General features: G+C 34.7%; 5 protein-coding genes and 1 non-coding gene across 11 annotated transcripts; 2 read left to right on the top strand and 4 right to left on the bottom strand.

Annotated features, from left to right (window-relative positions):
* Nucleotides 1-233: 233 nt before the first annotated feature.
* LOC138333286 (protein JTB-like) lies at nt 234-5095 on the bottom strand. The gene is made up of 5 exons (XM_069281568.1): nt 4776-5095; nt 2999-3075; nt 2189-2271; nt 1475-1554; nt 234-1099 (listed from the first exon to the last, which is right to left on the bottom strand). Exons 1-5 carry the CDS (start codon nt 4829-4831, stop codon nt 937-939), a joined length of 459 nt encoding a protein of 152 aa, XP_069137669.1. The 5' UTR covers nt 4832-5095; the 3' UTR covers nt 234-936.
* Nucleotides 5096-6977: 1882 nt separating this feature from the next.
* On the bottom strand, nt 6978-26962 carry LOC138333282 (uncharacterized). Its single transcript, XM_069281565.1, has 8 exons — nt 26811-26962; nt 22153-22437; nt 21364-21518; nt 20776-20945; nt 15876-16036; nt 14258-14425; nt 9918-10026; nt 6978-9611 (listed from the first exon to the last, which is right to left on the bottom strand). The coding sequence occupies exons 2-8, from the start codon at nt 22434-22436 to the stop codon at nt 9207-9209; spliced, it is 1452 nt and encodes a 483-aa protein (XP_069137666.1). The 5' UTR covers nt 22437; nt 26811-26962; the 3' UTR covers nt 6978-9206.
* LOC138334083 (Z30 small nucleolar RNA) lies at nt 17502-17609 on the bottom strand. The gene has a single exon (XR_011210072.1). It is a non-coding gene; the product is annotated as a Z30 small nucleolar RNA (small nucleolar RNA).
* An 18-nt stretch (nt 26963-26980) lies between the features above and the next one.
* Nucleotides 26981-36676, top strand: LOC138333281 (zinc finger protein 532-like). Of its 2 annotated transcripts, none has more exons than XM_069281564.1 (3): nt 26981-27124; nt 30177-30437; nt 31112-36676. In XM_069281564.1, exons 2-3 carry the CDS (start codon nt 30195-30197, stop codon nt 35969-35971), a joined length of 5103 nt encoding a protein of 1700 aa, XP_069137665.1. In that variant the 5' UTR covers nt 26981-27124; nt 30177-30194; the 3' UTR covers nt 35972-36676. The 2 variants fall into 2 exon arrangements, with proteins under 2 accessions (XP_069137665.1, XP_069137664.1); XM_069281563.1 differs by having other exon boundaries at nt 30164-30437.
* Nucleotides 36677-39678: 3002 nt separating this feature from the next.
* LOC138333291 (uncharacterized) lies at nt 39679-79879 on the bottom strand. Of its 5 annotated transcripts, XM_069281575.1 has the most exons (28): nt 79597-79879; nt 75905-76009; nt 71643-71685; nt 69284-69365; nt 67663-67760; nt 67246-67363; nt 66757-66844; nt 66336-66424; nt 65168-65231; nt 64207-64298; nt 61525-61599; nt 59962-60074; nt 59365-59527; nt 58782-58895; nt 57428-57496; nt 56803-56919; nt 56123-56158; nt 54293-54412; nt 53751-53819; nt 53340-53420; nt 53088-53228; nt 52780-52879; nt 52394-52492; nt 50768-50829; nt 48768-49376; nt 46022-46186; nt 44158-44773; nt 39679-43688 (listed from the first exon to the last, which is right to left on the bottom strand). In XM_069281575.1, the coding sequence occupies exons 1-28, from the start codon at nt 79774-79776 to the stop codon at nt 43488-43490; spliced, it is 3909 nt and encodes a 1302-aa protein (XP_069137676.1). In that variant the 5' UTR covers nt 79777-79879; the 3' UTR covers nt 39679-43487. The 5 variants fall into 5 exon arrangements, with proteins under 5 accessions (XP_069137676.1, XP_069137680.1, XP_069137679.1 ...); XM_069281579.1 differs by lacking the exon at nt 46022-46186; XM_069281578.1 differs by lacking the exon at nt 52394-52492.
* A 154-nt stretch (nt 79880-80033) lies between these two features.
* Nucleotides 80034-85722, top strand: LOC138332575 (small ribosomal subunit protein uS19-like). The gene is made up of 5 exons (XM_069280578.1): nt 80034-80150; nt 80366-80469; nt 82214-82346; nt 85364-85498; nt 85684-85722. Exons 1-5 carry the CDS (start codon nt 80148-80150, stop codon nt 85720-85722), a joined length of 414 nt encoding a protein of 137 aa, XP_069136679.1. The 5' UTR covers nt 80034-80147.
* Nucleotides 85723-110328: the final 24606 nt, after the last annotated feature.

The raw sequence follows: 110328 nt of genomic DNA, 5'->3' as shown, positions 1-110328 counted from the left end.
ATAAGGATGGTACCAGTCACATTTTGTTGAAATCCGACCAGCGGTTATGGAGAAGTTGATTGTTGACGGACCCCAGACGTTTGACGCTGGACGCCAGACGCCGGCATTGCGGTATCCCATAAGCTCACCTCGGTCCTTAGTGTAAAGTAGCCCACATTCACTACCTAAACTTGGTGAGCTATCTACACTGTCAGAGCAGATGAAGGCACATAATTAAGAACATGAAACATCAATTTTATCACTTTTCATTTTATTACCTTTATACAGAAAATTTAACTTGTTAATTTAGAGTATGATATGAACATTAGATGACAATGTTATTTGTGCAATTATCCAATGAATCTGTATAAATGATGAAAATATTTTATACACCACTCTACATTTAATCTTATATATGTCGATATGAGTAGACATAAATTCAATCAATTTTTCTAAAAACACAAAATCAATACATTCTTCCGATAAACAAGTATAGTCAACAATATAAAAATCTGCAATATAGATTAATTTTTGACGTATAACATCAGTTTTACCAATATTCACATGGTCAATCAGTAGTAATAATGTAATACATATATCCAGCACCAAAGATCCAGCTGCGAATCTGTTAGATTGTCCAGACTGTCGCTAATAATCTTAAGTATAGAGTTGTCTCCCTTCCTCGCTCCTCACAACAATATTCATTTAATCCATACATTGATAGATTGATAAGTATCATTAATATTAAAGCACCTATCACATCGTCTTAATAAAACAGCTAATATCAGACACTTTTAAATGGCAGTTATCTCCCTTCCAAGAATTATCTCCCTTTTTGACTCCTTCGCATAGTTCATGCAGTAGAAAGAAAGACTTTTGAAGTGCAACAAATTCAAAACAATTACAAAACTTATCACTCAGTGTAAGGACTATCCCTTGTGTCATTTACACAGAACATTACACTCCTTCTGAGATTTGTTTGTTTATTTTTTCCATGAGGAATGTATCCAATCGTTTCTGTCTTTTACGGACCATAGCATAGGATGCCGCTCCAACCAGTAGACACACAAGCTCAAACACCCAGAATCTTGTCTTGTGTATGTGTGGATCTAAGTCACAACTGCAAGTTCAAAATATATAACATTACTGCTATCCGCCATCAAAATTTAAATATCATATCAAATTAAAAAACATAACATTTCTTTTTAATTGTCTTAAGGGAATGGATATCTTATTAAATCTTTAAATCTTAAAAAGTGGATAATTCCCAATATGCTATCTTATTCAATAATGAGAAACCGAATGAAATGCTCATATATTTTTTTTTCATACCCAGGTACCAATTTCTTTTTTTTGCCATTGAATTGAAATGTTTTCATTTTATTCAGGCAAGATATAGCATTGTTACAAATGTATAAATTATTTCTTATGATATAATATACAGGTATACTTAAGTCTTTAAATGAGTTCATGAATTAAAGAAACTCTTTTGTACCTTCTGAAAATCTTCTTTTTGTCTTTGCACACGATCACCTCCACGTAGCCTTTATCCAAACAATAGGGCAGCTCCCGCTTCTGTAAAAGAATACATGGTTGCTATGGTTTCCTTGTAAGCCAACGATCAAAAGAAAACCTTGATTCACATGATTTATAATCAGCACATACTATTTATAGACTCAAAATATATCTCCAGTATCTTCATTACAGAGTCGAAAGAGATTAAAGCAAGGACATGTCAAGTATTTGATCAAGAGACAAGTATTTAATCAAGAGATCAATTCTGAGATCTTGCATAATCCTTCAGATCATACATTCGAATAAACTGTGTAGCCATTCACCCCTGCATGATACAGGCCCATTGTCTAAAAACCACTGTTTAAAGCATTTCAGCCTTTCGTGACCATTATAATTGATGTCCAAGTCATAATAATTTAGTTGGACCAGCTTAGGAGCTCTGTATGCTACAGACCCATGCAGTCAGGCCAGTGTTAGGTCTGCATGTGTGATCAACTGATTCTCTTGATTTCAAAGTAAATAAAATTGATGTCAAGTTCAATGACAGATTATATACTGAACCATTAGCATTGCCTCAGACGGGTAACTCCAAATGTTAATAATTTGGTTGTCGCAGTAACTTGGACACTATACACACAAGTGGTATAATGACCAATAATTTAAACAGAGTTAACACCCCCACCACGGTACTTACCAGTTCTAATTTAGAGCAGGCGCGGCATGCTTCCACTAGTTTTTCTTTTCCATCAAGACAACTCTCATTGCCTTTCCCCCTCCCTGTTAAAAAAAAAAAAGCTACAAAATCAGTTCTAAGTAATTTATCACAGACAATGTACATGTGGAATAGTCATAATTGAGGAAGATGTTGAAATATTATGCCATTTCTTGTATGATTATAATATCTTTTTTTTCCATTCTAACTTAAATAAATTCTCTTTATTATGTATGTTAATTTGAAAGACGAAGAAAGCAAAATAAATTTTGACTTCATTTGCAATATTTTATGAGGATACACTGCCACTGAGCGTTTTCAAATACTAATTCTAGAAATGTATATAGCTTTGTTTGTAGAGGTGCAACAATTTAATATGATATGACTAATGTAATCATGATACATTTGTACTTTCCTTACAATACATTTGATATGTCAATGTTATTTTGATACAATATCATACACTATTGTATTTTGTCAGTTGCTTGAAATTTATGTTAAATAAAATGGCTCTTGAATGGAATGTCACAAGATCTCATCACAAAATGGCTGTTGTACTGGCTAAAAGAAAGTCCATGAGTGAGAAAAGAGCTTATAATTACATTTATTACATCATTATCTAATAGCTCGTAGAATCAAAATCTATGAAAAAAATTTGAAACAGAATATATTCAAAATGAAATGTATCAAAAGTTAAAAACAAATCGTATCATGAGATACATGTATGTATCATGATACAAATTGTATCAAAGCAAAATGTATTGTTGCAGCCCTTTGTTTAGTTTATGGCACCTTTTCCTGTATTGAAGTCCCCTATGGAATGATGGGTTGACCAAGCACTCTGTACCAGCAGGATAATAAAAGACACACTGAAAATACAAAAGGTAGGCTACAGAATATACATATGTATTTCCCTGCAGACGAAAAAATGCATTATTTGAATTTTTAAGTTAATGTACTAATTCAGCCAAGGATTTATAAGTAAGAAGGATTTGTCACTCTGGGTTTTGGAAAAATATGTTGTGCACATTTTTCAGTTTTGTCATCTGTTTGTGCACTGACCGTGACTTTGGGCGATGCCTGATTTACGTTTGATATCTGCCTGCACAACGTTTGATGTAACTTGCCAGTGATAGGCTTACCTATTACTTTCTGAATTGATTTCAATTCAAAACTAATTTAGAATCCTTCAATAAACGTGTAACAGGAGATGAGAAAATGTAGTGTCGAACCCAGGACCCTCTGAACAATAGCCGAGTGCTCTACTGACTGAGCTACCTGGTGACCGATGATCAACCCAGTCCCATACCACTCCTCCCTCCTTTCTCGAAGTCTTCACCCTCAAAGACATAAGAGATCCTTCCAAACACCACCATTGTGCGTTATTTAGTTGGGAGACAATTCTGTATCAGGAGAGGAGAAAATGTATCGGCCAGACCGGGATTCAAACCCGGTACCCTGTGAACACCAGCCAAGTGCTCTACTGACTGAGCTATCGTAATTTGTCGATAGCTGGTGTTTTTTTTAAATTGCTCTACTTATACTTTACAGTGTATACTTAATTTGTTTTTCGTGAAGGGGGCACCTAAGGGTAGATTAAACAAGTAATAAAAAAGGTCGATAACTCTTTAAATTTGTATGCCATACAATTTATAAGAGCGCAGCTCTCTGCGTGGCCGAAGGCCGCGTAGAGCGAAGCTCTACTAACCATAACACGTGTGTGAGCACATAGATTCCAATGCATTCCAGTACCCCTTGGACTTTCAAATTGTGTCCCGCGGGAAAAGTCTCGCACCTCCATGTAGGCAGCCATGTTTTAATTCTTGTTATCAGCACGACGAGATTTAAAAGTTCTGTACTAGACTAAATGTGTTTTCAGTATACGTTTTAAAATTACTGTAAGTTGTTTTAATTCACACATATACGAGAACATTGCAATTAATGTACTGGTCCAATATATACTGTGTATGTTCTCAAGCGAATGGCACCGTCAGCAGTGACGTCACAAAAACTGACGCCAAAGATGACGGCACAGATTCGCCCGTATTTTTGATAGCATGGCATGTTGCAAAGTTTTCTCTGCATCTGATAAAAACTGATTGAACTATATATTGAACTATTTTGGTTCTTTCTAACTATCGATAGTATGTGCATGTCAGTGAAATATTTTATTGTTAATCTCGTAGAAAAATATAGACAACATTAAGTTATGATTTTATAATCTTTTACATGTATACGTAGCTGCGCTCTTCTGAGGCTTTGCCTTAAATTCATATTATCCACCCTACCTTATTAACACATAAATAAGCTCACAAAGCCAACGTTTCAATTTTTTTTAAAGATTTGTTTGAATGAGGCGGACCACATGGCCATGTATAGTTTCTTTACATGGCCCTGTGGGCGGACAGCAGAATAACTTTTTTCATAAAGATTAGCAAATGGGAGGTAGGCCTATTAAAATTGTTTACAAATTAAACATTTTTGTGAGTTACCTGCAGAAGCATACAACGCTAACTGACACAGGCAAAATAAGAATATTTCAAATGATCTATACATTAAGCCACAATACCTTAATAAGCCGAAGATAGCTATTAGCATACGTTTCTTCGTACAAACTTCAATCATGTTGCCGTTTCTCACTTGATCTTCACATCCATGAAGTTGATCAACACTCCACAGCAGACTTTCACTTCGTGATAAACCCAAACAAACAATACAACACCAGAAAGGTCGCTACATTGTTAATTGAAATAAAGAATAAATTACTTCTGAAATCCCATATATAAACTAGTAAAACTACTAAACCGAAACAACTGTCGATGACTTCATTCTTCGTGTTTTTCTTGTCGATGTTGTCACCATATTGGGTGCGTTCGATAACAACTAAACCGGTGTCCGTGAAATAAAAGTACCAAATAAAAAGTTCCGGCCGGAAATATCGCAATTAAAGATGCAAGGTCTTCAATTAAAAAAAAAAAGGTCTTAATAATTTAACAATATCCAGAGATTCAATAAAAGTGTTATCTGTCCATTCATTTATCTGCAAATTACCAACTCAATCTGCTGCATTTTATTTTTTGTAGATACATGTAGCCTATGCGAGCGGAAACTCTTTTATAAACGTTGATATGATTGGATGTTCAAAGCAAATTTTACACCAACTCCTATCCTAAACTATTATCACATCTGCATGAAATTTCTCATAAATAGGTTCTGTATTTGTATCTGTATTTCGTGGTTTAAGATCCTGTTAACCAGCTGTACATTTATAATTTGCTAAAAATGGGTCACTGTGACATCTATTTAACCTTTGACCAATATCTAGCGTTTGAAGCTTTCAGAGTTAAAATCCATATAGGTACCTTAGATTTATTATTGGTAACAGTAGTTACCAATGGTGCACTGATGGGGCTTAAATGTCAACCAACAAAATTTACCATTGTCAATTAAATATATGGACTATGACATAATTTCAAGATGGCAACTTCCTAATGTGGATGTTGTTGCGACAGTTTTTCCTCTAAATTTGATCATAAATGCAAACAAGAGGGCCAAATTTAAAAGGGCCTAATGGTCATCTAACAACCTAAGTAACAGTCTTATAGAAAATTAATTCTAAAGATATGGTGTCTTGATGGCCATATAATGGCCATTGGATATGGGAACAACCCGAAAACTACAAAAAACATTGTCAGGACCATATCAGGATCATTTCATGCAAATTTCAGCCAAATCGCACAAGTACAACTTGAGTAGAAGTTCAAGATGTGTTTTCAAGATGGCATCTATGGCGGGCATCTTGGATTTCGCATTGACCAGAAAATAACAACACTTTGTCGGGACCAAGTCAGGATCATTTCAGGCAAGTTTCAGCCAAATTCAGCGCATATTTTGTGACCAAAGTGAATTTGCAAAAGTTTATTTCCTCAATAAATGATTATCAAATATGAAATCCCAATAAATTTTCATTCTGCAAAAAAATGACTGCTCATGTTTTGAAACTAAAATCTCAAAATTTACTAGCTGCAAAAATAAGTTGGTTAACAGTGCGTAAACATGTCATGTCATAGTCATTCTTTTATTGTCTTCTTTAATAAATTGCATGTTATGTTTTGCTCCTAATGTAGTCATTCATTGGCATTTTCCCTTGGTTTCTTTCATCTGCTTTCAAACTTGCAATATTGTGCACCCTATATATTTTTTTCCTATCAAAATGACCTCTGATGACCTAATATGTATATCAAGTATTTACATCAGGAAACTAATATCTGTATACCACAGTCAATCAGAATGTCAATGTCTGAGACTCTGATGTAAGGGTAAAGAGAAGCTTGAGTAGAGGAATCATTTTGTCAAGATACAGGTACTGTAAGATACATACAAGAGACACCAGGAAATGTTAAGTGTTCCATATAACCTTCATGGTCAGGTGAGACAGAAAGAAAAGAAAAGTTTTGTATCTTTTTTTATTTCATGTTTTATATCCTGTAACAACCAAGTATGGTAAGAAATATAATTATGTAGATATATTGCATAAAAAATAGTAATTACTTAACAGCTTTACAAAATAGTAGATCCACACTTCTATTATTAGCATTAAAGAGAAATTTGCATAGAAATGTTTGGCTTGAAGTCACAATACAACACAATATCACAAAATCATTGACAGACGAAAAGAGCACTTGATGTAATAACTATAAATTCTAGTACAATCTAAATACTAAATCTACTAATTTTTTCAAAATTAAAATTGGGTATGAAATTTAAAGTAAAATTGGGTATGAAATTTAAAGTACATATGGTCAAGTTTAAAGACCTGTGGTCAATTTTGTCATAAAAAACCATTGTAGGAACTAATTTCAGTTTAATTACAATGATATATAATAAAACAATTAATTGTAAAGTCTAGTAAATTTCCAGTCCATTTGTATGAGATATTCCCTGTTGTGGTTTCTGTGTATACACAGCTGCTTATACATGAATGCATACTGTCCTCCAAAAGCTCTGACACATCTGTTAAATTTGCCTGATTTATCATATTTGACAAAGCTACATGGGAAATAAAACAGTCAGAAATGCATATGATAGTTGTTATATGAAAATTAGAATATGATAATAAAATCGATATTTACTATTCGCATAATTCTATCATTCGGACAATGCAAAAAGTGTAACAGAGCATTTTTAGGAGTGACTATATGTAGTTACACGTTTTTCTGTTGTATGTCATTTTTATATACATGTATTCCATTATAAAGATAAAGACATAAAGATAACAATGATTGTATAAAACATATAAACCATAATGATTATCCTCACAACCTGTGATATATATAGAGAGAGTATATGTGTGACAGGCAAAAATAAACAAAACATATAAATGATTTGCGCAATAGTGAGTGAAATTGGAATGTTCTATGTCCGGTGGAATGAGAAAGCTGTACATAAATAAAAGTTTGTAGGAACACTGCACCTATACCTTACCAATATGGTAAAGTGATTTAAAGAAGATGACTTGCTTAGCTGCACAATGATAAATACCATAAACAGTAAAACCTGTTATAAAGGACACCTCAACACAATTGTATAAAGGACACCTGTCTATTAAGGACACCTCAATACAATTGTATAAAGGACACCTGTCTATTAAGGACACATCAATACAATTGTATAAAGGACACCTGTCTATTAAGGACACCTCAATACAATTGTATAAAGGACACCTGTCTATTAAGGACACCTCAATACAATTGTATAAAGGACACCTGTCTATTAAGGACACCTCAATACAATTGTATAAAGGACACCTGTCTATTAAGGACACCTCAATACAATTGTATAAAGGACACCTGTCTATTAAGGACACCTCAATACAATTGTATAAAGGACACCTGTCTATTAAGGACACCTCCATACAATTGTATAAAGGACACCTGTCTATAAAGGACAGGCTCATCAGCTCCATTTGGTGCAATTTACTAAATAGGTAATTAATCCTCTCTATAAAGGGCACCTGTCTATAAAAGACATTTTCATTTCCTTAATAGTTTGACTGTATTGAATCAAGAGATATGCTGTCAATACCGTAACCTGGGTAAATAAACAAAGGTTTCTAAGCAAACTCATACCATTAATAGTTGTTCTAACTAGACAAAGATTCATTTGTACAAATGTAATATTTTTTGAGGACTCCTTCAAAAACTTATTGTAACTTGAACAATGAAAAACATATTTGTGAACATCCATGCAATGATGGCACATTTTATATCTCTTGGATTAGACCAGTATCTGCTATAATTCCTTGTGTTTCATTTATATTAATTTTTCTGAATCCTTTCCTGCAGTAAATATCTGCTATAATTCTTCATGTTTCATTTTTCTCCTGAATCCTTTCCTGCAGTAAATACCTGCTATAATTCTTCAAGTTTCAATTTTTCTGAATCCTTTCCTACAGTAAATATCTGCTATAATTCTTCATGTTTCATTTTTCTTCCGAATCCTTTCCTGCAATAAATATCTACTATTATTCCTTGTGTTTCATTTTTCTGAATCCTTTCCTGCAGTAAATATCTGCTATAATTCTTCATGTTTCATTTTTCTGAATCCTTTCCTACAGTAAATATCTGCTATAATTCCTCATGTTTCATTTTTCTGAATCCTTTCCTACAGTAAATATCTGCTATAATTCTTCATGTTAAATTTTTCTGAATCCTTTCCTGCAGTTCATATCTGCTATAATTCCTGGTGTTTCATTTTTCTTCCGAATCCTTTCCTGCAATAAATATCTACTATTATTCCTTGTGTTTCATTTTTCTGAATCCTTTCCTGCAATAAATATCTGCTATATTTCTTCATGTTTCATTTTTCTGAATCCTTTCCTACAGTAAATATCTGCTATAATTCCTCATGTTTCATTTTTCTGAATCCTTTCCTACAATAAATATCTGCTATATTTCTTCATGTTACATTTTTCTGAATCTTTTTCTACAGTAAATATCTGCTATAATTCCTCGTGTTTCATTTTTTCTGAATCCTTTTCTACAATAACCTGCTCCTCATCTTGGACATGATGGATATGTATCCTTCCATCAAAACTTTCAAATATGTCACTTTCAATTTCATTGGTATTTTGTTCATTATAATCCATCGGATTTTTAAAATTGTCATCTATTTTTGTATCCATTTGATCTAAATCTTCTTTGTCGTCTATGAAATCGCTTTCTCCTGGTCCATTTTCCATTCCATCCTCATCCTCTCTCTCAGCCTCTTCTAAATCTTTAACTGATTCAAGTTCTATACCATTAAATAAGGAAGGATATTCCTGCATCATCTTGCCTATATCAAACTTGTATAGCTCAGGCCAGTCCAGTAAACCATCATTATCCTCATCTATGGTCTTAAAGCACTGCAATGTAAACATTCATTGTTTATAAAACAGAAAGTCATGAAAAGTGGACAAACTTCTACAGCTGAAAATTCATTTAAACATTCAAGTTTTTTAAATAGAAATGTTGCCTACCGTAATTTAAAATCCAACTACCTATTACGAAACCTTTGAATCTCTAATTCACTCTCTCATCTACAGCAAAAACTTTGTTATATCGAAATTGGGGGACTATTGCAAAAAGTTCTTAAGCCTAGTGAATATTTAGTATAATTGAATTTCAGATTTTTTTTCTTTAATTTATTTGATCTATTCCTCAAGGATTACCTCGCTGACTTTGTCGTTTTCCTTCTGATCATCAGGTGTCCCAAACAGTGTAGAGAAATCCTCTCTTGTGATACTCTCTTTCCCCTCCATTGACTCCAACAACAAGCTCCTTCAATTGTCATTATATAAACATCAATCACATGTCTGAATCTTCTGACATACAATTATAAACCAATTCTGGCTATTTTAATTAAATATTTTACCCTAACCAAACCTTTTCAAGGTCCTGGAGCCTGAAGTTTTGTTTTAATAGATTCCTTGTTCAGACAAGAGGCCCAGAGGACCTGTATTACTCTGGATTATTCTGCAAACAGAAACTACCACTTTGATGAAAAAAGTGAAAAATGGAAACAACACTCTGATTGGATGATATCAAAATATCAGAGTGACACACATTTTGAGAAGTAGCCAAATTGACCACTTTAAGCCCTATTCCACTGCCTCATGGGGGATGTTTGTTTGAATATAACCAGATCAGGTGAATTAATAAATGCACCAGAACTAACAAATCAACAATTTTTACTTTACCCGAAAATGGAAATGTACAAGGAATTTGGGAAGCCATTACCTGATTTCTTCCATTGGCTGGGGGAAATCAAACTGTACGAGGGGTTTGGGAGACCCTTACCTGGCTTCTTCATTTGGTTGGGGGAAATCAAACTGTACGAGGGGTTTGGGAGACCCTTACCTGGCTTCTTCCATTGGCTGGGGGAAATCAAACTGTACGAGGGGTTTGGGAGACCCTTACCTGGCTTCTTCCATTGGCTGGGGGAAATCAAACTGTACAAGGGGTTTGGGAGACCCTTACCTGGCTTCTTCCATTGGCTGGGGGAAATCAAACTGTACGAGGGGTTTGGGAGACCCTTACCTGGCTTCTTCCATTGGCTGGGGGAAATCAAACTGTACCAGGGGTTTGGGAGACCCTTACCTGGCTTCTTCCATTGGCTGGGGGAAATCAAACTGTACGAGGGGTTTAGGAGACCCTTACCTGGCTTCTTCATTTGGTTGGGGGAAATCAAACTATACCAGGGGTTTGGGAGACCCTTACCTGGCTTCTTTCAATTGGCTAGGGGAAAGCAAACTGTACGAGGGGTTTGGGAGACCCTTACCTGGCTTCTTCCATTGGCTTAGGGAAATCAAACTGTACGAGGGGTTAGGGAGACCCTTACCTAGCTTCTTCCATTGGCTGGGGGAAATCAAACTGTACCAGGGGTTTGGGAGACCCTTACCTGGCTTCTTCCATTGGCTGGGGGAAATCAAACTGTACGAGGGGTTAGGGAGACCCTTACCTGGCTTCTTCCATTGGCTGGGGGAAATCAAACTGTACGAGGGGTTAGGGAGACCCTTACCTGGCTTCTTCCATTGGCTGGGGGAAATCAAACTGTACGAGGGGTTTGGGAGACCCTTACCTGGCTTCTTCCAATGGCTGGGGGAAATCAAACTGTTCGAGGGGTTAGGGAGACCCTGACCTGGCTTCTTCCATTGGCTCGGGGGAATCAAACTGTACCAGGGGTTAGGGAGACCCTTACCTGACTTCTTTATTTGGCTGGAGGAAATCAAACTGTACAAGGGGTTAGGGAGACGCTTACCAGGCTTCTTCATTTGGCTGGGGGAAAGCAAACTGTATGAGGAGTTTGGGAGGCCCTTACCTGGCTTTTGCCATTGGCTGGAGGAAATCAAACTGTACCAGGGGTTTGGGAGACCCTTACCTGGCTTCTTCCATTGCTTGGGGGGAATTAAACTGTACCAGGGGTTTGGGAGGCCTCTACCTGGCTTCTTCCATTGGCTGGGGGAAATCAAATTGTACAAGGGGTTAGGGAGCTTCTTCCAATGGCTGGGGGAAATCAAACTGTACACGGGTTTGGGAGACCCTTACAAAGCTTCTTCCATTGGCTGGGGGAAATTAAACTGTACAAGGGGTTAAGGAGACCCTTATTTGGCTTCTTCCAATGGCTGGGGGAAATCAAACTGTACGAGGGGTTAGGGAGACCCCTTACCTGGCTTCTTCCAATGGCTGGAGTAAATCAAACTGAACAAGGGGTTAGGGAGACCCTTACCTGACTTCTTCATTGGCTGGAGGAAATCAAACTGTACCAGGGGTTTGGGAGACCCGTACCTGGATTCTTCATTTGGCTGGGGGAAATCAAACTGTACGAGGGGTTAGGGAGACCCTGACCTGGCTTCTTCATTTGGCTGGAGGAAATCAAAGTGTACAAGGGGTTTGGGAGACCCTTACCTGACCTCTTTCATTGGCTGGGGGAAATCAAACTGTACCAGGGGTTTGGGAGACCCTTACCTGGCTTCTTCATTTGGTTGGGAAATCAAACTGTACGAGGGGTTAGGGAGACCCTTACCTGGCTTCTTCCAATGGCTGGAGTAAATCAAACTGAACAAGGGGTTAGGGAGACCCTTACCTGACTTCTTCATTGGCTGGAGGAAATCAAACTGTACCAGGGGTTTGGGAGACCCTTACCTGGCTTCTTCCATTGGCTAGGGGAAAGCAAACTGTACGAGGGGTTTGGGAGACCCTTACCTAGCTTCTTCAATTGGCTGGGGGAAATCAAACTGTACCAGGGGTTTGAGAGACCCTTACCTAGCTTCTTCATTTGGCTGGGGAAATTAAACTGTATGAGGGGTTAGGGAGACCCTTACCTGGCTTCTTCCATTGGCTGGGGAAACCAAACTGTACGAGGGGTTAGGGAGACCCTGACCTGGCTTCTTCCATTGGCTGGGGGGAATCAAACTGTACGAGGGGTTTGGGAGACCTTTACCTGGCTTCTTCCAATGGCTGGGGGAAATCAAACTGTTCGAGGGGTTAGGGAGACCCTGACCTGGCTTCTTCCATTGGCTCGGGGGAATCAAACTGTACCAGGGGTTAGGGAGACCCTTACCTGACTTCTTTATTTGGCTGGAGGAAATCAAACTGTACAAGGGGTTAGGGAGACGCTTACCAGGCTTCTTCATTTGGCTGGGGGAAAGCAAACTGTATGAGGAGTTTGGGAGGCCCTTACCTGGCTTTTGCCATTGGCTGGAGGAAATCAAACTGTACCAGGGGTTTGGGAGACCCTTACCTGGCTTCTTCCATTGCTTGGGGGGAATTAAACTGTACCAGGGGTTTGGGAGGCCTCTACCTGGCTTCTTCCATTGGCTGGGGGAAATCAAATTGTACAAGGGGTTAGGGAGCTTCTTCCAATGGCTGGGGGAAATCAAACTGTACACGGGTTTGGGAGACCCTTACAAAGCTTCTTCCATTGGCTGGGAGAAATCAAACTGTACAAGGGGTTAGGGAGACCCTTACCTTGCTTCTTCCAATGGCTGGGGGAAATCAAACTGTACAAGGGGTTAGGGAGACCCTTACCTGGCTTCTTCCATTGGCTGGGGTAAATCAAACTGAACAAGGGGTTAGGGAGACCCTTACCTGACTTCTTCATTGGCTGGAGGAAATCATACTGTACGAGGGGTTAGGGAGACCCTGACCTGGCTTCTTCATTTGGTTGGGGGAAATCAAACTGTACCAGGGGTTTGGGAGACCCTTACCTGGCTTCTTCATTTGGTTGGGGGAAATCAAACTGTACAAGGGGTTTGGGAGACCCTTACCTGATTTCTTCCATTGGCTGGGGGAAATCAAACTGTACGAGGGGTTTGGGAGACCCTTACCTGGCTTCTTCATTTGGTTGGGGGAAATCAAACTGTACCAGGGGTTTGGGAGACCCTTACCTGGCTTCTTCCATTGGCTGGGGGAAATCAAACTGTACGAGGGGTTTGGGAGACCCTTACCTGGCTTCTTCCATTGGCTGGGGGAAATCAAACTGTACCAGGGGTTTGGGAGGTCCTTACCTGGCTTCTTCCATTGGCTGGGGGGAAATCAAACTGTACGAGGGGTAAGGGAGACCCTTACCTGGTGTAAGGGAGACCCTTACCTGGCTTCTTCAATTGGCTGGGGGAAATCAAACTGTACGAGGGGTTAGGGAGACCCTTACCTGGCTTCTTCCATTGGCTGGGGGAAATCAAACTGTACGAGGGGTAAGGGAGACCCTTACCTGGTTTCTTCCATTGGCTGGGGGAAATCAAACTGTACCAGGGGTTTTGGGAGACCCTTACCTGGCTTCTTCATTTTATTCGGGGAAATCAAACTGTACCAGGGGTTTTGGAGGCCCTTACCTGGCGTTTTCCATTGGCTAGGGAAATCAAACTGTACAAGGGGTTTGGGAGACCCTTACCTGGCTTCTTCAAATGGCTGGGGGAAATTAAACTGTACGAGGGGTTTGGGAGACCCTTACCTGACTTCTTCCATTGGCTGGGGGAAATTAAACTGTACAAGAGGTTTTGGAGGCCCTTACCTGGCTTCTTCCATTGGCTGGGGGAAATCAAACTGGGCGAGGGGTTTAGGAGGCGCTTTATAGGGATCCATGCCTTTACATTCAGAGCTGTTATACCACATCTGGTGGTTAATCCAGAAGTTCAGGGCCAGGTTACGTCCTGGAAGGGAGTGAACCTGGTGGAACCACCTGTAACAGACACAAACAAAACATAATTATTGTCCGACTGACAAATTATTTTTCGTGGGGCTTTAATTTCAGTGGATTTCGTTTTTTGATCAAAACGACGAATGAACGTCCCCACGAAAATTGATTTTTTAATGAATATACAAATGTCCAGTCTGTGACTTAAAGCATGAGTCCGCAGCCCATGACTAGTAATTTTATGTCTGGTCTAGTGCCGATTGTAATAAACTGGTCCTATATTGGGCTATAGTGGCTTTCCACTCGATTAAAATTGGTTAATACTATATTTACAAGAGCGGTGGTCAACTGCATTTTTCAAGACATTTTGAGTGCATTCTGTATACAATTACTTTTATCCGAGTGTATTTTTTTGTGTTCACGAATGCATCCAAACTGTAATTTGGGCCAAATTTTTTTTAAAGCTGATTATGACTGAAGTGCTGAAGAAAAACTTACAGCTGTATATTTAATTTGATCTTGTGATTAAATAGTCAGCCTAGTAAAATTTCGGGGTTTATTAGTTTAAATGACAAGCAGTGAAACGAGAGGCCCAAGGGCCTTAACGGTCATCTGACTTCCTTGGCAATAGTCACATAGGAAATTAAATAGATATTGTGTCATGGTAGTCATCTCGGATTTGGAATCAACCAGAGATTTAAGTTAACAACTGAACACTTCGTCAACATCACATCAGGATCATTTCAGGTAAGTTTCAGCCAAATCGCACTGTGAGAAGAAGTTCAAAATGTGTTTTCAAGATGGCAGCTGTGGTGGCCATCTTGGATTTTGGATCAACCCGCAAAATAACAACACTTGGTCTGGATTATGTCAGGATCAATTCGTGCAAGTTTCAGCTAAATCGTAGTGGTTGAACTTGAGCAGAAGTTCAAAATGTGTTCTCAACAGGACGGCTGTGGTGGCCATCTTGAATTTGGATCGACTCGCAAAATAACAACACTTTGTCAGGACCATGTCAGGATCATTTCAGCCAAGTTTCAGCTAAATCACACCCGAAGAACTTGAGAAGGAGTTCAAAATATGAAAAGTTAACATACGGCACACGACGGACGACCACAGACAAAACATGATGACTATAGGTCTTTCTGACCTAAAAAGTTCAAAGCACCAGTCAGAAATAGTTGTTCAACCAAAAATAGTTTTCACAACATGGTAGACAATCAACACTGACACGATAATTGTTTCATGGGAACACCTGTAAAAACACTGGTTCAATTTCAGCTCTAGGTTGAAATTGTAATTGTGTTGTGTAGTAGAGCTTAATTGTAATGTGTAATGCCTTCTCCACAAATATTATTATAAATATTATATAACGAAATTTTCAAATTTTATAATCTACAAAAATTGAGCCCAACAAAAATGAATTTCACAGTAAAGTACATACAATACTAGGTATTTTGATATACCAGGTAATGGTCATAACAATTTTTCTCACCTGTATGGAATAAAGAGACAGTCCCCTTTGTTGACTACAACTTTGTGCCATGGAACGTAACGCAACTTGGGGAATTCATGCATGTCCACTCTGTCGACATTAACTCGACTGTAACTACCCTTCTCCTCCCAACCATTGGCATGTATCATGTCAGTGTATTTCTGTTAGAAACAACAGTATTTAGTTAATGTAATTCTATTAATTAAACAACAGTATCTAGTTAGTGTAATTATATTATTTAAACAACAGTATTTAGTTACTGTAATTCTATTATTTAAACAACAGTATTTAGTTACTGTAATTCTAATGATTAAACAACAGTATTTAGTTAATGTAATTCTATTAATTAAACAACAGTATGTAGTTAATGTAATTCTATTGATTAAACAACAGTATTTAGTTACTGTAATTCTAATGATTAAACAACAGTATTTAGTTACTGTAATTCTATTGATTAAACAACAGTATTTAGTTAATGTAATTCTATTAATTTAACAACAGTATCTAGTTAGTGTAACTCTATTAATTAAACAACAGTATTTAGTTACTGTAATTCTATTAGTTAAAGAACAGTATCTAGTTACTGTAACTCTATTAATTAAACAACAATATTTAGTTACTGTAATTCAATTGATTAAACAACAGTATGTAGTTATTGTAATTCTATTAATTAAACAACAGTATTTAGTTACTGAAATTCTATTGATTAAACAACAGTATTTAGTTTGATTAAACAACAGTATCTAGTTAATGTAATTCTAATGATTAAACAACAGTATTTAGTTACTGTAATTCTATTGATTAAACAACAGTATTTAGTTTGATTAAACAATAGTATCTAGTTAATGTAATTCTAATGATTAAACAACAGTATTTAGTTTGATTAAACAATTGTCCCTTTAATTAAATCAATGAAAGGTTATCATCTCTGACAGTATAATTCTGTGAAACCGAGAAAAAAAATCTAAAGCTCTATAGAGTATACTGTAAACCAACTTATTCACCTATTACAACTTTTTCATGACGATTAACCTGTAATTGAAACATTTCCACAGTTGCTGATTTTTGCAATTCCTCATTGACTGCGAAATACACAAAATTAAATTGCATGCAAAAACCTGCCTTAGCGGCCACCTCGAGCTCTGTATAAAGACTACGCGGTACCTGCTTAACAAGATCACTGGTCTAGGGTCCCAATTGACAACTTTCAACACACTTTAATCTGTGTATTATGACTACCTGGCTATTAAGACCATTTTTAATATCTGTACCTTGAGTGTTCTTTATAGACAAGGTTGACTACTGTAAACCAACTTTCTTTCGTGGCTACTAAATTTTACGATTTCCATATCAAAATATTTTAGCGGAGATCATTTTTCGACGATTTAGAATTGAATGGAAATATTGAATTTTTGTGTGCAAAGGCAAATGGAATATATCAATTCATGGAGATTAACTTTGCGAATTTATACCTTGATTGCAAAATTTGCGAAAATAACTTGTATGCCAAAGAAAGTTAATTTACAGTATATAAAATTTCGATGTAACTACAAGTAGTATATACCCTTAACAAAATCTGTTGTCACTGGGTTACATGTTTAGTGACTGCTGTTGTCATTTTAGTGACTGCTCAGAGAGAAGATTTATACAGGTCATACCCTGGTCAACACCGATCATGTCACAGTGACATTTCAGGTGATACCAGGTCAAAAGCAGTTCTCTTCATCATCGCAGACTTTATAATCAAGTTCTTTGGGGAATTTGAATTCTATAAATCCATAATATGATTACAGCAATTACATTCATCTCTTATGAACTACCAGTGGAAATAACATACTGTTTGAACCAAAGCGGAGATGTAATACTTTTTTTTCCAGGGCATCCTCAATTTTCCAGATGTTACTATCACTGCCATTATATATTCACCCCTTTGTCATTGTCAACCTGAAGGCTCTGTGTGTGACAACTTACAGATGAGTCAAGTACTTTTATCCTTTGATGTACATCAAAAGAATAGAATAACAGTACAGTGTCTGGCTTTGGCTTTAGGCTTTCTTCCCTTTAAATCTTCAAAGGAAGTCTCCTGTAGGCCTGTGATTGGTCAGTTTATTTTTCCTGAAATGTTCTCATTTTCACTGACATAGTCCAAAAGTGGACAGTGATAGTAACCCCTGGAATATTCAGGATGTTGTTAGTATGAAACCAATCTTATTTACTGAAGTTAAGCATTACTGGTACCTTTTTGACACAAAATCAGATCTGGTGAATACATTTTTCAAATTCAGTCTTACTTTGTCTATGAGGACTATGTATGTGTGACTAGTGTGATGCTGTATACCAATCTTACTTTGTCTATGAGGACTATGTATGTGTGTCTAGTGTAATGTTGTATACCAATCTTACTTTGTCAACGAGGACTATGCATGTGTGACTAGTGTAATGTTGTATACCAATCTTACTTTGTCAACGAGGACTCTGTATGTGTGACTAGTGTAATGTTCTATACCAATCTTACTTTGTCTATGAGGACTTCGTATGTGTGACTAGTGTAATGTTGTATACCAATCTTACTTTGTCAACGAGGACTACGTATGTGTGACTAGTGTAATGTTGTATACCAATCTTACTTTGTCTATAAGGACTATGTATGTGTGACTAGTGTGATGTTGTATACCAATCTTACTTTGTCAACGAGGACTATGTATGTGTGACTAGTGTAATGTTGTATACCAATCTTACTTTGTCTATAAGGACTATGTATGTGTGACTAGTGTAATGTTGTATACCAATCTTACTTTGTCTATGAGGACTATGTATGTGTGACTAGTGTAATGTTGTATACCAATCTTACTTTGTCTATGAGGACTATGTATGTGTGACTAGTGTAATGTTGTATACCAATCTTACTTTGTCAACGAGGACTATGTATGTGTGACTAGTGTAATGTTGTATACCAATCTTACTTTGTCTATGAGGACTATGTATGTGTGACTAGTGTAATGTTGTATACCAATCTTACTTTGTCTATGAGGACTATGTATGTGTGACTAGTGTAATGTTGTATACCAATCTTACTTTGTCTATAAGGACTATGTATGTGTGACTAGTGAAATGTTGTATACCAAACTTACTTTGTCAACGAGGACTATGTATGTGTGACTAGTGTAATGTTGTATCCCAAACTTACTTTGTCAACGAGGACTATGTATGTGTGACTAGTGTAATGTTGTATACCAATCTTACTTTGTCTATAAGGACTATGTATGTGTGACTAGTGTGATGTTGTATACCAATCTTACTTTGTCTATAAGGACTATGTATGTGTGACTAGTGTAATGTTGTATACCAATCTTACTTTGTCTATAAGGACTATGTATGTGTGACTAGTGTAATGTTGTATACCAATCTTACTTTGTCTATGAGGACTATGTATGTGTGACTAGTGTAATGTTGTATACCAATCTTACTTTGTCAACGAGGACTATGTATGTGTGACTAGCGTAATGTTTTATACCAATCTTACTTTGTCTATAAGGACTATGTATGTGTGACTAGTGTGTAATGTGTATAATGTTGTATACCAATCTTACTTTGTCTATGAGGACTATGTATGTGTGACTAGTGTATAATGTTGTATACCAATCTTACTTTGTCTATGAGGACTATGTATGTGTGACTAGTGTGATGTTGTATACCAATCTTACTTTGTCTATAAGGACTATGTATGTGTGACTAGTGTGATGTTGTATACCAATCTTACTTTGTCTATGAGGACTATGTATGTGTGACTAGTGTATAATGCTGTATACCAATCTTACTTTGTCTATAAGGACTATGTACAGTATGTGTGACTAGTGTAATGTTGTATACCAATCTTACTTTGCCTTTGAGGACTATGTACATGTGACTAGTGTAATGTTGTATACCAATCTTACTTTGTCTATAAGGACTATGTATGTGTGACTAGTGTAATGTTGTATACCAATCTTACTTTGTCTATGAGGACTATGTATGTGTGACTAGTGTAATGTTGTATACCAATCTTACTTTGTCTATAAGGACTATGTATGTGTGACTAGTGTAATGTTGTATACCAATCTTACTTTGTCTATAAGGACTATGTATGTGTGACTAGTGTAATGTTGTATACCAATCTTACTTTGTCTATAAGGACTATGTATGTGTGACTAGTGTAATGTTGTATACCAATCTTACTTTGTCTATAAGGACTATGTATGTGTGACTAGTGTATAATGTTGTATACCAATCTTACTTTGTCTATGAGGACTATGTATGTGTGACTAGTGTAATGTTGTATACCAATCTTACTTTGTCTATAAGGACTATGTATGTGTGACTAGTGTAATGTTGTATACCAATCTTACTTTGTCTATGAGGACTATGTATGTGTGACTAGTGTAATGTTGTATACCAATCTTACTTTGTCTATGAGGACTATGTATATGTGTGACTAGTGTAATGTTGTATACCAATCTTACTTTGTCTATGAGGACTATGTATGTGTGACTAGTGTAATGTTGTATACCAATCTTACTTTGTCTATGAGGACTATGTATGTGTGACTAGTGTATAATGTTGTATACCAATCTTACTTTGTCTATAAGGACTATGTACAGTATGTGTGACTAGTGTAATGTTGTATACCAATCTTACTTTGTCTATGAGGACTATGTATGTGTGACTAGTGTATAATGTTGTATACCAATCTTACTTTGTCTATAAGGACTATGTATGTGTGACTAGTGTAATGTTGTATACCAATCTTACTTTGTCTATAAGGACTATGTATGTGTGACTAGTGTAATGTTGTATACCAATCTTACTTTGTCTATGAGGACTATGTATGTGTGACTAGTGTGATGTTGTATACCAATCTTACTTTGTCTATAAGGACTAGTTCTTTAGTTCCATCCAGGACACAGTTGATGTTGTCCAGATTGTCGTTGTGAAGGTGAGACTTGGTGCCCCCACTACTAAACCACATAATGATGGTTTGTATGTTCTTTTGGAAACCTCCACACTGCAACGTCAATGGTACCTTAATGTCCACTGAAAAAAAATGGCACCTTTATATATAGGTCTACACCATCAACACAACAAATGAAGTAACAAATAGATTGATCATTTTAAAGCTTAATTTACATAATATTTGTATCTGACTATCTTGTTAGTGAGTTACCTTCTGTAAACCTAATGCATCAATCTTTTTTATTTTATTTGCAATACACTAAAATAGAATACTGAGAATTTTAGTGCACTAGCTGACTAGCTAATCGACAGACATATATGCATACATATACTGATACAGAAGTACAAACTGAAAGGAATATTTGTGTGACTCACCACATAGTTACTTAAATTATGATATAGATTACATACATATCACAACTGATTTAAAAGCATCAAACTTGACTTACTCAAGTATAATAATGTTTTTGTGTCAGCAGATGATTATATTAGATGTTACCTTTCATTGAGTCCGGTATATCTGTGATTAGGTATCCATTCAGTTTTTTGTATATACTGATGTATTTTTCTAACGTCATGTGCCATATGGATCCATTTTCTCTGTCCTCCTTCTTCCCACTCTCTACCTCGACCTTCACGTGGCCAAATATGTCACTGAAACAAAACGTATTACCAAGTAACTATATAATTAGTGGAATGTTACTTAAACCTCTGTCCTGCTGGTAGGGCGTTACAATTGTACCTGCTGTCTCCTTTGCATGATATCATAAAAGACCTCTAAATTTGGGATCTTATCTTATCTATTCTTCCTAATTAACTTTCGTCTTCCTAAATATCTCTCTTGTCTCAGTGTTGACTTTCAGTTGACCACTCGGCCCTGTGAGGTAGGCTCTAGGTCCTGTTCCCTTGCCAAGATACACCATAGAGCTTACAAAAGTGATTCTGCTTCTGATTATATTAGCACTTGGTATAAAAGGAGTGGAATCCTGGTTCAATATGTCAGTGTATCTGCTTCTGATTATATCAGCACTTTGTATAAAAGGAGTGGAGTCCTGATTCAATATGTCAGTGTAATGTGACTGGGTGGGATGTGCTTGCATTGTGTCTTGTGACCTGCCTAAGCAAGATAGCACTATAAAAAGGGCAAGAGTTCCACTATTACAAAGAGTCAGAATAGCAATAGCATACTGCAGTCTCCCAAAGCATGCACATACGCATACACAATGCATTGACGGTAGGCCGTCCTTGAATGACCTTGGCTGTTATAGACTCATTAGCACCAACTTACCTCAGATAGGCATCAGTCCACTTGTTAAAAGCAGGAATATCCCCACTGGCACTTGTCAGGACTTTCCTCATCACTAATGGCTGTGACTGCTTCACGAAGTCATGATAGAATACCCATGGTGAGGGGAACTTCCCCATCATGGGAATCCCTTCCTCTGGAGGCCTGTGGCTCCCAAGGGGCTCCAAGTGGCCTGGAGGGTTCCCTGCCCCATCACTTGGAAGAAACAGACTCGAGCTTATAAAACACAATACTAGGATCAGGCCCCTCATCTCCATAACAACCATTCTGTAAGAAAATATCAAACAAGAAAATTTTACCTCAGCTTAAAAACAAGCATTTGGAAGGATTTTAAGTTTCTTGACACAAAGAAAACATCATCTACAATTCTTTCATAAATTAAAATAAAGGTGATCCTGTTTTCCCCAAAACAAATTGTATTGTCAGTGTTTTTTGTTTGGTAGATCTGGTACCTTCTTTCCAATAGAGAAATTCTGCTGTATTTTTGTTCAATTTTATGTAAATTATTTTCCCAAATAAAGAAAAAGTCTCTAAAATATACAAGTTTCAAGAAAGATGCAATGTATTGTTTTCCCAATTGAAAAGGTACAGGCCCCTGAGATTATTGAAAATCACTGATTGTAAAAGTATAGAAAAAAAAATCCTTTTAGAACATGTGTACTACTAATATAATCTCATAATACAAAAAACTTTGTAAAGAAAACTCTTGAAATAACATGTTTCTGCCATAACATTACACCTACCTCTTAGTAATACGACCAAGTTTTTCATCACTGATACATACTAACTGTACAGATTTCAAAACAATTAGAGAAACATATAGCCTAACATAACAGAGCCAACCTGTGATCGCATATGTCACAATGATTGATGGGGAAAAGGCAAGTGAATAATGATAGGTATTTACCTGTACAGGTAAGTAAACGATACCATTTACAATATGTCACCTGTAGTATAGCAAACAAATTGATAAAATGCTAATATAGTAAGGCAGGAACAGTCATAACAGTAATCGAAATAATATTTTATTCCAACTGTTACACATGTTTATGTATATATTTATACCGGTAACTATAAATGCTAACTGTTTTCCAGTTACTTTTTTTTTGTATATAATATTTTATTCCATGTTACACATGTTTATGTATATATTTATACCGGTAACTATAAATGCTAACTGTTTTCCAGTTACTTTTTTTTTGTATATATGCTGCCTTTATCCAAATAGTATTTGAAAACTTCCAGATATTTACACTGTTTTAGTATTTCAATTGATTTGTTTCACATTCCTCATGATCACCTATCATTGTTTTTTTTTTTTATCAAATCAAATAGTACAATATGCTATTGTCAGCTATCAATTATCAAAGATTTCGTTTTGCTGGTAAACAAGCAATGACAATGCATATGCAATATAATGTAATCCATACATGTATATCTTTGTTGTAGCTAAAAGTACAAAAATTTAAATTGTCAGTATGAAAAGGGCTGTTTGGCCTTATTTGGAGGCTTTTTGTTTCTGTAAGTTCTGTGGTTCTCTTAATTCTCATTCTGTAGTTCTTTTTGTAGGCTGTTGTCCTGTTAGAGTTGAGATACTGAGAGTTGTGGTAGAGTTAACAAGTTTTTAGTGTTCTGATTTTGAATTGTATATTTGAGACTGTGTTGTGTATAGTTTTGTGTTGCGCTATTATAGTTATATATTGTCACGAAGTTACACATTGTTTTATTCATATCTGTGAGTGAGAGGTTTGTATATGTGTATGCATGTACTCAGACTGCTGTCCGTGTGAGGCGATGTATTTTTAGCCACCTTACCTGTATAGCCGGTTTGGGTGGGTTACCTGTTCTGTTTATCGAGAGTGTGAGGCGAAAGGGTCTTGCATATATATGTAATACTGCGAAGTTATCATGTAATGTGTAGTCTATGCGGATTGTCATGTATTGTGTAGTCTATGCGGATTGTCATGTATTGTGTAGTCTATGCGGATTGTCATGTAATGTGTAGTCTATGCGGATTGTCATGTAATGTGTAGTCTATGCGGATTGTCATGTATTGTGTAGTCTATGCGGATTGTCATGTAATGTGTAGTCTATGCGGATTGTCATGTAATGTGTAGTCTATGCGGATTGTCATGTAATGTGTAGTCTATGCGGATTGTCATGTAATGTGTAGTCTATGCGGTCATGTATGTCTATTGTATGTAATGTATATCAGCGATGTCATGTCTATGCGGATTGTCATGTAATGTATAGTCTATGCGGATTGTCATGTATGTCTATGCGGATTGTCATGTAATGTGTAGTCTATGCGGATTGTCATGTAATGTATAGTCTATGCGGATTGTCATGTATTGTGTAGTCTATGCAGATTGTCATGTAATGTATAGTCTATGCGGATTGTCATGTATTGTGTAGTCTATGCGGATTGTCATGTAATGTATAGTCTATGCGGATTGTCATGTAATGTATAGTCTATGCGGATTGTCATGTATTGTGTAGTCTATGCGGATTGTCATGTAATGTATAGTCTATGCGGATTGTCATGTAATGTATTGTCTATGCCAATTGTCATGTATTGTGTAGTCTATGCGGATTGTCATGTAATGTATAGTCTATGCGGATTGTCATGTAATGTATAGTCTATGCGGATTGTCATGTATTGTGTAGTCTATGCGGATTGTCATGTAATGTATAGTCTATGCGGGATTGTCATGTAATGTGTAGTCTATGCGGATTGTCATGTATTGTGTAGCTTGCGGATTGTCATGTATTGTGTAGTCTATGCGGATTGTCATGTAATGTGTAGTCTATGCGGATTGTCATGTAATGTATAGTCTATGCGGATTGTCATGTAATGTGTAGTCTATGCGGATTGTCATGTAATGTGTAGTCTATGCGGATTGTCATGTATTGTGTAGTCTATGCGGATTGTCATGTAATGTGTAGTCTATGCGGATTGTCATGTATTGTGTAGTCTATGCGGATTGTCATGTAATGTGTAGTCTATGCGGATTGTCATGTATTGTGTGTGTAGTCTATGCAGATTGTCATGTAATGTGTAGTCTATGCGGATTGTCATGTATTGTGTAGTCTATGCGGATTGTCATGTAATGTGTAGTCTATGCGGATTGTCATGTATTGTGTAGTCTATGCGGATTGTCGCATGTTAGCGAGTGCGAGTCAAGTGGTCACCGGTGTGAAAGTTTTCTTGGTAAATCGTTGTTACTTTGTTTCGTCAGACAGAGCCCCGGTTTTGAAGCATGCGGACGTGTTTTTAACACTCTGCTTATGTTTTACATGTTCTGTCTGATACTGACCTGCTTCATGTTCTTGTAAATAATTATCCTGCTCCTTTGAATATAGTTTTAACTGTATTTGATTGTGTCCGCGTCATCTTTCCCATTAATTTGGGGTTACTCTAAATAATGACATGAGCTCACTGTGTGAGCCCCATCAACAAATTACTGTTGACAATGTTATTTGTCACAATTATTAAACTTTGTGTAAAATGACTTGTGACTGTAATAGATAGATACATTGAGGAACTTATGCTACAGTTACCATTCGGTTTATATTGGAATTAAACTTAGGGATTTAGACTCCTGGATTGCATGTTTCGGATTTCGATTGGAATATATTATGGGGCAAGTACTGTGAAATAAATCTTTGATTGTTGTTAATAAAACTTAATTGGATTTTACATTTCCATGCATGTATGTTGTTATCTTGATTAGCCGCCTGACAAAGGAATATATAAGTATAGCCGACAGAATATGTTCTTTATAGAAAGTTGAGAATAAACTCTTTGAGAATTTGAGAAAATTTTGAGATACGCTACATATAAATTTAAGGAATGGGGAAAACCTTACAGTATCATTTTACCTGTACAATGCGTAAACAAATAGCTTTTTGCATTTTAATAAGGTCTTAAACAATTATCAAAAAAGCAGAAAAAAATATAAATATATGAATCATTCAATTCAATAATTAATTTAATGGAAAATTTTTACGATATGATAATTCTTTGATGAAATACATCTTAAAACACATCATAAATCATTATACAGTGTGTCCCATAAATTACATATATAGTTTGTTTGATCTAGAGAGCTTAAGCACCAAATGATTGCATTTGCAAAAAGCCTGTCGTTTCTTCATAAAAAACAGCTTAACAAAACAATACATGTTATCTGAAATAAAAGATGCATTTCTGCAAATGCAGTCAAAACAATTTCATTTTTTCACATCTTACATTTTAACAACCTAAGAACACTAGTATAAACATTTTTCCAATGCCTCCTTGATAATATTTGGACCACGTTTTTGGTATGGTGATTACTTATAAATAAATTGTTATTCTGGTAATCACACAGAAAATTTTGATGAGATCGATTTGTGTCGGCCAATCAAAATGTATTTATAGACACGTGTACTTCTTTAAGTGTTGGTGAATAAGCGTATATGTAAATTAACGATTTCAAAAACGTTGTAGACTAACGTTATCTAATAGTAAATCTGTCTAACAGAAAACTCGGTCACAAGAAGCTGTCGGTCTCCAATTTGTTACAGAAACAAACGAACTTAAAGCTTAACTAACACAAAATTTGTGTCATTTCATGCGATAGCAATGTGTCACAAACCTTTTTAAACAGAAATATTTTAACAATTCGACATATTCGTGTATCCCTAAGTAAGCTTGTTTCCACACCTATTCACCATGCGGGCGGCCATGTTTACATTTCTCAATGTAAGAGATTAGATGGGTACGTTCCGAAAGGACTCGAATAGAAAGTTAGCATCCGAAAGAAATTTGTTTCAAAAACGCGGGTGAATTGTGGGAACTATCACGTGGGTTGTTTTGATGTAAATATTGCACATGGATCGATCATTGTATTTCATCTAGATTGTTTTTGCAAAACTTCTAATATGCAGCAAGAAGACATATAGTCATTCAGTAAGTATGACAAAATATGGCAATGCATATACCCCATGAAGATATGTCTGTCTTGCAATTTAAGTAAATCTACGTGCTCCTTTTATGCATTGTTTCCGCCCAACAGCCGACCAGCTAAAGACGCCATCTTGAAATAAATATGCCCAACGTCCCAAAATAATAAGAGGTTGTTACTAGTTAAATCTGTCAAAGTTGTTAATAACTTTAACACATCATTTCAGTGTGCTGAATCTTTTATGTTATTATGAAGTGAAATGAATAATAAATAAAAATAATAAATTTGTTGTGGATATAATATTTTTTGAAAAGTCTTTATTTAAAACAGTAGTGTAAGTATGAAACATGATATCCGCATTAAACTAAGTTGTTATTTTTATAACCGCAAAACTGAATTTTCCTCGACACCGAATTATTCAATGCGAATGAATACCTGCAGCTAATTAATATCTGCGACGTACCTGCATACTGACTGCCAATCTGTATCTTACACATTGTCTGGTGAAGAATTAACTTCGTATTCTTGCACTCGTATGAAATTTCAGTATATTTGCGTATATAACCTCACCATACTAATTCATTAGTTTGATGTGACCAATACTTGATAAATGCATGATTGCTAATAATTGTGACACGTACGTACAATATGTCAAGAATTAGAAAACTATTTCTTATGAATAAGTGGTGATTTGTGCAGGGAAATTTTTTCACAATTTGATATAGATTAAATGAGAAAATCAAATTTTAACGGTTACACTAATTTCACCATTATGGCCTTGTGTATGTAATACATATAATGATTCAATCATTTCTCGATCAATTAAATATTTGGCGGATAAAATTTTTTGATCACATTATTACATTGATCCATGAAATTGTGAATATCATTACCATGAAAATATTGAGATCATTCGTGCGAAAATAATCAACTGTTTTATAATTGCTATTGTAACAAAATTGCTGATATATTTTGACATTAAAGTCAATTGTTTTCAAAAGATTTATTTCACGAGATCGCACATGACTGCTCATAATTGTGTTCCAAATACATATATTTATACTAGTATTCGACCAGGTGAATTAAGCGCCTAGGAAACTTAATATTTCTGCGAATTTTAATAGTTTCATTTTGGTGAGGGGACATTAGGGGTCACATCAGCTCTGGAGTTTTTCGATCTCAAGTCTCAGAATTTTGAGTTATGGTATCCTTTTTAGCTACATATAGTACATGTTGTTTTATTTTAAGTACACTAATATACCGACATGTTTACCCAAAGGCATACTGATCGACGCAAATACTTGCAGATGCCATTGTTTATTAGTTTGTGATTGCAAGTTCTTTTCTGTGGTACTGAACATGTTTTTATAGGGATTAACACTTAGGCCTATTACGAATGAGATACACGTACCTGATACAAAAGCAGATACACGGCTAGTCTGTTTCACAAAAAAAAAAACCATATCTGTAATACCTTATAGATACTTTATTATGTCAAGAAAAGTAATGAAAGTAGAACGATAATCTGATCCACGAAACTTAATTAATCTCTGTGAACTTGTTTTGAAGCAAATTCGCGAAATTAAGTAGCTGCGAATAAAAGTTTGTTTACAGTAACTATTAAGTCCGAATTCTATTGTCTTATTTAAGCCAGGAACGTCAGATCTTCTTACATAAACTGCAGGAAACAAGCAATCGATGAACAGCGTTAATTATCAATTGAAACTAATGTTTATAGTTTTTAAAATTAAAAAAAAAAAAAATTTTATGTGCTGTGATCGAGTGCAATTATATATTATGGATGGTTAGTAAGGAATCTTATTGTACAATGCTTTACGCCACGGTTCAATACAAGATCTAACAACTCCCCATTCCAGGTCACCTCAGCATGACCCCTGGCCTACTATTAGGATGTTATGTTAGCCGTTTTTACTTTCAAGAAAGTCAACCACACCAAAGATTTTATAGGCAAAATGCTGATTGGCTAAACATAGGGGTCATGCTGAGGTGACCCCGACTGGAGAGTTATTAAATCTTGTATTGGAACATATCATAGTGAAGTGGAATTCCAAGTCTAATTTTAATTTGATCGGTTAGAACTTAGAAAGGATTATAATACAAATTTTGAGTCAATAAAATGACAATGGAATAATGAACTTGGTCGATCATCAGTGAACCAGTGGAAATGTTCATAAAATGACTTCCCTTTGCAGTTTTGAAGATCTTGATCTCTATTTCTGGTGCATCCTCGATATTTCAGGAGTTACTATCACTTTCATCATATCCACCCTAGTATAAAGCAAGAATACACTTCTAGAGAAAAAAAAACCCTGACCAATCATAGGTCTATAGGAGACCACTTTGGAAGGCGCCTTACTTAAAAACTACATTGTACCGTTATTAAATTCTGTTGATATTTATATCAAAGCCTCAAAGGACATAATTATTTGCTCATCTATTGTCACACAAAAAACCTTAATTAAGATTTGCTATTAATATAATCCATAAGTGGATATAATGACAGTGATAGTCCTTGAATGTCAATGATGATCCCAGCAGTCTTTCAACTCAGTATATTATTTTGATTACTGTTTTGCAGGTATAGGAGGTTAAGAGTATTAATGTACCTGCTGTCCCCAATACATGATCATAAAAGATGACTAAGTTTGCTTGGAAGTGAGAAATATTATTCAGATATTATGTTTGAACTTTATCCCTATTTAGACTTATTTCTTTTTCTTCACTCTCTGGCTATCTTGAGACAAATGATAGTCAGAACTATACAGGGTGTTGTTTTTGCAAGACTCTCCCAAATTACAATGTGGACCTGTAGAATAACTTAAAGTTATAGTCTCAATGTATGTAGATGAGATTCTGAAACAGCCATACAGAAAAGCACTTGATCATTTACTATTTTCTATTTTATTTTTTTGATTATGACAAATTCAAAATTTTCTGTAACTGACTTGTTTGTATGTTTGTATCAAATCATATTATTATACGTGTCCAAGTTATTGATTTCTTTAACATTTTCTTTCTTACAGTTGATATTTCCAGCTAGGTCAGAAACCATTCATGGACACCAAATCGGACGAGGTGGATGGGAAGCCAGCATCTAACAATGAGGTAGGAGATGCAGCAGTACTCTCAACTGATTGTAGCGTTACGACAAAGGATGGAGAAGTGCTAAAAAATGATCCCAGCATTAGTGTGATCTCCGCCGCCTCTGAAGGTGTGGACATCACCAGGACAAAGAACTTCACAGATCAGGAGAATGGCCAAGATCAAATCTCTACAGAAGACAGTACACAGGCTGAGGTAAGTGATCATTATATTAGATAGAGTTATCTACCCTTTTAAGTCTCCCACAACACGTACCTGCCACTACATACACGCTACACACCACATACACAGGAGGCCGTCCTAACATGATCCTGGACGTTAATAGGACATAACTAATCAAACAAACAAACCCTTTAGAGTGACTACTGATTGTAAGGTCATTAAAATGTTATTAGTGATAAGATACAGGTAAATTAGTTCTGAGAAGACAACATCCAGTGCATTGTTTTTCCCACAAATGCAATAGTGAAACAGTGTATTAATATAACTGTAGATGTAATAATCCCTCAATGTGATTTTTCTGTGATAAGATAACAAGCAGTAGCTATAGTTGCCCCAAGGGCAAAAAAATAAATTGCAAACAGTGGTAACTACAAATATCTCTATCAAATTCTTTATGACTCCTGCTCACTTGATTTAGTGGTAATGGATTAAATGATGTAAAATCATTACCAATCAAAATTGATTATTTAACATGGTTTACATGTACATATATGAATTAGATATCTGAATGATTTTATTTTTAAGAGCTTGATTGTATTTTAGATAGCTTCAATGTATATATTTATGTACCAAGTTATAAAACTTGAATCTACTGCATATATATGTACTGTTTACAATTCATTAATAACAATGTTCATCGATTTCAGGCTTCTGTCTGTGCTGTGACATCTTCATCAGAACCAGAAGAAACATTAGGACATGGTCAGAGTATATCAGAGGAAAAAGATCATTCTCAGACTCCAGTCAGCAATAATGAAAATCTGGTGTCGGTTAACAGGGAAGCTGTATCAATGGACATAGCCAATCAACAGACTCCTTCGAGCAGTGAGGGCAACACAGTACCTGATATTGACGAAACCGTATCCATGGAAACAGCCAATCACCATGCTCCATCTAGCTGTGAGGGTAACACATTGCCTAATAACAGTGAAACTGTATCCATTGAGACAGCCAATCAACAAACTCCATCTAGCTGTGAAGGTAACACAGAGCCAGGTAACAATAAAGCTGTATCCATAGAGGCCGACAATTTTCAGACTTCAGTAAGCAGCGAAGGGAACTCAGTACAAGGTATTACAGAAACTGTATCCATGGAGACAACTGATCACCATATAACATTAAATATTGAAGGCGATGCAGGGGCAACAGAAAGTTCTCCAGCTGAGAGTAATACAGTGCAAGAGTCATGTACTGATAACTGTGAGACTGAAGGGAACACCATTGATCATAAACAGTCAACAGATATCGCCATGGAGACAGAAGATTCAGCAGCTGACTCAGGTGATTTTAGTCAGATACAAATTATGTGTGTACAAAGCATGGCCACAGATTCTTCAGAGATGGATTTTGAAGACAGGATACAGACCTCATCTGAAGACAAAGATCCAATGACTGCTGAAACAACAACAGTAGCTGCTAAGGAAGCTAGCTCTAGAGTTTGTGTGACATCAAGTGTTGAAGAGACTTCTGCAAATAGTGATGTATCTTCAGCAGTGCAAACAAGTGTGTCTTCTGATGAACACAACATTGCTTCTTCTGAAGAACGCACTTCTGATAAATTTGCCTCATCAACTGAAGTAAGATATGACTTTCCAGTAACCTCTGCAGTACAATCAGAAGGTACATTAGAGATTGTAAATGTTAACATGACAAGCTCATCAGTGACACCTTCATTGGCGACGACAGAAGTACAGAGTACTTTGACAATGAGACCAGCAGCAAATGTCTCCTCAGAGACAAATGTTGTGTCTGAGGTGTGTTCTACCAGTAAACCAGAGGAAATGTCTGAGAAATCATCCAATCAAAAGCAGGCTAGTGAAGTCACATTGACATTTGATATAAAGTCATCAGAAATGGGAACCCAGTCTACTGTCAACAGTTCCAGTACAGCAGGTACAAGTGCCTCCAGCTCAATACAAAAGGAACATCAAGTACTGGATGCCCAGCAAAAGACAACCAAAGACATTAATCATCCACCTCCAATAGGCCCTCAGGTACTAGCTGTCCAGCCAAAGGTCAACGAATCTCAAGATACAAAAAAGACTTCAGCTTCTCAAAAGTTCAGTATGTATACTCTGAATAAAGCCAGAAGCATGCTCCAGTCTGCCTTAGGAACTATGCCAGTGGTTGGTAACCACCAATCACATCTGCAGCAGCTGAATCCGAATCTTTCCACGGTGATGGCCAATAGCAGCACCCCAGTCACAAAACAGTCTCCAAATGTCCACAAACCTGAAGAACATGGAGATATATTGGACATATTGAAGACTCACTCAAAAGATCCCTCACCAGCTAAGAAATCACAGGACAGTTCTGTTTCTAATAAATCTCCTGGAACGGAAAAACATAATGAAAAGAAAGATTTTAACCAAGTAGCGAAGAAGTCCACGTCAAAGAAGCCTGTGGTTCCAATTACAGGTAATAGTGACAAAATAAGTATTAAACAAGAACCGGCAGATTCCTATAATGGGTATGGTACACCATCCATACCCAGTGCCAGTAGTCAGGTCTCAACTCCCTCCATTATGATAGAGAATGTCCATGGAAATCACATGTCACCCGTCGTCAATAGCAACAATAACAGTATACTGAGTCAAGTGAACTGTGTTTCTACTACTGTATCCACTCCAAAGCTTCCTGTTCCTATTTCTCTGATTCCCTCAAACCCTGCCCTTCTGACCAAACTGGTTGCTTCAGATCCAATGAGAACAACCGCTCCAAGTTTGAAAAGCACAACATTAAACAATTTTACTAAAAACAAACAATTTGTACCTGTATTAGCTGGGCTTGGTCCTGCGAATGGTCAGAACAGAGTGACTATCCGCCTGTCCAATAGCTCTTGTACCACACCCAGACCTGTGACCCGCCCTATACAAATTCCAAACATGCCAGGACCACAACGTGTCCCCAGACCTATCCAGCCTAAAGGACTTAACATTCGTAATCCTGTGGTGAATAGCATGGCAGTCAATAGAATCTCAACACCAGCCTTGCTTCAAACAAATGCTACTTTCAAGACCACTGTCCCTCCACCTATGCCAGTATCTTCGATCAACATTGATACGGTCGGCCTTCCGCGTATCACGGAACTTATTGCTAGGAAAAATCCTATACCAAATTACAAAGCACCCGGTGTCCCTGAAAATCTGAAGGAGATGGTTAAGGATGACAAATATCTCTGTTACGAGTGCGGAGACTCTTTCTGGATCCACTCAAGTCTTTCACAGCACAGGGGCCGTTACAGTATGAAAATTACATTCAAATGTGATGAATGCAACAAAGAGAAATGCTTCTTCAATAAATGTCAGTTTCTGGGCCACCTTCGTCAGCATCTAAATATTGATAAAAGTCAGGCCGTCCCAATTCACATCAAATCAGACTCCATCTCAATAGAACCGCTACCAAAGATATATGAATCGCTAGGATTTCAGACATCATCCAGTGAATCTAGCAATCCTAATTCAGAAGACAATAAAAGTCAAAAGCCAGCTAAAAAACGTTGTCATGAATGCGGATCCCAGCTGACTGTGGATGAGCTTTTGTCTCATTTGAATACAGCTGCTGTAAAGTGTGACTTCTGGCACAACTGCAGTCACTGTAACATGGCATTGCCTTCTATGTGCGCTCTGCGGGCCCATCGTCGTCTTCATTCAGCGGGAATGCACAGTCACAAAGAGCCGTCAAATTGCCCCGAATGTGGGAAACAATTCATGAAAGAATCAGATTTAATCAATTACAGGGAACCAGGCCAAGAAAGTTGTAGTGCATTTATACAGCACATGAGATATGAATGCTGTCATTTAAATCGAATTACGCAGATGTCTTGTTCCAAGTGTAAGGACACCATGGAGACTGGAAATCAAGTCAAAAACCATATCTTAAGTAAGTTGGATCAGTATTACAAGTGTCAGGTTTGTCCTATGGCTTTCCGAACAATGGCAGGGTTTGAACGGCATTTCGCTACCCACCGGAGGGGTAATCCAATGAAAAAAGATTGCAAGCGTATTTATAAATGTCATGTGTGTGACACAGTGCTGGATGACCTATCAGTGCTAGAGTTACACATAGCCGGGCATGTGAAGGAATTCAAACAAACGTGCACATACGCATTCTTATGTATTGACTGTAGACAAGTGTTTCCCTCAAAAGAGGATCTGATCAAGCACATCGATGAAAACCACACAAGGATAGCCAACAAGACTTCATGTATGAAGTGCAATAAAACATTCGGTCACATTTATGAATGTTTTGTACATGACTTGATGATGCATCGAAGTTCTTCAGTCCCAGAGTACAGGCCATGTAAAAATTGCGGCGAGGTAATGGAACTGGATGCTCTTTTGGGTCATCCTTGTTTCAAGAAAAAGACCACTAAAGAAAAGTATGTGTGTAACTTTTGTGACAAAGAGATCTTTTACAAGAAAAGCTTGACAAAGCACATGCTGACTCACAAAAAACGGGTAGCCGCTGTGTGTATCAAGTGTTTCAGAACAGATTTTTCGAACATGGAAGAATTGAAAGATCATGAGGAAACCTGTTCAAGACCAAAACAGGATCAAAGCAATGAAAGTGGTGCTGAACAATGTATTGACTGCAACTTACGGTTCAAGGATAAGGAGGTTTTGGAGAAACATCGAGCCAATCACCATTTGTTTCCGTGTCACCTTTGTGGGGCCACGTATCAGAGTAAAGAGGACCTAAAAAATCATGTATCTTTGAAACATGTTGCTAAGCGCAATCAGTATCCATGCCAAATTTGCAACTCTCGAGGAATAAAGAGAGTCTTTTCATCTACTGCTCTTCTTGACAAGCACCTGTCTTGTCGCCATCGACAGGGAAAGAATCCAGTCATTTCACAAAAATTTATCAAACAAGAAGATGAGGAGTCATCTAGTGATGCCGTTGAAGACAAAGATACTGAAGATTCCAAGCGCAAAACAGAGGAGGATGAAAACCCTGATCAGCCCTTCAAGAAGCTTAGAGTTGAAGGGGAGACCAGATTTACTTGTGCTAAATGTTCTCTCACTTGTGAGGACAGAGAAACGTTTCTGGAACATCTCAGGGTTCACAAGGTAGAAAACTTTATCCAATGTTTTGAATGTGGTCTATCTTTTGCTGTTCTGCCATCTCTCAGAAAACATCTTTTTATGGTCCACAAGGTCAAGGACTTCAATACGTATTGCCGAGACAATGGTATTGAGGAGGCAATGGATGTGGATTATGACAAGGAAATCCGAGACATTCCGCCAGTTCCAGAGATGGAAGTATCACATGATCATGATATTGAAGTACTGGATGACGACGATGATGACAGAAACCCTCTGGAATGTCGCGTCTGTCACAGGGTGTTTGAGTCTGAGACTGATCTACGTACTCATACAAGAACACATGGCATGGCTTTTATACGCAACAAACGCAGAAATAAAATGGTTCCCTCGGCTAACGTGCCTCCGCCAGTCAATGGAGTTAACAGTGAAGAGGAAGAATTACTTTTAAGTGCAGACTAGATTCATAGAGGTTGATATAATCTTCAGATAAATAGCTGTATAGGTCGTTCAAGATTTCCATGCTCAAGATTTCCATCATGGCATCCTCAATACTCCAGGGGTCACTATCACTGTTGTAATATCCACCCCTTGACTATGTCATTGCAAAACTGAAGGCAGATTCAGAGGGAAAAAATGACCAATCACAGGCCAGCAGAGACTTTCTTTGACTTCAAAGCCATACAATTATTTTTCATACACATGAAAAGACCAAACTACCTGTTCATTCATTGTCACATACAGAGCCTTCAGTTTTGCAATGATTTAGTCCAGGTGTGGATAGGACATGGATGTCGCCAAGGGTAATAAAATTTTATGTCAGTTTCCATCCTTGTTCATATATACATATATATAATTAGACAAGCAAAAGTGAGAGATGAATAGAATGTATATCCTGTTCCCAGACATATTTCAGCAATAATCTCATTTTAGTAATTAGTTTTTTTGTGACATTGTATAGGTGATCATGTGATACATCGTATTGAAGCTATTTTAAAATTCTTTTCTTTTTCTTTTTTTTGTTAAAAAAGAAAGGGAAAACCATGTTTAGTATTTTGGAAACTTTAAGAAAAGTTTGTTTTGGTATATTTTCCTTATATATATATGAAGGTAGTCATGTTAATATATTTTTGCTCTCTACATCTGATGAATATGTTCACTCCTTATCTACATAATATGTTCACTCCTTATCTACATCTGTGAATCACTCCTTATCTACATCTGATGAATATGTTCACTCTTATTTGATGAATATGTTCACTCCTTATCTACATGATGAATATGTTCACTCCTATCTACATCTGATGAATATGTTCACTCCTTTCTACATCTGATGAATATGTTCACTCCTTATCTACATCTGATGAATATGTTCACTCCTTATCTACATCTGATGAATATGTTCACTCCTTATCTACATCTGATGAATATGTTCACTCCTTATCTACATCTGATGAATATGTTCACTCCTTATCTACATCTGATGAATATGTTCACTCCTTAGCTTTGATGATAACAATTACCAGCAGCTTTCTTTTATCATTATGATATTATGTTTTGCATATTGAATTATAAGACTTCATTGGAAATCTTAATGATGGGAGTTCATTTTGAATATTTTACTTTTTCAGTTCTTATGGTTCATTCCCAAATCTTGCTAGACAAAACATGTAATGCTACATTTCTAAATTGTAGACTTAATGTTGTGCTGCAAGTTTTGACCATTCAGTAATATTTACAGTTGTAATATCAAATTACCAACAGTATTTACCAGTAATTTTGTCTTTGAGTATTTTTATTATATCATGTATTTGAATTGATTCAAGGATTTGCATGTAAAAACTATGTAAAGGAACATGAAATAGTTGCATGAAATCTGGGCAAATGTAGGCAACATTTCTCTTGTGTTCTACTATTATATACCGATGTTATAAAACCTTACAGTGCATGTATATTGATTATAAGTGACTGTATATCAAGCAAAAGTTAAGTGTGTATTGAGTATAAGAAACTGTATTGAGTATAAGTGACTGTATATTGAGTATAAATGACACTATATTGAGTATAAGAAACTGTATATCGAGTATAAGTGACTGTATATCAAGTATAAGTGACTGTATATTGAGTATAAGTGACTGTATATTGAGTATAAGTGACTGTATATCGAGTATAAGTGACTGTATATTGAGTATAAGTGACTGTATATTGAGTATAAGTGACTGTATATTGAGTATAAGTGACTATATCGAGTATAAGTGACTGTATATCGAGTATAAGTGACTGTATATCGATCATTAGCGACTGTATATCGAGTATAAGTGACTTTATATCGAGTATAAGTGACTATATCGAGTATAAGTGACTATATCAAGTATAAGTGACTGTATATCGAGTATAAGCGACTGTGTATCGAGTATAAGTGACTGTATATCGAATAAGAGTGACTGTGCATGGAGTATAAGAGACTGTAATCGAGTATAAGTGACTGTATATTGAGTATAAGTGACTGTATATCAAGTATAAGTGACTGTTTATGAGTGTATACACTAACAGTATTATACAATGTAATTTTGTTAATTTTATACAAAAAAAATATTTTTGTAAGAAATGGTTTAAATTTTGAGTTGAATATGGTTTTCGTTAATTGTAGATCTTCTGACTCTGTACCAGTTATTTATCCGAATGAAACAATGGATTAATCTTTAAACATTCAATAATTAATAACTGTAGACAGGAATCCTGTATAGTGAATCAATTCTCTTTGTTTTATAATTCATTTCATGAAAACCTTACAGCAATGATTTTTTTGGTAATTAAGCGTTCAAATCATCTTTTGGATAAATCAGTTTATCCTATTTTGAAGCAATTTTTCAACTCCACTTTAGTGTAATTGAACTTTCTTTCGTGGCTTCTAAATTCTGTGATTTCTTTTTCAAAGCATTTTCACGGTGATAAATTTAAGTTTTGCAGATTTGAAATTTAAAGGAAAAACCCTTGAATTTAATGGGAATAGTTCACGTACCACATGATACCCGATAAAGTTGTGCTGGACTATTGTTTCTAATGGTGATTTAATGTCGTCAAAAGATGATATCCTACGCTTAAGTCATTTCAGCGGGAAAATTACAAATAGTTACGTTCCATCATCACTGCAGATACTAGTCCCGCATAAACATTATCAAGTATCACATGGTAAGTGAATTACTTATTCAGTTAGCCTCATTGTGCAATAATTGTGGAAGATATTAATTCATGGAGATAAACTTTCGCGAATTAACGTTGATCATTAAATTCACAAATGTTCATGTCATTTAAAAGAGAAACCAAGCTATAAGTGATATAGATATACAGGATCTCAATAAAGAATGCTCACTTAATAGTTTGTGTGTGTTTTGCTTTCTGGTATGTTGAACCTTTCCTCCATAGTCTGGTGTCTACAATGTTCTGATTTAGAAGGGATCGTACACCCTCAGAAATCCAGTGTCGAAACTCCACTACGCTCCATTTATAGACCTTAGACTGATTAACATGGGTAACCGATCATGGGGATCTTATAGAAATTTTATTTGTAGGTTCACCTTGTTGAGTGTGTGCCCGCTACATTTTCATACCAATCTGGTAGTCACATTATATTTTGAAAATAAAGTTTTGGAGTTTTCCCAGTTCATTGGATTTTACAAAATATATTTATCATCTTGGGTAAAACCTACCTTTCAAAGGAAAAGTGGGTCATCTAACTAAATACAATTCAACATATAGTAGAAATGAAGTAATCAGTAAGTTGGTAAAAATTGCAGCCTTTTTGATCCCTGACTTTGAATAAGATCAGGATCATTCATTTGAACAAACTTGATAGCTCTTCATATTAGTATGCTACAGGCCCAATAACTGGTCTTTATGGCTGTTATCCACAGGATGTTGTTTAAAGATTTTAGCCTAATTGACCCCTGTGACCTTGAATGAAGGTCAATGTCATTCAAGTTTGGTTGCTTTTCATCTCGGCATGCTACAGGCCCAATATGAGTTCCCTGAGCCTTTCAGGGTATTGAGAACAAGTCATTTGAAAGAAAAGTGTATGACCGTGCACAACGAACAATATATTAAAATATTTTAGCATTGTTATACTTATTGTAATAGGTTTTTAGGTAATGAAAACTCAAAAACTGTCATGCAATAAATATCTGTTTATTGACACAAGTAAAAATGAGAAAGGTAACTTGCATCAACACAGGTAAAAATGAAAAAAGGTAACTTGCATCAAAGTTCTATGATACTATGATACCTTTCTTGTGTTGAACATAGTTTTAAATATGCTATACACACTTATATTCTAGTATCAAACTGCACACATACACATTTTCTCAACATTACATACATAGCACTGCCAACACTCCGATAATACAGCATGTGGAGTCAGTATACACAGGTAAGCACTGGTCAGATTCTACAGGTGGTCAGATTATACAGGTAAATATACACAGTCGAGAGCTGAACACACAGGCTATAAGAAATGGGGGTTTCTACAGGTATAAAGAGGGAGTTGACCTGTGTCTATATTGCTCTTGGTTACAATAAGAGATACACCAGATTCAGTATCTTTAAATAAAAACAAAACTTTTCAGATTAACTCCTATGTAAATTGAATTCCAAAACGTTTACAAATAATCAGAAGTACATGTATATGGTGGACAGGCAATTCACAGAATCTTGATAAGTTTTTTGTCAGCAGTGTTATTTTGATCACAAATTAAATTCATAAAAACCAGCAAAGCACCAGCTACTAACTATCTGAAATTTTAAACAATAAAACCATATATCATTATGTTTACATTTCTAAAAGCCTTATAAGGATAATCCTAAGGTAATATATCCCAGCCATGTTTACACAAGATTGGTCGCCTTACAGTTAAAACAGTTGAACACATTTTCTGGCTATATGAAGTAAAATAGAAATAAATACTTGGGTAAGGTTCCTTCCTACAGTATCATCATGTCAGATCTGTACACAAAAATGAAATGAATTAATCAATAGCAGTGTTTTAATTGTAAATCATATTCACATTGAAATATACTGTCTCAGAAATCTTGGTCTAACATCAACAGTTGACTATCATAGCCCGTTTTTCTTCATATGTCTCCTAATACACCAGAGTGAGATATGTTACATAAATTTATACAAAAAGGTCTATTGTACGTGTATAAACACACTAAACAATTCATTGTTAAATACCATATAGCAAGTAATATTAATTTATCTGTGAATTTCAAAATTGTCACAATTTTAACTAAAATTAGGAAAATTTAGGCAGTTTAAAATTTTTTGCTTAATGGTTTAATACCACATATGATTCAAGTATTTCCAATATTTTGCAGATCAAATATTTGTGATGTCAGCAATGTCCTGCGAAATGACTAAAAAAATCATCCCTGCAAAAAAAATTAGCTATACATTATTTATAATGACTATGAGAAGCTAGATTTAAGGCATGAATTAAAAGTTACATCACATAACAGTTATGTCCAGGAGATATAAGAATACCTTTAAAATCCACATAAGAAAGACATGAAAGAATGCTTACAAGAGTAAATATAAAAGACTTTAAAACAAAGTTATATAAGAGAAGTTGATTGGTGAAAATGGTGGACGGCAATGCCTGAGCACTAACACGGTGATCTCCTTGACAACCAATGTTTATAGAAGTACTGGAATTCATTTCATAAAAGTAAGGTCAGCAGGAAGGCCTGAGATTTGTTTGTTTACATTCAAACACGATACAATTTCATGTCTCAATTCAGGTATATTTACATAGTCATATACAACGAAATATAAATAAGAAAGAAATAACTTCTAAAAAAAAACATTAATTTATACACAATGTTTTCACATGCTATCTTGTATATTTTAGCAAATATGGAATGTATACTTGTATATAAAAGATATAAATTTTAAGGTTACAAGTGTTAGTAGGCAGAAACATTTGTATCGACTGCCAAGTCTGAATGATTTATTTCTGAGATGATATATGATTATTTAATATGTTTTCCAAATGATCAATTCTGAACAATTTATTTCTACCAATGAGATATATATGATTACTTGTTATGTTTTTCCAAATTATGTAAAAAAGGAAATTGGATAACCTAGGTTTATTATGATATGTTTATATATTATGTTCTAGATAATTGAGATTTACAGTTACCATTTATATCTCAACCAATAGGTTGTACTCTGTTATGGTATGTTTGAAATGATGAATATGTTCTATTTTAATTAGAGATTCATATGTGGTAAGCACCAAATATTAAGATAAGATCAACACCAAAATTAATATTTCTTTGATGAAAAGCTTGTGGTTTACTGTACAAGACAAAGGGAAATTCAGCGAAAACACAAAAGTTTGCAATAATGTGTTTACATTTTAAAATTTTCTTTGGTCAAATTAAATATCCAATATTTGCTGTGTTTCTTGATTTAATGGATTAGAATACAAGGGGAAAACTCCAGAAATTTACATATTATAATATTGTCTATACCTGTCCTGGATGATCTGGCCAATAGCCTATATTCTTTATCATAAACATACATAATTGAATATGAAGGGTAGCTATCAAAGTAGAAACAACTTCAGAATGACCATGTACAATTGTTGTTCAAAATTGGTAAAATCTTTCCTATGGAGGACAAAAAAGTCAATAAAAGAACAGTAAAGCCATGTAATGATTTATACCCATATTAAATTGGGGTTATGTCTGTAAATATGGTCCCTTAACCATTTTCACAATATTATGATGAACATGTACTAATTAAAGCTACAAGATACTCTGAAATGAGGCCTTTATCATATGACACATAGTGAAGGGGTTTTAACATAATGAATACTGGGCTTATGAATACAATAGATTTTTAATACAGGAATACTACTGGATAATGTGTGAAGTCTGATTGAATCAATATTTTGTTTATTTATATTTCATTTGGCAATGCAAATAAATAGAGATGTTAAAGGTATTATATATACATGAGCATTAATGCTATCACAGCGCACTTGGCAAGACAAAATGCATAGTTGTCAAGGCTATTTATACCTGTTCTTTGACATGAGTTAATTCCCCTGCAACAGAGCTATCCACTCCTGGTTTTGACTGCTAAATATTTTTTTGGCGAGAAAAACTCAATGTAGCTAGACATTCACAAATAACCTGAAAATTATCTTCTAATAAAGACAGACAACTCTGCAATATTAAAAACATTATTGTACAGGAATGAATGCAATAAAGCCATTTAAAGAAACACATTGCATAGATTGTTGATATGGAATAAAATAACAACCATTTTGTTCACAGTTTATAAGGCATGCATTGAATTTACAAGACAAAATTAACTTCCATACACATTATTGTAAAAAAATATTAGGATAACAGATAAATTATCTAAAAGTAAAGACTCAGAAACATGAGGACGAATCTTTGGGAAATCACAATTAAGATTTAAGGTTATTTACTAAAATATGAGCAGATCATGTGAGTTACAAAAATTGTTTGCCCTGAAAATACAGTTAAATGAGAAAGCTCAAACACAATTGAGAATTCATGAAGAAGCTCAGCTTTTGGTACCTTTCAGAAACTACCACTCCAGCTGCAAAAGAAGCATCATATTTGAGCAACAAGTGCTTCTGGCCCTGTGAGAAACTGGTAATCTTCAGTCACAAGGAAGTTCTTTTGGCAGCCTCTAAGACACGGGTAATCCTGATGGAATAGAAAGCATGTGTGACCTATCCGGTACCAATGTTTCCGTCTCTTTCAGAATCTGATAATCCTGATACAGAATCTCAGAAATTTTTTCTCTCACTACTGGTGTGGATGTATGGTGTGGGACTGAAATGAAGGTGACCAAATTAAGAAGGCAGCTCACTGCCCAAAGTCTTCCACTAATGAGACAAACATATACATAGAGAGAATGTCAGAAAACATCACCCACTCAGATCTCTGTCCATAGGTCTCGGTTATGACCGGGGTCCAGTACTGTCCTTGGAATCACACTTTTGTTGATAACGTTCTGTGTGGTCATCCCCCGACTAACACGAGCGTCATGGTTCGGCGACCTTGAGTAACTCGCATACTGGCCACTTTTGTCGGGTGAATGGTTATAGTTATAATTTTGTGAATTTTGTGAACTAGTCTGGAAAAGAAATTAACATTTTAATCAATAAACGTCTTTGTATTTATCATAGGAAATAAACAATGTTTTATTTTATAATGCCCTTATGGGTATACACATGACAAACCAAAACCTTATTACATTCCTTCACCAGAAAAATCATATGAAATAAAGTCTTGACAATAGTATGCCTTCATATCTGCTATATGTCAAAATGTAGGTTAATTGATTTTCTACCTACTTTTGAGAACAGGACAAAATGGATCTGTGACTGGACTATAAAATTAGGTTATGAGATAGAGCATGGACAATATAATTTGCAAAGGAAGAAACATAAAATCACAAATCTGTAGTAACCCCTTTCCTCCTGCTGGTTGGATATAAAATATAATTCAAACCTGCAAGTCTCCATACAAAGATTATGTGATTTTCAAAAAATGAAATTAAATCAGAAACATAATTTCTACATAAATGATAGTACTGTACTTACGTTTTGGGAGAGTGGGGCGAGGACGTTTTGGTTTCGACTTGTTGACACACCTACTGACGACACCCCGCTGGTGGACACGCCCTTATTGGGGGAGCTTTGTCCTCCGTCCTGGCTATACATAAGTCGTATACTGTCCTGTGTTGCATACATTCTCTTTGTATCAGATGGCGTACTGTACAGTTTCCTTATACTATCACTGGTGCCAAAGGTGCGACCTTTAGGGGACACACCTGCTGGCGAGTTCTGAACACTGACTGGGGGGCGAGGTAGGGGACGGTCCTGTACACTGGAATACCCTACTCTACCCCTGGTAGGGGTCGTGTTATTTGTTGAAGGGGACATTCCTTGGTTGTGGACCGTACCATTCATCTTTGGAGGGACATGAGGACTACAGTTCATTTGTCCTGTATGATTATGGGGGTCAGAGTTCATTCTCCCCTGTGATCTGGTGCCTGAGTTTAATGGACCCTGTTCTCTAGTATCAGGGGTCATCCTTGCCTGGCCCCTTGGGGCTGAGCTGACCCTTATCTGGTCCCTGGGATCTGTCCTTGGTGGTGTACTATAGGTATTGGTCTGGTCCCTTTGAGGTAGAGGGGGTGGGCCAGTTCTGGCTTGTCTGGAAACAACAACCCATTACAGTAAATACAGATGTACTTTATTATTTTGTAAACGTAGGTCCAATAAGTATTATAATAATTATAGCAATACATATACATTGTATAAAACCAAAATAACAGCAAAGTCATGTAAATATCTAAATCATTGAAACAAAGAGTATTTACTAGATACATGTAAAGGAGACCGCTCTGTTTTAGGTTGAAAAGTACCAAACTAAAGTAATCCACCTAAATAATATTGACTACAAATGATTGATTTAAAAAAAAAAAAAAAAAAATTCAAATTTTCATGTCATTTTTACTTGTCGCTGATATTTAAAGCCTCAAATCAACGAAAATTCATGAAAATTGTGTATGTCTGTAGAACTAGAGAGAGTCTCCTCTTTTTGAAAGAAATCTCCTACATTTACAGACAAACAACACCAAGATTGGGAAAGGAATATATACAATACATATTAGGATAATATTGATAATATCAGGTCTATATAACACAATAGTGACCGGCTCACAAGCCATGCAGGGTGTTAAGTTGGGTAAGTAAGGAGCATGCCAAAAAGGTTAATTACACAAAAATATACAGACTTATTGTATATATATGGAGTCTTTCTATTATGTGGAGTTATCTCCCCTTAGAAGCAGGTATTGATTGTGACAACATTGTTCATGTGAGAAAATTATGGTGTTTTCTGTCAAATTACTTTTTTTAAAACAAATAATGAATATTGATCAATAACTGCTCTAATTAGCAGATAACTCTCCATAATAAATTAAGGTTTATATTGATTTCAGATACAAGTTAAAGATAAAAATAATCCTGACCAGATTACTAGGCTTTGAACAAGATACCGTAAATTTACAAACAGGTTATTAATAATCTTTCTTTGTATTCCTACATTTGTAACGATACAAGTAAGAGTTACACAAAATTGATCAAAACAAATTCTCAAAGTCAACCAAAATTTTTCACTAAAACCCATCAATATACAAAAAAATACATAAAATATATTAAAACAAATTTGTGTTCTGACTGACTGAAAAAGTAACTCGACCAAGTCTCAATTTGATTGGATGTGATTAATATCTTGAAAAGTGGACACTTAAATTAAATTTTACACATTGTGATACAATTCTCATCCGAAACTTGCCCTGGAATTCATATTATTAGTATTAAATACACATCATGGTTAAGACAGAGAGGACGGTTAACATGGGGATACGGGCGAGACATTAGGGTGGATTTAGTCTACCTTGACCCTGCCTCCTCATCACCCTCATCAACAACCACAGCAGCTTCCTCCTCATTATTGCACTCCCCCTCCTCCTCCTTTACCTCCTCAGGGCCATCTCCCTCCTCCTCAGGGGGGACATTGCTGGACGGAGTTACCCGCCCTTTGTTATGATTACGTTGTGAGCTGTATTGTTGGGGGAGAATTAAGGATTACTTTTGTGACATACAAACATTGATTGCTAGTACACATTCTTACTTCAACACTCCAATTCCAGGTCATTTGTATGGAAGTACTGTTAACCAAATTATTAAGTTTGCATGCAATCAAACTTCGTATATTTTCTCCAAGAACAAGAAATCACGATAATTATTTGTTGTAAAAACATTTCAAACTTATAAACAATAGAACCATATACTGTGGACCCCCCGATAATCCAGATGCTGATATTCCCAAAAAATGTGGTCAGTTGTTTGACAATTTAATGTACATTTTTCTACTTGCTATGTTTCTCATTTACTCTGATACATAATTTTGTCTAATTTTCCATCCTCTATTTTAACTACCAATTAAAACGACTTCCTTAACCTTGTCTACTTCTTATGATGATTACAGTGTAGAACAGATTGTTGGATGGCTTTAACATTCATTTTGCTCGGCAATAATTACTAAGATCCTCTCTCAGGCAGTATATAAGTCTATATTAGTGATGATCGGTAGTCTAGTATCGTCTCTTTTGTTCTTCATTGTAATATAATCAAAAGTCAAGAGAAATGATATCACAGGCTGTTCCATGGGCAATGCCACTTTCTAAAATTTGTAGTCACTCAAATACAGATAAGATATCTGGGATTTATTTGTTGACCTATTTGGGGTCAACTGTGTACCGTCGACTCGTCATTATGCAAATATCTCACTGTTCTGTGTTATGGTCCTATAACCTGTTATTGAACTGCAGTAAAAGATAGAATAACACGCATGAGATACTGTTAAGTTACAGAAACCCTAAAAATGTTGTGAACTGTACATGTACATGATTAACAGCCATACAAAGACCAGGAATTGGAGACGTTGTACTGTTACATCTTAGTCACATTCCAGTCACATACATTTTATATGATGTGTTAATTCCAAATTATACTTTCATTACCCAATATATTTCCGTCACAAATCGTTTAATTTGTGATTTAATCATTGTTAGATAAACAATAGATCACACTTTTGTTATCTGAAGTCTCAAACAGCGACACACACAAAATCTGGTTATGGAAGCCAGCCACATCACTTCATATTAAATATGGATACCATGACGATGACAGAGGATATCATGACGTTCTTTCTTTTTTTATTGTCATGATAAGAATGATGATGTGATGAAATTCTATGACAATGTGATATCATTTATTGGAATGTCACAACAGCATAATGATGGGGCCATGATCCTACAGCCGGGGGTATCCTTCAGGAAATATAGGCCAGGCAGCGGTACTAGATTGGAATAAGAGGCACTTGGAAGGACTATGAAGGACAAGGAAGGACTAAGAAGTTCTAGAACACTCTAGAAAGTACAGGATTGACAATAATGGGAAGGATTTAGAGACTAAGCATAGGAAAATCTAGGAGGTAGAGTAATATAGATATTATCTACATCAGGAAAAGTGCAAGGAGCATAATAGGCACAGGTAATGTGTAAGGAACTCTACAATATATATAGGGCTGGTGATCATTGCCTATATAAACTGGGGAGACTGTGTACATGGGGAACATATAATAAGGAGTATAATAATGTACAAATAATTCTGGTGATCCCTGCTAACCGGGCTACATAATATTCCATAAATAGGAGAATAACATGCTATACAGCTATTGATCATTTCTACATAAACTACGGCAAAAATAAATCTGGTAGATATACAGCAAATATTCATAAATAGTAAATCTCAATCATATATAAATCATACTTTTATAAAATATGGCATAGCAATGTAAATATCCAATGCTAAGCAAACTACAGATAATAGTTTTATATACTTTGACTACTGTACCAATGCTTATAGTACTTCAGCCCTGCAAAGCATGTAGCTATCAGGTACATTCTGCATGTAGCAGTAAACCTCTATAAATCTATAATGTTCTAATTTTAGATACAGCATGATAAATGGAACAATTTTGCAGTATAATGGAAATGAATTGCGTTCTTCATCCTACTTATAGCTCTGGTTAATATGAATAAGAAACAGACTGAAAGAATGAATGTCAATGATGGTAACGCTATAAGTTCACATAATGGTCTTTGTGATTTTTTATAGAAGTGATCTCAATAACTGATGAGAGTAACATATAGAAAATTATGATGATTTATTCATGATATTTTTCAATGAAATTATTTAATATGAACTATGATATGAGGACAGGCGAGAAGATATTAAAGTGAAAATGGTGAAAGCATGCCAGATATAATATGGTGACATCTCAGCCATCGTAAATATACTGTAGGGTGATGTTTGATATTTAGACACAAAATAGTCTGATGAAATTATAACCCTTTGAAATGTGAAATGAATCCATATGATACATATTAGGTCCATGGTCAATATGGAGGTCTAAGGGACCTTCATTTGGTACATAATAACTAAACCTATTCTAATTATAAGGATAACATATAATGATACACTATCAAATTTACACTAAAACAAAAAGTTATGATTTGAAATATTTGAACTTTTGAACCTATTCATATACAACAGAAATACCACATGTTAATTACCTGCGTAGCTGGTATTGAACAGGTCTATCTGACCTTCCCTGGTCAAATGACCTTGGAGGTTCACTTGACCTTGAATCTGTGTTATATGGCCTTGGCTGACCTTGGTTTCTTTGGTCATTTCTCATCTGACTGGAGACACTTGGAGGTGTTGGTATGGAACCTCGCTGTTGAGTATTTGTCCGATCTAGATCCTTTGACCTCAAGTAGTCATTCGACCTTGCTCTATCCTGACCATCTGACCTTGAGTAATCAGTTGACCTTGTTCTATCCTGTTCATTTGACCGTGACATATCACTTCTGTTTCGTTCATTAGAGCCAGGCCTGTCATTTGACCTTGAGTAATCATTTGACCTTGACCTATCACTCCTAGTTTGGTCATTAGAGCCGGGCCTTTCATTTGACCTTGAGTAATCATTTGACCTTGACCTATCACTTCTGTTTTGTTCATTAGATCCGGGCCTGTCATTTGACCTTGAGTAATCATTTGACCTTGACCTATCACCCCGGTTTTGTTCATTAGAGCCGGGCCTTTCATTTGTTCGTGACTGGTCTGTTTTTCTGTTCTCAGATTTACCACTGTATCTATTTGATCCTCTCACATTTTCTATCCTAAAATAACAAAAATTAAGAAAATATAATGTATAGGAATAAATATTTACTCACAGAAACATTCAATTCAGTACATGAATTTTGACTATTTTTCTAAAAGACCTATTCTAATTATAAGGATGAACACATAAATGAATACACTAACAAATTTTACACTAAAAAACAAAAAGCTATTGATTTGAAATAATTGCTTGAAATTTTTTGAACCTATTCATATACAATCAGAAATAACCACATTGGTAAAATTACCGTGCGTAGCTGGTAATGAAACAGGTCTAAAAAATCTGACCTGCCCTGGTCAAATTACCATGGAGTACAACAACTTAGAACCTGAGGACTCAGAGTTCATATGGCCATTCGGCTGAACCTTGGATTCTCTTGGTCATTTTCTCATTCTGCCTCGGAGACACATGGAGTTGTTGGTATGGAACCCCCCCCTTTACGTTCGTTGTTGAGTATTTGTCACAATCAAGATCCTTTTGACCTTCATGTAGTCATTCGATAGACTTCCGCTCTATCCTGACCATCTGACCTTGAGTAATCAGTTGACCTTGTTCTATCCTGTTCATTTGACCGGGACATATCACTTCTGTTTCGTTCATTAGAGCCAGGCCTGTCATTTGACCTTGAGTAATCAGTTGACCTTGACCTATCACTCCTAGTTTGGTCATTAGAGCTGGGCCTTTCATTTGACCTTGAGTAATCATTTGACCTTGACCTATCACTTCTGTTTTGTTCATTAGATCCGGGCCTGTCATTTGACCTTGAGTAATCATTTGACCTTGACCTATCACCCCCCCGGTTTTGTTCATTAGAGCTGGGCCTTTCATTTGTTCGTGACTGGTCTGTTTTTCTGTTTTCTCAGATTTACCACTGTATCTATTTGATCCTCTCACATTTTCTATCCTAAAATAACAAAAATTAAGAAAATATAATGTATGAATAAATATTTACTCACAGAAACATTCAATTCAGTACATGAATTTTGACTATTTTTTCCCAAACAATATCTTATTTCAATTATTTTATGTTATCTTCAGCCCTAAGAAAATCAATCTCATACACATAGCACTTTTTTTTTCTCTTTTTTCTGCTTTTGTTCTCTGAGAATTTAAAATTTTAAAAGGATATGAGTTAAACTAATTTGAACTAGGATATTTGTCAAAGAATGCAACTTGACAGCTCAAAAGTATTTCGGTGAAAAAAATAAAAAAATAATCCCCATGACCTGACTCAAAAAGCCAGCTCAAAAGTATTTCGGTGAAAAAGCAAAAAATAATCCCCATGACCTGACTGATCAATTTAAAATCTTTTCAGTCTTGTTTATGTCTCAACATATTTGGATTCAGGATTTTACTTTAAAGGACTCCAAGCCAAATTTCCATCCCTACCTGCTCTCAAATTTCTGGTCTGCACGACTTCTACTGTCATCGAGGGAAACACCAAGTGATGCCTGAAAATACAAACACAAAATGTATAACTAAAAGTTATCATAAAAATAGAAATTCATAGAAAAATGTATCTCAAGTTTGCTTATGTTCAAGTATTCATAGAGTCATGTTGTTCACAGACATTTATTGTTTTACAGTAGAGGAAAACCAGAGTTTCAAGGAAAAAAATCATCAACCTACAGTCAGTCCTGGCAAAGGCAACTGACCGAAGTCAGATTTAAACTTAATAATTATAGGTGGAAAGCTTGTGGTAGAATGTATGATTCCTTAAACGTGGCTTCCACTGAACGTACTTGATAAATATATGACCTAATAAGTTGTTTTCATCTCTTCACTATACTGTAAATTCATTCATATATTCATAGAATTTTATTTCATTCATATTTTAGTAAAATTTTAAAAGCATCTACTACCATTCAATAACTAAATATATAAATAATTTACATCAATCAAAACTGGCTGAAAATCAAAATATAATATTACTTTCATATCATACACTCATCATCAGTAAATAACAAATTCTAGCACAGGTACATCAAAAAGACTAAAAATACCAGGATGTTCTCCAACTGTTTTTAACAGAAGTTTACAACAAATCTAGAATTTTCAGACAGACTTGAAGGAGGTCCATTAACTCAAGATAAGAAAGAGAAGATTTTTTTCACTGAAGAACAGAATATAATAGATGTAAGTGACTATACAGTGGACCCACAATAATCTGAACACTTGTGTCTTAAGCCTAATACGTCCAAATTACACATTTCCTTGACTACCAAATGACATTCACTTAGTCAATAATATCAAATCTGTTCTGTAAATTTTACGTCTAAATTGTAAGTTTTCCGGACTATCTGCATCCTGATTATCACAAGTCCACCAAATACCACACAAAAAGCAGACGGCAACAATTGCTAATTATACACATTACAAATAAATAAAACAAGCAATAATTGCTAATTATACACATTACAAATAAATAAAATAAAATACAATATACATGTAGTAATGATAAATAGTATAATATTTATTATACAGTTGAATCTTATTAACTCGAACATGTGAAACTCAAAGACCTTGATTGGTCAAATATTTTGTTGGTCCAATCCAAATTCTACAACATCATCTTTGGTCCTCTGTGCAATTCGCACCGTGCTTATTTACCCCAGGAGATATAGACCAATAAGGCTAATAGGTAAATAAGCAGAAGTACAATTTGCACCTGGGACTAAGGATGATCATACATGTGATTCAAGAGATGATCTTTGAGTTGACAAGTTTTTTACTGCATTATACACAGGTATATAAACAGACATATAAATCGAGTTAACAAGAATTTTACTGCATTATACACAGGTATACAAACAGACATATAGATCACGTTAACAAGGTTTAACTGCAATATACACAGGTGTATACAAATACATTGATACAAAGATTAAGTTTTATTTAGCAAAGGAAATCTTTTAGGAATGATCGCAGTACACAAGAACAAAGGTTATAAGTCAGAGGTTAACATATCACAGGTCAAAGGTTAAAGGGTTATGTAAAGTCACATCCACAGCGAACCTGTTCTGAACTGATGGTAGTGGAGTCAAAATCCCGGCTTCGTAAGGTATCATAGGAGTTTAAAGAGATTCCTTCCTGGGATTGGAAGTCATAGTGTGACTGAAAATGGTAGTGGTTATCTCGATCAAATTAATGATAAAAATGGCTTCTAAAACTATCAGGTACATATAAATATTACTATAGAACAAAAAATTTATAACAAATAATATCAGACTGAATGAGATTTTTTATCATTTTTAATCCAGTGACTGGGTTTCAGCCTAACACCTGTTTCAGCCTAACATCTGTTTCATCCTTACAACTGTTTCAGCCTAACATCTGTTTCAGCCTAACAACTGTTTCAGTCTAACATCTGTTTCAGCCTAACAACTGTTAACAATACAAACCTTTGTGTTGTCTACACCTGGAGGTCTTGAGGCTTGTTTTTCTGTCCCAGGACGACTTGGCTGTTGTCTGTCTGACTGTTGATTGTATCTGTCATTCCGACTAAAACGAATTAGAGAAAAACAATAAATAAAGTTTAAAACAACCAGCTGCTCAAAACAAACACCTAGACACAGAATATCATGCTTTTGTGGATAAATGATCAATGTGAATCAGCCTCTCCAGAAGTTCTGGTGTCTCCTGGTCCTGGGTTTTTTTTTTGTTTTCTTTTTTGTTAGATAAGATTAAGTGTTATTATGACAATACCTACCTTTTGAGTTTATAATTACTGTTGGTATCGCTGTAGTAATTATGTCGTATAGACTCAGGTGTATCTTGGTTGGGGTATGTAGGCAGTGCTTCATCGCCATTGGTCAGATGTACGCCTAGTCTGGGGTCAGGGTCAAGGTCACTACAAGCATTAAACACATATTGACCTTTAACCCTTGACATTTGACATTAGAATACGGTCAAAGATAAACTCTATCTGACTTCATACTATTGTCCAGGTAAAGTCACTTACCCAGTGCTTTTTCGTTTTGGTGACCGGTACCTCTGTCTTGTTTTGGGAGAATACTTCACACGAAATGGCTCAGCCTTTGTTCTGGAAAAGAGTGTTTTTTTCTTAATTCTGTTCAATACTTTTATTTCAAAAATATACTGTTATGGTAATTAAATAAAATGAACAACCACAACAGCAATACAATATTAAAAGATAAGGAATATTCAATATTTGTAAGTACCTTCTACAAACCAATACTGAGAGTACATGTCATGGTGAAAAGGTCTTTCCATATTTGCATCAAATTAATTTCTTTATAATCCATTCTATGACACAATAAAGTTTGTACAGACAGATTTTACTATTAATATTGTGTATCATACTATCAGTAGTACTCATTAAAATCAAAGCTGAATGATGATGGTTACTTACTCGACTTGGATGAACGGTATGTCTCTTAGCTCTGCCTCGGTCATACCTTCTGTATCCACTAAGTTATAGCTGTATAAACAAGTTAGGGTTAGGATTTATCAAGTAACAACAACTCCACAGCATATGAAAACCAAATTAAATTCTATTATCAACACAAAGTTGGTTATTTTTGCAGAAATTCAATTTTCAGATATATTTCTTTAATTTTATTTTATGGATTACTGACGCTTTAGTAAGAAATTTTAAATTCATTCAAAATCATATTCTGTCGTAATACATGTAGCAATTTCGATCAGCAAAAATTCGCAACCGTATTGTTAAGTAAAATATTATCATTACCCAATGTAATCAATTAAATTGCACACATTTTACAAAGCATGCAGCATGCAGGAAAGATAGATGTAAATGTGGCCACTCGGATAATCTTATTTGCTCTTCATCAAGTGAAACTTCAAACCAAAGTTAATATATCACAGTCTTTTGTCATGGATGAAATGGTAAAAATTTCCAAATAACATGCAAAAATAGAAAACAATATTTACTCAAAATGTTGTCTTAATTCTTCTGGGGGTTGCTTATTTCCTGGTGATTTACTTCGCCGTCGTCGACGACGCTTTGCAGCAAATTCCCCTGTGGGCGCTGAGTGTACAGAGGAGCCTCCACTGAAATAGTCAAGGTCAAGTTCTGTTCAAGGCACTATATAAAAATGTCTGTCCAACTTTGTTTTAGGAAACTGCAAACATAATCTGTTCAAAGTATCGCTGCAGAAACTATATATATGTTCTGTTGAAATGTGAGAAAAAATCTCAGTACCATAACATCACACTATATTAAACTTTAAAGAAACTAAATATTAATTACATTATGACCAGACAAGGTATCAACTTTGATATCTGGATTCAATATGTCTGTAGTGTAAGCTAACAATATCGGGTAAGTTTTGTCATTTTGATGCATCATCTTGTAGTAGCCAGTGGCTACCTCATAAAATCAATAAACAGGAGACCCAATCACATGTAATCAAGGCCAGTGAAGAGAAAGTATTCGACCCAGGTGCAGTACAGCCCAGTACATTTCTCAGCTTCCCAAAGATACACAAACCATTATAGAGCACTTCAGATATGTTGAAAAAAATGATGACACAAAATGTTGTATAAGCGAAAATAAAGTATACTGTTTTGTGGGAATAGAAAATAAAAGACAATATAATGAAAATTTCATTCATATGTGATAAAAACTAAACATTGGAAAACAATGAAATAAAACAGCTAACCAAAGAAATATATCGTAATGTTTGCTACAGCATGCTGCATAGCAAAACTAGTACATAATGGTAGTTTATAAGGTGTATAGGTGCATTTATTTTTAGCACAAACTTTAACATCTGTATACTGGTGCATATGGGGAAATAGTTTTATATTCTCAGGAATAACTTTAAGGGAACCAATTACAATAAAGATTTAATACCATTACAATGCATTGTATCTCCTATATTTACAATTAAATCTTAATTGACAAAGAGTTGTTGTTGACATTTTCATGAAATAAAATTGTCAAAAGGTTATTGAAATATGTGTATTAAGAATTAATTACATCAATTTATAAAACCTAACATTTATGTATGAAAGATAAACAATTATTCTAGCATTTTCCATACCAAAATACTTTTGCAAAGTAATCAGGTAACAGTTTTTGTACATGACATTGTGATGACAACATCCTTAATGCGCAAATTCTGTTCTATTTTCTTAATTTGGATTTTTAAAACTTATATTGAAATATCCCTGTTTAAAGGCCCACTACCTTTCCGGAGCCAAATTTAAAGTTTTCTTAAAAACATAAATAACATAAGAAAATACATATCGATGGCCAAATATCAGGTTACAACACCAAACATATGCAAGATTTCCTGCGTAATATTGATAACGGTGGAGAGTCACTTCGCTGTTTTGCCGTCTGGCGCAGTGATAGTCAACTACCGAGTGGTATTTAGGACGACGGCGGGAAACATAATACGACCCGCGTTATGAAAATTAACGTTTTATTTGTTTTAATTAAATTGTTCAGAAGATGATGATAATTGTAGTATTAACGGTAAGTTAATAAATTTAGCGATTCAACAAAATTATCGATCTCGTTTTACATTCACATTCTAAAAATTAAAAGCCGTTTCAGAAAGGTATTGGGCCTTTAAGGTGTCAATAATGAAAAATAATGACATGAAAAATAAAAACAGCATGCACCATAGATGTGAAATTATAAGAAATCTGTAGAATTAATAATAGTCGACATTCACAATACAAGACAATTACACCAACCAAATGATAAAAGACAATATAGTTATATAGTAAGCCCAACACCAAACCGCTTACCCGTTCGGCAAATTTTCCTTGTTAGGAATATACAGTCTGAAAAAACATGCATACTATTCAACTACTTCATCTAAGAGGAGAGTCCAGTCCATTGATGTTGGTATTGTCACAGTATCTTATATGTCAGAAATAGGTAATACCATTACATCCCCCCCCCCACACACACACACACAACCAACCACCACCCATCACCATCGCTGCCCCTATCCAAATTTCATAACATGGCATTTGTGTACTTTGTGTCTCTGTATCTTTTATTCAATATATATATATTTTTATCCATTTTCGTGGTGAAGGTAGTTGAAATGCACATTTCTTCAATTTAAACTGATAAATAAGGAAAATCAAGAGTGCAAACAAAATTTTCTTACCTAAAAATATGATTTCTTGTGTCAAACAGTAATGTGCACATTTTCATGGACTTAGGTTATACAAAAGTCATGGCATTGAAACTGTATCAAGGTGTACCATGTTGTCTATAGAATTTTCATATGTCAAATTGTTATGCAATATATATATATATACCTCCTACATATTCTATTCTAAATATCCCAGTAAATATACTACATGATCACCAAAATGGATAGAACTAGAATTATTCTTTATTTCTAGAGCTTTAATTTCTTAATGCTGAGCAAACTCTTTTACACTAAAATAATTTAAACCAATGAAAAGCTTACCCTTCCATTGCTTCCTTCCACTGACTTTCAAACCAGTCGTCTGCGGAACTTTTGGGTCGGTGACGATGCGGTCGTGTTGGTGATACATCCGATTCACTGCCACTGTCATTCTCTCTCCTACAGTCAACAACATTTTACTGGATTGTCATACACTTTATGTCTGTTTTTATTCTTTTTCTATTCTATCTTTACCTAGCTAGATCAAATTGAACTCTAGAAATTTCAAAGCACAAAGACAAGAAAAAAGGGTTTTTTTTCAACTAGCTAGAAATTAAAGAAAATTTCTTCTTTTCTTTATTCACATAGAATTGAGCTCTAGAAAGTTTGAAGCACAACAAGAGCTGTTGGATAACAGCAAAGCTCGCCTATTCAGAAGAAGTTGAAGCTTAAACAAGTGACGAAACAGAAACTTGCTCAAAAACTTTAACGTGAAATGGGACGCCAACGCTGACGCCGACGCCGACGCGACAACATTAGCTCCCCCTATTCTTTGAATAGGCGAGCTAAAAACCAAGGAAGTTTCTTCTTTTCTTAACATTGCTAGAAATGAACTCTAGAAATTGTAAAGCACAAAGAGCAAGCTTAATGACTGATTCAGTGATTAAGTAATATCAAGCATACAAACCTTCTCCTTCGTGAAAAAGAAACATCACTTTCATTATCAGATCCTTTTCTGTTGGGGAAGTACATATGCCTGTAATGAAAAGAATGTTATCTTTAAATGTATTGATGGCAGAACTGTAGATCAGAAAACATGTTTTTTTATCAATGTTAAACATAAATATTTTAGGAGATATTACTTTACATTAAATTATATTGAAGCCCCACAACATTTCCGAAACAGCTTTTAATTTTTAAAATGGGAATGTAAATCGAGATCGATAATTTTGTAGAGTCGAAAAAGTTATTAACTAACCATTAATACTACACTCATCGTCATCTTCTGATCATTTTAATTATTATAATAAGATAAATAAAATGTTAATTTTCGTAACACGGGTCGTCTAATGTTTCCTGTTGTCACCCTAATACCGAGGGGTAGTTGACTATCACTGCGCCTGACAGCAAAACAACCAAATGGCTCTTCCCTAATATCATATACCGTATTCGACCCAATAAGTGCCCAGGGCGCTTAGAAAATTAAAAAAAAAATATGAAAAGGTGCTACTAGGACGAAATTATTGCAAATCTATACAGTTGAGTGTAGTTTTGGTCTTTATTTATGCCTGGACAATTGAAAATGAGGCCTCAAAAAGGGGGATGGGCGCTTATAGGGACATTACGCAGGAAATCTTGCATATATTTGGTGTTATAACCTCATCTTTGGTCATTGATATACATTTTCTAATGTTATTAATGTTTTTATGAAACTTTTATATTTTGCTTCGGAAAGAAGTGGGCCTTTAATATATTGTCACACTTATGAATTCAAATCCCTAGGTGGCATCACAATAATAGATACAGTTTAGCTTGTCTAAACTGGATGTCATCAGTGACATAATAATATACATACAAATCTATTGTAATAACAAATTAAAGTTTACTATTAATTAAATGTTGAACATATCATAGAAACAAAATTTAACAAAGGATGACAATTTATTGACTCGTGCCCTACTCAAGCCTCGAACTCACAATCTACGGCATCCAATAGCCTAGCCAAACATACCTGCGCCTTCTACCACTGGACCAAATGTCAATGTCCCAAAAAAAGGATGTTTCTATGACAAAGTGATAGTCGGTTTGATATGGTGACATGATCACTGTGTAAATTGTCAAATTAAACCTTTGGATCAACAACACATAGTGTATATGATACGTTGTGTTTAGTAATTATGACATATCAAAGAAACACAATTTAACCTAGGATGACAATTCATTGACTCGTGTCCTTTCTGGGCCTTGAACTCATGATCTACAGCACCCAATGGCCTAGCCAAACATATCTGTGCCTTCTACCACCATGTACAAACACTTACTTTCTGCGGTATCCACTCTCGGTGTCGCTGGGTGGCCCCATCCGTCTGTGATAAGATCTGGTGGCATCACTATACATAGAGGTAGGTGAGTCTCTCCCTGATGTATACATCCCCCTATAAGCATAACATACTTACATATCAGTAAATTGGCTACAGCAAATACTCATACACCCCTGAAGACACATTTAGGCCCTTCTAAATCAAAGACTAGACCAGTCCATTATGAAATTTCAGGGGTGAGTGAGTTAACATGATGGATTCATCACACAAGAGGATAAACTCAGATATTTAAAAGAAAACTTTGCTGAATAGAAAGAATCTCAAAAAAGAAACCTTAATTCTGTATAAGTTAAAACATAAACTGTTAAAATCATCTTGTACTGTAGTGTAGCATCATTATATACAGGTACAGATCAATCTATGTATTGCAAAAGTGATTGATGTAGTCAGTTGTACAAAACATTGAATATTGAAATAAAGTGCAAGTTTTAATAAATAATTGGGAAGACAAAATTTTAATAAATGTAACAATTATGGTAATTCTTCCCTTTGAGCTATTATTTGTGATAAATGATAAACCTACGCCTCAACATCAGTCTCCCAGGGAGCTGATCGAGTACTCTTGGGAGATCCCCTCTGGAGGTCCGGCAGACTTCTGTTGTGTCTATTGCTCTTGTCCGGGGGAGGTATAGATATACGGTTCACTGATATTCCTGAGTTCATGTGTGGTATCCCCTCCCCGTGAACTGGAAAGATTAATACAGACAATTTATTTTTTAATTTTGAAGCTCTACGAGATAAAAATTTGATTAGTTTAATATTCTATTAACAGCTAGGGTCATTTAAGGACGTGTCAGGCTCAAGGAGGCAAACCAGAGCACTCGGAGAAAAACCCACTAATTAGTAGTATTCCATTACCAGTACTCCATCGAAATACTGTAAACCAGTTTATCTTTCTGAGTGATTAAATTTCATGGCCAGATAAAACATGTGAAATATTAAATTACAACAAAAATATTTCAACAGCAAGTCAAATAAAGCATTTTTAAGTTAACTGTAAATTAGATTTTGTTTATCTGCTTCTAATAACTGATCAGATAACACATCTTGTAACAACGAATTTCCTACAGGATATTTGTTTTTTTTAATTTTTTCTGTGATAGATATGTACATGTATTACCACTGAGTCTTGAGTCTGATGACGTCCTACGTTGGTGTCGTTTACTGGGAACACGATTTACATTAGGCTGTTTTCTGTCGGTTTCTGTTTGGCTCAGTCTTTCATGACGACCACTATAAAAAGAAAATCAAAATTATTTATTTAAAAATAAAAAGGTTTAAGCTTATATCAGAGTAGATGAAAACTGACAATTTTTTTAAGAAAGTTCTAGTGTACAATTGGAACTATTATCCAATGAAAATCATACATTTTGCAGTTTTTTCAACAAAGAGTATGTATTATGTTCTAACTGTTCATGAAGAATTAAGTTTTGGCTAATAAGGTGAACCAGATTTTGGTTGTTGATGAAAGCCAAAGGTCTTGGAGAAAAACCACCAACATACAGTCAGAACCTCATCACTGCTCCACATAGGCCTACATGAAAATTGAGTAGAGATCTAGATGTAGACTTTTGGACAACTTAACCACTGTAGACATTTCACACAACAAAGAAATATCTTGATACAGTATCACTCATATCAGCATACATGGCATAACACTGATGTAACATTTAAAATGTTGCCTATCAATGAAAATATAACCTTCTTGAGATAAAAGTTTATATTGTATTTAGGTTCATAGACTGTTGATCCTGGGGTCCTCTAGGTAATTCTGTTGCAGCTGGTAAGTACTGATTAAGGTTATAAATTATCTGTTCATTAAAATGATTTAAAAATCATTTAGACTTTATCAAAAATCAAGCAGATTAACTGAATCTATTTTATCGAATCAACTAAATTCACTTTGATATTGTTTGTACATTAATTGAATCTATTTCATCCAATCCGCTAAATTCACTTTGATATTGTTTTCAATATTTACTCCAAATTTATCCATATCAGGAATTTAATTCTTGTAGTATCTAAGAATCTAAGCAAAATTAACAATCAATTGATAATAGCTGAAATTGACGGAGAATATGAAAGACATAGATCTAATAAGTACAGTGACACGTGTTAGGGACAGTGCAGACAGGAGAAGCAAACAGTGACAACTACCATCACCAAATGTTAAATGTAGTACCATCTGTTAGTGCAGTCGCGGTGACAGCCTTTCAATATTATAACATAATTTTGTGCATATAAATGGACCTTTAGTTGGTAATATAGGGGCAAAAATCCTTTATCCTTTCTGAGTCCTCCAAGGAATACTTCAACTGTTTGTCTTCTTAATTATGCATATTTCTTCTAAACTCAAACTGAAAATATTTTTGCGAAAAACATATCCTAATTCATAATGAAAAGTCCTTATCTTGTCCTGGTTGAAGAATTTTTATTTACACATGAATGAACACATCACAGCAATATCTCAAACATCAGTATGTTAAATCAAATATCATTTAAAATTATTTTCACACATAAAGCTGCTCACACAGTCAAAAAGCCACAACACAAAATTTTGAACACACCCCTATACAATCCAATGGAATGGACTACCACCAGGTTTTCGTCCAATGAACTGGACATTTGTCTGGTTTGGGTCGGTCCATTACCAGAATGAGGGTGTGAGTAAGCATGGTCTTACCTGGAGCGGCGACTACGGGAGGTAGGTCTATAACTGTAGTCTGACCTAGCATAGGAATCACTGGCCTGCCTTAGTCTAGTACAAAACAATGGAGAGATGAGGATACAAAGGTGAGTGGTGATGATGATGATGATAACAATGATGATAACGATGATAATGAAGGTGAGTCATGAAATAATGAATACTGTAAACCAAATTTCTTTCATGGCAACTAAATTTTGTGATTTCTGTTTCAGAATGTTTTCACATAGGTCAAGTTTTGGGATTTGAAATTGAATGGAAAGACTTTAGAATTTGAGTGTGTAAGAATTGTGAAAGATATTTATTTACGGAGATAAACTTTCGCGAATATGCATTGATCGTAAAACTCACGAAGAACAAATTGCATGCAAAAGCAAGTTGGTTTATAGTATCTAAATCCTGTCCTTTCTGACATCCTAATATTGTACCATATTCCTACAATCATAGAAGGTATTGACATACCATGGCCCATTTTCATGAACATTCCTTAACTTTAAGGAATTCACTTAACTTTAATTTCCCCATAGAAAAGCAATACCAAAGTTGAGGAAAACTCTTAAGAGAAGGAGCCTTCCTTAAAATCTATAATGCTTTCCTACAGAGAATTTTAAGATGAGGGATTTCTTAAATTTAAGGAATGTTCCTGAAACTGGGCCCTGGTACATTTCATTTAATTTTACTGATTTTTTTTTCAGTGGGTTCTTTTCTTCTGCCAGAACAAGATCTGCTAGGTAAATTCTATTCACAAAATGTAATCCAACATTATGTCAAAAAGGACAAATTCTGGTATTAAAAATGCTGTTAATCTCTTAATAATTTGAAAAAAAAAATTTCCCGTATCTTTTTAATTTTTGTTTAAAGCTTAGCAAAAATTGTATTGTATTTTTGCCATTCAAGATTTCACATGTTTCTGATAATATTATTTAATTATCAAACATTGAGAAACCTTGAACAGTTTGGCCACTGACAACACTCTGATGATGAGGGATTAACAGCGTGGGTAAAAGTGATGATGATTCGATAAACTGGCTGATATTATGCTGTAACAGGTTAATTTGCAGGAAAAACATAGATAACAAGAGACGAAAACATGATTTATGATCTATCTATTTCAATTTCTCTCCTTGTTAAGTGCATCAATGCTATTATATAGGTACCTCTCTCTAAAGCAATATGTGTAACTGAGCCTTTATATATAAAAGTAAAACAAGTTGTCTCCTCTTGAGAGAAAGAGTTCTTTTCAAGGGTAGATAACTCTGGTGATCACTGATGAAAAGATGAATTACACAATAATGCTAGAGAGTAATCAAAATAGTAAAATGTGTAAGCCAATTTCAATAATGCCTAAAACATTAATCAAAATAGTGAAACATGTCTAAAAGAAACTGCCGTTTTGCACCGTGCTAAAATAACTAATTATAGTAACAGTGAACGCTAGTGTGCGTGTATGTGTCCCAATTTTTTTAAATTCTGTAAATAATGTCAAATCAGCCCTTGTCTCACCCAGACCTTGTGTATTCCAACAGAATTGTATGATATTTTCCTTCTTCATTTATGGTGATTAAAACCTGTATAATCCGGAAACCTGGTTATACCAGCTAAATATGCTGGTCCTGGTCAGGTGACATCCAGTTTAGACAAGTCACTCTGAAGTACATTGTACATGTTCAATTTAAAATATTTCGTTGTGACTTCTACAATTTATATGTTTCACTTTAACATGTTTCACTATAACTACATAATATTATACATTAAGGTAAAATTTCAATTGGTTATTAATATCAACACACGAATTTAATAAAAGTTCAAGCTATAAATGACAATGTTTACTGGCAATACTTTAATTTCCAATAAAAATGCTCTAAACGTAAAATTAATTAATTAGTAACATGTGATAAATAAAGAATATGTGCATTAGCATATAAAAGAGAAAGAGTTTTAGTTAAACAAATCATTTATCTCATAGAATTCAAATATTGTCAACAGTAAATAATATATATAACACAGAACAATTTATAGCAATGTAATGTGATAGTAGCTTTTGTCTACAAGTGCATATCACTGAATATAAAAATTTAAATACCACCTAGCTCCAATTAAAATGATTCTACACTGAGAAAAAAAACATAATATCTGAAGCCTGGTATGCAAAGATATATATAATGTATGTGTAACATCCTAATTTATCACATAATTTATCTGCTGTCCGTTGCCTGTGTGATATAATTGCCAGATTTTCATTTCACACTGTGTAATAGCATATGATCTTGGGTTCAACTGTCATGTTATGACACAGACAATAAAGTGATGTTTTTACAAATTTATAATCAGTAATGATTTAAGTATTTTAATTATGTGATAAACTCATCTAAATGAAATTTTGTCCATTTTATTTTTGCTGGAAAAGACTTGCAAAAATAAACATATGCTACACTTCGCTTCACGAAATCTCTTATAAAATGAACACTTATTTACTGTATATTACGCCATATTATTCCAAGCCTGTATATATACGTGAAATATCTGGATACATAATCAGTATAAGCAGAGATAGAACAGACCGTTAATATCAAGCTTGGTAAACTGTTTATATATATCTTCCAGTTCTACATACAAACCTGTCCCCCACCTACCACACTGCCTACCCATATGACATCTCACCTAAAGAAAGCGTGATGTTCTACGCAGCACTTCCACAAGTGTTTACATCCAAGCTTACTCATCACCTCAAACGCGTACGTATGCTCGTCATTCTGTAACAAAACAACAAAATTTGATAATGACATTACAGAAGCCATGTTGACTAACGGTTAAGGTGTTCAATTCACTAGCCCTCCACCTCTGGGTCCTGAGTTTGAAATCCATAAGGGATAGTTGTCAAGTACTGATCAAAGGTCAGTTTTTGGTTTTTCTCCAGGTCCTTTGGCTTTCCTCCAACTTCCCAACTTGGTTTGTCCTTAAATGACCCTGGCTATTTATAGAATATAAACAACACAAACCTAGCCATAGTGACACTCACAGAGGCAGATTCATAGAGTCAAGGCAATGCTGCTTAGAAACATTAGGGGTATATTTGCTTTTCTGAGAGATAACAGAATATTTGATAGTGGAACATTAAGTGTTTAAGATGGAATTGATTGATGTCAAAAACAAAGATGTCAATGAAATACACGGAGTCTGAGTCATGGGATCAAGGTCTTAACAGACAATGTTGATGAATGACAAAGTATCTGAATAATTTGGTCAACATCATAACAGTCACTGTGAATCAATCTAACAAAATACAACTGTTCATTATACCTGCAGTGATATAGGTATGACAACAGTCGATAACAGTATCATGTTACATGACATTTGTAGAAACTACCAAAGAGAACCCAACACATTCCTCACAAGGGTAATGGCCCAACTCAAGGCCAAATTTAAGATGACGTCAATGGGGATATAAAAAGAAGAAAGTCGCTAGGGAAATATAGAAAATATCAAATATCAAATAAAGTTGCATTTGATGATCTTGTAAAAATGTAAAAATGATCACTGTGATCATATTTCAAAGTCATCATTTTCATTGTGTTCAAAGTAGTAAATCATGTAATACAACTTACTTGATAATCAAACTTACATTTTTGTCTTTGACTTTGACGATGAAAATTTTCCCTTTAAATGTGACCTTGCTGATTCTTGGCCTGAAAGAGATAATAATAATGTACATGTAGCTTTTATATATTGGTATAACTTCTAATTCTTAAGGTCATTAAATGGTAGCAGTACATATAGTGATCAAACACTAAAAGAAAATTCTTCGGATGGATAAAATCTGATCTAAAAGTAAGGTTTATAAATTGTAATTACCCTGGGTAGATAATTTCTGTATCACATAGCTTTCAAGCATACAACAAAATACCTTTATTTATAATTGTTGGCAAAAACATCTTCAATAATCAGAAAAGAACTGTAGACGTTTCTTTGGCAAACATATTTGAAGATTTGAAACAAAACCAACATGATTACAAATTATCATACAGGTGGCGGTGGCATGATGTTAAAATGTCCTGCCATATTACCACAAGCTCTCCATCTCTGGGTAGCAAGTTCAAAACCCATGCATTGTAGAGCAGTTGTGAGATACTGATTTACCTCCATGTACTCAGACTTTCCTTCATCCCCAAAACCTGGCTTGTCCTTAAATGACCCTGGCTTCTAAAATGATTTTAAACAAACTAAATCTTTGTATTATTACCAACATAACATTACAGATCATCTAACATCTTTATTTGTAAGTTTACAAACCAAACAAACGCCAGAAATGAAACTAATTCATCTACCACATGATACCCGGTAACGTTTGTGCAGAATTATTATCTCCAGTGGTGATGGAACATTAAACTTCAGAATTCTCCCGCTGAAATGATGTTAGCGCTGGATATCATCTTTTGATGTCATTCCTTCACCAATAGAAACAATAGTTCTGTACAAATATTATCAGGTATCACATGGTACATGAATTAGTCCCATTAACAGGTTACCATAGACACAATGTCGCAATCTGGTTTCATTTATTTAGTTTTACGTTCAATCAACAGCCACGATTATGTAAGGATATGCTAGGTTTAATGGTGGAGGAAAACTTAAGTACCCAGTGAAAAATCACTACTTGGTAACTTGGTAACCTGCCCTACATTTGATTCAAAATCATGAGGTGGAGGGCTTGTGTATGTCAGGATATCTTAAATACTAAGCCACCGCAGTCTCTAAAAAGATGTCACAGAGAATCCTTCATGTCTCATTACCAGAAGTAGTTGCCCACTTTGGTCTTGTTCTTGTAGACAACAATGCCCATCGGTGTTAGTCCAAGAAAGTACTCGGTGTTTCCTTCTCCCTGTAAGAACATCACATGTAATTAAGTAAAAGCTTACAACCCCGATTTCTCGAAACTAACGTCAAATTTAAGAATTATACTGTACTTAAGTTACATGATGAAGTGGCTTTAACTTTGACTTGAGTCGATGCTGTTTTTTTTTTTTTTCAAGAAACAGCCAGATTAATGAGCATATCAATACCACGTGACCAAATAAGAATCCAAATTTTCCGTACCTCAGAGATTTTGATATTACTCACAGTATATTTTGACAGTATTGAATGATAGTACACTACAACATTAATGACATACACATCATTATAGTATGCACATGATATAACATCAGTTCTCACCATTACAGGGTGAAGGTCAACACCGTACATGTCCAGCCATTTCACTTTGTCCAAGAACTTGTGCTCTGCTTGGTAAGGCCGGAGACCACTAAAATCACAGAAACAAGTGATTTATAATAAAGTTTAAATCTCCAGTTTAAGTTTTTCATTATTTATCAAATAGATAGTGAAGAAACGTGTTGTTTATCATAGAGAGAGTTTAAGAAGTCTTCAAAATTGCTTTATCATAGACAGACTTTAGAAAGTTTTTGAAATTAGACTACCTCTTTAAGACATAAAACCCCAAGGAATTTGGGACATGGCACAATGAGACATTATAACATGCCCCCCTCCCCCCCTCCTCATTTTGTGGCAAAGGCATAAGAATAATCACACATCTGAAAATGACCTATAACTGCCGTCAACACCAGCATGGTTATCAACAAGTTTTGGGTAGAGGTTATAACAAAAATCTTGACTTTAAACAAAACAACAAAAAGAATGACATACATGAGGCGTTTATGTAATGCTGATATTGTATCCTCCAACTCCTCGGTCTGGTTAGGTACAAACCGGAACTCAGACACATACCCCGGGGCCAATCGCTGGTCACAGTCTCCTAACTCAGCTACAGCAATACAGAAATCTTATTATCACAGATATCCATGTCCAATGTCATATGAGGAAAACTGATATAATTTTTTTTTTAATTTTTTTACATGTTGAATTGTGTATACATGCAATATATGTGAAACTATGTGTTAAATTCCCTAAACTACAGCAAAAACAGATTAACGTCAAGCAATAAGAACTAAAGTCCATTCGCATAACAAGACTGTATGATTTTTGCATTGAGCATGGCCTTCTTAGCAATACTATTGTAATACTTTTACTGGACTCGATCCTGAAATGGCTGTGTTAACTCACATTGGATGGCATAAGCAAAGAGTTCAGCAGCTTCTTCGAAGGTCACCGGGAGGCGACCTTGGACAATGTCCCGTTTCACCTGCAGGTAAAACTGGTACCTGTTCAAACAATAACAAAGCCTACCTGAGTACCAGGGATGCTCGTAATACATGGCAGTAAAAGCTGTTAGTAGCATCAAAAATATTAGAATATAATGGCAGCAATTCTTCAGAATTGCACTGAGAAGTATTGTCTTGCACTTTTAACACATTTACCCCTGAAGAAACATATAAGCTTTTCTAAATCAAAGATTAGACCAGTCCACTATAGAATTTCAGGGGTCAATTAGTTAAAAGAAGTGTACTAGGAAAGGATAGAATGTGGCATGTGACTGGAGTTTGAACTCAGGATTCTATGATCTCTACACTTATTCTTTACCAGTTGAACCACCTCAGATCAGCGCTAAGCATAGAGAGCAAACACTAATAGAAGATAACATGGCTCAAGATTTTTCATTAATCTTCTGCCCCTAAGATCATTAAAGAGTCTTAGGTTTAGACTTCGCCAATCAATGATGGCATTACAAAAACTTACAGAATGTTTTCGATTGGCTCAGATTTAATTTAAGACAATTCATAATCATTATAACTAATTGTAATTAAAGACTAATAACTACAAGTGAAACATGCATTAGAACTATGTTCACTGTGCTTTATATGTTAAAGTATTTTAAAAATCTGTAGTTCTTAAATCAATACATGTTGTTTATACTTCATGCACAAATGTTTAAAGGACATTTTAATCTTATTTTTAACACCATAGAAAACATGTATCAGTAGGTATGGTGCGATATATATAGTTATTACAGCTTAATAAGATAAGTTAATTAGGGATAGCTTAATAGCTCTATCTTTAGTTGGTTATCTATTTGTATACAGGTATAGAAAAATCCTCATGCACATATATATAGCTAGGTATTATCATATCTAGACGTCTTTAAGTCTACTTCATTCAAGTGTTTGTATTTTCCAATATACAGGCCAATTAAGGCTGTGCAAATTATGTAATGATTTTTTTTTATAGAGTCCAAAGTACTTTTCACAATAACAAAGTTTAAAAGCCACGATGAAATTAATGTCAACTCAGATGAAATAGAGATTTGGTCCAAAGATAGCATGCACCCTTACCTTATTATCACAATAATCTCACATTTCAAATTCAATGGGTGGTATGTAAGCTAAACAAATTAAACCGTTGGTTGATTGAGATTAACATCCTAATATGAGAACAGCCCTGAAACATCATCTAAGGACAGTCAGTATGCAATGCTTGTATGTGAATATCTGGATGTTTTGGGAGGCTGTAGTATAATGGTATTGCCTCTACTTGTAATAGTGATATTCTTGCCCTTTTACTTATTTTATAGTGCTATCTCATTGAAGCATGTCGTCAAAGACATCGAACACTGGTCACATTAAACTGAAAACGGATGACCCAGTCATCCCACTCCCTTAACTACATACTAAACAAGGTAACAGACCAACCATATTTGGTCATATTAAGTTCACACATTTCACTTTTAAACTTCCCTAATTAGTTTGTCCTATCTATTAAACATAATATTTAACAACCTCTCTCCTACCTTGTGATTTCCTCTTTGAGCTTACATGGATCCACAGGATAAAACTTAACACCGAAGTACAACAGGTACGGTATGGAGCAACCTGGAATATAAATACAATACATCAGTATATATCAAAGTACACCATAACATGTGTACATTTATACAATATCAGGTTTTTTTCTTCAAAATTTCTTCAAAATTACATATTTCCCATCTAAGTAAGCACAACGTAAGCCATGAAACAATTTGCAAGAAATCAAATAGATAGACTTACATAGTTTTCATAGTTTGTCTGCAATTCATTTGACATAATTATGAGTGAAATTGAGGCCTCAAAAAGGGGAAAAGTTGCTTATAGGGAAGAGGACACTTATTAGGTCAAATACGGTAAGTGATATTGTTATCTCTTAATTAAAATCAGACTTGGGATGTGAAAGGTGAGGAGGAGGAGGAGTAATGTATTCCTCCTGTACCTGTCCTAGTGGGTTTTCCTACATTGACAGAAGCTGATTAATTCATCTTGTGTTGGCCTTATCAATGTCAGCACTATATCTATGCATAAATGTATAGGTAATAGGAGTGGCACATTGGTAGTAAAGTAAAAGCTCTTATCAATCTCCTAGTTATAGCACTGGCCATAATCTTACACAATTAGCACATTAGCTCGACCTCTTGGCTACATTAATGAATGTAATTACAACCCAAAGTATGTCTATAGTGTAAAACATTGAAATGGAATTGTTCGGGACCTTTATCAAAATTGCACAAAAATCTAGTCTGGGTCTCAATGGTCACCTGAGTCCGGAAACAGAATAAAACAAAGACATATATAAACATTATATATTGTCCCATCAGGCTTTTGCAGTCAGTCAGTCAGTGATTTTATCAATTTAACCTTTCTATGTTCAAAGAGTATTTGGTTCCATCAAATCTGTGAATTCAGAAGTTTTTGGCCCTCTGGCCCTTGGGGGGATCAGCCAGCACCAATTTGGATATAATGTTAAATGCAACCTCAGGCTAATAATTCTAACCATTTTTGAATCATTTCCAATGTAAATTGAGCTAATATATATAGACCACTTGGCTATAAAGACCATTTTTCTTGGTTCTTTCGGTGGTCTTTATAGACAGGTTTGACAGTATAAATCTGCAACAGGGAGAAATATGACCCAAAAATTCACATGGGTAGTTCCAATTTTGACTCGGAGTTTGAACTTTCCAAGGGGCACTTATATGGGAAAGGGTTAAAAATATAATTATAACTATGGTACATTGTTTAGTTTAACAGCCATTTCCTGTAATAATACCCATATGTAACAATACCTGTATGTGGTAATTACGGTATATTGTTCTCCCCTGTAACAATACCTGTATGTTTAACAATACCTGTAATTATGGTATATTGTTCTCCCCTGTACCAATACCCGTATGTGGTGATAACGGTATATTGTTCTCCCTGTAACAATACCTGTATGTAGTAATTACGGTATATTGTTCTCCCCTGTAACAATACCTGTATTTGGTAATTACGGTATATTGTTCTCCCCTGTAACAATACCTGTATGTAGTAATTACGGTATATTGTTCTCCCCTGTAACAATACCTGTATGTAGTAATTACGGTATATTGTTCTCCCCTGTAACAATACCTGTATGTAGTAATTACGGTATATTGTTCTCCCCTGTAACAATACCTGTATGTGGTGATTACGGTATATTGTTCTCCCCTGTAACAATACCTGTATGTAGTAATTACGGTATATTGTTCTCCCCTGTAACAATACCTGTATTTGGTAATTACGGTATATTGTTCTCCCCTGTAACAATACCTGTATGTAGTAATTACGGTATATTGTTCTCCCCTGTAACAATACCTGTATGTGGTAATTACGGTATATTGTTCTCCCCTGTAACAATACCTGTATGTGGTAATTACGGTATATTGTTCTCCCCTGTAACAATACCTGTATGTGGTGATTACGGTATATTGTTCTCCCCTGTAACAATACATGTATGTAGTAATTACGGTATATTGTTCTCCCCTGTAACAATACATGTATGTAGTAATTACGGTATATTGTTCTCCCCTGTAACAATACCTGTATGTAGTAATTACGGTATATTGTTCTCCCCTGTAACAATACCTGTATGTAGTAATTACGGTATATTGTTCTCCCCTGTAACAATACCTGTATGTAGTAATTACGGTATATTGTTCTCCCCTGTAACAATACCTGTATGTGGTATTTACGATTTATTTATCCTCTGTAACAATACCTGCATGTGGTGATTACGGTATATTGTTCTCCCTTTGAACAATACCTTTATGTGGTATTTACGGTATATTGTTCTCCCCTGTAACCCGTACTCTGACATACCTTTTAGCTGTGACGATAGCCCTTTTGAGTTATCAAGCCAATGCTGAAACAGAAAACCAATTCATGTATTAATCATGATCACACATAACGGAACAAAACCAAGGTTTACTGTTGTCAAGGACAGCACGACCTTGACATCATTTCATGGCTCCATTTTTTAATCAAAGATTTTTTTTACTTGAATTCACTTTACACTGCAGGTACTGTCAATCCAATTACAAAACAGAGAAGAACAAAGTATTGCAGGAATAACTTAGAATATTTAAGGTTTTAGTCTTTTCATGACTTAAATGATCATTTGGAAGTGAAGAAGGTATTTATAATCTGCTTTTATAGCATAACTTCTCTAAACCAAATGTCAAGCATGGTTGGCAGTATATATACATATATAGCCAATTTTTGATTATATAAGTTCTAATTACTTTATATTAAGAAGAAAAATGTCATAAAGTTATGCCGGGAGACACAGGGATCTGGATAACACAAGGGCCGTTTTGACAATTAAGCTAAACTATTTATGTATAAGCCTATAGTATACTAAAGCTTACAACAACTTTTTCATTTCTAACTCAATTGTCAGCTGATTATAACTTATCATGTTATTGAGCAATGTTTACGGACTTTTAAAAACATCTGTGTTTATACCAGTAATTAGAAATAAGAATTCATGAAATATGTGAACTGAACATACCCACTACCTAGGAATGTCTACCAGACTATAGTATAGGTATATATGTTATATAATATATAAGTAAAATGTTTTTACCTGAGGACGCTTTTCAGGTATACCTGTCAATTACCTAAAGTAGGAACCACTTTAACATACCCGATATATACCTGTATTTAATTTAGATTCACAATTTTGATAGATTATTGTCAGGCTGAAGCAATAAATGCAGGTTCTCTACATTTTGTTCACAAAAAGCCACAAACAATCTTCTATAGCTGCTGACAGCAGGCCTAGCTATTTCTCATCTCGATCTGCACATCATAAAATTGATGACTTTTTGGCTGGTTTGGTTAAAAAAATAAGGATAACCAAATTGATTATAAATCAATCATATTCACATGTTGAGGTTATATCAGACACATTGAAAAATAGGATATGGTAAACCCCGGCCCAAGTCCAGACAGAAAAGACAACAATTTATGAACAAACAAAAGACGGTCTTGAATTTGAAATTGGCCATATAGGACCCCAGAAAGTAGACATGGCTGGTAATTTTACACAGAAAAGTGCACATATTTATCATATACTTATCATAAACTTTTAACAAATAATTGCATCTAAACTCACTGCTTGACTTAGACTTATATGATTTATGATCACCAGATTTAATTTTTTTGGAATTAAAATACCATCTATTACAGGTATTGCTTACATGTAATAGGTAACTAATTCAATTACACCTGTCGACTGTGAAAAGATCCATACAAAGATCCGAACACCTTCGACATACAAGTTTGCGTGTCTTTCACCAACTGTCTTGTCCTCGCGTTAAACCATCACAATGGTACAGGTATTTGTGATTACCGCAGGTAAGTAAAATAGGTTTATCATGTCATTTTACCTGAAATCAATATAACCCTATGGTGTGTGACTACACTTATCTGTCTATAACAAGTTTTAACCTGTGACCTGCTGGGCCATCACTTAAAATTCCATTTTCATCTTGTCAACAATCTCAATGATTATGTTTCTTAGTTATCAAAAATCTTGTGAAATTGTGCAATAGTTCTTTTACCTATTTTTGTATGGAGCATATTCTGGGCATAAATTAACATTTTAATGAGATTTTTTCACCCCATCAAAATACCATAACCCAGTAACTGTTCATTGGCATTCATGTGTTGTATGGATTATATAATAATAATAACGATACAATCTACCACCAAAGCTGTCATGTAGTGGGTATATATTGGTAGTAAATTTGTGGAATGATTTAAAAGAAATCAAAAACTGATGGGTATTTATGTGGTATACCTAGGAGTAAATAACTATTAAATGGTATTTAAACAAAAATCCCCAAATTTGAGAAATAATTCATTCAAATTGAAAGGAAACAGTTTAAATAAACAGTTTTTTAAATTCTCTCATGCCTTTATCAGCTAAGTAGATTGAAAAATTTTAGCAGTAGAGAAACCAGGGGTTCCAGAGAGAATTTGGAGATATCAGCGAGTCCATATCAAGAAGCTTACAACCAATTGCATTTGCACTGCACATGTGGCCCTCTATGAAATCATAGATTCATTTTAATTTTCTTCCAGTTGCCTTTGAATGTACCAAGTTTGATCTTGCTGACCTGTGAATACTATAACAAGATGACATACACCAGTTCTTGTAGCGTATGCCATCTCTTCCCAATGCAGATATATACTAAGGAGCTAAAACCCCACCCCATTTTTAAAGGTAAGTTATATGCAGACAGAGTTATTCAATAAACATATTGCCCCGTTAAACTAGATCTGCTTATCTTGATGTTCTAAGCTTTTAGAAGGACTACCCGGTGATTAATAGCATTTTAAATCTTTTTCTATAAAACCTGAAACACTATAGCTACCCCGCATCTCATTATAACCTACAGATCCCAAGTCATGTGCCAGGCTAACCCAGCCCAAACACATGTCTATTCAAACATAACTGTACTATACATCTCCCGTTGTTCGATCCTAACAATGTCATATTTCAAAATCCATTTGTTTCGTGATCCATTTATGTAAATTTGTTTTTTTCATTTACAGAAAAATACTGCATGGATGATCTTCCTTAAATACTTGGAATTATTTTCCATAGAGTAAATACCTCTGCTATATAATTCCAATCACTGATGTATTTACTAATGACTGAAAAATCTGTGATTTAACAATCATTGTTCAACTTCTATTTACTTCATAGAAAATTCATTCCCAAAGAAAATATGACAACAGGAAATTGATTTAAATTTGAATGACAACAAGCCAATGTATTCATTAATGCTTTAGGTTCTAATGTGCAAAACATTCATAAGATGCGGTCTATAATCCTTAAATGCTGGGTGTCTATTTCAAATAATGAAGTTCTACACCTTGACGTATAAGATGGCAGGTCACCAGGCAGGATAAGGTCACGCTGATCTGTCTAACTCCAAATTGTACCCTTTAGCACTACCACCCTACATAATGGGTATGGTCTTCAACAATGAGACAGAAATGGGTTTATGATAATACCCTTAATCTTCATTCCCCCAGTACACAGTATCTGAGAAAGCAGGTTCTCTGTTTACCCTCGCTGTTTGTACAACAGGTGCTCTTATGCCTAGAGTGCTGAAAAATCCTTGGAATTATTTCAATTATACATTCCCTATTTGTGATTCCAAATCTCCTTAAGATAGAAATGAAGTGCCGACAAACATTAGATCTAACGCTTTGTCGTCCCTCTGTCTTTATATACCCCAACTTAGAAGGCCAAATGTCCTTGAATGTCAATTAAATCAGAGATGAATTCTACCCACTAAAGTCTTATCCCTGTGTTGTGAGGCCTTACCTACATACTTATACCCTACGGTGAGGCAATATCAAACAATGATACTCCAACCTGACAGCGATACATTCTAAATATTTTTAAACTCTTCATAAACATAACAGATTTATCCTACAAGTATTTTGAAATATTTGTACGTGTACTATCGATAAATACAAGATTGTGTTGTGATTTCTTGAGATAGTAATAGATGTTACACAATACATGTTCACTCCAGGCAAGTCTTACAGTATACATACATTCACTAAAGTAATTTCATGTAAGCATACAACACATAGACGTGTTATGAATGGAATTTCCAATACCACCACGTACAGCATGCCAGGTGTGTAAAAATGACTAGCTATATGATGTATAAATACACCTTACACTTTACGGCCAATTATAGCTATACCTCTTCAACATAATTATTGAACAATGCAGCACCTTACATCAGTAAAATCATTTTTAGGAAAAAATTACTTCAGTCTAATGTTCCTTAAACTACAGGAAATTCAATTTTAACTTCAAAATACAATATCTATACATCCCCTATCAAATGCCAATTTTTCTTGAAATATGGAATGAGCGTGCCTTCAGGGACATAGCACAGACTAAATTTTCAATAGACTGTTTTTTTTTTTTAGATTTGCTTTCAAATCAGCAGGATAAACATGCAGACCTGGTTATAAATTCACATTTTATGAGTCTTTTATATCTGAAATCCTATCAAACAATCATTTTATAAACAAGGTTGGCTTACTGTTTGATCAGAGGTGTCGAGATATCTCAAGCCAAAGTAGTCTTTTTCAGCCAAGTTCAAGTGTTTGTATACTTCCTCCAATAGTACTGCTCCCTTAGAACTTCCCTGTAAAATAACATTATGATATTAACCATTGATTATTAATGTTAATCTTAATATTACTGAAAGGAGAATTGGTCGAATATTGATATTCAAGACATTATTCTCCGCACTTTTACACAATATTATAATCAACAATCAATGAAATTGTTCGTAAAGGACAACTCTAGCTATATAAAGGGCACTGTCTATAAAGGACACATCTATACTCATCAACTCCATTTGATGCAATTACTGTTTTTAAATTGGCATCTGTATAAAGAACACCTGTCTATAAAGGATATTTTTGCTATTTCCCTTTGGTGTCCTTTATAGACACAAGTTATCGACTACACTCTCAATAATACCAGAGTTTTCTTAATTGTATTTGTTTTAATTACACGCTTAAAAACCTTTTATGTGCCTTTGGCAGAACATTTAGATTTTAACTCACACAAACATTTTTATTTTATCAAATACAGATCTTCTTAAAGTAATGGCCATCTTTTACCTACTCTTAAATCTGATGCATATCGTTATTTCCATAATTTCTCCTTTAAATCTGTTACTACAGAAGTAAATTAAAATGCCTTTGTCAGAACATATTTATTTTAATTCACACAAATACAATTTCAATATAGATCTTTTTAAAGCTAAGGCCATCTTGTTCTTATTTGCTCTAGCTATAGTTTGACATGAAACTACCAGATGTTGATCACAAAGCAAACGTTTTTGTGACCACAACAATTTCGTATATGAAATTGCCAAAATATTCCTGTGTAAAATATCAGTTATACAGATCATTAATTGGAATTATGTTCATTTTTAATATCTTGTTAAACACATGTACATTAAGAGCAGGGTTTGTGCTGTGTGTTCCATAAATGGGTCCCTCCTCAAATAAAATGGGGTCTCATAATTTTAATGTAATTGGAATGGATTTTCAGGAAAAAAAAGTAGTTCTTCTCATTTTCTTTGCTTAAAAAGGATATGGCGACGGCGTAGATACAAACCCTGAAGACTACCATATATATAACAGATTCATCATCAAAATTAGCAACCTTAATTTAAAATCATGTCTGATACCATCATGTATGCATTCTTTCTCAGCTTTCACTGAACCTGTATATGGATAAATATTTGGTCATATTTCAATCCATCAACTTCAAGTAATTAATGAATATTTGGGAACATGGCTAATACCTGAATATGTAATATACAAGCCATTATCATTATACAAATGCACAATGTTCTCACCTTATGTAGTACAGTGAATTCATTATGCACATGTTTTTAACAGTATTATGATAATAAATTATCATATTACCGGTAATAGGATGCAAGTTGTATGTAACCCAAACTGCTGTCTGATTACATAAGTATTCATAATATTAATCAAATATGGACAGCAGTATCTAGTCTGAATAACAGTAAACTATATATATAAAGACAGTCAGTAAATACCAAAGAATAGGTCGTGAGTTTGAGGCCCGGAAAGGGCATGAGTCAATAAATTGTCATTCATTCATTCATTAAATAAATTGACATGCTTTGTCAAATTGTGTTTCTTTGATATATAAAGACAGTATGTATATTCAAACTAAATATAAACTGCATGCTGTCCATTAAAAAAATCAGTGACCTTCAATATGACCCCTTGACCTCTATTTCAGAAACCAAATCCTGTATTATAAGGCATTGAAACTAGATACTTGTTGTACAGGCCGATATATTCTAGGTAATGTGTTATAGAACTGTTAATGTTGGATACCAGAAATCAAGTCGCTGTGATCTACATTTTGCCTCCGGATTCAAGTTTAGAAAAATCTGGGTTTTGTCTCCATTAACATATGTTAAGAGGGTCCATGGCCATCTAAGCGAGGGAATGTCTTAAATAGAGGTCAAGGGGTAAAATTGAAGGTCACTGATTTTTTTTTTGTCTGACACATTGTGAAATTGTCTCACCCAGATAATAGATAGATTAGCATACAAGTACAGATGCTTAACTTTTTAAATCAATATATAGTATATAAAAGCTTCAGAGAGAATAGATGTAATAGATGTAACATTGCACACAATTCAAATCAGGAATGTGTCACAATCCAAAGTATTAAAATGCTATCATGGGAATTTATGACTGCTTTATGATTTTTACATCTTAATTGATCTGAATCATATATAGAATGACAGTTCCACAGCAATATATTTTTCTTATCAACAAGGTTATAGACTTGTAAATACTTAATGACATATACATCAATGCACCAGTGACATATAGGTAGATCAGATGCTGATTGTGATAGAAATAAAAATATATATCCTTCAATATCAAAGTGGTGGTGCTATTGTCAAAAACTATTTGAACGGTCCATCCGCTATGACAGTTTTACCTGTGGGAAAATCTATTTGGTCACAGAACCATGCATTTCACAAACAAAACAGAGCAAACATTCAGAAGCAAATACACCTGCTATTTAAAGCATCACTTTGAACACCTGAATGGCCTTTGTAAATACCTGTAGTACAATTGGTATACAGGTATAGGGAAACGCTCTTACATGAATACCTGTAAACAGTCATGTAATACACACCCTCACCTGGTACTTGCATTAAATTTTGTGTATACCACAGCTGTTTGAGACAGGTAGCTTAACTTGCCTCTGACAGCTTTATAGGTAATTACAATTTTACAATTAAGACTCTTGAAAAGTTGAAATTTTCAAAATAATTCTGCATTTTAAAATATGCCACATCCAAAACAAATTATATAAGTCAACGCAGAAATCATGACTGATTTGTCAGTTGTTATAGATTTTCAGAATTACTGTTCGTGCAGGTATATATATAAATATACATAATGTATACCACTACATGTAGTACCAGGAGGAACATCTTCTGAGAATATTAAGTATATAAATACCAGTATTTGCTTTTTAACATTTTGACAATTATATGAAAAAGAATAATAGTTATTACCAGGTATATTGTCAATTTGATAAAAATGAGAGCAATTAGAATGCCCAAAAGTGTTTTGACAATCAGAATAGGGGATGGTCTATTTTTGTTATCCCTTAAAGAAACAGAATAGCAGTACCAAAACCGAATGAGTAGTAGCTAAGACTGCGATATCCTTGTTTGGAGAATGAAAGAGCTAAAACATATGTGCCTTTTTCAGTGGTAGGTAAGGTTAAAACTAGCTGACAAGTTCTATAGTGCATATATCAAAGTCTTCATCTGAATTTTATTTACAGCAACATATCTTCATTTTGTCTTACCAACAGGAAAACAAGAAGTGGCAGTTATATATGAACCAATCAAGTCACACTTTATTGATGTGTCTGTCAAAACTATGTTAACACAAACTTTAGATAGCGTTACTTCTCCTCTGGACATGGTTGCATTAACAAATTTTCAATTTTGAAACAGAAGAGGGGGACATGTAGCAGACAGACCTGGGGCTGGAACACAGGATTTTCAAACTGTGAACATGTAAACTATCTGGATGCTCAATGAACTCAGTTAATGTCATCAGCACAGGAATCCATGGAATGTATATAATTATATGATTCATGTATCAGTCATTTGAAATTCAATAAACGTTTTCTGGTACTCACCTTAAATGGAAGCAATATCTCGGTGTCATCCAAGAATAATATTTTACAAATATGTCCATCTTTCGGTTTATTGCCATAATATTCCCAGTCAGCATTAGTATTGGATTTCCCTTTATCACCTCTTAGAAACCGCGGGAGAAGCTTTGAGAATCTAAATGAATTTGACATGCTGTTTTTCATGTGGGCCAATTCTGACGTTCGTCTCTACTCCCGCCTTGCTAACTTCATACAGCAGTCTCTTCAACTCCATTGATTCTGAAAGTTTAAAACTTTACATGCCGTTTTCTGGTTCTACATTAAACACAAAGTAGTCGCTCACGTTTTGGTTGATCTAATTATCCATCATTATCTATCCGCACACTCGACTGCACACTATTGTTTGTTCGGCAACTAACGTGTTTGTTTACAGCTCTCACCTGTCCGATTCGTTTCATGTCACTTGTCACACCTGTCCGAAGGGAGCTAACTCTTTAATATCCGGTAGTACAGGATTGTGGGAAATAAAATATTGCCAACTTCCGGTATTTCTCTTTCCGGTCGAATTTTCCACCATGGTGAGCGAATAAATGACAGCGCAACTAATCTGATAAAATCGGCTTCGTCACGACTTTTCAACAGTCATCATATTCACAAATGAATAAAGAAATAATTGAAGTACCCATAATTTCTCATTTAAATGACCAATACCCAATTTTCTCCCCCAAAAATGAAGTTGAAAGTTACACATTTTCGTTGTTTACATGATGATACCAGCTAGTTTCATTTTCAGGCTGACCAAGAAACTCAAGATTTGTTGGAAAAGAAGAAGAAGCGTACTTTTAGGAAGTACACTTTCAGGGGTGTTGATCTTGACCAACTCTTGGACATGTCAAGGTGTGTAATTATCGATTAATACACGCCTGTGCTGCATAGGAGTGAAAATTCTTTTTCCAATCGGGGAGGAGGGGGAGGGGTTCCTAATGATTGCGATTAATACTGGCTTTTGACTTGAGTAGTGGCTGTATTACTACGTATCTTTAATTCTTTTATGTCTTCTTACCGTATAGCAATTCACAATTTCATAAATACTTTGTATGATGGCTAGTGTCCTCATAGTGAGTGTTTAGTAGATAGTCTACTAGATACATTTCTGGTGCATCTCGAACGTTTCTAATTTTGCTAATATGAGTTGTATAAGATATTAATATATATAATGATTATTTCAAAAATTTAATGATTATGTGAAATGTTATAAAAATATGCACATGTAAGCTAAAACTTACATAAAGTAGTCTTAAAGGTAGGTTTCACCTAATGAAATATCAAATTTACGAAATTGAAATTGATCCTGTTCATAGATATATTCTTCAGATCATTTTCGATGCATACAGTGAACAATATGGATGGTCAGTTACCTAGCTTGACCAGGAAAATACTACTCTGAAAATAGAGCGTAGTCAAGCTTTATATAGAATATGACGTATCTTTTTCCAAAACGAGGCCACATCAACAAACGGAAGCTTGCAACAAAATGTCAGATAGAAGTGACAGTCTTGCCACAGCATGTTTAGTGAAAAAACAACAACAACTCGAAGTATGATGGATTGTTTATACCTTACATGTCATATAATCGATAACACTTCAAGTTACTTGCATACGTTCGCTAGCTTAGTACATCAAACATATACATGTATGTAGTTAGTCTGCCACTGTATGTGCGCTGGCATATGTGTTGAAATTTAACTTCCAACGTGCAACACGACCCAACAGAACCCGGGCGAGTTCCGCTTGAGATGTGGCTTCTGTTTCTTCTATTGCTACATGCCATCTCTGAGTTTCCTTCGCTAGATATATCCTAGGATGCTACCGATTCTGATACATGTTTTTTTCTCACACACTTTCGTTCAGCCATTTTGTTTACTCTTAGTGCACAACAATGCTCATGCGCGAAACTTCAACAACACAATCCATCTCAGCTTCATTTGCATACAATTCTGTCAGCCTGACGATCGTAATAAATCAAGAATTTTCTTCAATTTTGTATTCAAGGCACATTTGTTCAATCTCATACGCATTAAGAAATTAAATTGAGGTATTTTTAATGTTTTTTTTTCGCCTTTTCTTCCGTTTATCGGATTTTACAACATAACTATTTATTTATTTGGCGAAAACTACCTTTAAAAGTGTTTAACCTTCACACATTGTTTTGATTATAAGCTCAGCCCCTTTGCCACATGTGTTACAATGAGTAAAGTCTTTATTATTCTATTGAACAACAATTGATTCGATTACTACTGTATACAACCCAATAAATGCCCAGGGTGTTAAAAAAATTGAAAAAATTAAAGGCTGCATAATAATTAATATTATTGCAAACCTATAATTGAGGAGGGGTGCTTTTATAGACATGGGCACTTATTTTGTAGAATACAAATATATGGTGTCTACTGCTCTTTGAATACAATTTCACATAATTCCAACCTCCAGAAATAGTAATGTTTCCCTGTAATATGTAAATTGATAAATGTGAAAATTTCACATACAGGGTATTTACAATATGTTGTGAATATTTTAAAACTATCCATTATCAAAGTTGTAAATGACATTAATTGTTATTTTGTATGCCTTTTCCTTTCAGCGAACAGTTGATGGAGTTGCTCTCTGCCAGGGCCCGTCGTAGGTTCTCAAGGGGTCTGAAGAGGAAACCCATGGCACTCATCAAGCGTCTTAGAAAGGCTAAAAAGGAGGCCAAACCTTTAGAAAAGCCAGAGGTAATATTGGGGAATTAAGCGTTATCTCTTGTTATTTATGATTGAAAATCTTGAAAAGAAAAGGTCAAGAAAAGACATTTACAGAGAACTTCATAGACAAATTTAGAAGACTAGCAGTCTGTTCAAAAGTTAACCAATTTCCTTTTCAAAACAAAATTTCAAGTCTCCTTAAAGGTAGGTTTCGCCTAATGAAATATAAAGTTTACAAAATTGAAATTTATCTTGTTCATAGATATAATCTTCAGATCATTTTCGATGCATAGAGCAAACAATATGGGTGGTCAGTTGCCTACCTTGACCAGGAAAATACTCCTCTAAAAATAGAGCAAAGTCAAGCTTTACATAGAACATGACATATTTTTTTCCAAAACGAGGCCGCATCAACAAACGGAAGCATGCAAAAAAATGTCAGATAGAAGTGACAGTCTTGCCACGGCATGTTTAGTAAAAATCAACAACAACAAATCAAAGTACTATTGATTGTTTATACATGTAAATTTGTTATATAATCTATAACACTTCAAGTTACTTACATACATTCGCTAGCTTAGTACATCAAACATATATATGTAGTTAGTCTGCCGCTGTATGTGCGCTGGCACATGTGTTGAAATTTAACTCACCACGTACAACACAGTCCAAACAGAATCCGGGCAAGTTCCGCTTGAGATGTGGCTTCTGTTTCTTCTATTGCTACATGCCATCTGTGAGTTTCATTCCCTAGAGATATCCTAGGGTGCTACCGATTCCATTCTAATTTCCTTTTCTTTGATGCCGATTCTGATACATTTCTTTTTTCTCGCACGAGCTTTCGTTCAGCCATTTTGTTTACTTTTAGTGCGTAACAATGCGCATGCGCGAAACTTCAACAACACAATCCATCGCAGCTTCATTTGCATACAATTCTGTCAGCCTGACAATCGTAATAAATCAAGAATTTCGTTCAATTTTGTATTCAAGACACATTTTTTTCCATCTCATACGCATTACGGGGGAGGGTGTTAAAAAAATTGAAAAAATTAAAGGCTGCATAATAATTAATATTATTGCAAACCTAATAATTGAGGAGGGGTGCTTTTATAGACCATGGGCACTTATTTTGTAGAATACAAATATATGGTGTCTACTGCTCTTTGAATACAATTTCACATTAATTCCAACCTCCAGAAATAGTAATGTTTCCCTGTAATATGTAAATTGATAAATGTGAAAGATTTCACATACAGGGAATATTTACAATATTTGTGAATATTTTAAAACTATCCATTATCAAAGTTGTAAATGACATTAATTGTTATTTTGTATGCCTTTTCCTTTCAGCGAACAGTTGATGGAGTTGCTCTCTGCCAGGGCCCGACGTAGGTTCTCAAGGGGTCTGAAGAGGAAACCCATGGCACTCATCAAGCGTCTTAGAAAGCTAAAAAGGAGGCCAAACCTTTAGAAAAGCCAGAGGTAACTATTGGGGAAATTAAGCGTTATCTCTTGTTATTTATGATTGAAAATTTGAAAAGAAAAGGTCAAGAAAAGACATTTACAGAGAACTTCATAGACAAATTTAGAAGACTAAGCAGTCTGTTCAAAAGTTAACCAATTTCCTTTTCAAATACAAAATTTCAAGTCTCCTTAAAGGTAGGTTTCGCCTAATGAAATATAAAGTTTACAAAATTGAAATTTATCTTGTTCATAGATATAATCTTCAGATCATTTTCGATGCATAGAGCAAACAATATGGGTGGTCAAGTTGCCTACCTTTGACCAGGAAAATACTCCTCTAAAAATAGAGCGAAGTCAAGCTTTACATAGAACATGACATATTTTTTTCCAAAACGAGGCCGCATCAACAAACGGAAGCATGCAAAAAAATGTCAGATAGAAGTGACAGTCTTGCCACGGCATGTTTAGTAAAAATCAAACAACAACAAATCAAAGTACTATGGATTGTTATATACATGAAAATTTGTTATAAAATCTATAACACATCAGTTAATCTTACATACATTACGCTAGCTTAGTACATCAAACATATATATGTAGTTAGTCTGCCGCTGTATGTGCTGCTGGCACATGTGTTGAAATTTAACTCACCCACGTACAACACAGTCAAACAGAATCCGGGCGAGTTCCGCTTGAGATGTGGCATCATGTTTCTTCTATTGCTACATGCCATCTGTGAGTTTGTCATTCCCTAGAGATATCCTAGGGTGCTACCGATTCCATTCTAAATTCCTTTTTCTTTAGATGCCGATTCTGATACATTTCTTTTTTCTCGCACGCTTTCCGTTCAGCCATATTTGTTTACTTTTAGTGCGTAAACAATGCGCATGCGCGAAACTTCAACAACACAATCCATCGCAGCTTCAATTGCATACAATCATGTCAGCCTGACAATCGTAATAAATCAAGAAAATTCGGTTCGAATTTTGTATTCAAGACACATTTTTTTCCATCTCATACGCATTAAGAAATTAAAGTGAACAGTCAGGCAAGGATGGCTAAAGTCGGTAAAAATGGTGTGAATGTATCCAGTATAATTTCTTATGAAAAAAGAAAAATAAAATATCTCACCAAAATCTGTCTGCGTACGAAGAAATTAATTTAAAGTATAGGAATCCTAAAACGTCCTCCCAGCTGACTATGTCCGTGGTAACATTTCCACGTAGCCTCGCTTTCAATGCTTTCAACTTTCCTTTACTTTAATGGTCAGAACTGGGAACGTAAGCGGAACTTGGCCGTCGTGTATTAATATGTCAGAACTTTTGGAAGGCCAATGAACTCATTTAGACTGGTTTTTCTGCCCGACTATTCACTTTAAATTGAGGTATTTTTGATTATGTTTTTCACATTTTCTTCCGTTTATCAGTTTTTACAAAAAAAATATATTTATTTGGTTGGGTGAAACCTACCTTTAAAGAGCAATTGATGAAAAAGAAACCTTTATTTAAATGTTTAATATCCGAAGCCTAGGTTTTACTTCTGAACATTTGGATTGAATATTTAAACACTTGTTTCTTTTTCAGGTAGTGAAGACACATTTGAGAAACATGATCATTGTACCAGAAATGATCGGTAGCGTTATTGGAGTATACAATGGCAAGACCTTCAAAAACCAAATCGAAGTCAAGGTAATCAAAACCAAAAGCAATTATTTTTCTGTCATAATATTCATATTCCCCTTTCACATTTTTTTTTTGCGTCTTAATACCAATTCAATAGTGGAAAACAGCACAAGACCCCAGTAGTAGGGAACCATCTACTCTTTTGACAGAAAAAAAATACATGTCATAATTATCAGTTTGATAGTCGAGATGTTTAATAATGATAATTGTGCTGAAAACAGGGATATGATTATTCCTCTTTACCAAAGAAGTTCTTCTGATTTAATAATATTTAGCAGAAATAAATCATTGTCAGTTTTGATCTGAAACATCATAACTTTACATCTTAAACACCAGATGGAGAGTTTTCTCTCCTGATTTGAGAAATTTCCTCTCTTCACTAATATAATAGGATCAATCAGATTATCCTTGTGAAAATATCAGATATTTTCTTAGCCAAACTTTTGTCATTAGTATAAAGGAAATAAAAATGAATAATGTTGATGCAGACTCATTCTCAATATACATTATGTGTATTTCATCCCCACAGCCTTGAGATGAACGGCCACAACCTTGGAGAGTGCCGCATCACCGACACGGCCAGTTCCAGCAGGTGTCTACCTGGTATTTGTTCCACTCACTCCTCACGAATGAATTCCTGCACAAATAGACCTTTTATTTTGTTGGTTCTTAAAAAAGTGGGAGAATCTCTTATCTGAGTTATATTGTAACCTGCCCACTGCGTTTCCAATAGATAATAATCAGGTGTTGCATATCGTGAAGAATAAGACGAGATGTGCCAGCAATTAGTTTAAAGTACATCCTAATAAAAAAGGACATTCCTCTATTTGAAACAGACCTTATCGAGATGTGGGTGTGGACATGAAACTGTAACAGTAGTTATCATGTTGCTGGGGATTCACTCATTTGGGCAGTTCCTATCAGTAATTAGTTTTGTCATTCTCTATAACTTACCTTGAGAATATTAGGTTTGCTGGGTTTAATTTGTTTGCAAAATTTAATATCACACAAATAAATAAAGCAACTGTACAATAGAACTTACTCAAATTTTCATTATTTAACCTGAAAAAAAACGCACATAACAAGAATCAACCACCATATACATTTATGCGCTCACCGAAAATTTTTGATACGCTCGTTGCACACCAGTCATATAATTATTCCAGTTAATGTGACTGTAGATCTGTCCTGTATTAGGCTTGCATAGGAAAATATTTTGCCTGGCTAAATAAATAAAGTATAGGCCGACAACGGAGCCAGATAAAACATTTTGCTTTCCTAAAAAAAATTCCTATGTGAGCCTGATGCGCTTTGTAGGAAATGACCTTTTTGTTAACGACCAGAGGAGGTTTGCTGTCATTTCTCGTCCTTTTACAGATGAACCCATTGCATTCCTGAATATTCATACAATTAAACCTCATTACGGTTTATGTAAAAGGTGAATACAGAGGATTCCGCTTATTTAAATAAGGCATTTTCCAGAAGAAAATATTCAAAAAAAGCGGAGATGGCTTTTTGCACCTCTGTTTGACCGCCCCTACATATGTGAACAGGCTCTTTTGATCAGAACGTAAATAATTAACGCTTAAAACGAACAACAAGTAATTATTTTAAAGTTTTAAAATCGATTATAATTGTTTAGTAACAAAACGATGTTCCAATGTTAGATTCTTGTTTACGTTAGACTGACACGTGAATCTGTTTGAGAAAAACCACATTACGGTTTATATGTAAAAGGTGAATACATAGTATAGTAATATATTTCACGTGCGAATAAATTAGCGTACCACTCTGGTGCAATTCCTGTCAGTAAAAGTAACTTTATCAATTCTTGATACATCATTAGTTAACTAACATTGTCTTTAATACAGGGACTTAGCATGAATTTCCAACCAATGGAAATGTATATGCATTTCTCGATACTATAAATAATTAATACACAGTCCTATATACTGACCGTTGGTTGGAAAGTGCCAAGTCCATGTGGTATGTCTTGGCCGACATCACACATGACAATTTATTGGAGGGGGGGGGGAGAGAAATGTGTAGCTCATGAATATTGCAGATTTTGTACCAAATTGCATGTAATGATTAAAGTGAATAGTCGGGCAAAGGAAACCAGTCTAAATGCGTTCTTTGGCCTTCCAAAAGTCATTGTATACCATAATGATGGTCAAGTTCTGCTTACGGTGTCCAGTTTTGACCATTGAAATTTTGGGGAAGCCCCGTGTAAATTTAGCACAGTTCTAAATATAAATTCGCCAAACTCTTTGAAAACGAGGCTGCGTGGAAATGTCAACATGGACATGTGTTTCTCAGTCGTGTCGGTTTCGTTTCGTGTGATAAACCACTAATGCGGTATGCAAATTGTTGTTTTGAGATGATACATTTGATGCAAATGAAGTATTCTTACATTATTGACAATGCTTTGTAATCATTTTTCGATAAAAGCATCTTGTACATGGAAATCGACACAAATATTCGGCCGATGCAGAGATGGGGCCCCGGCAAGGGGCAATTATTGCAGCATCGCATTCGTCGTATTTTACATCAACCGAATCATGAAGGTTAAATACAAATAATCGTAACATAATTTCCCATTTAAAACCACACGAAAACGTTCCATAGAACGTCCATGCATGTAGCTGTCAAAGATGTGAAAATAAATTAGCTCATACATAGATATTTTACAAGTACAATATATGTGTTCAATGTGTAGTTTTTTGCAGAGATTTAATTAAATTATCTATGTCTCTGGTTGTTTTTTTTTGTAAACAATATTTGAGTTCTGGAGAGAGATGACATGAATGTCCAGCTGGAAGGAAAGAAACTTTTATGATGTATATGTATCGTACAATGTATATATGTAAACGTACATTCCATGTAGCTGCTATAGAATTACAATTAGGAAATTCTCTCAAACATTGATAATATTTAATTCTTTACATTCATGTAGGCCTATGCTGTGAGAATTAACACATCATATATATTTCCAGAAAACATATAGGCCTACATGTATGTTACTTTCCTTTTCTGTTGTTTCCTGTTCTTTTTTGTGCTCTGGAGAAAAAGATGATTGAGTTGAAGAAAAGTAATTAATTAAGAGAAATGTGTACCACAGTACTTTGTCTGTAGCCGAGGGGTTCTATACTGTTTTAATAGTCCAGTAATTAATAATTAAATTGAAAATTTCAAAATTAAGATGAAATTGTAAATTCCATTTTTGAATGAAGTGGTTCCCCCTCCTTTGAGAGTACACAGTGTGTATATACCCTTTTTGGTTTTTAGGAATAATACCTGAATAGGAACCTGAAATAACATGACAATCAATCAGGTATGTGTGTGTTGGGGGGTGGGGGGGGGGAGGGGTGGGGGGCTAAAAGACAGAAGAATCATGAGGTTGGGAAGTTGTAACTTGAGTGGGGGGTTGAAATATAGAATAGCTACAGATAACTGGAAGTGGAAGGGTGCTTTATCATTGATCTGGTCATTGCATATTTGGGGTTTACATGGCTTTTTTTTGGTTATTTAGTCTCATTGATTTTGAAGCAACTTTGAATCCATATGGTACTGTATATCTTTCTTTTTTCCATGTGTAGCTATTTCTTCTGTATTTCACCCTTCGCCCAAGTCACAACTTCCCAATAGGTACCACTTTTTTGTTTAGAACTCAAATCAAAGACAGGTGTACATAGTACTACATACTACATTTTAGTCTATGTGTTTGTAATCACTGTTACTACAGTATTAATACATAAATGGTTCTATGTATGTACAAGTTACACATAGACAATAAATGTGAAATTTGGTTCAGACAAAAAGATTTTTAACATTTCAGATAACTTGCTAGTTTTATGGTTTTATTTATATGTTGAGTCTACTCTCTTGTAAAGTAGAATTTAGAAATCCTAAGACAATGGTATCTATATTGCTATATGTAAAAAAAATCCTTATATTTTAAAAGTAATTGAAAAGCTATCTCACAAGCCCTGACAAACAAATGGGCAGGCATATGGATGCAAGAATTTTTTATTATAATCACTGGATCTAGAGGACTAATATAAACAAATATTTCTACAAAGTTAAACAATGAAAAAGTATTGCATCATAATTTTATTTAATGATAACAGTTGAAAGGAACATTTAATAAATTAATACTGTTTAAATGTTCTGTTCATGATCTTCTAGGTCCATATTGGAAAAGTTTATTTTCAAGAGCACTCAAATCAACATTCTTCAGTCTTCATATGATGCTAATTGTATGTATATGTATACATACACTTGTATACAGGTCCAAGGGATGAACTTTCTGTATTCATGTCACTATGCATGCATGGTGCCTGAAAAAAAGAACCAACAATTTTTTATATCTGTTGAATGTGACAAAAATTGAAATGATCAATTTCAAATATATATAGGCCTAAATGAATAAATGTAGGTTCATTCTACAGGGTTTTTTTTATTTTAGAGAAAACATTTTATAAGTTGTGAATGTGTCACTGATGCATTTGATAGAATCAAATATTGTTTCAAAAAAGATACAAAATTCATTATCTATAGTTCCAACAAAAATTCAGAATAATTATAAATGATACATGGCTGCAGTACATTTCAACTCTGTAAAGTTTGTCATATACACATGTACAAACACTATTTATTATTATGACCAGAAATAATACTGTATGTGTCCTCCAAATATATCTAAAGAACAAGCTAAAACCTACATGTACATATGTATATGTGTATATCAGAACATATACAATACAATTTTACCAATTAACCTACAATGTAAATCCTATATACAATGTATGTGTATAACACTACCAGAACATGTACAGAACAAAAATTTACAAATTAAAAATCTATAAATATATACATCAGAACTGTATGAATTGACCGGTAGCATAATATTATAGATTAATTGAAACAAATCTTAGCTTGATAATGCACTAGCGGTTACATTCTAACTGTACATGCATTACAACGGTACATTTTATAAATATACAGGGCATTCATTACCCCTAAAGAGGCCCCACTAAAGAACCGCTATTTACCCCAGGGTTACGTTTTACGCGATTGGGGAACAGGTATGAAACATGTGACCATATGTGACCACTCATTTATGAAAAATACTGCTAGGGACTATTTACATAATGATCAAAATACGAAGACTCACTCACTATCAGCTGAGCAGGGAGTACCGGGTAGTAGGCCTAGGTACGTACAGTAGCGGTCCGATTTAAAATGGAAACCTGGTTACTGTAACAAAAATGATAATGTAATGTGTATTTGCAGACAGAAAAATAATTTACTAGACTTTTCCATTGAGCAATTTGACAGTATTTTCACTAACAAGGAATTATGGTCAACGTCATTCATACAATATACCAGCATGCTACAGGCCCAATATTAGATATATACGCCTATAAGAACTTGTTTCAAGATTTTAACTTTTTATGACATTGAATGGAAATCAAGGTCAATGCTATTAACAAACTTGGTAGTGATACTAACAGGTCTCTAGGCCTATGGGAACTGCACACAAAGTTATTTCAAGATTTTGAAATTTTTGGTCCTCTGTGACTTTCCATGTAAAATAAAGGTCTTTCATATTAACTAACTTGCTAGCCTTTTATTCAAGCATACTATATGTCCAATATTAGATATTTATGCCTTTCAGAACTTCACAAGAAATCGTTTTACATTAAGATTTTAGGTTTTATTGCGATATGCCTATTCATACGTTTCTCTAAAGAGACCTGTCACGTATATCACGTAGAATCAAATATACATACATTGTTGGTAAAAAATTAATGCCATATCCCTATAGGTTTCTCTACAGTTAATAAAAAGCACGAGGTAAATAATCATGATAATTCGGCAGCTATTGATGTTTCCATTTTGTTGTCTTTTATGACGACATTTCGGACTGAATTTCTATTTCATACTGAGTATAGTTCGTTTTGTCTCGACAAAACCTGATAAAATGGCTGACCGCCACTCGAACTCAAATCAGAACTTTGTTACTTTTGTAATATGGATTTACGTGTGGCTGAGATTAGAGGACGTCATATAAATTGAGTAAAACATATTTTTTTTGTCGCCCGGGCTACCTTGGTTGTCGCAAATTATCACAAACAAATCAGTTGTGATCAATTAAGGATTCTGTTTCAAAAGGTATGAGTTTAAAGATCGATATTGATAAACGTATGAAAGCTCCAAGTGCCATGCTTTTGAATACATTCTTTAAGTGACTTTCATATGGTGGCTGATATGTATCATACTTGCACAATATTCACTAAAACGAAACATGAAATAATAGTCTTTTTTAGAAGCACCACGTTCGAATGCGCGAATTCAAATGTTTAGCAAATAATTGTACATGTAAAAAAATATGTATGACATCCTCGGTATTCCAATTACTATCACTGTCGTTATACCCATTGGAATATAGAATGTATACTAATTGTCGATTATCAGTAAGAACATTTTGTATAAATGTGCAATGCGCATATGTTGAACATACTAGACAATAAAGTGTTTTATAGCAATGCTGTATGTTATACAGTTATATATACTCTGTGATCGCATCAGAGAATTATACATCAGAGTTCACGAGCCTCTTATAACACGAGTAATTAGTACTCCGTGGATAGCGTGTCAGTACTGGGAGATTATTAATTCCCTCTGTCTACTGATGTTTTGTTGATCCTAACACGACATCTACTAATAACTTTGCTTTGCATTAGGCTATAGATATTGTTACTAATAAAAACATAAAATACAGGTTTCCGGTGTATCTGTAGTGTTAAACAACATAAAATACAGGTTTCCGGTGTATCTGTAGTGTTAAACAACATAAAATACAGGTTTCCGGTGTATCTGTAGTGTTAAACAACATAAAATACAGGTTTCCGGTGTATCTGGTTCCCGGTGTATATCTGTAGTGTTAAACAACATAAAATACAGGTTTCCGGTGTATCTGTAGTGTTTAACAACATAAAATACAGGTTTCCGGTGTATCTGTAGTGTTAAACAACATAAAATACAGGTTTCCGGTGTATCTGTAGTGTTAAACAACATAAAATACAGGTTTCCGGTGTATCTGTAGTGTTAAACAACATAAAATACAGGTTTTCCGGTGTATCTGTAGTGTAAACAACATAAAATACAGGTTTCCGGGTATGTGTAGTCTTTGTTTAACAACATAAAATACAGGTTTCCGGTGTATCTGTAGGTGTTAAACAACATAAAATACAGGTATCTGTATACAGGTGTTATCTGTAGTGTTAAACAACATAAAATACAGGTTTCCGGTGTATCTGTAGTGTTAAACAACATAAAATACAGGTTTCCGGTGTATCTGTTACAACATAAAATACAGGTTTCCGGTGTATCTGTAGTGTTAAACAACATAAAATACAGGTTTCCGGTGTATCTGTAGTGTTAAACAACATAAAATACAGGTTTCCGGTGTATCTGTAGTGTTAAACAACATAAAATACAGGTTTCCGGTGTATCTGTAGTGTTAAACAACATAAAATACAGGTTTCCGGTGTATCTGTAGTGTTTAACACACATTAAAAATACAGGTTCCCGGTGTATCTGTTACAACAACATAAAATACAGGTTTCCGGTGTATCTGTAGTGTTAAACAACATAAAATACAGGTTTCCGGATTGTATCTGTAGTGTTAAAACAACATAAAATACAGGTTTCCGGTGTATCTGTAGTGTTAAACAACATAAAATACAGGTTTCCGGTGTATCTGTAGTGTTAAACAACGTAAAATACAGGTTTCCGGTGTAATCTGTAGTGTTAAACAACCATAAAATAATTAGACAGGTTTCCCAGTGTATCTGTAGCGTTTAAACAAATAATAAAATACAGGTTTTACGGTGTATCATGTAGTGTTAAAACAACATAAAATAATACACGGTTTCCGTGTATCTGTAAGTGTTAAACAACATAAAATACAGGTTTTGGGTTTTGTTACGGTTTCCGGTGTATCTGTTAAAACATAAAAATACAGGTTTTCCGGTAGTATCTGTAGTGTTTTAAACAACATAAAATACAAGGTTTCCGGTGTATCGTGTAGTTTTTTTAAAACAACAATAAAATACAGGTTTCCGGTGTTATCTGTAGTGTTTAAACAACATAAAATACAGGTTTCCGGTGTATCTGTAGCGTTTTTGGTGTATCTGTTACAACTTAAAATACAGGTTTCGGTGTATCCTGTAAGTGTTAAACAGACATAAAATGACAGGATTTACCGGTGTGATCTGTAGTGTTAAACAACATTATAAATACAGGTTTCCGGTGTATCTTGTTATCACTTAAGTGTTAAACAACATAAAATACAGGTTTCCGGTGTATCTGTAGAATGTTAAACAAATTAAAATGACAGGCTTCCGGTGTATTAAACATGTAGGTCACTTTAGAATCTGTCTACAACATATAAAATACAGGTTTCCGGTTGTATCTTGTAAGTGTTATAACAACATAAAATACCAGGTTTACCGGTGTTAATCTGTAGTGTTAAACAACAAAAAATACAGCGTGCTTCCGGTATATCTGTAAGGTTAAAGCGGTGTATAAAATACAGTGTTTTCCGGTGTAACTTGTTAACCACATCATATAAATACAGGTTTCCGGTGTATCTGTAGTGTTTTAAACAACCATAATACAGGTTTCCGAGTGTATCTTGTAGTGTTTTTAAATCAAAATAAAATACAGGTTTCCGCGTGTATCTGTAGTGTTAAACAACCATAAAATACAGGTTTCCGGTGTATCTGTTAGCTGATAAACACTACATAAATACAGGTTTCGGTGTATCTGTTAGTGTTAAACACGACGAAAAATACAGGTTTCACGGTGTGTATCTGTAGTGTTAATAACATAAAATATACAGGTTCCCGTCGTTATCTGTAGTGTTTAAACAACATAAAATACAGTTTCCGGTGTATCTGTTAAAGCAACAAGATAAAATAATGCAGGTTTCCGGTATCTGTTATCAGAAAAATACAGTTTCCGTGAATCTATAGTGTATTTAAAACAACATAAAATCCAGGGTTTTCCCGTTGTATTGTAGTGTGTTTAAACAACAGTAAAATACAGTTGTCCGGTGTGTATCTGTAGTGTTAAACAACATAATAAGATACAGGTGATTCTCGGTACAACTATCTTAGTTTTGGTGTGTTACAACAACATAAAATACAGGTTCCCTTAGTGTATCTGTAGTGTTCTAAACAACATAAAATATTACAGGTTTCTGGTGGGTATCTGTAGTGTTACAACATAAAATACAGGTTTCCGGTGTATCTGTAGTGTTTAAACAACATATAAATACAGGTTCCGGCTGTATCTGTGTATCTATCATTAGTGTTATTAAACAACACATAAAATACAGGTTTCCGGTGTATCTGTAGTGTTTAAAATAGCAGTTTCCGGTGGTATCTGGCTAGTTATTAAACAACATAAAATACAGGTTTCCGGTGTATCTGTAGTGTTAAACAACATAAAATACAGGTTTGCGGTGTATCTGTAGTGTTAAACAACATAAAATACAGGTTTCCGGTGTATCTGTAGTGTTAAACAACATAAAATACAGGTTTCCGGGTGGTGTATCTATTGTAGTGTTTAAAAACATCAAATTACCAGGTTTCGTGTTGGTATGTAGTGTTAAACAACATAAAATACAGAGTTTCCGGTGTATCACTGTAGTGTTAAACAACTTAAAATTACAGGTGCTCCGGTGTATCTGTTACTGTAAAATAGTTTTCGATGTATCTATAGTGTTAACAACATAAAATTACAGGTTTCAGGTGTATCTGTATTGTTTTTTTTGGTTAAACAACATAAAATACAGGTTTCCGGTGTATCTGTAGTGTTAAACAAAATAAAAATACAGGTTTTTCCGTTTTCCGGTGTATTGAAACAACATAGTGTTATGGTAAACAACATATAATACAGGTTTTCTGGTGTAGGTGTATCTGTACAGGTGTATCGATTAGTGGTTAAGCAACATAAGAAAATACATGGTTTATGGTGTATCTGTAGTGTTACAACATAAAATACAGCGTTTTCCGGTGTATCTTGTAGGGTTAAACAACATAAAATACCAGTTTTCCGGTGTATCTGTTGTGTTAAAAACAACATAAAATACAGGTTTCCGGTGTATCTCTTAGTGTTAAGATCAACATAAAAAACTACAGGTTTTCCACGGTGTATTTAGTGTTACAACATCATAAAATACAGATTTTCCGGTTAATCTGTTGTGTTAAACAACATAAAATACAGGTTACCTAGTGTATCTTGTTTACAACATTAAAATAAAGGTTTCCGGTGTATCTGTAGTGTTCTTAAACAAACATAAAATACAGGTTTCCGGTGTATTTGTTGTAGTGTTATAACAACATAAAATACAGGTTTCGGTGTAATCTGTAGTGTTAAACAATACAACACAGGTTTTTCCGGAGTGTACAGGGGTTTTCGGTGTATATATCTGTAGTGTTAAAACAACATAAAAATACAGGTTTCCTGGTGTATTCTGTAGTGTTTAAACAACATTAAAATACAGGTTTCCGGTGTATCTCTATGTTAAACAACATAAAATACAGGTGTTCCCCGGTGTTACTGTAGTGTTATAGTGTTAGAGAAACTAACATAAAATACAGGTTTCCGGTGTATTAGTGTAGTGTGTTATACAGGTACCGGTGTACATATAAAATACAGGTTTCGTGTAATCGTGTGTAAACCACATCGGCCTAGTGTATTTGTAGTGAAACAAACATAAATAGACAGGTTTCCGGTTGTTATCTGGTGTTGTAAAAAACATTTAAAATACAGGTTTCCGGTGTATCTGTTACAACAATAAAATACCATGTTTCGTTATTGTACCAGCATAAAAATACATAGGTTTCCGGTGTTTATCTGTTTCCCGTCTTTATGTAGCGTTTTAAACAACATAAAATACAGGTTTTCCGGTGTATCTGTAGTGTTTTAAACAACTGTAAAATACAGGTTTCCGGTGTATACGTGTAGTGCAGGTTTCGGTGTATCTGTTAACATAAAATACAGGTTTCCAGGTTTATTGTTAAACAAAAAAACTACAGGTGTATCTGTAGTGTTATAACAATATAAAATACAGGTTTCCCGGTGTATCTGTCTGTGTTTTAAACAACATAAAATACAGGTTTCCGGTGTATCTGTAGACTGTTAAACAACATAAAATACAGGTTTCCCCGGTTGTATCTGTAGTCGTTAAACAACATAAAATACAGGTTTCCGGTGTTATCTGTAGTGTTTTCAACAACATAAAAATACAGGTTCCGGTGTCTTGTAGCGTTAGAACAACATAATATTTCGGTGTAGTGTTTAAACAACTAAATATACAGGTTTCCCGGTATATCTTGTAGTGTTTTTTATAAACAACATTAAAATACAGGTTTCCCGGAGTATATGTAATAGTGTTAAACAAACAGTAAGATAAAGGTACCCGGTGTGATCTGTAGTGTTAAAACAACATCAAATCACAGGTTTCCGGTGTATCTGTTAGCGTTTTTTACATCATAAAATTACAAGGTTTCCGGTGTATCTGTATGTGTTAAAACAACATAAAATACAGGTTTCCGGTGTTATCTGTAGGGTTTAACAACATACATAAAATACTGGTTTATACGGTGTATGTCTGTAGTGTTTTAAAACAACATTTAAAATACAGGTTTCCCGGTGTAATTTGTAGTGTTTTTAAAACAACATAAAAATACAGGTTTCCCGGTATATCTGTAGTGTTAAACAACATTAAAAATACAGGTTTCCGGTGTATCTGTAGTGTTTTAACAACAACATAAAACATACAGGTTCCGGTGTATCTGTAGTGTTTTAACAACATAAAATTACAGGTTTCCCGGTGTATCATGTAGTGTTAAACAAACATAAAATATACAGGTTTTCCGGTGTATCTGTTAAACAACATAAAATACAGGTTCCCGGTGTATCTGTAGTGTTAAACAACATAAAATACAGGTTTCCGGTGTATCTGTAGTGTTAAACAACATAAAATACAGGTTTCCGGTGTATCTGTAGTGTGTAAACAACATAAAATACAGGTTTTCGGGCGGAGTGTATCTGTAGTAAACAACATAAAAATTACAGTTTTCGGGTCAACAATAACTGAATCAGGTTAGTGTTAAACACAACATAAAAATACAGGTTTCCGGTGTATCTGTACGTGTTAAACACAACATAAAAAACCAGGTTTCCGGTGTATCTGTAGTGTTAACACCTAAACAACATAAAATACAGGTTTCCGGTGTAATCTGTTAGTGTAACAACATAAAATACAGGTTTCGCGGTGTATACTGTGGTGTTAAAACAACATAAAATACAGGTTTCCACGGTGTATCTGTAGTGTTCTACACAACAAAAACAGGTTTTGCGGGTTTGTATCGGATTTGTATCTATTACAGGTTAAACAAACAACTATAATACAGGTGCGGAACTGTATCCCGGTGTATCTGTAGGTGTTTCTGTAGTGTTAAACATCATAAAATACAGGTTTCCGGTGGTATCTGTAGTGTTAAACAACATTAAAGTTACAGGGTTTCTGGTGTACATTAAAATATAATACAGGTTTTTGTTAAACATAAAATACGGTGTTATCTGTAGTGTTAAAAACAACATAAAATACAGTGTTACTTTGGTGTATATCTGTTACAAAAACCAACAAAATAAGGGTGCCGGTGTATTTATAGTGTTTCCGGTGTATCTTTTCTGGTGTATCTGTTAAACAACATAAAATACAGTTTCAGTTTCCGGTGTACCATCTCCGGTGTAGTGTTAAACAACATAAAATACAGGTTCCCGTGTGTATCTCATAGTTTGTTAAACAACATAAAAAATACAGGTTCTGGGTTTATTTGTAACAGAAGTGTTAAACAACATAAAATACAGGTTTCCGTTTGTATCTGTTATCTGTTTTAAACAACATAAAAATACAGGTTTCCGGTGTATCTGTAGTGTTAAACAACAATAAAATACCAGGTTTCGGTTTCCGGTGTATTCTGGTAGTGTTTCTAAACAACATAAAATACAGGTTTCCGGTGTATCTGTAGTCGTGTTAAATACAACATAAAATACAGGTTTCCGGTGTATTTGTAGTGTTTAAAAACAACATATTAAAATACAGGTTTCCGGTGTATCTGTAGCGTTAAACAACATAAAATACAGGTTTCCGGTGTATCTGTAGTGTTAAACAACATAAAATACAGGTTTCCGGTGTAATCTTGTAGTGTTTAACAACATAAAATACAGGTTTCCGGTGTATCTGTAGGTGGTTTATAAAAAAAACAACATAAAATTTCAGGTTTCTCGGTGTTATCTGTAAGTGTTATCTGTGTTAAACAACATAAAATACAGGTTTCCGGTGTATCTTGTAGTGATCTAAACAACATAAAATACAGGTTTCCGGTGTATCTTGTAGTGTTAAACAACATAAAATACAGGTTTACCGGTTGTATCTGTTGACAAATAAATACACGGTAAAAATACAGGTGTATTCTATAGTGTTAAAACAACATAAAATACAGGTTTCCGGTGTATCTGTAGTGTTTAAAACAACATAAAAATACAGGTTTCCTGTATCTGGTGTTCTGTTTAAACACCATAAAAATACAGGTTTCTGGGTATCCGTAGTATTAAACAACATAAAATACAGGTTTCCGGTGTATCTGTAGTGTTAAACAACATAAAATACAGGTTTCCGGTGTATCTGTAGTGTTAAACAACATAAAATACAGGTTTCCGGTGTATCTGTAGTGTTAAACAACATAAAATACAGGTTTCCGGTGTATCTGTAGCGTTAAACAACATAAAATACAGGTTTCCGGTGTATCTGTAGCGTTAAACAACATAAAATACAGGTTTCCGGTGTATCTGTAGTGTTAAACACAACATAAAATACAGGTTTCCGGTGTATCTGTAGGTGTTAAACTAACATAAAAAAGGTTTTCAGGTTTATCGGTGTATTAAACAACTAAAAATACCGTTTCTGTGTATCTGTATGGTTTAAACTTAAAATACAGGTTTCCGGTGTCTATATTGTAAAGCAAATAAAACACAGGTGTGGAGTATTTGTAGCGTTTAACAACATAAAATACAGGTTTCCGGTGTATCTGTAGTGTTAAACAACATAAAATACAGGTTTCCGGTGTATCTGTAGTGTTAAACAACATAAAATACAGGTTTCCGGTGTATCTGTAGTGTTAAACAACCGATAAAATAACAGGTTTCCGGTGTATCTGTTAACCAGCTAAAATACAGGTTTCATGGTTGTCATCTAACAACATAAAAAATACAGGTTTCCGAGGTGTATCTGTAGTGTATACAGGTTTCCCGTGTTTCGTAGTGTTAAACATAAAAAAGTACAGGGTTTCCGGTGTATCTGTAGTGTTTAAACAACATAAAATACAGGGTTTTCTCGGTGTATCTGTAGTGTTAAACACAACATAAAATACAGGTTTCCGGTGTATCTGTAGTGTTAAACAACATAAAATACAGGTTTCCGGTGTATCTGTAGTGTTAAACAACATAAAATACAGGTTTTCCGGTGTATCTGTAGTGTTAAACAACATAAAATACAGGTTTCCGGTACCAATATCTACAGTAGTAGTGTTTAACAAACATAAAATACAGGTTTTCCGGTGTATCTGTAGCGTGTTAAACAAAACAACGTAAAATACAGGTTTTCCGTGTGTATCTGTAGTGTTTTGTTTAACACAACATAAAATACAGGTTTCCGGTGTATTCTGTAGTGTGATACAACTTATAAAACAACATTAAAAAACACAGGTTTGTCCGGTGTATCTGTAGTACTGTCTTAAACCAAATAAAAATACAGGTTTCCGGGTGTATCTGTAGTGTTAAACAACGGCTAAAATACAGGTTTCCGGTGTATCTGAAGTGTAAAACCCAGGTTTCGGTGTAAACAATAAATAAAATACAGGTTTCCGGTGTATCTGTAGTGTTTTAAAAACCAACATAAAATAAACAGGTTTCCGGTGTATCTGTAGTGTTTAACAACATAAAATACAGGTGTTTTCGGTGTATCTTAACGTAGTGTTTATGAACGTTTTTTTGAACCATAAAATACAGGTTTCCGGGGTCTGTGTATCTGTAGAGTTTAAACAACATAAAAAATACAGGTTTTCCGGTGTATCTGTAGTGTTAAAAACAACATTAAAATACAGGTTTCCATTCCGTGTATCTGTATAGTGTTAAACAACATAAAATACAGGTTTCCGGTGTATCTGTAGTGTTAAACAACATAAAATACAGGTTTCCGGTGTATCTGTTGTGTTAAACAACATAAAATACAGGTTTCCGGTGTATCTGTAGTGTTAAACAACATAAAATACAGGTTTCCGGTGTATCTGTAGTGTTAAACAACATAAAATACAGGTTTCCGGTGTATCTGTAGTGTTAAACAACATAAAATACAGGTTTCCGGTGTATCTGTAGTGTTAAACAACATAAAATACAGGTTTCCGGTGTATCTGTAGTGTTAAACAACATAAAATACAGGTTTCCGGTGTATCTGTAGTGTTAAACAACATAAAATACAGGTTTCCGGTGTATCTGTAGTGTTAAACAACATAAAATACAGGTTTCCGGTGTATCTGTTATGTTAAAACAACATAAAATACAGGTTTCCGGTGTATCTGTAGTAAACAACATAAAATTAAACAACATTAAAATAATTACAGGTTTCCGGTGTATTCTGTAGTGTTTAAAACAAACATAAAAATACAGGTTTCCGGTGTATCTGTTAAAATGTTAAATCTGTAGTGTTTTAACATAAATAAATACAGGTTTCCGGTGTATCTGTAGTGTTAAAACAACATAAAAATACAGGTTTCCCTGTATCTGTTGAGTGTTAAAACAACATAAAATTATCAGGTTTCCGGTGTATAGTGTTAAACAACATAAAATACCAGGTTTCTCGGTGTATCTGTTACAAGTGTACAACATAAAATACAGGTTTCCGGTTGTATTTGTAGTGTTAAACAACATAAAAAAAGGTGTCCGGTGTATCTGTGTATATTTAAACTAGTGTTTATAAACAACATAAAAATACAGGTTTCCGGGTGTATCTGTCGTGTTAAAACAACATAAAATACAGGTTTCCGGTGTATCTGTAGTGTTAAACAACATAAAATACAGGTTTCCGGTGTATCTGTAGTGTTAAACAACATAAAATACAGGTTTCCGGTGTATCTGTAGTGTTTAACAACATAAAATACAGGTTTCCGGTGTATCTGTAGTGTTAAACAACATAAAAAACACAGGTTTCCGGTGTAATCTGTAGGTGTTAAAACAACTTCATATAAATACAGGTTTCCGGCGTATCTGTAGTGTTAAACAACATAAAATACAGGTTTCCGGTGTATCTGTAGTGTTAAACAACATAAAATACAGGTTTCCGGTGTATCTGTAGTGTTAAACACTCACATAAAAATACAGGTTTCCGGTGTATCTGTGTTGTTGTTAAACACAACATAATAATACAGGTTCCAGGTGTTTCTTAGTGTGTAGTGTATACAGGTTTCTGTTACACAACATTATTTAAATACAGGTTTTCCGGTGTATATGCTTGTAGTGTTAAACAACATAAAATACAGGTTTCCGGTGTATCTGTAGTGTTAAACAACATAAAATACAGGTTTCCGGTGTATCTGTAGTGTTAAACAACATAAAATACAGGTTTCCGGTGTATCTGTAGTGTTAAACAACATAAAATACAGGTTTCCGGTGTATCTGTAGTGTTAAACAACATAAAATACAGGTTTCCGGTGTATCTGTAGTGTTAAACAACATAAAATACAGGTTTCCGGTGTATCTGTAGTGTTAAACAACATAAAATACAGGTTTCCGGTGTATCTGTAGTGTTAAACAACATAAAATACAGGTTTCCGGTGTATTCTTGTTACAACATAATAATGTTTCCTGTTTAAACAACATAAAATACAGGTTTCCGGTGTAATCTGTAGTGTTTAAACAACATAAAATACCAGGTTTCCGGTGTATCTGTAGTGTTAAAACAAGATAAAATAATTACAGGTTTCCCGGTGTATCTGTAGTGTTTAAAACAACATAAAATACAGGTTTCCGGTGTTATCTGTTAAGTTTTAAACAACATAAAATGTCCAGGTTGGTGTCCGGTGTATCTTGTAGTGTTTGAACAACATAAAATACAGGTTTCCGGTGTATCTGTAGTGTTAAAACCAACAACATAAAATACAGGTTTCCCGGTGTAATCTGTAGTGTTTAAAACAACATAAAAATACAGGTTTACCGGTGTATCTGTAGTGTTCAAAAAAGAGGAACATACATAATATCTTTCTGGTGTATCTGTTACAACATAAAATACAGGTTTCCGGTGTATCTGTAGTGTTAAACAACATAAAATACAGGTTTCCGGTGTATCTGTAGTGTTAAACCAACATAAAATACAGTTTTCCGGTGTATCTGTTAGTGTTAAACAACATAAAATACAGAGTTTCCAATAAGGTTTCGGTGTATCTGTAGTGTTAAAAACAACATAAAACTACAGGTTTCCGGTGTATCTGTAGTGTTAAACAAACATAAATACAGGGTTCCATCTGTTAAAATAAAATCCGGTGTATCTGTAGTGTTATAAACAACATAAAATACAGGTTTTTCCGGTGTATCTGTAGGTTAAACAACATAAAATACGAGGTTTCCGGTAGTATCTGTAGTGTTTAAACAACATAAAATAAGGTTTCCCGGTGTATCTGTAGTTGTTTAAAAACAACATAAAATACAGGTTTCGGTGTATTCAACATAAAATAACAGGTTTCGTGGTGTGTCGTGTTTAACAACATAAAAATACAGGTTTCCGGTGTATCTGTAGTGTTAAAACAACATAAAAATACCAGGTTTCCGGTGTATCTGTATGTGTTTAACAACATTAAAATACATGGATTTCCGGTGTATCTGTGTAGTGTTAAACAACATAAAATACAGGTTTCCGGTGTATCTGTAGGAGTTAAAAAACAACATAAAATAGAGGTTTCCGGTGTATTTCTGTAGTGTTTAAGAAACAACATAAAATACAGGTTATCGCGGTGTATCTGTAGTGTTTTTTGCGCCGTGTAAAACAACATAAAATACAGTTTCTCGCCCGGTGTATCTGTAGTAGTTAACAACATAAAAATACAGGTTTTCAGGTGTTATCTGTAGTGTTAAAAGCAACATAAAAAATACAGGTTTTCCGGTGTATCTGTAGTACATTAAATACAGTGTTAAAATAAAGAGTGTTAAACAACTTAAAATACAGGTTTCCGGTGTATTTGTAGTGTTTAAACAACATAAAATACAGGTTTCCGGTGTATCTGTAGTGTTAAAAAAACATCAAAAATACAGGTTTCCTCCGGTATCAGTAGTGTGATTAAAACAACATAAAATACAGGTTTCCGGACTGTATCTGTAGTTTAACAAAATACAAAACAGGTTTCTGGTGTAACAACTATACAAAACAGGTTCCGATCGTCTCTATAGTGTTAAAACAACATAAAATACAGGTTCCGGTGTATCTTTAGTGTTAAACAACATAAAATACACGGTTTCCAGGTGTATCATCTGTAGTGTTAAAACAATATTTACCCGGTAACCGTGGGTTTCTGCCCCCCTATCTGTTGTTGTTAAACAACATAAAAATACAGGTTTCCGGTGTATCTGTCTGTGTTTTTGCTTGAATACAAACATAAAATACAGGTTACAGGTGTATCACGGTAGCGTTAATCAACATAAACCCCAGGTTTCCGGTGTTTGTAAACACACATAAAATACGGTAATTCAGGTGTATTCCGGTGTAATCTGTAGTGTTAAACAACATAATAAAATACAGGTCTTTCCGGTGTATCTGTAGTTTACAACATTAAAAATACAGTTAAAACAAACATAAAATACAGGTTTCGGGTGTATCTGTTGGTTATTGAAAAACATTAATTTGAAAACAATTATGACATAGCGCCCAAAAAATACCATTTTTAGCGTTTACAAGTTTAGTCGGTGCGACGTTGGCTGAAATTGATGAAAAAAATCAGCACTAAAATACTCCCGTAAAAAAAGTACATATCTTTTGTTTTTTCAAACCCAAAATCTTGATAAAATCACCGTTAATCCTACAAACATCATTTGTTTACAGGCTGTCTGTACCTATTGAGATGAGTTCTAACAACTGTTTATAGTGAAAAAACATGAAATGAAACTGATTCTCTGATCCCTGTTGTTTGGTAAATCACCTTGGGTCTTGCCGAAATCTACAAAATGGATCGTAACAAAGCCGCAAGTAAACAAAACCATTAGTTATCATTTGTGTGTCCAACAGAAACTTTATCAAGTTTCGGTAAAGGTGCAGTGTTTGAAATTAAATAAACACAATCTAATTAATAATCAATTAAAAAATGCTTTATCAAAGTTGTATTTGACATCATTTTAATATCAAATTGAAAAAAGGTGATGGCAATGTAAACAATTTTAAAAAAAAAATACTAATAACGGGGTTATTCAAAAAAAATTTTTTTATTCATTTACCAAACAAATGAAGTACTGATTTACCAGATTTGGAAACTGAAGTCTTTGTTAAACAACTTTACATTGCGGTTCAATTATTTTAAGTCGAAACCAGATAATATCTTTTTGATAAAACATTTTGTAATTTTATAATAAAATTATACAATATGCGATTACAACTTAGCATAAACAGGGTTCACCAAATCTCATTGTTTCGGGTTTGTTTGTTTGAGATTTTCCTCCAAAGCTCAGTCTTGTAACTTAACAACTAAAAACTCATTTTTGCCATTCATTGAAGAGTATCAATAAAAAAGGAGTATAGTAAAAGTGTTAGGCTAAAAATAATTATACTTAATCTGACCCCTAGGGCTTGGTTTCCAAAATAATTGCACTGATGTTTGAAGATAAAAGAAACCGTCAAATGTTTTATTGTCGAATAAACGACATTACGAGGAAAACACAACTTTTTATTCTACTGCAGGATTTTTAAAAAAATTGATCGAATCCTTTATGGAATCCCGGAAAAGTATTTATATTACATTCGGGTACATCCTTAAAAAAATGTCTAAGACTTTAGCCGCCATTTAAGGTTTGGCTGTGGTTTATTTTTATGAACTACCATCAATGAACAGGTGCAAACTGACCTGAAACTTGCAAAGGTTTGATCTTAATTGGGTCACCGAAGAAGTGTTGTATATATTTCACATGGATCAAATCCATAATCGCCAACCATCTTAGATGGTGAACACAGCAAAATAAATGTTACTATTTATTAATTGGCCAGACTGCATGAGCATCTTAAATGCAAGATTTTTAATTTGCATGAAATGATCCCTGACATGGTCCCGAGTTTACTCCGTTATTGCGTTTTCCGTGGGAAACTTAAGAGGTTAAAGTAAAAATAGATTAATGATGATTTTGAATTTTTTTTGGTTTATGCCATGAAGTAAATTTTCTGATAAATTGAAACTCAAAATCAGTGAAAAACTGGTACCTAAGTGAGCACTCCACCGCGAAATTGAATGGTAAACTTCTACAATGAAATGTTTTTATGGTCCCGGTGATTTGTTAATATTTCGGTCGTATCATTCATGATGGCGATGAAGACCCCATCTTTAAAACACATTTTGAACTTCTTTCAATCTAACCCGCAAAGCGATTTGGCTGAAAATGCATGAAAAGATCCTGGCATTTTCGTCCCGACAAAGTGTTGTTATTTTCGGGTCGATCCGAAATCCAATAATGGGCCGTACAAAATGCCGCATCCGAACAAAGCCACAAATAAACAACAATATTTTTGAACTTCTTCTGAAAGGCAAGTTCTACCAGTGCGATTTGGCTGAAAAAGATCCAATGAAATGATATGAGCAAAAGTCCGGACAAAAGTGAGTGTATTTTTCTCTATAAAATATGACCTTACGAAATCCAAGATGGCCGATCTAAATATTTCACCCAAACACCCCGCCATCTTTGAAAACACATTTTTGAACTTCTTCTCAAGTTGGACCGGTGCGGATTTGACTGAAACTTGCATGAAATGATCCTGACATGGTCCCGACAAAGTGTTGTTATTTTTCGGGTCGATACGAAATCCAAGATGGCCGCCACAGCCGCCATCTTGAAAACACATTTTGAACTTCTTCTTACAAGTTCTACCATGCATTTTGCTGAAACTTGCATGAAATGATCCTGACATGGTCCTGACAAAGTGTTGTTACTTTTTTCGGGTCGATCCGAAACAACCAAGATGGCCGCCACAGCCGCCATCTTGAAAACAATCATTTTGAACTTCTTACTCAAGTTCTACCAGTGCGAGATTTAAATGGCTGAAAAATTGCATGAAATTTAAATGATCCTGACATGGTCCCAGACAAAGTGTTGTTATTTTTCGGGTCGATCCGAAATCCAAGATGGCCGCCACCAGCCGCCATCTTGAAAACACATTTTGAACTTTCTTCTCAAGTTCTAAAAAAAAAATTTAAAAGAACCTGGATGCGATTTGGCTGAAACTTGCATGAAAATGAATCCTGACATGGTCCCGACAAAGTGTTGTTATTTTTTCGGGTCGATCCGAAATCCAAGATGGCCGCCACAGCCGCCATCTTGAAAACACATTTTGAACTTCTTCTCAAATACATGTTCTACTGGTGCGTTGTTTTGTCATTTCGTGGCTGAAACTTGCATGAAATGATCCTGACATGGTCCCGACATAGTGTTGTTATTTTTCGGGTCGATCCGAAATCCAAGATGGCCGGTTACCACAGCCGCCATCTTGAAAACACATTTTGAACTTCTTCTCAAGTTCTACCGGTGCGATTAGGCTGAAACTTGCTACATGAAATGATCCTGACATGGTCCCGACAAAGTGTTGTTATTTTTTCGGGTCGATCCGAAATCCAAGATGGCCGCCACAGCCGCCATCTTGAAAACACACATTTGAACTTCTTCTCAAGTTCTACCGGTGCGATTTGGCTGAAACTTGCATGAAATGATCCTGACATGGTCCCGACAAAGTGTTGTTATTTTTGGGTCGATCCGAAATCCAAGATGGCGCCACAGCCGCCATCTTGAAAACACATTCTTTGAACTTCTCTTCTCAAGGTGCACTAAACCAGGTGCGATTTTGGCTGGATACTTGCATAGAAATGAGCCTGACCATGGTCCCGAAAAAATACAGGTTTCCGGTGTATCTGTTGTGTAAACAACATAAAATACAGGTTTCCGGTGTATCTGTAGTGTTAAACAACATAAAATACAGGTTTCCGGTGTATCTGTAGTGTTAAACAACATAAAATACAGGTTTCTGGTGTATCTGTTACAACATAAAATACAGGTTTCCGGTGTATCTGTAGTGTTAAACAACATAAAATACAGGTTTCCGGTGTATCTGTAGTGTTAAACAACATAAAATAAAATCTGTTACAACAAAAATAATACAGGTTTCCGGTGTATCTGTTGTTACAACATAAAATACAGGTTTCCGGTGTATCTGTAGTGTTAAACAACATAAAATAAAATTTAAACAAAATACAGTTTCCGGTGTGTATCTGTTTGTTAAACAACATAAAAAAATCTGTAATACAGGTTTCCGGTGTATCTGTAGTGTTAAACAACATAAAATACAGGTTTCCGGTGTATCTGTAGTGTTAAACAACATAAAATACAGGTTTCCGGTGTATCTGTAGTGTTAAACAACATAAAATACAGGTTTCCGGTGTATCTGTAGTGTTAAACAACATAAAATACAGGTTTCCGGTGTATCTGTAGTGTTAAACAACATAAAATACAGGTTTCCGGTGTATCTGTAGTGTTAAACAACATAAAATACAGGTTTCCGGTGTAAACTGTAAAACATATAAAATACAGGTTTCCGGTGTATCTGTAGTGTTCTGTTTCCGGTGTATCTTTAGTGTTAAATCTGTAGTGTTTAACAACATAATAATTTCCGGTGTATCTGGTTTCCGGTGTATCTGTAGTGTTTAAACAACATAAAATAAAAATACAGGTTTCCGGTGTATCTGTAGTGTAGTGTTTCCGGTGTATCTGTAGTGTTAAACAACATAAAAAACACATTTTTTTCCGGTGTATCTGTAGTTTGTAAGGTTTCATCTGTAGTGTTTAAACAACATAAAATACAGGTTTCCGGTGTATCTGTAGTGTTAAACAACATAAAATACAGGTTTCCGGTGTATCTGTAGTGTTAAACAACATAAAATACAGGTTTCCGGTGTATCTGTTACAACATAAAATACAGGTTTCCGGTGTATCTATAGTGTAAACAACATAAAATACAGGTTTTCGGTGTATCTGTTACAACATAAAATACAGTTTTCCGGGGTATCTGTAGTGTTAAACAACATAAAACTTAAAATAACAGGTTTCCAGGTGTATTATCTGTTAACAACATAAAATACAGTTTTCTGTGTATCCGATTATCAACATAAAATACAGAGGTTTCGGTGTATCCTATAGTCGTTATAACAACATAAAATACAGGTTTTCCGGTGTATCTGTTAGTGTTTTAAACAAACCCCCCCCCCCCCCCCACCTCCCCCCACCACATAAAATACAGCGTTTCCGGTGTATCACTGTGAAACAACATAAAATACAGGCGTTTACCGGTGTATCTGCTAGATGTGTTAAACAACATAAAATACAGGTTTCCGGTGTAAAACAACATAAAATACATCCTCTAACAACATAAAAAATACAGGTTTCGAGTGTAAAAAACAAAAATACAGGTTTCCGGTGTACTTAAAAACAACATAAAATAGGTTTCCGGTGTATCTGTTTTCAATTCATAAAATACAGGTTTCTGGTGTATCTGTAGTTACAACATAAAATACCGGTTACGCCGGTGTATCTGTAGTGTTATAAACAACAATAAAATACAGGTTTCCGGTGTATCTGTAGTGTTAAACAACATAAAATACAGGTTTCCGGTGTATCTGTTGTGTAAACAACATAAAATACAGGTTTCCGGTGTATCTGTAGTGTTAAAACAACATAAAATACAGGTTCCCGGTGTATCTGTTACAACATAAAATACAGGTTTCCGGTGTATCTGTAGCGTTAAACAACATAAATACAGGTTTCCGGGTGTATCTGTAGCGTTTGTTTAACAACACATAAAATACAGGTTTCCGGTGTATCTGTAGTGTTAAACAACATAAAATACAGTTTTCCGGTGTATTTGTAGTGTTAAACAACATATAAATACAGGTTTCCGGTGTATCTGTGTAGTTTAAACAACATTAAAATACAGGTTTCCGGTGTATCTGTAGTGTTAAAACAACATAAAATACAGGTTTCCGCTGTATCTGTAGTGTTAAAACAACATAAAATACAGTTTCCGGTGTATCTGTAGTGTTAAACAACATAAAATACAGGTTTCCTGGTATGTCTGTTACAACATAAAATACAGGTTTCCGGTGTAATCTGTAGTGTTAAACAACATAAAATACAGGTTTCCGGTGTATTCTGTAGTCTGTAGTTTAACAACATAAAATACAGGTTTCCGGTGTATCTGTAGTGTTTAACAACATAAAATACAGGTTCCCGGTGTATCTGTTACAACATAAAATACAGGTTCCGGTGTATCTGTAGTGTTTAAACAACATAAAATACAGGTTTCCGTGTATCTGTAGTGTTAAACAACATAAAATACAGGTTTCCGGTGTATCTGTAGTGTTTAACAACATAAAATACAGGTTTCCGGTGTATCTGTAGTGTTAAACATGTATTAATGTAGTGTTTTATTTTCATTTTCA

Source organism: Argopecten irradians, chromosome 10 (genome assembly GCF_041381155.1).
Source record: "Argopecten irradians isolate NY chromosome 10, Ai_NY, whole genome shotgun sequence".
Classification (NCBI taxonomy): Eukaryota; Metazoa; Mollusca; class Bivalvia; order Pectinida; family Pectinidae; genus Argopecten; species Argopecten irradians.
Note: the sequence above shows the minus strand (reverse complement) of the source record. Positions and strands in the feature narration are given on the sequence as shown.

Coding starts and splice junctions, on each gene's coding strand:
- LOC138333282 (XM_069281565.1), bottom strand. CDS start 22,436: ATGGTTGTTATGGAGATGAGGGGCCTGATCCTAGTATTGTGTTTTATA. Junction 20,946..21,363: donor TATACCGGACTCAATGAAAG/GTAACATCTAAT, acceptor ATTTTTTTTCAG/TGGACATTAAGGTACCATTG. Junction 9,612..9,917: donor AAAACGACAAAGTCAGCGAG/GTAATCCTTGAG, acceptor TTTACATTGCAG/TGCTTTAAGACCATAGATGA.
- LOC138333286 (XM_069281568.1), bottom strand. CDS start 4,831: ATGATTGAAGTTTGTACGAAGAAACGTATGCTAATAGCTATCTTCGGC. Junction 2,272..2,998: donor GGACTTCAATACAGGAAAAG/GTGCCATAAACT, acceptor TTTTTTTAACAG/GGAGGGGGAAAGGCAATGAG. Junction 1,555..2,188: donor CCTGCTCTAAATTAGAACTG/GTAAGTACCGTG, acceptor ATTCTTTTACAG/AAGCGGGAGCTGCCCTATTG.
- LOC138332575 (XM_069280578.1), top strand. Junction 82,347..85,363: donor AACCTTTAGAAAAGCCAGAG/GTAATATTGGGG, acceptor TTTCTTTTTCAG/GTAGTGAAGACACATTTGAG. Junction 85,499..85,683: donor CCAAAAGCAATTATTTTTCT/GTCATAATATTC, acceptor TGCTGAAAACAG/GGATATGATTATTCCTCTTT.
- LOC138333291 (XM_069281575.1), bottom strand. CDS start 79,776: ATGAAAAACAGCATGTCAAATTCATTTAGATTCTCAAAGCTTCTCCCG. Junction 69,366..71,642: donor GCTATCGTCACAGCTAAAAG/GTATGTCAGAGT, acceptor TTTATATTCCAG/GTTGCTCCATACCGTACCTG. Junction 65,232..66,335: donor AAAGTGGGCAACTACTTCTG/GTAATGAGACAT, acceptor TATCTCTTTCAG/GCCAAGAATCAGCAAGGTCA.
- LOC138333281 (XM_069281564.1), top strand. CDS start 30,195: ATGGACACCAAATCGGACGAGGTGGATGGGAAGCCAGCATCTAACAAT. Junction 30,438..31,111: donor AAGACAGTACACAGGCTGAG/GTAAGTGATCAT, acceptor CATCGATTTCAG/GCTTCTGTCTGTGCTGTGAC.